The 130,600-nt window shown below is 38.4% G+C and overlaps 2 protein-coding genes and 2 pseudogenes across 4 annotated transcripts; all 4 read right to left on the reverse strand.

Annotated features, from left to right (window-relative positions):
• Positions 1 to 5,117: 5,117 nt before the first annotated feature.
• On the reverse strand, positions 5,118 to 8,610 carry LOC128627209 (cytochrome P450 2C18-like). Its single transcript, XM_053664053.1, has 3 exons — positions 8,372 to 8,610; positions 5,486 to 5,648; positions 5,118 to 5,290 (listed from the first exon to the last, which is right to left on the reverse strand). The coding sequence occupies exons 1-3, from the start codon at positions 8,540 to 8,542 to the stop codon at positions 5,133 to 5,135; spliced, it is 492 nt and encodes a 163-aa protein (XP_053520028.1). The 5' UTR covers positions 8,543 to 8,610; the 3' UTR covers positions 5,118 to 5,132.
• A 618-nt stretch (positions 8,611 to 9,228) lies between these two features.
• Positions 9,229 to 10,821, reverse strand: LOC128627188 (vacuolar protein sorting-associated protein 37A-like; annotated as a pseudogene).
• Positions 10,822 to 16,441: 5,620 nt separating this feature from the next.
• LOC128627199 (cytochrome P450 2C42-like) lies at positions 16,442 to 68,105 on the reverse strand (annotated as a pseudogene).
• Positions 68,106 to 88,645: 20,540 nt separating this feature from the next.
• HELLS (helicase, lymphoid specific) lies at positions 88,646 to 129,566 on the reverse strand. Of its 3 annotated transcripts, XM_037143013.2 has the most exons (22): positions 129,410 to 129,566; positions 128,876 to 128,997; positions 124,031 to 124,153; positions 123,496 to 123,552; positions 119,670 to 119,706; positions 119,520 to 119,584; positions 117,160 to 117,201; positions 116,184 to 116,405; positions 115,649 to 115,831; positions 114,967 to 115,110; positions 113,492 to 113,688; positions 108,538 to 108,634; positions 107,040 to 107,201; positions 105,913 to 106,052; positions 105,466 to 105,604; positions 104,311 to 104,394; positions 104,111 to 104,230; positions 102,319 to 102,435; positions 101,686 to 101,845; positions 98,524 to 98,620; positions 98,366 to 98,442; positions 88,646 to 93,793 (listed from the first exon to the last, which is right to left on the reverse strand). In XM_037143013.2, exons 1-22 carry the CDS (start codon positions 129,438 to 129,440, stop codon positions 93,699 to 93,701), a joined length of 2,511 nt encoding a protein of 836 aa, XP_036998908.1. In that variant the 5' UTR covers positions 129,441 to 129,566; the 3' UTR covers positions 88,646 to 93,698. The 3 variants fall into 3 exon arrangements, with proteins under 3 accessions (XP_036998908.1, XP_053519985.1, XP_036998909.1); XM_053664010.1 differs by lacking the exon at positions 128,876 to 128,997; XM_037143014.2 differs by lacking the exons at positions 104,111 to 104,230; positions 104,311 to 104,394.
• Positions 129,567 to 130,600: the final 1,034 nt, after the last annotated feature.

Raw genomic sequence — 130,600 nt, forward strand, 5'->3', positions numbered from 1 at the left:
AGAAAATCTTATAGAATCCACCAAAAACCTACTGCACCTAATAAGTGAATTTGGCAAAACAGCAGGACAGAAAGTTAATATTCAGAAATTGAAGGCATTTTTGTACAATGAAATATCAGAAAAATAAATCAGCCCTGGCTGGTGTAGCTCAGTGGATTGAGTGCGGGACTGCGAACCAGAGGATCATGGTTCGATTCTCAGTCAGGGCACATGCCTGGGTTGCAGGCCAGTTCCAGGCACAGAACACATGAGAGGCAACCATACATTGATATTTCTTTCCCTTTCTCTTTCCCTTTCCCCTCAAAAGATAAATAAATAAAATCTTAAAAAAAATAAAGAAATCAGAAAAAATATCCTATTGATGTAGTAACAAGAAAAATAAAGTACGTAGAAATAATCCTAACAAAGGAGGTAAAAGACCTGTACTCAGAAAACTACACAATACTGGTAAAAGAAATTAAGGAACACACAAACAAAAGGAAGCATGTACTATGTTCATGGACTGGAAGAATTAACAACATCAACATGTCCATACTACAAAAAGCAATTTATAGATTAGTGCAATCCCTACTAAAATATCAATGGCATATTTCACAGATACAGAACAAACATTTCACCAATTTATATTCAACCAACAACATACACCACAGACCAAAATAAACTCAAGATGGAAAAAAGACTTAAATGAAAGTGGTGACACCATAAAATCTCAAGAGGAGAACATAGGCAGAAAAATCTCAGATAGTCCATGCAGCAATATCTTCAGCCATACATCCCCTAGAGCAAGAGACATAAAGGAAGGAATAAACAAAATGGACCTCATAAAAATAGAAAGCTTCTGCATGAGTAAAGAAAACATCAGCAAATTGAAAAGGGAACCAACCATACAGGAAAATATATTTGCAAATGATACCTCAGACAATGGTTTGATATCCAATATATGTAAAGAAATCACTAGCCCTGGCTAGCGTAGCTCAGTGGATTGAGCGCAGGCCTGCGAACCACACGATCGTGGTTCGATTCCCAGTCAGGGCACATGCCTGGGTTGCAGGCCGGTTCCCTGCAGGCCAGTTCCCAGCAGGGGATGCACAAAAAGGCAACCATACATGGATATTTCTCTTCCTCTCTCCTTCCCTTCCTCTCTAAAGATAAATAAATAAATAAATTTTTTAAAAAAAGAAATCACATGACTTCACTCCAGAAAGACAAACAATCCAATTAGAAAATGGATTGTTTTCTAATTACCTGAACAGACATTTCCCCAAGGAGCACATACAGAGAACTCTGAGAAATATGAAAGGATGCTCAGCATCACTAGCCATCAGAGAGATGCAAATTAAAACCAGGATTAAATACCACTTCACACCAGTCAGAATGACCATCATAAACAAATCAACAAACAAGTGCTGGTGAGGTTGTGGAGAATGCACTGTTGGTGGGAATGAAGACTGCTGCAGCCACTGTGGCAAACATTATGGAATTCCTTAGAAAACTAAAATGGAAAAGCCTTTTCACCTGGCAATTCCACTACTGGGATATACTTCAAGGATCCTGAAACACCAATCCAAAAGAATCTATGCACCCTGATGTTCATAGCAGCACAATTTACAATAGTCAAGTGCTGGAAGCAACCCAAGTGCCCATCAGTAAAGGAGTGGATAAAAAAATCTATGATACATTTGGCAATAGTTTACACAGCAGAAAGTAAGAAAGACCTCCTACCATTTGTGACCATATGGATGGAACTAGAGAGCATTATGCTAAGTGAAATAAACCATGCAGTGAAAGACAAATACCATATGATCTCATGTATAAGTGGAACCTAATCAACAAAACAAACAAGCAAGAAAAATATAAACAGAGACATTGCAATAAAGAACACACTGACAGTAACCAGAGGGGGAGGGCAGAGGGAGATAATGAGAGAAAATAGGAAAAGGGCCATCGAAGAGCATCTATAAAGAAATCCCCAGCCCACATGGTGCAGACAGGGCTGTGGACCCCAGAGCTCAGGCATAGAACCATCCATGTACCAATTTTAGAATATAGGAATAAAGACTCTCGGGATGCAGCCAAGATGGAGGCATAAGTAGCAACCCTTCACTTCCTTACTCAACCAAAAGGAGGACGACAACCAATCTAAAATCAATAAACAACAGAAGCACCAGAAAATCATAGTGTGTGGAACTCTGACAACCAAGGAATTAAAGAAAAAATCAGCCAGAACAACCAGACCAGTAAGAATGTGCACTGAAGCTGTGTGGGCAGGTGAGCTGAGAAAATCCACAGTCAAGTAGCAGACTGCTTGGGATGGGCCAACTCAAAAAAACTAAGAGGAGGTGGCGACCACACAGTTGAGGCTGGCTGAAAACAAAACTGAGACTCAGAGCTGACTGTGAACTGTGCTGGGGGTTGCCATGCAGGGAGAAACTCCCAGTCTCACCACAAGGGTTCTTTGGAAAGTGGAGCTAGAGCCAAGCAGGTGAGCTGCATCCTTCCCTCTCTGGCCATTCCCACACAGACAGCACCACCAACACAACAAAGAGGGTTGCCCTGCCCAGGTGAATGAATACCTAAGGCCCTGCCCCCTTGCAACTTACCAGGTGCACCAAGACAAGAAATATGGCCCAAACGAAAGAACAGAGCTTCAGGAAGAGAACTAAGTGATGGAGAGATAGCTGACCTATCTGATGGAGAATTTAAAGCCCTGGTAATCAAAATGCTCACAGAACTGATTGAGCTTTGTCAAAAAATGAAAAAACAAATGAAAGATACCCAAAATGAAATAAAGGAAAATATTCAGGGAACCAACACTGACAGGAAGGAAACCAGGACTCAAAGCAATGTTTTGGAACAAAAGAAAAAAACATAAACATCCAACAAGGACAGAATTCAAAGAAAGTGAAACAAGAATTCAAAAAAGTGAAGAGAGACTTACAAACCTCTGGGACAACTTGAAACATTCCAATATCTGAATTATAGCTGTGCCAGAAGGAGAAGAGCACCAGCAAGAAACTGAAAACTTATTTGAACAAATAATGAATGAAAACTTCCCCATTCTGGCTAAGGAAATAGATTTCCAGGAATCCAGGAAGCCCAGAAAGTCCCAAAGAAGTTGGATACAAGAAGAAACACAGTAAGACACATCATAATTAAATTACCCAAAACTAAAGATAAGGAGAGAATCTTAAAAGCAGCAAGAGAAAAGGAGGCAGTTACCTACAAAGGAGTTCCCATAAGACTATCAGCTGAATTCTCAGAAGAAATCTTACAGGCAAGAAGGGGCTGAAAAGAAATATTTGAAGTCATGAAAGGCAAGGAACTACATCCAAGATTCCTCTATCCAGCAAAACTATTCTTTAGAATGGAAGGGCAGATGAAGTGCTCCCCAGATGAGGTCAAGTTAAAGGAGCATCATCACCAAGCCCTTAATATATGAAATGTTAAAGGAACTTATGGCCCTGGCTGGTGTAGCTCAGTGGATTGAGCACAGGCCTGTGAACCAGAGGATCGCGGTTCGATTCCCAGTCAGGGCACAGGGCACATGCCTGGGTTGCAGGCTGGTTCCCTGCAGGCCAGTTCCCAGCAGGGGATGCAAGAAAGGCAACCGTACATTGATGTTTCTCTCCATTTCTCCTTCCCCTCTAAAGGTAAATAAATAAAATCTTAAATAAAATAAGTATATGCTCTTTACTTGCCCCCAAACTGCATTAAAAAAAGGAACTTATGTAAGAAAGAGAAGATTAAAAAATATGAACGATAAAATGACAACAAACTCACAGCTATCAATAAATGAACCTAAAAGAAAAGAAAAAAAAACAAGCAAACAGCTAGAACAGGAACAGAATCAGAGAAACAAACATTACACAGAGAGATTTCAGTGGGGAGGAAGGAATGGGAGGAAGGGACAGGGAAGAAGAAGCATAATTAGTGCAATAAAATAGATGGGGAGAGGTTAAAATTAGTATAGGAAACAGAGGCAGAGGACTCAAAGAACTTATGTGTACAAACCATGGACATGAACTAAGATAGAGTGAATGCTGTAGGCTTGGGGGTCCAGGGGGGAGGGGAAATAAAAGAGGAAAAATTGGGAAAACTGTAATAGGATAATCAATCAATTTAAAAATTTTTAAAAAGAACATCTATAAAGGACACAGCAACAAAGCCAAAAGATGTAGGTATGAGGGTGGGAGGTGGGGATGGGTGGGGTAGGGGGACATGGTGGGGGGAAATGGGGACAACTGTACTTGAGCAACAATAAAAAAAAGAAATCTTATATGTTACAACACTGATGAAATTTGAGGACATTTTGCTAAGTGAAATAAGCTGATCACAGTCAAACTCTCAATATGTACAGACTTTCAGCTATGCAAGATGAGAAGTTCTAGAGACCTGCTGTACAACAGTGTGATTATAGTTAAAATACTGTGATGTACACTTCATAATTTGTTAAGAGAATACATTTCATGTTATGTGTCTTTTAACTTTGTTTTTATTGTTGACACTAGTACAGATGTCCCCATCCCTCCCCCTTTGCCCATTTCCACTCAGCCCCAACCACTCCTTCCCTCTGGCCATCACCTCACTGTTGTCTATGTCTGTGTATCATGTATACATATTCTGTATATATATGAAATGTAGGCCTGAACCCTAAAAGCCACTCTCAGAGATACCTGTGAGACTGAGCATACAAATATAGGCACTTTTAATGAAAGCACACACCATTTGTTATGTGCTCCTTAAGAGTGTGATGAGTCATTCTCACCTTGTGCACTTGACAAGTACCACCTGGTGAAAGGCTCTAGAATAAATCACCCGTGTTTATGCTGCAGGGAAAACAATGTTCCCTCACTTTTTCAATAAATGACTCAAAATTCTTCTTTCTTTGTGATTTCAGCTTTGAAAATAATCAAACAATGTTCAGGAGAAAATAGGATTGAATGACCCCTTCTACCCATACTGTCTTCACAATTGTGGATGCACATGCAAGGAGTATAAATACACAACCTCCTTCACATGGGGCTGACACCACCACCCATATACAAGATTTGACTGCCCTTGAAATATTTCCAAGGACATCCATCACTAGGGAACACAACAGTCTGTTAAGGTCAGAGTTACAGTATAGAGAATCACCCACCATTGGTTTTCCTCAGCTCCTCCACAAGGCAGCAGGCTTCCTCTTGAACACGGTCCTCAATACTCCTCTTGCCCATCCCCAAATTCCGCAGGGTTATGAGGCAGAAGCGCCGCATCTCTTTCCATTCATTTCCAGTGCTGAAAATGACTCCTTTTGGGGTTTGGGGCAAGACCCCAAAGGGTGGTAACAGAAACTGTCAGGGAGGGGCTAGGCACAGAGAAGGAAGCTGACACTTGGAGCCACATGCATGGACCAAACTTTGCTGAAGAGATCTTCAAACTCCTGTTGTCCATCCTCTCCACCCCAACTATAATACTAAAAATATATTAATATACAAGCACCTACCTTTTCCTTTGTTTGCTTTTTCAAACACTGGAAAACTTCCTCTGCCAGAGAACTCCTCAGCCTGATCAATCAGGGCTTCCTTCACTGCCTCATATCCATACAGCACCACAGTGGGCCTCCTGCCAAAGTACACAGTGAACACTGGGCCGTAGACTTTTGAGAGCTGGCAAATGGAAAGGAGATGCAAATATGATCAAAAGTAGTCCCTATTTGACAATATATTGTACCTACTTCAAAATGATATTAGCATCTGTATTTATGTGTTTATTCTGTGACATAGCCCAAAGTATTTCTGAAATTAATACATAAGTATGAGGGTGATTCTGAATAGCTGCCACTTATATGCCTGCAAATGGCCTGAGTAATTTATACACATATTACAACTAATCCTCAAAACACTACCATCAGGAGGTTCATTTCCTGCTACTACAAAAATGGAAACTGGTGTTGGAGAATTTCAGTTCATTGTCAGCATCCCCTAGCTAATATGTAGAAGATCAAAATTTGGACCTCTTCCTATTTGACCACTGATATTTGAGTAATATGAGGGGACCACCATAAAACTGTAATTACTTCTGGAATGTGGGCCCTTTGTAGTACAGGCTTCCCCCACTAGGTGAGTGTTCTAAGAACCCATCTGTATCAGTGTACCAGCTGGCATTGGTATGAGAGGCTGTATTTAGCCTCAGTAAATTCTTTTGGAAGACTCTTGCAACTCGTTTGCCCATTTCCTAATGGGTAATTAATGAGTGCACCTGCCCACACCATGCTGCATGTTCAGCAGTTTTTGACCAAAACCAGCATGACCATTGCCACACCCTCCCTATCCACCTGTTCTCACCCCAGCCACTTTCCCCACCCCTCTGAATTTAAAAAGTCCTTAAAGGAAAATGTTTTCTCTGTGTGGAAGAGGTGAAACAAATGGCAAAAGCACTAAAAAGCATCAAAATAGATGAGTTAGAAAACTGCCTTGTTTTTTTTAAATGTATTTTATTGAATATGCTATTAGAGTTTTTCCAATTTTATCACCTTTGCCCCCAAAGTAGAGCTGCTTTGACTCCTGGCCTTAGTAGCATGGCCTATTATAGTAAAGCACCTATACATTGTGTGGAGTAGAGCATTACATAATTGCCAGAGTGGGCCAACCCTCTTCACCACCTTATGGCTCTGTGTGGGGAGGTCTCAGAGAGGGGGGAGGTCTCAGTGTTGCTGCCTTTCTTCAAGAGGTTGCCCAGCTCTCGCCCCTTTCCAGTCACTTCACCACTCCCCATATGCAGTTGGCACCCCTGCAGCTGTTGTGCTGGTGCTGAGTCCCAGAATGGGTGGGTTTATGTACATTCTAAGACTGTGAGTGCCCTTTAAGCAGTGTCTCCTGAAATTCTGACAGCTTATTCCACTGCCCCAACCTGCATTGGATTTTACAACCAGGAGTTATGGGAATTTCTCTTCCTGTCACTGGGCTGTGTGGTCTGGCCTGGGGCTGAGATTGCTCATTCCCAAGGTAACCCTCCTGATTTTTATCCACCACTTGTGGATGTGGGACTGTCTATTCCACCACCACTGCTGACTCTCAGTGCCACAGTGCATCTCCACACCTCTGGGTCTCTGGGTCTCCACCCCTCTTACCCATCTGAATAAATGTGGCTTCTTTAAGTCCTTAGTTGTTGGACTTCTATACAATTTGACTTTCTGAGAGTTTTGGGTGTTATATTTTTTAATATTTAGTTGTAATTCTCTCTGTGGTCGAGCAAGGAGGCAAAGCATGTCTCCCTACTCCTCCATCTTGCCCGGAAGTGTCCCAAACTGTTTTGAACAGTGGAAAAAAGTCTCAGTAGGTGTATTGCATCACATGGAGAGTACTATGAAGGTGACTGAAGTTTACACATAAGAATAAATATACATTTTTTTAAATATAGATTCCGGCTTTTTTTCAGTCCTTCATCGTATATCAATCCCTGATGATCACCATATGAGCAATACCCAGCTGACTACTTCAGGATCATTTGTGGAGCTTTTATCACCAGAATTTTGATTCAGTAGCCCTGTGATGAATATGAGAAGTCTATGCTCTCAAAAATCACTCCAGATGATTCTGACACCCAGCCCAGTTTGTGATCCACTGGCATTACCATCACAGAGGAAGGTGAGTACCACAGAGGCAGTGCCACGCCTGGCATCATTGCAAGGATGAAAAATTTCATGCTGCCTGTGGCCAAAGAATCCTGTTTCCAGGAAGCCAGCCCTGATACCTATTTTTCTTTCATTCACTTATACTGTTCCTAATCCCAGTTCCTTTCTTGACATCTGGCTTACTTTGCTTCCTCAGAGAAGTGAAGTTTTTATGGGTATTCTGAACAAAACACATTGTTTATATAGTAAATGACTTTTTAAATTAAATTTATTGGAGTGACACTGGTTAATAAAATTATATAGCTTTCAAGCATGCCATTCTATTATACATCATCTGTACATTGCATTATATACCCAGCACCCAATGTAAAATCTTCTTCTGACAACTTTTTGAACAAAATCTCTAATCAAAACACTTTCCTTACCATTCACCTCCAGCCAAAAATTATGGCAAATGATGCAGAAACCAAAACATGAAGCAGTTTTCTTGTCTTTTGCTATTTTATTTTTTCTAGCATACAGAGACCTAATGTGCCTCACTGGTAAAACACATTATTTTATTTCACTATTCTCATAGATGAGAAAGAAAAATAAAACTTTGTGGGGAGTATTTGCTTTACAATAACATATATAATAGTTGTATTTTAATGTATCATGATTTATTGAAATACATTTTAATAAATATATTTTATTTAAAAGTAGGTGTAAATTTACTTACTTTTTGCAAGCTGCTGGAGGAACATAAAATATACTCACATTGCTAAAGGATTTGCTCATGTTCTTCGCATCCAACTGTAGCATATTTCCAATAATTGGCAGAGGTGTGGGGCCCGGTGGAAGTTTTCCTTTTCCAGAGCTCTGTTTCCACAGTGAAAGGAGAAGCAAACAGGAGAGACAGAGCACCAGGGCCACAGCTGGGTCCATCATAGCTGTCTCTTCTTACTGAGCCAACTGGGAGCTTAAAGTCCACACATTTATAACACACCCTGTTACCCAGCATTGCCTGTTTGAATCATAGGGTGACTCCCCACCAAAGTCCATTTGCTTTGGTCTTTTTTTTTTTTTCACTATGGAGATTCTGGGTTAACAGATTAGGGATAGAATCAAACTGCTACTATTTATTTTCAAACACTTCATGTGGTTAGGAACCAGAGAAGTAAATGTTTTGATTTTAAACAAATACCTCAGTTTACAGATTCTCAGATTAATGACCAGTTGAGAATCTATAACTTTGAGGGCAATCCTTGCATATAAAAATGTTTGTCTGTAATGTTTGGTTTTTTTAATTCTTTTGATTTATTGTATGTTTTAAAAGTTACTTTTTGAGATGGCACATTGGCAGGTTTACTGCTTATTGACACTAGAAATATTTAAAAGAGATTGTTCTTGAAAGTTTGATTATCCAGAAAGAATGAGGAACAATGAGTCTTTCTACAGTTGGAAATAATAATTTTTCATAAAAGTTTAAGAGGAAAAATATTTAAGCAAACTATTTTTGATAAAGAAATAAAGCAGTTTCAAATTAAAATACAAATTTAAGTGAGTAACATTATGAAATATCAAGACTAGCTAAATTAAGTCCATAATTATTACTAAGAACAGAGGAACAGCAGTGGAACTTACATAATAAACAATAAATTTATCAATATCAAATAAACATTTTGAGTGCAAATTGTGCAGGAATTGACTCAATGTCAAGATCATAGCAATCATTCTGACATCAGTCTCAGTTCTGTGTATAATCTGTGTAGTATAACTATGTATTCAACTGCTCTGGTGAATGACAATTTGCAAATCATAAATTTAAATGTGCTTAGTTACAGGTCTCATTTCTCTCTTGGCAGTTTGTGTTTTCAGGAAAATCTACAACGGAGCATGGAACTGGCTGTGCATTGCTATCACCAGCTGAAGTTTCTCTTCCCTGGCTCTTCTACAGGAGCAAATTGTTTCATGAAGCTAGGGAGGAAAATCATGTATTTCAGTTTTTCCCTCCAAGAAATCTTCAGCTATGTTGTGAGATTCTTCCTGAGCTTCCTGAGCACCTACTTTTACCTTGCCTGTACAGTGCTCACACTGCAGCTCTCACAAAGTTCATGCTGTCTTTGCATCTACTTTTCAAGAGCAGATTTCTTTTGTGTAAGTAATTCATACTTATCTAAAACAGTGTGCCTTTTGGCTTCCAAACTGGGCTTCAAGAGCAGGCTATTTTTCTTGCTAGCTACTCAATACTTTTTTAGTTAGTCGTCCTTGTCAGTAATAATTTGTCTTACTTGAGGCAAAGTAAGAAACTGTCCTAGTAATATCTCCTCTTGTTCATTCATATCTATAAGTTGTGTCACACTTAGTTCTGAGAGTTCTGGAAATGCATCAGGGACAGCTGGGATCTTGCAACCAAAACCACTTTTGTTTATCTGTGCTGAAGTGTCTGTTGTGGGAACAGGGATTGGCAGATTTGAAAGGACAGCAAATAAAGGAGCAGTGGGGCTAACAGTTGTATAATTTGTCATTGATGAAGAAAGAGTGTCAGCAACAGATGAAGAACTGATAGCTCTATTGGCTTCTTGCAGGGCATATGGAGGAGTAAATGGAAAGCCCTGAGGAGCATAAGGAGGCATCACCCTGGGTTACTGTATAGGTATGGAAATGCTGCTGAGGTCGAAGGTAAAATTGGAAGATTCTTCCAAAACTCATCCAATAGACTCTGAATAATTTTTCCAAGATCTGAGTGCATTGTAAAATGTTGACTGTCAGTTTGTTTATAGTGAGTGCCAATCTGTATTCCACATCTTTCTGTATTTCAGCTATACTGGAGTGGGAGCTCCTGAGGGACCCCATCAGGGGCTCCTCTGCTGTTGGAATCTGGCAAGGACATCAGGGGAACCAGGGGCAGAGGGGAGGCTCTCCTGGTCAGGGGGAGGAGCCAGATCATCCTCCATGGGTCTCTGGACTGAGGCCTGAGGCAGTTCTGGCCAGCTTCACCCAGCTGCTCAGCCTGGCAGTTCTCTAGTGATCAAGAAGTGGGCATTCACAGCCTGGACCCAAGTGCTGTCCAGCTGCATCTTCTCTAAGCAAGCCCAACTGAGAGTCCTCAGGTTCTGGGAGGCATGACTGCTGGGGATGGAGAGAGAGGACTCACTACCCAGGACAATCAACCACTCTACCTCTCTATCCTTTAATGTTTTAGCAAATACTACTATACTTTATCCTTGAAAATGAAAACTTTTTTAAATATTTTAGTGTACCATGCTAACAGCATAGTGAGATAAACATTAACTAGAGAACATAACTCATTAATCTTGAATGCCCAAATTGTATCAACTAATTAGCTAAGTAAATTTACACGTATATTTTACATCAAACAACACAGTGAAGAGTGAATCATTAATTTTTCAAATGGAGAAAAGCATACTCAGAGAGAACAGATATCCATCCAGTGTCACACAGCTCACAAGTCACAAAACTGAGATTGGAAATTATATTTTGTAATGCCCACTGAAGGGTTCTATGGCTGCGTCAAGAACAATTTTAGGAAAATAGAACCAAACCCCAATAACACTAGTTTATCTGGATGTGTGTGCCACTGACTGTTCACTAGAGTTCATGATAAATAGAAGCCCTTATTTGACTCCCATGTTAAAAGGACTACATGATAGAAAGAGAAGAAATGAAACACAGAGATTCTTCTCCTCTCCCTCTCTCCATCACTGAGTGAAGAACCCATGTCAAAGAGGTTCTGGGGGAAGTCTTGAAAAACCACTCACCTCCTGGTCACCTCCAGGCACAACTGCTTCTGGCTATGGTTGGCCTGTCATTGCCAAAAAATAATTGAATGACAGGTGCACAGGAAGGGAGTGGAATTTTAGACAGAATCACAGGCATGGATTCTGTGGAGGATGGAAGACAGGGACTTCAGTGAACAGACCCACAGCACAAACCAGCAGAACATGCAGACCTGATCAAGGAACATTTAATGATCATGATACTCAAAATATCACTGCAATGAAATACCTTACTAGATCACTAACGGTAATGCTTGTACAAAGTCATACTCTGTAAAGACACCCACATGTTTGTCCTAACTACATTACTATGATTATGTCTAAGCTCCTTTAGTAAGGAAAATCAAGACTTGTCAAGACCCCATTTACACAATGTTTCATCCCTTATGATTTTCACATCCATCACATCTCTTTTGATATACTCAGTTACCTCTGCTAAAGGTAAAATAATGCCCACTTGAAGCATCAGGCAGCTGGCCATGAAGTTTCAGCACTGTGTCCAAGGACACAGAGTGTTGTACACTTTTTTACAAGTAAACATTCAGTTCCAGCCATTTCCCTAGCATATATTGAGTGTGTACTAAGTGTGGTACAATGGCCTGTGACCTACCTTAATCACTAACTATCAAATAAACATTAACTGAGTCAGTATTGCAGGACAGGCTGATGAAAACATGGGTTAGAAAAGTTTAGTGTTATAAAGTCTAGAAGTTGAGTGAGTTCAGGTGTTGGCAAACCTTTATTCAGGACATAGAGCAGCACTGACTTGCTGCCTCAATAACATAACTCTGGACAGTAAACAAGCCATGCTACCAAGTCTTGGATGAATTGAACTCAGTGACTCTATTTTCATATAATCATAGCAATCTTTGAGAAATTCCTTACTTTCTGAAAAAAACGTGTAGACCAGGCTCATCTTGTACTCCTACCGCCCCAGCTCTCCAGTTGGCCATTTTCCAAAGAACTGTGGTTCTTAGATTAAAATGTGGCTTAGAAGTCAAGCTCTGGGCACACTAGGTGTGCCCACTGTTGTGAGTGTCACAGCTATCAGGCTTCTCAGTGAACAGAACTAGGGAATATATGCACTCTGTGTTTGTGAGTGTGCATGTGTGTGTATATACATACATATTATCTACATATACTAGGTACCTTGAATTCATACTGATATATCCTATTCTAGCCCAACACAACAGGGTTTTTTACCCCTTCTGTATCTATACCTCTCTTAGCTGATAATGATGAACTTGTCTGCTTTTATCCTTAATACATGTACTTATTTGATCATTTCCCTTATGGACCCAATCTTTTATGTCTGCCACCATACCCTCCACTGGGTAAGGATGTTCTCCTTACCCTACTTGGTCTACAACAATCAAACAAGGCCACCACACCTGTGGATGCCCACCTTGTCCTGATGAGGCACAATACTGCACAACAGACTGCTCCAGATGTGGGCACCGCTCAGTCTCTGATTCCCCAGGTCAAATAGCCACCCTGGTGTGGCCATGTTCATTAGGATAGGAGAACTCTGGTTCCCTGAACCAGGCAGCTTCCCCCACCTGTCCTCGGAGGTGCCTGCTTCACCTCTCCTGGTTGTGAAACACCGTGCTTTTTTTAAAATTTATTTTTTTAATTTATATTTTTCAGGAACAGTATTCTGTCTTTTAATCCCATCCCAGCCCATTCCCCCCCCCCCCGTGCACCACACCTCCCTCCCATTTCCACCCCCCTGAGTTGTTCTCCATGTGTCCTTTATACTAATTCCTGTAAATCCTTCCCCTTTTCCCCCTGAAATTCCCTCCCCTCTCCCCTCTGGTCGCTGTCTTCCTGTTCTCTATTTTAGTGTCTTTGGTTATATTTTGCTTGCTTGTTTGTTTTGCTGTTTAGTCTCTTGTTAAAGGTGAGACCATATGGTATTTGTCTTTCACCTCCTGGCTTATGTCACTCAGCATAATGCTTTCTAGTTCCATCCAAGCTGTTGCAAAGGGTAGGAGCTCCTTCTTTCTTTCTGCTGCATAGAATTCCATTGTGTATATGTACCATAATTTTGATTCATTCATTTTCTGACAGGCTAAATTGTGCTGCTATGAACATTGGGGAGCATAGGTTCTTTTGGATTGGTGTTTCAGGGTTCTCAGGATACAATCCCAGCAGTGGAATTGCTGGGTGAAAAGGAAGGTCGATTTTTAGTTTTCTTAGAAAATTCCATACTCTTTTCCATAATGGTTGTACCAGACTGCAATCCCACCAACAGTGAACTAGGGACCCCTTTTCCCCACAACCTCTTCCAACATTTGTTGTTTGTTGCTTTATTTATGATAGCCATTCTGACCAGTGTAAAATGGTATCTCACTGTGATTTTAATTTACATCTGTGTGATAGCTAGCAATATTGAACATCTTTTCATGTGTCTCTGGATTCTCTGTATGTCCTCCTTGGAGAAGTGTCTCTTCAAGTCCTTTGTCCATTTTTTAATTGGATAAGTTGTCTTCTTAGAGTGGAGTCATGTAAATTCTTTGTATATTTTGGAGATTAAACCCTGGTTTGAGGTATCATTGGCAATTATATTTTCCCATACATTTGGTTGTCTTATTTTAATACTGTTTTCTTTAGCCATGATGAAGCTTTTTACTGTGATGAGATCCCATTTGTTTATTATTTCCTTTATGTCCCTTGCTCTAGGGGACATAGCAGTAAAAAAGTTGCTGCATGAAATATCTGAGATTTTCTTGCCAATGTTCTCCTCTAGGACTTTAATGGTTTCAAGGCTTATATTTAAATGTTTTAACCGCCTTGAATTTATTTTGGTGTATGGTGTAAGTCGGTGCTCAAGTTTCAATTTTGCATGTAGCTGTCCAGTTCTCCCAACACCATTTGTTGAAGAGGCTATTTTTACTCCATTTTATGTTGCTCTCCCCTTTGTCAAATATTAATTGACTGTAGAGAGTTGGGTTTATTTCTGGGCTCTCTGTTCTGTTCCATTGGTCTATGTACCTGTTTTCAGGCCAGTACCAGGCTGTTTTGATCACAGTGGCCTTGTAATATAATTTGATATCAGGTATTGTGATTCCTCCTACTTTGTTCTTATTTCTCAAAATTGCAGCTGCTATTCGGCATCATTTATGGTTCCATATAAATTTTTGAAGTATTTATTCTATGTCTGTGAAATATCCCATTGGTAATTTAATAGGTATTGCATTGAATCTGTAAATTGCTTTGGGTAGTATGAACATTTTCATGATGTTAATTCTTCCAATCCATGAACACAGTATATATTTCCATTTGTTTGTGTCTTCCTTGATTTCTTTCTTTGGTGTTGTGTAGTTTTCTGCATACAGGTCTTCTACCTCCTTGGTTAGGTTTATTCCCAGATATTTTATTTTTCTTTTTGCTATATCAAATGGGATTTTTTTCATGATTTCTGCTTCTGCTGATTTATTGTTATTATACAAAAATGCCTTTGATTTCTGAATATTGACTTTGTATCCCGCTATGTTACCAAATTCACTTATTAAGTCGAGCAGTTTTTGAGTAGAGTCTATAGAATTTTTCATGTACACTATCATGTCATTTGAAACAATGACGGTTTTGTTTCTTCCTTTCCAATTTGGATGCCTTTTATTTCCTTTTCTTGTCCAATCGCTGTGGCTAATACTTCCAGTACTATATTGAATAGAAGTGGTGAAAGTGGACATCCTTGTCTTGTTCCTGATCTTAGTGGAAAAGACTCTAGTTTTTGCCCATTGAGTATGATGTTGGCTGTAGGTCTCTCATATATGGCCTTTATTATATTGAGAAATGCTCCCTCTATTCCCACTTTGCTGAGTGTTTTTTATCATAAATGGGTGTTGTACCTTATCAAAAGCTTTTTTTGCATCTATTGATATGATCATGTGGTTTTTGTCTTTGCTTTTGTTTATGTGATGTATTACATTTACTGATTTGCAGATATTGAACCATCCTTGCATACCAGGGATGAATCTCACTTGGTCATGGTGTATGATCTTTTTGATATATTGTTGGATGCGACTTGCCAATATTTTGTTGAGGATTTTAGCGTCTATGTTCATCAGCGATATTGGCCTGAAGTTTTCTTTCTTTGTTGTGTCTTTATCTGGTTTTGGAATTAGGATAATGCTGGCTTCATAAAAAGAGTTTGGGAGTTTTCCACCCTTCTGGATTTTTTGGAATAGTCTGTGAAGAATAGGGGTTAGCTCTTCCTTAAATGTTTTTGTAGAATTCTCCTGTGAAACCATTTGGCCTAGGGCTTTTGTGCTTTGGGAGATTTTTGATTACTGCTTCAATTACCCTTGCTGTTATTGGTCTGTTCAGGATTTCTGCTTCTTTTTCATGAGTTTTGGAAGATTGTATTTTTCTAGAAATATGTCTATTTCACCTATGTTTTCAAATTTATTGGCATACAGTTCTTCATAGTAATTTCTTACAATCCCTTATATTTCTGTGGTATCATTTGTAAGCTCTCCCCTTTCATTTCTGATTGTGTTTATTTGTGTCCTCTCTCTTCTTTTCTTGAGGAGCCTACTTAAACACTTGTCTATTATGTTTATCTTTTCAAAAAACCAGCTCCTCGATTCGTTGATCCTTAAAATTGTGCTTTTAGTCTCTATGTCATTTAATTCTGCTCTGATCTTGGTTATTTCCTTCCTTCTACTTGCTTTGGGCTGTCTTTGTTGTTGTTCCTTGAGCTCTTGTAGGCGTAGGTTTAGGCTGTTTGTTTGAAATGCTTCTATCTTCTTTAGGTGAGCCTGTATTGCTATGAACTTCCCTCTCAGGACTGCCTTTGCTGTGTCCCATAAGTTTTGAGTTGTTGTGAAATCATTTTCATTTGTTTCCAGAAACTTTTTGATTTCTTCTTTGATTTCATTCTTGACCCATTTCTTGTTTAATAGCATGACATTCAATCTCCATGCTTTTGAGTGTTTGAGGTTTTTTTTCCCTTCAGGGTTGGTTTCCAGTTGCAGTTTTTTGTGGTCGGAGAAAATGCTTGGTATGATTTCAATTTTCTTGAATTCATTGGGGCTCATTTTGTGTCCTATCATGTGGTCTATCTTTAAAAATGTTCCTTGACTGGATGCTGGGAAGATGGCAACAGAGTAGGATGGAGTGGATTCTAGCTCCTGTACTCATGGGTGAAAATCCTGGCAGATCTATAGAGAAACAGCACAATAAACCATCGGTTACCCAGCATTTATGAAATTAAAACACCAGAGATTGTTACCGAATCTGAAACACCAGACAGCGGCAGAGTCAGGTACAGGAGCTGGGACACATGCGGCCCCTGTGCCACTGCCATAGCAACAGGCCTGGGAGCCGGGGAGTCAGGTATGGGTGTTGGACACTCCAAGCGCCTGTGATAAACCTGGGCTCCAGAGGAGCCAGCTGCAAGAGGCAAGACGTTCTCAGCCCCTGTGCTGCTGCCATAGCGACGGGCCTGGGTGCTGGAGGAGTCGGCTACAGGAGCCGGGACACTCAGCACTGGTAGGCGACCAGTGCAGGGACCAGCGAGAGGACCAGCGTGAGAGTAGGTGGAGACAGAGAACATCAAGATCCCTGAAGAAGTCTGCACCACTGAACTTCACAGGTATCATACCACAGATGTTCACACCATAAACCCAGGGAGTCAGAACAGATCAATCTTAGAAGCTGAGAGTAACAAGAAGAGTCTCAGACAATGGGAAGACAAAGAAACAATCCCCAAATGAAATTAAAAGCAGAAACTTCAGAAAGAATGTTAGATGAAATAGAGGCTAATCAACTATCAGATAGTAAATTCAAAGCACTGGTTATTACAAAGTTCAAAGAGCTCACAATGAGCTATCAGAAACTACAGGGGAACTACAATGATCTCTATGCAAACTACATCAACATGAAAAAGGAAATAGAAAATATCAGCAAGGGACAAGAGGAAATGAAGAATACAATTTCCGAATTGAAGAACAGAGAAGAAAGTTTCAAAAGTAGAATAGATGAGGTGGTGGGTCGGATTAGAGAGTTGGAGGACAAAGTAGAAAGCATCTCAAAGAAAGAGCAAAAAAATAAAAAGAGGCTCAGAAAGAATGAAGAGGGACTAAGAGAAATGCAAAACAATATGAAACATAATAATATACAAATAATAGGGAGACCAGAAGGAGAAGAAGAGCAAGGGATAGAAAATGTATTTGAAAGAGTAATGAGAAAAAATTTTGCTACTTTGATGAGAGAAAAAGTCACACAAATCCAGGAATCACAGAGAGTCCCAATCAAGAGCAACCCAAGGAGGCCCACTTCAAGACACATGATCATTAAAATGGCAAAATTTCAAGACAAAGAGAGAATCTTAAAAGCAGCAAGAGAGAAAAAAGAAGTAACATACAAGGGAGCCCCAATAAGGTTAGCTACTGACTTCTCAATGGAAACACTCCAAGCAAGAAGAGAATGGCAAGAAATATTCCAAGTAATGAGAACCAGAGGACTATAATCAAGGCTAATTTACCCAGCAAGGCTCTCAATCAAGATAGAAGACCAAATAAAGAGCTTCCAAGACAAAAGAAGTCTAAAAGAATATGCTCCCACCAAACCAGCCTTACAAGAGATGCTAAAAGGACTGCTTTAAGGAAAGGGAGGAAAAGAGAGAAGGAGAGAGGAACACAAGTACAAAAATGGCAATGAATAAGTACCTATCAATAATAACATTAAACATAAATGGATTAAATGCTCCAATCAAAAGACACGGAATAGCTCAATGGATAAGAAAGCATGCCCCACACATATGTTGCCTACAAGAGACCCACCTCAGGATAAAAGACCATCACAGACTAAAAGTGAACGGCTGGAAACAAATTTTCCAAGCAAATGGACAGGAAAAAAAGCTGAGGTAGCAATTCTCATATCGGACAAAAGAGACTTCAAAAAAGGGCCATAAAGAGAGACAAAGAAGTTCACTTCATAATACTCAAGGGGAGAATCCACCAAGAAGACATTAACATCATAAATATATATGCACCCCACATAGGAGCACCCAAATATATCAAGAAAATCTTAGAGGACCTCAAGAAAGATATTGACAGCAACACAATTATAGTAGGGGATTTTAACACCCCACTATCAAAAATGGACAGATCTTCCAAACAAATTATCAACAAAGATATTGTGGCATTAAACAACACCCTAGATGAAATGGACTTAAATGATATATATAGAGCTCTTCATCCCAAAGAAGCTAAGTACACATCCTTTTCAAATGCACATGGAACATTTCAAAGATAGACCACATGATAGGACGCAAAACGAGCCTCAAAAAATTCAAGAAAATTGAAATTATACCAAGCATCTTCTCTGACCACAAGGGACTGAAATTGGAAACCAACCCCAAAGGAAAAAACCCAAAGCACCCAAAATCATGGAGACTGAATGGTATGCTATTAAACAATGAATGGGTCAAGAATGAAATCAAAGAAGAAATCAAAACCTTTCTGGAAACAAATGAAAATGATCTCACAACAACCCAAAACTTTTGGGACACAGCAAAGGCAGTCCTGAGAGGGAAGTTTATAGCAATACAGGCCTACTTAAAGAAGATAGAAACATTTCAAACAAACAACCTAACTCTACGCCTGCAAGAACTCGAGGAACAACAACAAAGACAGCCCAGAGCAAGCAGAAGGAAGGAAATAACCAAGGTCAGAGCAGAGTTAAATGACATAGAGACTAAAAGCACAATTCTAAGGATCAATGAATCCAGGAGTTGGTTCTTTGAGAAGATAAACAAAATAGACAAGCCTTTAAGTAGGCTCATCAAGAAAAGAAGAGAGAGGACACAAATAAACACAATCAGAAATGAAAGAGGAGAGATTACAAATGATACCACAGGAATAGAAGGGATCGTAAGAAATTACTATGAAGAACTATATGCCAAGAAATTTGAAAACGTAGGTGAAATGGACACATTTCTAGAAAAATACAATCTTCCAAAACTCATGAAAAAGAAGCAGAAAATCTATACACACCAATAACAGCAAAAGAAATTGAAGCAGTAATAAAAAAAAAACTCCCATCAAACAAAAGCCCTGGACCAGATGGTTTCACAGGAGCATTCTACAAAGCATTTAAGAAAGAGCTAACCCCTATTCTCCACAGACTATTCCAAAAAATCCAAAAGGATGGAAAACTCCCAAATTCTTTTTATGAAGCCAGCATCATCTCAATTCCAAAACCAGATAGAGACACAACAAAGAAAGAAAACTTCAGGCCAATATCGCCGATGAACATACACGCTAAAATCCTCAACAAAATATTGGCAAATCGCATCCAACAATATATCAAAAAGATCATACTCCAAGAACAAGTGGGATTCATCCCAGGTATGCAAGGATGGTTCAATATTCGCAAATCAGTAAATGTAATACCTCACACAAACAAAAACAAGGACAAAAATCACATGATCATATCAATAGATGCGGAAAAAGCTTTTGATAAGGTACAAAACCCATTTATCATAAAAACACTCAGCAAAGTGGGAATACAGGGAGCATTCCTCAAAATAATAAAGGCCATATATGAGAGACCTACAGCCAATATCATACTCAATGGGCAAAACTAGAGTCTTTTCCACTAAGATCAGGAACAAGACAAGGATGTCCACTTTCACCACTTCTATTCAATATAGTACTGGAAGTATTAGCCACAGCGATCAGGCAAGAAAAGGAAATAAAAGGCATCCAAATAGGAAAGGAGGAAACAAAACTGTCACTGTTTGCAGATGACATGATAGTGTACATGGAAAATCCTATAGACTCTACCAAAAAACTGCTCGAACTAATTAATGAATTTGGCAAAACAGCTGGTTACAAAGTGAATATCCAGGATCAAAGGCATTTTTGTATACCAACAATGAATCAGCAGAAGCAGAAATCAAGGAAAAATCCCATTTGATATAGCAAAAGGAAAAATAAAATATCTGGGAATAAACCTAACTAAGGAGGTAAAAGACCTGTATGCAGAAAACTACACAGCCCTGAAGAAATAAATCAAGGAAGACACAAACAAATGGAAATACATACCATGTTCATGGATTGGAAGAATTAACATCATCAAAATGTCCATACTACCCAAAGAATATACAGATTCAATGCAATACCTATTAAAGTATCAATGGCATATTTCACAGACATAGAGCAAACACTTCAAAAATTTATATGGACCATAAATGACCCCAAATAGCAGCTGCAATTTTGAGAAAGAAGAGCAAAGTAGGAGGGATCACAATACCTGATACCAAACTGTATTACAAGGCCACTGTAATCAAAACAGCCTGGTACTGGCATAAAAACAGGCACACAAACCAGTGGAACAGAAGAGAGAGCCAGGAAATAAACCCAAATCTCTACAGCCAATTAATATTCGACAAAGGGGGCAGCAACATAAAATGAACTAATAATAGCCTCTTCAACAAATGATGTTGGGAAAACTGGACAGCTACTTGCAAAACAAAATAAAACTCGAGCACCAACTTACACCATACACCAAAATAAATTCAAGGTGGATAAAAGACTTAAATATAAGCCATGACACCATTAAAGTCCTAGAGTAGAACACTGGCAAGAATAATCTCAGAAATTTCACGCAGCAACATTTTTACTGATATCTCCCCCAGAGCAAGGGACATGAAGGAAAGAATAAAGAAATGGGATCTCATCAAAATTAAAAGATTTTGCACACCTAAAGAAAACAATATTAAAATAAAAAGAGATACAACTGTGTGGGAAAACATATTTGACATCGATACCTCAGACAAAGTTTTAATCTACAAAATATACAAAGAACTTACATGACTCTACTCTAAGAAGACAAGCAACCCAATTAAAAAGTGGGCAAAGGACTTGAACAGACACTTCTCCAAGGAGGACATACAAAACATCCAGAAACACATGAAAAGATGCTCAATATCACTAGCTATCAGAGAAATGCAAATTAAAACCACAATGAGATACCACTTTAGACCAGTCAGAATGGCCATCATAAACAAAGCAACAAACAACAAGTGTTGGCCAGGTTGTGGAGAAGAGGTGACCCTAATCCATTGTTGGTGGGATTGCAGACTGGTACAACCACTGTGGAAAACAGTATGGAATTTTCTCAGAAAACTAAAAATAGACCTGCCTTTTGACCCAATAATTTCACTGATGGGATTATATCCTAACAACCCTGAAACACCAATCCAAGAGAACGAAAGCACCCCAATGTTCATAGCAGCACAATTTACAATAGCCAAGACTTGGAAGGAATCTAGATGCTCATCAGTAAATGAATGGATCAAAAAATTGTGGTACATATACATAATAGAATTCTATGCAGCAGAAAGAAAGAAGGAGCTCCTAACCTTTGCAATATCATGGATGGAACTGGAAAGCATTATGCTGAGTGAAATAAGCTAGGTGTTGATAGAAAATACCATATGATCTCACCTTTTACAGAAAGCTAGCAACAAAACAAACAAGCAAGCAAAATAAAAACAAAGACACTGAAATAAAGAACAGGGGGACAGTGACCAGAGGGGAGAGGGGAGAGATTTTCAGGGGAAAAAGGAGAGGGATTTAGAGGAACTAGTATAAAGGACATATGGACAACAGCTAAGGGGTGTGGCAATGGGAGGAAGGTGGGCAGGACTGGGGGGTGGGCTGGTATGGGAGTATAAGACAGAAAACTGTACTTGAACAATAATTAAATTTTTAAAAGTTAAAACACACACACACACACACACACACACAAAATACCTCAGTATGCAAAGGCCATCATACCCAGATTCCACAGAAAAGAACATAATATATTTAGATCAGCATCTAATACAATTAAAATTCCACTTTATACAATATAAAAGCCCTCTTTTAAAAGTATTCTGTAACATCACTACTAGATATTTATATAAAGTGCCTAGAATCTTAATGTGTTTTTATTAAAAAGAAAATGCTTTCTTTAATTTAAAAAGAATAATTCTTAGGACTTCTGCCAAGATGGAGGCGTAGGTGGAAGCACTGTGCTTTCTCGCACAACCCACAAAGTTTTAGACTTCCCCCATGATAGAGGCATAGGTGGAAATACTTTGCGTCTGCACACAACCAAATCTAAACACAATAAAGTTTTAACAACAATAAACATAACCAAATTACACAAAAAATTTGACAATATGGAGTTCGAAAACAATGAAATGCTCAGCTAAACCGGTAAGAGGGGCAAAGCCAGCAGCAGAGCAGGTTGGCCAAAAAAATCCCCAACCGGGGTGGAGCGCAAGCAGCTGAAAGCATGGATCCCAGGTGCGGGCTAGCTACGGGAGGATACAGGGAAGAGGCGCAGCTGGCTGTCTGTGCTAGGTCGAGCATTTGCGTGCAGATAAACCAGTGAAGAGACGAGCATGAGACCGCAGGACACAGGGCGGCAGGCTCGCACATTTCCACTCGGATAAACAGGCAGGGGCGAGTGGTGGGACGGACTGGGCGAGCGGAGAGGACCTCCATTGCTCCCTCTCTGACCCTGCCCCAACATACAGCGTCAAAAACCAGCGACCTGGGTGGCCCCACCGTAGTAAACAACTAAGGCTCTGCTCCTCATACTTAACAGGTGCGAACAGACCAAAAATGGCTCAAGAACAACTCAGAGCCCCAGAGCCAATAAACCTAAGCAACCAAGAAATAGCCAACATATCAGATGCACAGTTCAAAACACTGGTGATCAGGATGCTCACAGAACTGGTTGGTTTTAGTTACAAATTAGAGACATATGAAAGCTAAACTAATTGAAATGAATGATAATGCACAGGAAACCAATAGTAATGGAAAGGAGACTGGGACTCAAATCAAGGGAGTAGACCAGAAGGAAGGAAAAAATGACCAAACAGAAAAGGATGAAGAAACAAGAATTCAAAAAAAGGAGGAGAGGCTTAGAAACCTCCAGGACATCTTTAAACGTTCCAACATTCAAATTATAGGGGTACCAGAAGGGGAGGAGAAACAGCCATAAGTGGAAAACTTATTCGAACAAATAATAAAGGAGAACTTCCCCAATCTGGCAAAGTCCATAGACTTCCAGGAAATCCAGGAAGCTCAGAGAGTCCCAAAGAACTTGGACCCAAGAAGAAACACACCAAGGCACATCATCATTATATTAGCCAAGATCAAAATGAAAGAGAGAATCCTAGAAGCAGCAAGAGATAAGGGGACAGTCACCTACAAAGGAGTTCCCATCAGACTGTCAGCACATTTCTCAAAAGAGACCTTAAAGGCAAGAAGGGGCTGGAAAGAGGTATTCCAAGTCATGAAATCCAAAGACCTACAACCAAGATTGCTCTATCCAGCAAAGCTTTCATTTAGAATGGAAGGACAGATAAAGTGCTTCTCAGATAAGATCAAATTCAAGGAGTTCATCATCACCAAGCCCTTATTATATGAAATGTTAAAGGGACTTACCTAAGAAAAAGAAGATAAAAAAGATGAACAGTGAAAGGACAGCAAACTCACAGTTATCAACAACCACACCTAAAACAAAAGCAAATTAAAAGTACAGCTAGATCACGAGATAACCATAGAAATGAAGATCATGTGGAAGATTAGCCACAGGGGAGTGGGAGAAGGATAAGGGGGGAGAAGGTACAGAAAATAAGTAGCATAGACAGTAGATAGAAAATAGGAGGGAAGGCAAGAATAGTAGGGGAAATACAGAATCTAAAAAACTTGAGACACATGTTCATGAACTAAAGGTGGGGGGAATGGTGGGGGAGGGGTGTGCAGGGTGGAGGGGAACAAAGGGGGGGAATAGAACAAATGTAATGGCATAATCAATTAAAAAATGTAAAGAAAAACACACACAAAATTTTAGCATCAAAAATGCAGCCAAACCACAGAAAATTGAACTATTCGGAAGTCTGACAATAACAAACCTTTCAGCCAAACTGGTAAGAAGGGCAGAGCCAGCAGCAGAGCTGGGTCAGGAAGGAAAGATCCACCAGACCAACCCAGGCTCCCGACCCAGGTACACCAGCAGCTGTGGACGGATCCCAGGTGTGGAGTAGGGGGCAGACCCACTGAGGGCTAACCAAAGTCACACATCCGTGGGCAGATAAACTGGTGAACGAGCGAGCAGTGAGACGAACCGTGCAGGCCCCAGTGGCGGGAAGCGGCAGAGGGGACCCCCATTGTCTCTCTCTGCCCCGCCCCCACATACAGCATCACAAACCAGAGACCTGGGGGGCCCTCCCTGCTGAACACCTAGGGCTATGCTCCTCATACCTAATAGGCACGAACAGACCAAACATGGCTCAAGAAGAACTCAAAGCCCCAGAGCCCATAACTCTAAGCGACCAAGAGATAGACAAACTTTCAGATGCATGATTCAAAAAACTGGTGATCAGGATGCTCACAGAACTGGTTGATTTTAGTCACAAATTAGAGGAACATATAAAGGCTAAACTAATTAAAATGAAGGAAAATGCGCAGGAAACCAATAGTGATGGAAAAAAAACTGGGACTCATATCAAAAGAGTGGAGCAGAAGGAGAAAAAAAATGACCAAACAGAAAAGGGTGAAAAAACAAAAATTCAAAAAAAGGAGGAGAGGCTTAGGAACCTTCAGAACTTCTTGAAAAGTTTGAACATCCAAATTATAGGGGTACCAGAAGGGGAAGAGGAACAGCCACCAGTGGAAAACTTATTCGAACAAATAATAAAGAAGAACTTCCCCAATCTGGCAAAGGAAATAGACTTCCAGGAAATCCAGGAACCTCAAAGAGTCCCAAAGAATTTGGACCCAAGAAGAAACACACCAAGGCACATCATCATTACATTAGCCAAGATCAAAATGAAAGAGAGAATCCTAGAAGCAGCAAGAGATAAGGGGACAGTCACCTACAAAGGAGTTCCCATCAGACTGTCAGCTGATTTCTCAAAAGAGACCTTACAGGCAAGAAGGGGCTGGAAAGAAGTATTCCACGTCGTGAAATACGAAGACCTACATCCAAGACTGCTCTATCCAGCAAAGCTTTCATTTAGAATGGAAGGACAGATGAAGTGCTTCTCAGATAAGATCAAATGCAAGGAGTTCATCATCACCAAGCCCTTATTATATGAAATGTTTAAGGGACTTACCTAAGAAAAAGAAGATAAAAAAGATGAAAAATGAAAGGACAGCAAACTCAGAGTTATTAAGAACCACACCTAAAACAAAAGCAAACTAAGAGGACAGCTAGATCAGGAGCAGAACCATAGAAATAAAGATCACATGGAGGGTTAGCAACAGGGGAGTGGGAGAAGGGGAAGGGGAAGAAGGTACAGAAAATAAGTAGCATAGACAGTAGATAGAAAATAGATGGGGGAGGGCAAGAATACTAGGGGAAATATAGAATCTAAAGAACTTGAGACACGTAGTCATAAACTAAAGGGGTGACTGGTGAGGGAGGGGTGTGCAAGGTGGAGGGGAATGAAAGGGGGAAATAGAACAACTGTAATGGCATAAGCAATAAAATATATTAAAAAATCATTTTTATATGTAAGTTTCTGTGAAGTTTATGAAGCACTTTTGTGAATATTTTGTTTGAATCTCATAATCAATCCATAGGACAGGTATTTTTAATTCATTTTACAGAGGAAAATTAGAATAAAAACCAATGGAATTCACAAAAACTTCCACTTCTAAAGCATAGTAAGAACACCTACTCTGGTTATATAACTTGTGAACTTTGCATTGGAAAGTATTTCAATTTCATTATATTTCACAAACATTTGTTGAGCAATTATTATGTATTTGCAATCTTGCTTTGGCATTAAATATTTGATTTAAAATTAAACTGTTACTGATCATTGATTTCACCTTGGGCAAATAAAAATGAGAGTGCAGAAAAGTTTGTCCTTTTGTCATCTTTAGAACTTAAGAAATCCTGGGTTCAAAGACTCAGAGAACTTGATTTCTAAGAAATACAGTCATCACCTGTCCAACCCCATATCTGATCTATAGTACCCTCAGGACAGTTCTGGTCCTGGGAGTAGAGTACATTTTAAAATAGTTTATGTATATATGCACATATCTTAAGTTCTGTCTTTTTCTCACTGTCTCGCTTCAGAGCCAACACTTGGCCTAAGACACTTGTACCTTAGATCTGCCTATGCAGCTTTTCTGGAGATTCGTATGTTTGACCATTTTTCTCATCAAAGAAGGAAGAAAATATAGAAATAATTGAACTGAAATAGACCTTAGAAATAATCCAATAAAACCTTACTTTCTTATTTTAATAGGGGTATTTTCTAATGGCTCATAGATGCAAAGAGCTTTGCATATAGTCACACAGTGAGTTAATATCAGATTTGCTAGTTGAACAATCTTTGTTTCCTTTAATATAAGATTTTTTTATCACCTGATGCTAAAGAAATTTTTTAAAGATTTTGTTTATTTTCAATGAGAGAGGAAGATCGAGAGAGAGATAAAGAGAGAAACATTGATGTGTGAGAGAAGCATTGATTGGTTGTCTCTTCTACATGCCTCACTGGGGACCTGACCACAGCCAGGCATGTGCCCCAACCAGGAATGGGACCAGCAACCTTTTGACTGAGTTAGCAAGCCAGCACTCAACTCACTGAGCCACACCTGTAAGAGCTGAATCTAAGGAAATTTTAAAAATAATATTGAGTGTAGGAAACAACTATTTTTTAAAATTTTTATTTATTGATTTGAGAGAGAAACATCAATTTGCTACTACTCCCATGTATGCATTCACTGGTTGCTTCTTGTGTGCACCCTGACAAGGGATCAAATCCATAATCTTAGCATATGGGAACAATGCTCCAACTGACTGAACTACCCGGCCAGGGCAGGAAACACTTACTTTTAAAATGCCACAGTCTCTATGCCAACAGAAGCCAGTTTCAAGATTATGAAAGCTTGTGATCTCCTGACTTACCCCAGATGTTAGGGACATCAGAGGTTAGAGAGCAAAGTTTTTCACCTGCAACCCTCAAAATAAGATTACAAATCTCTGCAGTCTCTTGGTTTTCTTTTCTTTCTTTTTGTCATTTTAAGTCAGAGATTTTATTTTTTACATTTTTTATGGTTGTTCAAGTACAGTTGTCTCCATTTCCTTCCCACCAATCCCTCCCAACCCAGCCATCCCCACCTCCCTCCATTTTGGTGTTGCCTATGTGTCCTTTATACATGTTCCTGAAAACCCCTCCCCACTTCTCCCTGTTTATCCTCTCCCACCTCCCCTCTGGTAACTGTAAGTTTGTTCTTGATTTCACTGTCTCTGGTTATATATTTTGTTGGCTTGTTTTATTTTCTAAGTAGGTTGCTCATTTGGGGGGGCATCATGAAGAAGTATCCACTCTGAGGGCAAAATTTTACACTTTTACAGATACTTTTATTTTAAAAACCAACAAAATTTTAACATTTCTTTTTTTTAATTTTTTGTGTTAACTTTTTAAAAATTTTTTATTGATTATGCTGTTACAGTTGTTCTACTCCCCCCTTCATTCCCCTCCACCCTACCCCTCTGTCCCCACCATTACCCCCCCTTTAGTTTATGTCCATGTGTCTCAAGTTCTTTAGATTCTATATTTCCCATGCTAATCTTGCCCCCCCATCTATTTTCTATCTACTGTCTATGCTTCTTATTTTCTGTACCTTCTCCCCCCTTCTCCTCCTCCCATCCCCTCCTTGAGATCTTCATTTCTATGGTTTACTCCTGATCTAGCTGTCCTCTTAGATTGCTTTTGTTTTAGGTGTGGTTGTTAATAACTGTGAGTTTGTTGTCCTTTCACTGTTCATCTTTTTTATCTTCTTTTTCTTAGATAAGTCCCTTTAACACTTCATATGATAAGGGCTTGGTGATGATGAACTCCTTGAATTTGATCTTATCTGAGAAGCACTTCATCTGTCCTTCCATTCTAAATGAAAGCTTGGCTGGATAGAGCAATCTTGGTTGTAGGTCTTTGGATTTCATGACTTGGAATACTACTTTCCAGCCCCTTCTTGCCTCTAAGGTCTCTTTTGAGAAATCTGCTGACAGTCTGATGGGGACTCCTTTGTAGGTGACTGTCCCCTTATCTCTTGCTGCTTCTAGGATTCTCTCCTTCATTTTAATCTTGGCTAATGTAATTATGATGTGCCTTGGTGTGTTTCTTCTTGGGTCCAAGTTCTTTGGGACTCTCTGAGCTTCCTGGATTTCCTTGAAGTCTATTTCCTTTGCCAGATTGGGGAAGTTCTCCTTTATTATTTGTTCAAATAAGTTTTCCACTGGTGGCTGTGCCTTTCCTTCTTCTGGTACCCCTATAATTCGTATGTTGGAGCATTTAAAGATGTCCTGGAGGTTCCTAAGACTCTCCTCATTTCTTCAAATTCTTGTTTCTTCATCCTTTTTTGTTTGGCCATTTTTTTCTTCCTTCTGGTCCACTCCCTTGATTTGAGTCCCAGTTTCCTTTCCATCACTATTGGTTTCCTGTTCATTTCCATTCATTTCAATTAGTTTAGCCTTCATATGTTCCTCTAATTTGTGACTAAAATCAACCAGTTCTGTGAGCATCCTGATCACCAGTGTTTTGAACTGTGCATCTGATATGTTGGCTATTTCTTGGTGCTTAGAGTTATCAGCTCTGATGCTTTGAGTTCTTTTTGAGCCATGTTTTGGTCTGTTGGCACCTGTTAAGTATGGCACCTGTACCATATGGGCGCTGCTGTTGCCAGGTGAGGAGCAGAGGCTTAGGTGGTTCCCGGGCCACCCAGGTCTCTGGGTTATGACGCTGTATGTGGGGGCAGGGTCAAAGAGGAGAAATGGAGTCCCCTCCCTACCACTGCTGGGCCCGCTTGGTCGGTCTGCTCACTCCTTCGCTTGGTTTATATGCACATGAGACCGAGGTAAGCCTGCTGCCTCCTGCCCTCACTGGGTCCGCCCATTTTTACTGGCTTGGTCCGCCCGATCGCTGCCACCTGCATGCCTGGGTTCGGTCCAGTCCATCGTTTTCCTGCCCCATTGCTCCCTTTGCTGCTGGCTCCAACCCTCTTACGGGTCTGGCTGAACTGTTTATTGTTGTCAGACTTCCGTATAGTACAATTTTCTGTCTTCTGGCTGCATGTTTTGTTACTAAATCTTAGTTGTCTCTAAACTTGGTTGTGTGAGAAGGCACGGCTTATCCACCTATGCCTCCATCTTGAAAATTTTAACATTTCTGACAGCATGGATGGACCTAGAAGGCTTTATGCTTAGTGAAATAAGTAGCAGAGAAGACAAATACCATATTGTTTTACTTTTACGTGAAACTTAAAGAACAATATAAACTAACAAGCAAAACTGAAACAGACACAGAGAACAGACTGATGGTTGCCACAGGGGATGATGGTTGGGGGACTGAATGCAAAAAGTGCAGGAATTGAGGAGTGCAGAGTGACAGGTACAAAATAGTTGGGGATATAAAGAACAGCATAGGATGTAGAATAAATAATATCATAAATTATATAAAAAATACATACATTTTAAAAGATACATTTTTAAAACTTCCTCCTTGTGAATTACCTTGTGGGTTTTATTTGGAGAATGCTGTATGCAGGAGAACCATGGAGGGGGGATTAATAAATATATTGGACCAGATTAGACAGTTGTGTCTGGGGAAACACATGGATGTTATTTTAGGCATGTTGAGTGTATACTGATGGTGGCATGTCTAGGGAGTTCCAATACTTAAAAAATCTTTGAAGTAAACATTTTCAATTATTTCAAACAGTCAACTTGAGATTTAAATGAAAATTCTACTCTAACATTTAACTCATGTTGTTTTTAGCATCTTCCTGTGATCCTTCTTTTCTTCTGAGCTGTGCTCTCTGCAGTGTGATCTGCTCCATTATCTCCCAGAACCACTTTGAGTACAGTGATGGGCAATTTGTAAATTTAAGAAACAGTTTTCCTGAAAACGTCAGAATTATCAACACCAGCTGGATACAGGTAAAATCAAGGTCCTCTTTAAGTAGTAAATAATTATGTGACTCATCTATTGGTCATGCCTCCCCATCCCTTTGTCCTATTTCAAAATGGCTGAAGTATTTATAAGAGTATCATTTATAACCAATCAATTAGTTATCAAATTAATTCAGTGTGTTAAAATTAAATTTAAAACATGAAATATAGCAATAGAAAGAAAAATGTCAGCCTGTTCTCTATTTCACCAGAGGGGAGAGGGAGGGAATTTCAAGGGGAAAGGGGAAGGGTTTACAGGAACAAGTGTAAAGGACACATGAACAAAACCTAAGGGGGGTGGAAATGGGAGGGAGATTGGGAGCACTGGGGGCGTGGGCTAGTATAGGAGTAAAAGACAGAAAACTGTACTTGAATAACAATTAAAATAACCTTTTTCAAAAATTCAAAAAACAAAAAAGGAAAGAAAATGTTATACTGCATCATGATAATAAGGTATTTATTTGAGAAATTTTTTCTGATTTTCACACATATAGATGGAGTGGTGGTATAAAGTGCACGTATTTTTTACTATAGTACAATACATGGTCAGATAACGTGTACCATAGTAGCCTGTCTTATACCATCATAAAAACTAAAATCCTATGTGCATCATAAGGTCATTAGACGTTCAACCTGGAAAAGACCCTGGTGAAAAAACTGTCAACTCTCCATTTCCTAGAACAGGATCTATCACTCACAGATATGATACATATTTTCCAAAGTAACCTAGCCAATACAAAGAATGAGCTACACCTGGAATCTAGATGTCTCAATATTCTATATAGTTTGCTATAGGCTACCAGCCTGAATAAATCATTTCAGTGCCTACCAAGGGTATTATTAAATCATGAAGGTACTGGCTAAAGCAAAGTCAATACACTCTGGGATTGGGAATGCCCAATGAATAAGGGGAAAATGTGCACATTCTTCAGGGTATAGGATTCTCTCCTTCATTTTAATCTTGGCTAATTTAATGCTGATGTGCCTTGGTGTGTTTCTTCTTGGGTCCAAGTTCTTTGGGACTCTCTGAGCTTCCTGGATTTCCTGGAAGTCTATTTCCTCTGCCAGAATGGGGAAGTTCTCTTTTATTATTTGTTCAAATAAGGTTTCAACTCGTGACTCTTCCCCTTCTGGTACCCCTATAATTCGAATGTTGGAACGTTTAAAGATGTCCTGGAGGTTCCTAAGCTTCTCCTCATTTTTTTGAATTCTTGTTTCTTCATTCTTTTGTGTTTGATCATTTTTTTCTTCCTTCTGGTCCACTCCCTTGATTTGAGTCCCAATCTCCTTTCCATTACTATTGGTTTCCTTTGTATTACCATTCATTTCAATTAGTTTACCTCCCATATGTTTCTCTAATTTGCGACTAAAATCAACCAGTTCTGTAAGGATCCTGATAACCAGTGTTTTGAACTGTGCATCTGAAAGATTGGCTATTTCTTCATCGCTTAGATCGATCGGTGCTGGGGCTCTGAGTTGTTCTAGAGCCATTTTTGGTCTATTCGCGCCATTAAGTAAGCGGAGCGAGCCTTAATTGTTTACCTGGACCGGGCGACCCAGGTCGCTGGTTTGTGACCCTGTGTGTGTGGGCGTGGTCAGAGAGGGAGCAATGGCGGTCCTCTCCACTAGCCCAGTCCGTCCAGTCACACCACTTGCCCCGGGCCTGTTTATCTGATCGGAATTGTGCGAGCCTGCTGCCCCGATCAGGCTCCCCTCCTCACTGGTTTATCCGCATGCAGATGTGTTACCCACCGCAGACAGCCCGCCGTGCCTCATCTCAGTGTGCTCCTGTAGCTAGCCCGAGATCTGCGCCTTCGGCTGCTCGCCCACCACCTGTTCGCGCACCACCCGTTCGAGGATTTTTTCTTGCCAACCTGCTCCGCTGCTGGCTTCGCTCCTCTTACCGGTTTAGCTGAGCATTTAGTTGTCTTTGGACTCCGTATTGTCGATTTTCTGTGTGGCTTGGTTGTGTTTATTGTTGTTAAAAATAGTTGTCCTTAGATTTGGTTGTGCACAGAGGCAAGGTGGTTCCATCTACACCTCCATCTTGGCGGAAGTCTCCTGATTTTCATTTTAAAGTTTATTTTTTCCTTCTGTTCGCCTTGTTCCCATTTCTTATTGTTATTATTTCTCCTCCATCTATCCTCTCAAAATTGTTTTTCTTTCCTTTTGTCATTTCATAGTCTTTTTTCTTTCTTAAAATGTTCTTATTCTTTTTCAACTCCTATTAATGTTTGCCTGAGGAATTCTAATCTTTTGCAACAGCATGCATGGAACTGGAGACTAATATACTAAGTGAAATAAGCCAGTTGGTGACAGACAAATTGCATATGATCTCACTTATAAGAGGAATCTAATGAACAAAAGAAACTAGTGAGCAGAATAGAACCAGAGACATAGCATCATGGAATAGACTGCAGCTGGTGAAGGGGAGGAGGAAGGTGGATACTGTTTGAAAGAAGGAAAGGGGATTAATCAAAGGACATATAGAAAGGACCCATGGAGATAAACAACAGTGTGGGATTTGAATACAGAAGTGGGGGTGCAGGCTGGGTGAAGGTGGGCTACAGGGAAACATAGGGACAACTGGAACAGCATAAACAATCACAGAAAATGTGCTGAAAGTCATCCAGCTAAAGTCAGAGCCAGAATTTGAACTCAGGAGTTTGACTGCAAGCTGGTGATTTTCATCATGATATTTATTGCTTTCTGTCCTTCCACTTCTGAAATTATCTCAGATCTAATATCATTTCTTAAAGGTAATGAAAGAAAACAAAGAAACTATATGAAAATGTTAACCATTATTATCTCTGAGTAGTGAGGTTATCAGTGATCTCTTAAAAAGTTAATCCATACTAAAGGCAAATTCCTTTTACAGGGAAAACAATTTATGTGGAAAAAAAAATATGAGTCAGGCGTTGGGCTATACTTTTAGGCCAGCCAGCCTCTTAGAAGCCTAAGTATCACAACACCAGTTCTGAGCAATAAGTCATTTACACCCCTTCTCTACATATGAGCCCTTTCAGGGGTTCAAGGATGTCTATGGGGGTACAAGCTTGAGTCAGAAAACACTTGAAATTGAATTTATACTTGATACCTACTTTTCTCCTCCTCCCAAGCCTCAGCAATTTCACTGACTAGGGTAAAAATGATGTATGTTCCTTGAGATTTTATCTATTTAAACCTCACTGGACTAACACAGAAATGTATTTCATTAAAAAAAGATAACCTCTGACCCGGCTGCCCCAGCTCAGTGGATTGAGTACCAGCTTGTGAACCAAAGACTTGCTGGTTCGATTCCCAGTCAGGGCACATTCCTAGGTTTCAGGGTAGGTACCCAATAGGGGTGTATGAGGGGCAACCACACATTTATGTTTCTCTTTCTTTCCTTCTCCCTCCTTTCCCCTCTGTCTAAAAATATATAAAATCTTCTTTAAAAAATATAAAATCTTCTTTAAAAAACTGGCTTATTTCACTTAGTATATTAGTCTCCAGTTCCATGCATGCTGTTGCAAAAGATTAGAATTCCTCAGGCAAACATTAATAGGAGTTGAAAAACTTCTTTAAAATATTAGTTGAGACCAGTATTGTTAAGGAGATTACAAAAATTTATCCTTTTTTGAACCTTTCCTCCAGTCTCCAGGTTTTCAGTCCTCAGTACCCCACTTCCTCACTCTGCAATTCCACTGAGTTGTGACCACAAAGTGCTGAGTTCATTCACTTCTATCTATTCCTAGAAAGCATTTCCACAAAGAAAAGGATATTAAATAAAGTTCTCATACTTGCAGTACATATATCCATAGAAGGAAAACATTTATTGACACATAAAACGACAACCCAATATACTTTTGTGCACCTTGGTCTCCATGGTTCGTCCACTTCTCCCACTGTATCCTACCTGCTGTTCCTTCCATCTATCTGTTTCTTTGTCCCTGTCTGTCTGTCTGTCTCTCTCTCTCTCTCACAGATCGCAAATATAACCATACACACACACAAATACCCGAAGACTTTTCTGTTAATATTTAATATTTATATGTCTGTATCATTCATGTGTTCATTTGAACCTTACCATCAGTAATTATTATATTTAGGTTACAGATGAGGATCTGGGTATGGACAGTAGCAGAGTATAAAGAATAGCAGATAAATGTGTGAAGTGAAACTTGGGAAACTTTCTTTAATGGAGGTTGTGTGCTCACTGGAGGGAATGGGGAGATGATATGAGAGGGCAGGTCAGAGAAGGCATTCCTGGGAAGAGGGTGAAGTGGGAAGGAAATGAAAAAGCCCCCCAGGGGCGGCCTGCTGAGTTGTAGATGACAATACATCAGGAGCCGAAGGGTCTGCTCTTCCATCACACAGGAACAAAGCAGAGCTGGTAAGGAGGGGGCACAGAAGCAAATCCATTGACAACTGGGGTGATGTCGATGTCCTTTGGGTTGACCACAGGCTTCAAGGTAAATTTCTGTAAAATGGTGGTGAGCAATAAAAACAGCTCCATGTGGGCCAGGCCCTCTCCTGCACACATCCATTTTCCTGAAAATGACACACACACAGAGTAGATATTCCTTGAACACTCATTTTCTGGATGCCAAAAAGAGAATGTGCAGAAATTATATGATTAATGGTTGAATGGGAGGATGGAAGTCAGAATAGTTGGAAAAAACAGATGGGAAAAGGGTGGACATATATCCAATCCACCTAACATCCTATCCACCTTATCCAAAAAGGGACCCTTCTCTTTTTTTACAGATTTTATTTATTTATCTTTAGAGGTGAAGGGAAGGAGAGAAGGAGAGAAATATCATTGTATGGTTGCCTCTCATGAGTCACCTGCTGGGAACTGGCCTGCAACCCAGGCATGTGCCCTGACTGGGAATCAAACCGCGATTATGTGGTTTGCAGGCCCGTGCTCAATCCACTGAGCTACACAAGCCAGGGAGGGACCCTTCTTTCAACACGTATTTATTTAGTATCAGCACTGTGCCAAATATTTCATTTAGTGTTCCACAGTGTAACTTTATTTAAGTGTCTATCACTCTTTTTGTAGAAACACACATACATTGATTGTACTTTCTGTTCCTAGTATGATGTTTCATGATCCTTCTTCACATCCTCTGCTCTTGCTCTAAGTATACCTACTCTTCATCAATTTCCAACACACCCTGAAGTTCTGAGTTCTATATAGAACAGTTGCCCATATTTTTAAGTATATTTTATTGATTATGCTATTACACTTGTCCCAGTTTTTCCCCTTTATCCCCATATGCCCTGTAACCCGCTCTGTCCAGCAACCACCACCTTAGTCATGTCCATGAGTGTTGTACATATAAGTTCTTTCACGTCTCCATTTCCTGTTCTATTCTTAACCTCTCTATTGTGTGACCACCAATTATACTTCTTATTCCCTGTACCTTTATCTCTCATTCTCCACTCATCCCCTCCCCACTCATATCCTTCCCTGTGACCCCCATTTTTGTGATTCTGTGCCTGTTCTAGTTGTTTGCTTAGTTTGTTTTTAGGCTCAGTGGTTGATAGTTGTGAGTTTCTTGTTATGTTACTGTTCATAGTTTTGGTCTTTTTCTTCTATAAGTCCCTTTAACATTTCATATATTAAGGGCTGGGTGATGATGAACTCCTTTAACTTGACCTTATCTGGGAAGCACTTCACCTGCCCTTCCATTCTAAATGACAGCTTTGCTGGATAGAGCAATCTAGGTTGTAGGTCCTTGCTTTTCATGACTATGAATACTTGTTTCCAGCCCCATCTTGCCTGTAAGGTCTCTTTTGAGCAATCAGCTGATAGTCTTATGGGAACATTCTAGGTAACACTTTCCTTTTCTCTTGCTACTTTTAAGATTCTCTTCTTATCTCTAATCTTGTGTAATTTAATTATGATGTGTCTTGCTGTGTTTCTCCTTAGACCCAACTTCTTTAGGACTCTGTGAGCTTCCTGGACTTCCTGGAAGTCTATTTCCTTTGTAAGACTGGGGAGGTTTCCTTCATTACTTTTTCAAATAAATTTTCAATTTCTTGGTCTTCCTCTTCTCCTTCTGGCACCCATACAATATGGATGTTGGAATGTTTAAAGTTGCCCCAGAGGGTCCTCAGCCTCTCCTTATTTTTTTGAATTCTTGTTTTTTCATTCTTTCTGGTTGAATGTTTATTTCTTCCTTCTGCTCTAAATTGTTGATTTGAATCCCAGTTTCCTTCTCCTCACTCTCAGTTCTGTGTATATTTTTTCTTTATTTCACTTCACATAGGTTTCACTTTTTTTATTTGCTGTTCATAGTCAATCATTTCTGTGAGTATCCTAATTATCAGTATTTTGAACTCTTCATCTGATAGGTTGGATATCCCTTCATTTTAGTTCTTTTTCTGGGGTTTTGATCTGTTCTTTCATTTGGGCCATATTTCTTGGTCTCAGTGCACCTGCTAAGGTGTAAGGGGCAGAGTTTAGATATTCCCCAGTGTGAGGTAACCAGGTCACTGCATTGTGGCACTGTATGTGGGTAAGTGGTCAGAGAGGAAACAGTGCTGCTTCCTTGGCTCTCTGTGGCTTTCAGTCACTTCCCCCACTGCCCACAAGCAAATTGTCCCTTTTGGTGCTGATTCCCTCCCTGGTGGGTGGGTTTGTGTACATTCTAGGACCTTGTGGGTCTGTCCAATGAACTCTCATGTGAGGCTGTGAGTATCTGCCCTTGCAGCAAATGCCCTCCAGTTTTTATAGGCAGATATTTTGATGCTTTCTTTTCCCACACTGGAACCCTGGGTTGCATGGTCTGTCTCACTTCCCAGTTCTTCCACCTGGTTTATCTGCACACAAATATGGGACTGCCTGGTCCACCAGTCATCACCTTGCCTTCCCTGGTCCACCAGCTGCAGCCTCTCTTACCTGGTCTTCTGCTGCTGCCTTGCCACTTGTCCTCTCCACCCCTGCTTGCTGGTCTCTGCCTTTCTGCCATTTGGAATGAATACTTTTTTCCTTAACTCCTCATTTTTAAAATTTCAATACAGGCTGATTTTTCTGGCAGTTCTGGTTGTTTTCTGTTTTTAAATTTGTTGTCCTTCTTTTGGTTGTTGAAGGAGACAGAGTGTATCTACCTATGCCTCCATTTTGGCCAGAAGTAGAAAAAATGTTAAAACTAGAAAAAATCATCACTGCAATAAATCAACTCAGGGTTCTTAATTCAGTCAAGTTGTATCAATTAATGCTAAAACTATTGGCTGAATAATTGGAAAGCATGATATTCACAAAGCCCTTCATTAATAAAATTCCATACTATGGAATTTTATTAATGAAGTGTGAAAAACAGAGCCTCTGCCATGGACAGATGTGGCAAATACCACTTTATCAGGTGAGGAACATAGCATAGACAATAATGGGGTAAGTTACATCATGTGTCCGAAACACCATCCCCCGAAATGAATCCCAGTGGGACACATACAGCACCTATGTAGGTTTGTTGCCAAGAGTGTAAGGGGAATCTGAGACTTCCGCCAAGATGGAGGCATAGGTGGATGTGCCGTGCCTTCTCACACAACCAAGTTTAGAGATAACTAAATATTAGCAACAGAAAACACAGCCAGAACACGGAAAATTGAACTTTTCGGAAGTCCGTTAACAACAAATTCTTCAGTCTGACCGGTAAGGGGCGAAACCAGCGGCTGTTGAAGCGGGATTGCACAGGTCTCGGTCAGCCGGACTCAGGCGCGGAATCCAGACGCGCAGAATCCAGGTGCAGGGTTGGAACTAGTGAGGGACCGAGCGAGCCACCAGGCCAGCGACCGCGGGGGAGACAGCGGGAGAGTGGTGCTGCGTATTGACTGTGGTCGCGCATTTGTGTGTGGGCGGATGGGAGAGGGAGTGGGCCGTTGGACTGGGGCCGGGCGGGTCCCCGCGGCAAGTGGCAGGGAGAGCACCGCCATTTCCCTGCTCTGACCCCACCTCCACATACAGCGTCATAACCCAGCGACTCTGAGTGGCCCGGCCCAGGTAAACCACCTAAGACGCTAATCCTCACCCAGATGTGAGAAACAGCAGAGGGGGCCGCCATTTCCCCGCTCTGACCACGTCCCCACATACAGCGTCACAACCCAGCGACCTGGGAGTCCAAGGTACCGCTTCTCACAATTAAAGGGCCAGACAGACCAAAAATGGCGCAAGAAGATCTCAAAGCCCCAGAGCCTATAGATATAAGCAATGAAGAAATAGCAAAACTCTCAGACGCACAGTTTAAAACACTGGTCATCAGGATCCTCACAGAACTGGTTGATTATACCGACAAATTAGACAAACATATGAAGGCGAAACTAATTGAAATGAATGGAATTGCGCAGGACACCAATAGCAATGAAAAGGAAACTGGGACTCAAATCAATGGAGTGGACCAAAAGAAAGCAAATAATGGCCAAACAGAAAAGAGTCAAGAAGCAAGAATTCAAAGAAATGAGGAGAGTCTTAGGAACCTCCAGGACATCTTTAAACGCTCCAACATCCGAATTATAGGGGTACCAGAAGGGGGAAAGGCACAGCCACCAGTGGAAAACTTATTTGAACAAATAATAAAGGAGAATTTCCCCAATCTGGCAAAGGAAATAGACTTCCAGGAAATCCAGGAAGCTCAGAGAGTCCCAAAGAACTTGGACCGAAGAAGGAACACACCAAGGCACATCATCATTACATTAGCCAAAATTAAAATGAAGGAGAGAATCCTAGAAGCAGCAAGAGCTAAGGGGACAGTCACCTACAAAGGAGTCCCCATCAGACTGTCAGCAGATTTCTCAAAAGACACCTTACAGGCAAGAAGGGGCTGGAAAGAGGTATTCCAAGTCATGAAATCTAAAGACCTACAACCAAGATTGCTCTATCCAGCAAAACTTTCATTTAGAATGGAAGGACAGATAAGGTGCTTCTCAGATAAGATCAAATTCAAGGAGTTCATCATCACCAAGCCCTTATTATATGAAATGTTAAAGGGACTTATCTAAGAAAAAGAAGATAAAGAAACATGAACAGTGAAAGGACAACAAACTCACAGTTATTAACAACCACACCTAAAACGAAAGCAAACTAAAAGGACAGCTAGATCAGGAGTGGAAACATAGAAATGAAGATCTCAAGGAGGGTTAGCAACAGGGGAGTGGGAGGAGGAGAAGGGGGGAGAAGGTACAGAAAATAAGTAGCATAGACAGTAGATAGAAAATAGATGGGGGGGGCAAGAATAGCATGGGAAATATAGAATCTAAAGGAATTGAGACACATGGTCATAAACTAAAGTGGGGATAACGGTGGGGATGGGGGGTAGGGTAGAGGGGAATGAAGAGGGGAATAGAACAACTGTAACAGCATAATCAATAAAAAAAATTTAAAATTAAAAAAAAAGAGTGTAACGGGAATCTAATCTCTAGAAAACAGCCACACAAAACCACCCTGAGGAGTATTTTCCATGACTACTGGCCTAGACCCTTCACAAAGTTATATGTATTGAAAGGAAAGAAAGAGCAAAAGGAACAGATAACAGGACACTAAAAGGAAAAGATAACCAAATTTCATGCTTCTTTCTTGCCTGGAAACTGAGTTGTCAAGAATGGAAAACTATAAATAATATTCTAGGAAAATTGTGGAAATTAAATATAGGCTGTATGTTAGATAATATTCTTTTATCAATAATATCCTTTGAGTATGAATGCTATTATTTTCCCATATACAAAAATCACTGATAGTGGGATAAGTAAACTCAAATATTGAGATAGTGATTGATAAAAAGACAAATACAACAGTAAATCTATAAATGATTTATATATTATTATCTATGCATATGTTTTAGATTAAAATTTTTTATCATGTAAAGTTGAGGAAAAATTCCCACAAGTTTGTCATATAAAAGGTCTGCAACTATAGGTTTAAAATTATTCCCTTGTGTATGTGTGTGTATACTTATATAAATATGTGTGTGTGTATGTATCCTCACTTGAGGATATTTTTCCATTGATTTTTAGAGAGAGATAGAGATCAATGTGAGACAGAGAAACATCAGTTGCTTGTTCCCATACAAACCCTGACTGGGCATGAAACCCACAGCTTTAAGGTCTTTGGGAGCTATCCCAAACCAATGGAGCTATCCAGCCAGGGCTTCCATGTATATTTTCAAACCAATAATATGTGAAATTTTTCAAGACACCAAAAAATACAAAGGCCAGTGTGTTTCCATCAAGTGCTGCTCAAATAACTGAATACTCATAAAGAGATACAAGAAGCAGGACCAGTACTTCACACCATAAGTCAAAATTTACCTGAATAGATCAATAATGTACATGTAAGTGCTAAAACTAGAAACTTTCGGAAATAGATAATGGTCAATCTTTGAGATCCTGTTTTGGCAATATTCTTTAGATAGGACCCCCCCTCCCAAAAAAAAGCACAAATTAGCCTCACATCATTGCAAAGTGTTCTGTGGATAGTCTTAGATATCGACAAATAATGAGCCATGCATTTCAAATACATGACTAAGTGGCCACAAGAAGAAGAGAAGAAGACAGTCAAAATAAACCCATCATGGCACATTTCTCACATACGTGGGTGAATCTAACATACCTAAGATCAGAAATATGACAAGAAAATTTTGAAGAGGAAAAATTGTAGACCAAAATATTCTTTATCAATATAAATAATAGAAGTGCTGAACAATATGTAGCAAATCAAATCTGGCTGAGTATGTATACTTAGAAAATGAACATTAAGTGGGAGAAGTGAGTCCAATATACAACTATTCCAAAATATGCAGAGAATTGATATCAAAATAGTACATACACAGTCATGGCAAAAAAAATCAGGAGAATAAGAAAAGATGGCAAAGTTTCCAATCTAATGAAGAATATCTACCACCCTGGCTGGTGTGGATTGAGCGCTGACCTGCAAACCAAAGGGTCGCAGGTTTGATTCCCAGTCAGGGCACTTGCCTGGGCTGTGGACCAGGTCCCCAGTAGGGGGCGCCTAAGAGGCAACCACACACTGATGTTTCTCTCCCTCTGTTTCTCTCTTCCTTCTCCTCTCTTTAAAAATAAATAAAATCTAAAAGAACCCCAATGTCTATGAAAATGTACATAAAACGTCATTCTGAATAGTAAGGTGTTAAACCTCCTCTTTCCTGAAAACCAGAGATAAGAAATAAACAAAGACATTAGCTCAGATAACAAGATAATATATTTAGAATTTACAGATTAATCTAGAGACAAATTATCAGCAATGATTTTAAATTTATCAAGGTTGCTGTATATAAGGTCACGAAAATATCAAAATCCATTATATTTCTAAGTAGTAGATTTTAAAAATGGAAAAGAAATTTAAACATTTATAATAACAATAGTAATGCTAAATACCTATGAAAAAGCAAACGAAAGATTTGCAAGCCATTGCCCAAACTGCTACAAAACTATTCAGAAATTTTGAAAAGTTCCCAACCCCCAACTAGGAGCATATACCATATCTATCAAGTGAAAGATTCAATGTTTCATGATGTTAAGAATTCCAAATGAACTAATGTAACCCTGATAAAAATTTCAGCAGGTTGTTTTGGTAAATTGACAAACTGACAGTAATATTCATTTAGAAATGTAAGCAGCTAAAATTAGCCAAAAAATACTAAAGATGCAGAACAACCCTGACTGGTGTGTCTTATTTGGTTGGGTGTCATTCTGCAAAGCAAAATTCCTCTGGTTCAATTCCTGGTCAAGGCACATGCCTCTGATGAGGGTTTGGTCCCTGGTCTGGGAGTGTAGGCAATGAGTTGAAGTTTCCCTCTCACATCAATGTTTCTGTCCTTCTCTTCCTCCCTCCCTTCTCTCCTCTCTAAAGATAATCAGATTTAAAAAGGAGCAGAACAAATCTTGAAGACCTACAGTGCCAGGTGTCCAAACCTATTATAAAAGTTCATAGTCTAAACTGGAAACCACACACAGTCCATCAAGCAGCCACATGTCTGATTTCTGCACTTCTCTCACCTTTGTTGGAGGATGAAACCCATACTGTGAAAATGGGAACTTCAAGATCACTGAGGTCAGTATAAGAGAAAAAATTCTTACCTTGGGGATGAAGTAGTTTCTGAATTTAATGTCACAAGTCACCGAATGTGGGAGGATGCTGTGGACAAAGTCCATGTATCTCTGGGTCTCGTGCACCATGGCATCTGTGTAGGGCATGGAGCTCCTGTCCTGCATGAGGGGTTACAGTCTCTGCCAACCACACGGTCAATCTCTTCCTGGACTTTAGCTGTAAGACACAAGTAAGACTGATGGGAAAAGGGAAAAATGCATACCAGAATTACATACTGATCCAAGGAACATGAACCATTATGAAGATGTCTGAACATTATTATAAACATCAGTTATATGCCCAGAAATACACCTAGCCAAAGAGTGATAATTGCTGGAGTAGATACATGTAACTCCTCTACAGAGTAGGCTTAAGATATATTACTCATATCTTAATATATCTTAATGTAGGGTAATATAATATTACCCTACATATCAGCATATATGATAATATAAACAGAAATGATGAGATGTTACAAAATATAAGCTGAATATAAGTCAAGAAATTATCATTTTTACAGGAACAAACCAGGAAATCAAATATTAATTTTATATCAAAGTAATATGTGGGTTGAAAAACTTAATGACAATGTGTGTTTTGTGTGTGTGTTGTTGTTTGTGCATGTGTATGACTTGTAATGATACTCTCTTCATCCTCCAACTTGACAGTGTTACCAATGTAAACATTCTAGCAGTTTCTCCTGAAATGTATGTTCAGTTTGTAAAGAAAGATTCACTCTCTATTTCGTACTCACCTTTTTTGACAATGTCTGATTTCCTGGTATGGAAGGTGAGAGTTTACTTCTCCAAACCCACCTCATGGAAATACACACACACACACACACACATTCCTCTTACTCCATATCCGCCCCCATATCCACTCCCCCCCACCTAGTTTGGTAGATTTTAACACCATTATGACTACATAAACAATCCATGATTTTCTTTCACTTTTGGCATTTTTTTTGGACTTACCCATGATTATTTCATTCAATTCATAATTTTCTGTACCTCAATTTTAATTATTTCTAAATTCTGAGGTCAATATTTGCAACTTGTAATAATAATGTTCTATTATTAGGACCTCTCAGATAATCAATCACTTGTTCTTGGTGTCTCCTTTCACACTTGCATTATCTCCCTAATCATTTTGAAGTGGATAGTTTCCAGGCTTGATGTTGACAACTTCCTTGCCAATTTCATTCTCTTTTGAGCCCTCCTGATTCCTGAGCCCATGGCTTCCTCTGACAGGACGTCAGACATTTGGATGACAAGAGAGAAGTAGGGGTAAAGTTTCTGTCACACGTACAGGTCTGAGACTATGCCCTTTTTATTCACACACAGTTTCACAGTTGCTCTTGAGAAATTGAGAAATCTGAGGGTGCTCTGAATCTCTCCTTACACATGACATGATGTAGTTCTCTGGGACTTTTCGTGATTTTCTTTTTAATCCTGGTGTTCTAAAATTCTATGATTCTCTGTCTTGGGTTGGATGTTTCCTTTTTCATTCACCCACACAGCAAACTGTAGAAGTTTTTCCTCCAGAGCTGTTCACTCTCTGCAGGTATTTTTAAATCTGGCTGCTGACTTTCAGGAAGCGGGATGGAGAAAGAAGCTAAGAGTCTCTGTATTCAAGAAAGAGATTCTTCCTGAACCTTTCTTTTCAGCCCTACACCTCACTCTTTCCCTGTCACTGTCCAGTGTCCCTGAGTGTAGGGTTCTCAGGTTCCATTTCTCCATAGGGTAAACCTCCCTCATTGTGTTGGGCAAAAACAGTTACTTGATAAAAGAAGCTGTCAAAGGGGCCTGGGCAGGGAGAGCTACCTTTTCACTCTGTGTCTACTGGTTGACCCTTTGTTGACCCTTGGTACTTCTAAATACCAAAATGTACAGGGATGCAGGGACACACAAATAACTTTTCCTCTTCATGTATCTTCCTCTTCTGACACCAAGGTTACAATTTCATCCTGTCTATCAAGTTCCTTATCTCTCCTTAATATGCTCTCTGTGTTTGAGAAATTTGTTGGATTTTTGTTGGCTGTTTCCTGACCTCCTCAAATCTAGCTTTAAAATACTAGTTCTCATTTGTAATAGTTTATAATCTTTTGAGTGGGATTTTAACACTGGACAAAATAATGTATATTTTTAAACTGCTATGCATTACCATACTGTTTAAAAGTAAATTTCTGACAGTAACCAGAGTGGAGGGGGGAGGGATAATAGAGGATAAAAGAAGAAGAAGACATCAAGAAACATATATAATGGACGCATGGACAAAGCAAAACGGGGTAGGTTCAAGGGTGGGAGGCAGAGATGGGTGGGGTATGTAGCATGGTGAGGTGAAATGGACACAACTGTACTTGAAAAACCACAAAAATTTTAAAATGTAAATTTCTGACATAAAATGCTTTGTACAAGATCAAATTATTGACCTCCCTGGCCCAAATTCTTATTTTGGCAATCACTACCATTATGGATACACACTTTTGAAGTAACAAAATTGCTTTATTTTTCCCTAATAAAATTTAGTTATTTTATTTTATTAATTTTATCACTAGTTTTAATTTTTTAATTTTTATTATTGTATTGTTATTCAAGTACATTTGTCTCCATTTTCACCCCACTACACCCTCCCCCCACCCATCCCTGCCTCCCACCCTCAAAGCCACCCCTTTCGCTTTGTCCATGTCTCTTTCACACATGATCCTTGATGGCCCCTCCACTATCACCCATTTTCCCTCTCCTTAAGCCCCTCTGATTACTGATAGATTGAAATAAAGAACAAATAATAAAATTCTATTACACAACATCTTTTTTTCTAATCATCACCCAAGGATATTTTTTAAAAATTGCTTTTAGAGAGAAAGAAAAGGAAAGAGACAGAGAGAGAAACATCAATTAGTTGTCTTCTCAAACATGACCCAACTGGGGATTGAACCCACAACCTGGGTATTGTAGGGAATACAATACTGTATCATGAAAATGTAGCTCAGCACTCACATGGAAAACCAGTGGGGACTGAGTTGGCATGAAGGACCATGCACGTGGAGAGTTTTTCTCATGGCGAATCAGGCCTGCATTGTACATAGGCCACTATGAGGCTTGCTTTTGCTAAAACTCCCTCACCCTAAATTGAGGCTCAGGTGCTTACTACAGCTTCCTACAATGTGAGCTAAATCTCCCAAGTATGGAGTGTTAATGATCCAACCACCATTCCCTTTACATTTGCAAATCTCCTCTTTCTTTCATGTAATTAGCAACATCCCCTCCTTTGTTGTCTGTAAAAGGTAACCACCTACTGGGAAACTGTGCACAGTAAATGAGGACTACCCCCCATGTAATGAACCCAGGAAAACAGTTAAAGCCTGTCAAAGTGGGGGTCAGGGGACCCTTTCTCTCTGACTCAGACAATGGCCATGCCATCCTTTTTTTCCCCACAGAATTTCTATAGTCCGTGTGTATTGGTTCATTAGCAGCCGTGACATACACAGATCCTGCTGGCCAGCATCCATCACAGGATATGAGCTCTGACTGGGACTTGAACCTGTGATCATTCTGCCTGTGTAATGATGCTTCATTCAACCAACAGAGCCACTTTAGCGAGGGCTCACAAATCTTAAGACTAAAGACTAACACTATTCTTAAAAACCTAACTTTTTAGAATATTTTCTAGACTGTGGAATTTATCTTACACAGCCTAACTAAATTACTTGGATTTTAATTTATGCTCCAGTTAGGAGAGTTTCCACTAAACCCTGCAATTTCAGAACGAAGAGAGACCTATGTGGGAATACTCCTACTGTTCAAAGTGAATAAATAACATTTTCATAAAAAATAATAAGTAGTTCTCACCCTAATTGGGGCTCAGTTGATAGGAGTATCATCCTTATACCAAAACATTTTGGGTTCCATCTCCAGTCAGGATATATACCTAGGTGGTGGGTTTGCTCCCTGGTCAGGCTGCATATGGGAGGCAACAGATTGATGTTTCCTTCACATCGATGTTTCTCTCCCTCTCCCTTTCTTTCTGTTCTAATCAATTAAAAAAACATATCCTCAGGGGAGAATTTAAAAAACTGCAGTCCCAGGTGCATTCATCCTGGCTGGGCCTGCCACATTAACCTCCTATGAAATCCAGACACTGCTTTACTGCTTTTGCTATTGCCAAGTATCTTTACTACTCTGTCACCTCTCTGTGTTATAGAAAGATGTCCATTATTATCCCTTCTTTAAACCTGGAACATTAAGCAAGTCAAACAGAAATTTTCATAATGACACTTCCCTAAGAGAAGCAAGATAGAATGCACTTGTCCACACTTCTTCTGAAATTCCCCCCTCCCATCAATTCTGGCATACCTGAGACTTCTGGGTACTTCATCAGGAGCAGAAGAGCATATCTCAGGGTGGTACTTGTTGTCTCTGTTCCAGCTCCAAAGAGATCAGATACAGTGATGGCCAAGTTTTCCAAAGTAAACACTGACTGTGGGTTGTGCTTTTCCTAGGAACAGTTTGATGAAATATCTAACACATTAATTTGTCATAATTATCATTAATCCTAAAGAAGTCACGTTGTTATAAAGTTAAGGCAACATATTAACTGCAAGGTTGATATTTTAGAAAACAAATAGCTGTATGGCATAACAAGAGACTGTAAATTTCTTGACACAAGCATCATTTTCTACTACCCTATCCCTCACTTGCCTAAATGTTCCTTCATTACCTCTTTTGCAGGTAGGTAAGCCATGCAGCCTAGTTATTTCTTTCAGATATAAGCAGAAGCCTATTAATAATGTCACTTTTCTACTTCCTCCTTCTTACGCAAAATAAATATGAAAAGGAGGAGTTAGACTAGATATATTCTTAGGATGAGAGGGCTTAATCATATAATGAAGCCTATTGATGAAGTGTGGGTGAAGAGAAATGAAAGTATTTGACTCTGATGTTTTGAGACTTCTGCACTATGCCTCTACTGACACATCACAAGACTCATTTTATGTGAGGTCAATAAACCCACTATTTGTTAAAGCCATTCTTAATAGTTTTTCTTTTATTTGTAGACAAACACAATCTTAATTGGTAAAAATACGTAAAGCAGTGAAAGGCTTGTACAGTGAAAACTAAAGCCATTGTAAATCACAATGAGTAAATAAATGAAAAAACCATCCTACACACCAGTATTGGAAGATTTAATTTGGTAATATAGTAAAACTCCTTGAAATGTATAAAGTTTTAATGCAACCCCATTACAATTCCAAAGATCTTTTTCCAGTAATGGAAAAACCCATCCTCCAAATTCCTTTGGAACTACAGGGGAAGGATGCAACTTCCCAATTTGAAAACTTACTACAAAGCTACCATAATCAAAACAACAAACTTCTGGCAAGAAGACAGAAAACAAAACCAAAAAAATAGCACTGAATTCTAGATATAAACCAATGCACCTATGACCAATTTATTTTCAATAGGGTGCCATGACTATTAAATTTATAAGAAGAGTCTGTTCAGCAAATAGTGCTGGAATAACTGGATAACCCCAATAAAATAAATGAACTTGGACCTCTGCTTTACTCTAAATGCAAAATAGAACTCAAAATAAATAAAAAACTTAAATCTGAGAAAAAAAACCTATAAAATTCTTCAAAGAAAACTTGGGGAAAATCTTCACAAATTCAGACTTGAAAATAAATTCTTAGATTTGATGCCAAAGAAACAAAAGACAAAATATGTAAATCAGACTCCATCAAAATAAAAAGGTTGGATTACACAGACTTCTGCCAAAATGGAGGCCTACGTGGAAGCACTGTACCTTCTCACATAACCAAGTTTAAAAACAACAAAGTTTTAGCAACAAAAACTAGCCACAGAAAATTGAACTATATGGAAGTCTGACAACAACAAACCCTTCAGCCAAAGAGGGCCAGAGCCAGCAGCAGAGCTGGGTCGGGCAGGAAAGATCCACCGGACCCACCCAGGCACAACCCTGGCATGCAGGCAGCCGTGGGCATATCCCAGGTGTGGAGAAGCAGGCACACCCACTAAGGGTGCAAGGCGTTGGACTCACTGAGGGCTGACCACGGTCACACATTCGTGCACAGATAAACTGGTGAACGTGTGAGCAGTGAGACAGACTGTGCAGGCCCCAGGGGCGGGAAGCGGCAGAGGGGACCGCTATTGTCCCTCTCTGACCCCATCCACACATACAGTGTCACAAGCCAGCGACCTGGGTGGCCCTGCCCTGGTGAACAACTAAGGCTCCACTCCTCATACATAACAGGCGCAAACAGACCAAAACATGGCTCAAGAACAACTCAGAGCCCCAGAGCCAATAAATCTAAATGACCAAGAAATACCCAAACTTTCAAATGCACAGTTCAAAACACTGCTGATCAGGATGCTCACAGAACTGGTTGATTTTAGTCACAAATTAGAGGAACATATGAAGGCTAAACTAAGTGAAATGAATGGAAATGCACAGGAAACCAATAGTGATGGAAGGTAAACTGGGACTCAAATCAAGGAAGTGGACCAGAAGGAGGAAAAAAATGACCAAACAAAAAAGGATGAAGAAACAAGAATTCAACAAAATGAGGAGAGGCTTAGGAACCTTTAGGACATCTTTAAACACTCCAACATCCGTATTATAGGGGTACCAGAAGAGGAAGAGGAACAGCCACGAGTGGAAAACTTATTTGAACAAATAATAAAGGAGAATTTCCCCAATCTGGCAAAGGAAATAGACTTCCAGGAAATCCAGGAAGCTCAGAGAGTCCCAAAGAACTTGGACCCAAGAAGGAACACACCAAGGCACATCATCATTACATTAGCCAAGATTAAAATGAAAGAGAGAATCCTACAAGCAGCAAGAGATAAGGGGACAGTCAGGGGACAGTCATCTACAAAGGAGTTCCCATCAGACTGTCAGCTGATTTCTCAAAAGAGACCTTACAGGCAGGAAGGGGCTGGAAAGAAGTATTCCAAGTCAGGAAATTCAAAGACCTACATCTGAGATTGATCTATCCAGAGAAGCTTTCATTTAGAATGGAAGGGCAGATAAAGTGCTTCTCAGATAAGATCAAATTCAAGGAGTTCATCATCACCAAGCCCTTATTATATGAAATGTTAAAGGGACTTATCTAAGAAAAAGAAGATAAAAAAGATGAACAGTGAAAGAACAGCAAACTCCCATTTATTAAGAACCACACCTAAAACAAAAGCAAACTAAGAGGACAGCTAGATCAGGAGCAGAACCATAGAAATGAAGATCACATGGAGAGTTAGCAACAGGGGAGTTGGAGAAGGATAAGGGGGAGAAGGTACAGAAAATAAGTAGCATAGACAGTAGGTAGAAAATAGATAGGGGGAGGGCAAGAATAGTAGGGGAAATATAGAATCTAAAGAACTTGAGACACGTGGTCATAAACTAAAGGGGGGAAATGTGGGGGAGGGGTGTGCAGGGTGGAGGGGAATGAAGGGGTAATAGAAATAATGTAATGGCATAATCAGTAAAATATGTTTTTAAAAAAGAAATGTTAAAAAGTAATAATAAAATAGGACTTCCGCCAAGATGGAGGTTTAGGTGGATGTGCCGTGCCTCCTCACACAACCAAGTTTAGGGACAACTAAATATTAGCATCAGAAAACACAACCAGAACACGGAAAACTGAACTTTTCGGAAGTCCGCTAACAACAAATTCTTCAGCCCGACCGGTAAGGGGCGAAACCGGCGTCTGGTGAGGAGTTGCAAAGGAGGGCTCAGTCGGACCCGGGCACAAAATCCAGACGCGCGAATCCAGACGCACGGGTTCCAAACCCAGGATTGGACCTAGTGAGCAACCGAGCAACCCACCGGGTGAGCGACTGCAGAGGAGACAGTGGGGAGGCGGTGCAGCGAGTTGACTGAGGTTGCCTAATTGCGCGCGAGCAAGGGAGTGGGCGGTTGGACCGGCCGCGGCGGCGATAGAGGGCGCCGCCATTTCCCCGCTCTGACCACGCCCCCACATACAGCGTCACAACCCAGTGACCTGGGAGTCCAAGGCGCAGTTTCTCACATTTAAAGGGCCAGAACAGACCAAAAATGTCGCAGGGAGACCTCAAAGCCCCAGAGATAAATCTAAGCGACGAAGAAATAGCAAAACTCTCAGACGCACAGTTTAAAACACTGGTCATCAGCTTCCTCACAGATCTGGTTGATTATAGCCACAAATTAGAGAAACATATGAAGGCTAAATTAAGGGAAATGAATGGAATTCCACAGGAAACCCATAGAGATGAAAAGGAAACTGGGACTCAAATCAATGGAGTGGACCAGAAGAAACCAAATAATGGCCAAACAGAAAAGAGTCAAGGAGCAAGAATTCAAAGAAATGAGGAGAGTCTTAGGAACCTCCAGGACATCTATAAACGCTCCAATATCCGAATTATAGGGGTACCAGAAGGGGGAAAGACACAACCACCAGTGGAAAAACTATTTGAACAAATAATAAAAGAAAATTTCCCCAATCTGGCAAAGGAAATAGACTTCCAAGAAATCCAAGAAGCCCAGAGAGTACCAAAAAAGTTGGACTCAAGAAGAAACACACCAAGGCGTATCATAATTACATTAGCCAAAATTAAAATGAAGGAGAGAATCCTAGAAGCAGCAAGAGCTAAGGGGACAATCACCTACAAAGGAGTCCCCATCAGACTGTCAGCAGATTTCTCAAAAGAGACCTTACAGGCAAGAAGGGGCTGGAAAGAAATATTCCAAGTCATGAAATCTAAAGACCTACAACCAAGATTGCTCTATCCAGCAAAACTTTCATTTAGAATGGAAGGACAGATAAGGTGCTTCTCAGATAAGATCAAATTCAAGGAGTTCATCATCACCAAGCCCTTATTATATGAAATGTTAAAGGGACTTATCTAAGAAAAAGAAGTTAAAGAAACATGAACAGTGAAAGAACAACAAGCTCACAGTTATTAACAACCACACCTAAAACGAAAGCAAACTAAAAGAACAGCTAGATCAGGAGTGGAAATATAGAAATGAAGATCTCAAGGAGGGTTAGCAACAGGGGAGTGGGAGGAGGAGATGGGGGGAGAAGGTACAGAAAATAAGTAGCATAGACAGTAGATAGAAAATAGATGGGGGGGCAAGAATAGCATGGGAAATATAGAACCTAAAAGACTTGAGACACATGGACATAAACTAAAGGGGGGTAATGGTGGGGTTGGGGGGGCAGGGTGGAGGGGAATGAAGGGGGGAATAGAACAACTGTAACAGCATAATCAATTTTAAAAAATAAATTAATTTTTAAAAAAGTGACTAGGAATGGTCAAGTCAGCCATATAATTAACTCACAAGTTATTTCTCAAAAATTTTTTCAAGTTTCATTGGTAAAAACTTATTAAAATCAAATCAAATGTCAAAAAAAGTAATAATAAAATAAAATAAAAAGGTTGTACATCAAAGGAGATAATTAGAATCTCAAGTGACAAGATACAGACTGGGAGAAAATATTTGCCTTTCACATACATATAAAGATTTAATACCCAAAATATATGAACAACTCTCACAGCTGTACAACAAAGACAAGCAACCCAATGTTTAAGAGGCAAAAGTTGAATGACATTTCTACGAAGGAGATGGACAAATGGGAAACCACATGTGAAAATATGTTTAACATCATTGGTCTCAAGGAAATGGAAATTAAAACCAAAAGTTACAACTTTATATTAACTTGAATAGCTTTAAGAGTTATGAAAAAAGTAGAAAATTAATATTGGCAACTATGTGGAAAAATAGGAACCCTGTTCAGACACCGCTGGTGAGAATGTAAATGCTGTAGTCACTGAAGAAATGTTTGGCTGCTCCTCAAATATTACAGATAAAATAACCACATGTCTCATCAACTCCTATCTTAGAAATGCACCCTCCAAAATTAAATTATATCCATGAATACATGTGTACACAACAGAAACATCCATCAATAGATTTTGGGTAAATAAATCATGATATGTACATAAAATAGAATATTTTTAACCATACAATAGCAAAATACTGATACATATCACAATTCGAGGAACCTCCAAAACATTATTGCAGGTGAGAAAATCCGGAAACAAAAGGTCACAGTGCTATGAGTGCTTTTAATATGGTATTTCCATAGCAGACAAATCCAGAGTCATAAAGCAGATTGTAGGTTAACACAACTTGGGGTAGGAGAAATAGGGAGAGAGCATTTAATGGATGTAGTGTGTTTTTGCAGAGTGATGGGAAAGTTTTGAAATTAGAGAAAGCTAGTGGTTGCACAATATTGTGGAATGTACCAAATACCACTAAATTGTATACTTTAAAATGGTTAATTGTATGTTATGAAAATTTCACATCAATGCTTTTTAAAAATATATTTTATTGATTATGCCATTACACTTGTCCTATTTCTCCCCTTCATTCCCCTCCACCCTGCACACCTCTTCCTCCACCATTCCTCCCCTTTAGTTTATGTCCACATGTCTCAAGTTCTTTACATTCTATATTTCCCATACTAGCCCTCCCCATCTACTTTTTTTCTTTTTCTTATTTAATTATTTTTCAAATACAGTTTTCTTTTACTCCCATCCCAGCTCACCCCCCAGTGCTCCCCACCTCCCTCCCATTTCCACCCCCCTTAGCTGTTTTCCATGTGTCCTTTATACTAGTTCCTCTAAATACCTCTCCTTTTCCCCGAAATTCCCACCTCTCTCCCCTCTGGTCGCTGTCCCCCTGTTCTACATTTCAGTGTTTTTGTTTTTATTTTGCTTGCTTGTTTGTTTTATTGTTTAGCTTCCTATTAAAGGTGAGATCATATGGTATTTGTCTTTTACCACCTGGATTCTTTACTCAGCATAATGCTCTCCAGTTCCATCCATGCTGTTGCAAAGGGTAGGAGCTCCTTCTTTCTTTCTGCTGCATAGAATTCCATTGTGTATATGTACCATAATTTTTTGATCCACTCATTTACTGACAGTCACCTAGGTTGCTTCCAGCTCTTGGCTATTGTACATATTGCTGCTATGAACACTGGGGTGCATAGGTTCTTTTGGATTGGTGTTTTAGGGTTCTTAGGATAAAATCCCAGCAGTGGAATTGCTAGGTCAAAAGGCAGGTCGATTTTTAGTTTTCTGAGAAAATTCCACACTGTTTGCCACAGTGGTTGTACCAGTCTGCAATCCCACCAACAATGGATTAGGGTCCCTTCTTTTCCACAACCTCTCCAATCTTGTTGTCTGTTGCTTTGTTTATGATTGCCATTCTGACTGGTCTAAAGTGGTATCTCATCGTGATTTAAATTGCATCTCTCTGATAGATGGTGATATTGAGCATCTTTTCGTGTATCTCTAGATCCTCTGTCCTCCTTGAAGAAATGTCTGTTCAAATCCTTTGCCCACTTTTTAATTGGGTTGGTTGTCTTCTTAGAGTGGAGTCATGTAAGTTTTTTGTATATTTTGGAGGTTAAACTCTTGTTTGAGGTATCATTGGCAAATATGTTCTCCCATACAGTTGGTTCTCTTTTTATTTTAATACTGTTTTCTTTAGCTGTGCAGAAGCTTTTAATTTTGATAAGATCCCATTTGTTTATTCTTTCTTTTTTGTCCTTTGTTCTAGGGGACATATCAGTAAAAAAGTTGCTGCATGAATTATCTGAGATTTACCTGCCAATGTTCTCCTCTAGTACTTTAATGGTGTCATGGCTTATATTTACGTCTTTTATCCACCTTGAATTTATTTTGGTGTATGGTGTAAGTCGGTGCTCTAGTTTCATTTTTTTGCATGTAGCTGTCTAGTTCTCCCAACACCATTTGTCGAAGAGGCTATTTTTATTCCCTTTTATGTTGCTGCCCCCTTTGTCAAATATTAATTGCTTCTAGAAACTTGAGTTTATTTCTGGGCTCTCTTCTCTGTTCCATTGGTCTATATGCCTGTTTTTATGCCAGTACCAGGCTGTTTTGATTACAGTGGCCTTGTAATAGAGGTTGGTATCAGGTATTGTGATCCTCCTACTTTGCTCTTCTTTCTCAAAATTGCAGCTGCTATTTGGGGTCATTTATGGTTCCATATAAATTTTTGAAGTGTTTGTTCTATGTCTGTGAAATATGTCATTGGTACTTTAATAGGTATTGCACTGAATCTGTAAATTGCTTTGGGTAGTATGGATGTTTTGATGATGTTAATTCTTCCAATCCATGAACACAGTATATGTTTCATTGTATCTTCCTTGAATTGTTTCTTCAGTGTTGTGTAGTTTTCTGCATACAGGTCTTTTACCTTATTGGTTAGGCTTATTCCTAGGTATTTTATTTTTCTTTTTGCTATATCGAATGGGATTTTTTTCTTCATTTCTGCTTCTGCTGTTTCATTGTTGGTACACAAAAATGCTTTTGATTTCTGGAAATTGACGTTATATCCCGCTGTTTTGTCAAATCCATTTATTAGGTTGAGCACATTTTGGGTAGAGTCTATAGGATTTTCCATGTACACTATTCTGTCATCTGCCAACAGTGACAGTTTTGTTTCCTCCTTTCAGATTTGGATGCCTTTTATTTCCTTTTCTTGTCTGATTGCTGTGGCTAAAATTTCCAATACTATATTGAATAGAAGTGGTGAAAGTGGACAATCTTGTCTTGTTCCTGATCTTAGTGGAAAAGACTTTAGTTTTTGCCCATTGAGTATGATGTTGGCTTTAGGTCTCTCATATATGGCCTTTATTATGTTGAGGAATGCTCCCTCTACTTTCACTTTGCTGAGCGTTTTTATTATAAATGAGTTCTGTACCTTATCAAATGCTTTTCCTGCATGTATTGATATGATCATGTGATTTTTGTCTTTCCTTTTGTTTATGTGATGTATTACGTTTATTGATTTGTGAATATTGTACCATCTTTGCATCCCTGGGATGAATCCTTTTGATCATGGTGTATGATGTTTTTAATGTATTGCTAGATGCAGTCTTCCAATATTTTATTGAGAATTTTAGCATCTATGTTCATCAGTGATATTGGCCTGAAGTTTTCTTTCTTTGTTGTATCTTCATCTGTTTTGGGATTAGGATGATGCTGACTTAATAAAAAGTTTGAGTCTTCTATCATGTTGGATTTTTTGGAATAGTTTGTGAAGGATGGGGGTTAGCTATTCCTTAAATGCTTCATAGAATTCTCCTGTGTAACCATCTGGTCCAGAGGTTTTGTGCTTTGGGAGATTTTTGATTATGGCTTCAATTTCATTTGCTGTTATTGGTCTATTCAGGCTTTCTGCTTCTTCTTCATTGAGTTTTGGAAGGTTATATTTTTCTAGAAATTTGTCCATTTCACCTAGGTTTTCAAATTTCTTGGCATATAGGTCTCTGTAGTCATTTCTTGCCATTCTGTGTATTTCTGTGGGGTCAGTTGTAATCTCCCCTCTTTCATTTCTGATTGTGTTTATTTGGGTCCTCTCTCTTTTTTTGTTAATGGATCTGCTTAAAGGCTTTTTGATTTTGTTATATTTTCAAAGAACCATCTCCTGGATTCATTGATACTTAGAATTGTGCTTTTACTCTCTATGTCTTTAATTCTGCTCTAATCTTGGTTATTTTCCTTCTTGTATGTGCTCTGGGCTATCTTGGTTGTTTCTGAAGTTCTTGTAGGTATAGGGTTATGTTGTATATTTGAAATGTTTCTACCTTCATTTTGTAGGTCTGTATACCTGAACTTCTTTCTCAGGACTGCCTTTACTGTGTCCCATAAGTTTTGGATTTTTCTGAGCTCATTTTCATTTGTTTCCAGAAAATTTTTTATTTCTTCCTTAATCTCATTCTTTAATAGCAGATTCAATCTCATTGTTTAATAGCATGCTATTCAATCTTAATGAGTTTGAGGTTTTTTTGAGTTGGAAAAATACAAATTCTAAATAAGCATAGCTTAAGGGAACCTTTGGATAACACGAAGCATAAAATCATTCACATCACAGATGTATCAGAATGAGAAGAGAGAAAACAAGGAATCAAGAAACTATTTGAAGAAACAATGACTGAGACCTGGCCAGCATAGCACAGTTGGTTGAGCCATGAAAAGGAAACAGTTGCTAGTCTGATTCCTAGGAAGGGCACATGCCTGAGTTGTGAGTCTAGTCCCTGATTGGGTTTTGTGTGAGAGGCAATTGATTGATTTTTCTCTCACACACTGATGTTTCTCTCCCTCTCTTTCTCCCTCCCTGCCCCTCTCTAAAAATAAATAAATAAAATCTTTTGTACAAAAATCATAACTGAAAACTTTACTAACATAATGAAGAAAAAAAGACACACAAGTTCATAAAATGCAGACAATCCCAGACAAGATGAACCCAAACAGGCCTATGTCAAGTTACATAATAATTAAAATGGTAAAGGTTAAAGACAAAGAAAGAATCTTAACAGTAGCAAGAGAAAGTTAGTTACCTATAAGGGAGTGCTCATAAGACTGTCAGCAGGTTTCTTGACAAGAACAATTCACATCAGATAGGACAGGCATAAAATATTCAAAGTGATGAAAACAAAGACCGATGACCAACACTGCTTTACCCAGCAAAATTATCCTTTAAAATAGAAGGAAAAAATACCTTCCTTGAAAAGAAAAGTCTAAGGTATTTGTTACCACCAAACCAGTATGACATATTAATTGGTCTTCTCTAATAATAAGAAGAACAGGAAAAAAACAGCAGAACATAGTTAAAAGAATAAAATGGCTATAAATACTTACTTATCAACAATCACTTTAAATGCAAATGGCTTAAATGCTCCAATCAAAAGACAGAGAGTAGTTGAATGGGTAAAACAAGACCCAAGTATCTGTGGTCTAAAAGAGACCCACCTCAGAATGAATAATATACACAGACTAAAAGTGAAGGGATGGAGAAAAATAGTTCATGCAAATGGAAATGAAACAAAAAGCTGGAATTGAAATACTTACATCTGACAAAATAGACTTTAAAACAAAGCCCATGGTAAGACACTAAGAAAGACATTACATAACGGTATGAGGGAGTAATCCAACAAAAGAATATAACTCTCATAAACATTTATGCAGCCAACACTGGAGCACCTAAATATATAAAGCAAATTTTATTAGCCATAGAGGGAGAGATCAACAGTCACAGTAGGGGATTTTAACATATCATTGACATCAGTGGATAAATAATCCAGATGGAAAATCAGTGTAGAAATAGCAGCTTAAATACAACTAGATCAGATGGATTTAATTAACACCTTCAGATAATTCACCCCAATGCAGGAAAAGATACATTCTTTTCCTTTTAAAAAAAATATATTTCATTCATTATGCCATCACAGTTGTCCTATTTCCTCCTTCATTCCCCTCCACCCTGCACACTCCCTCCCCCACCATTCCCCCCTTTAGTTTATGACAATGTGTCTGAAGTTCTTTAGATTCTATATTTCCCCTACTATTCTTGCCCTCCCCCCTATCTATTTTCTACCTACTGTCTATGCTACTTATTTTTCTGTACCTTCTCCCCACTTCTCCTCCTCCCACTCCCCTGTTGCTAACCCTCCATGTGATCTTCATTTCTAGGGTTCTGCTCCTGATCTAGCTGTCCTCTTAGTTTGCTTTTGTTTTAGGTGTGGTTGTTAATAACTGTGAGTTTGCTGTTCTTTCACTGTTCATCTCTTTTTTCTTTTTCTTAGGTAAATCCCTTTAACATTTCATATAATAAGGGCTTGGTGATGATGAACTCCTTGAATTTGATCTTATCTGAGAAGCACCTTATCTGCCCTTCCATTCTAAATGAAAGCTTCTCTGGATAGAGCAATCTTGGTTGTAGGTCTTTGGATTTCCTGACTTGGAATACTTCTTTCCAGCCCCTTCCTGCCTGCAAGGTTTCTTTTGAGAAATCAGCTGACAGTCTAATGGGAACTCCTTTGTAGGTGACTGTCCCCTTATCTCTTGCTGCTTCTAGGATTCTCTCTTTCATTTTAATCTTGGCTAATGTAATGATGATGTGCCTTGGTGTGTTCCTTCTTGGGTCCAAGTTCTTTGGGACTCTCTGAGCTTCCTGGATTTCCTGGAAGTCTATTGACTTTGCCAGATTGGGGAAGTTCTCTTTTATTATTTGTTCAACTAAGTTTTCCACTTGCTCTTCCTCTTCTCCTTCTGGTACCCCTATAATTCAGATGTTGGAGCATTTAAAGATGTCCTGGAGGTTCCTAAGCCTCTCCTCATTTTGTTGAATTCTTGTTTCTTCATATTTTTCTGTTTGTTCATTTTTTTCTTCCTTCTGGTCCACTCCCTTGATTTGAGTCCCAGTTTACTTTCCATTACTATTGGTTTCCTGTTCATTTCCCTTCATTTCAATTAGTTTAGTCTTCATATGCTCCTCAAATTAGAGTGACTAAAATCAACCAGATCTGTGAGCATCCTGATCACCAGTGTTTTGAACTGTGCATATGATATGTTGGCAATTTCTTGGTCGCTTAGAGTTATCAGCTCTGGGACTTTGAGTCCTTCTTGAGCCATATTCTGGTCTGTTCGTGCCTGTTACATATGAGGAGGTGAACGTTAGGTGTTCACAAGGGCGTGGCCACCCAGGTCACTGGGTCGTGATGCTGTATATGGGGGCAGGGTCGAAGAGGAGCAATAGTGGTCCCCTCTGCAGCTTCCCACTGCTGGGGTCTGCATGGTCTGTCTCACTGCTCACACCTTCGCTGGTTTATCTGCGCTCAAATGTGAGACCGAGGTCAGCCTGCTGCCTTGCACCCTCCCTGGGTCCTCCCATTACTACCCAACACCTGGGACTCGCCCATGGCTGCCTGCATGCCTGGGTTGGTCCAAGGGATCTTTCATGCCCAACTTGCTCTGCTGCTGGCTCCGCCCCTCTTACAGGTCTGGCTAAATGGTTTGTTGTTGTTGGACTTCTGTATAGTTCAATTTTCTGTGCTTTGGCTGCATTTTTGTTGCTAAAACTTTGTTGTCTTTAAACTTGCTTGTGTAAGAAGGCACAGTGTTTCCACCTATGCCTGCATCTAGGTGGAAGTCCTTCAATATCCATTCTTTTCAAGTACAGATAGAACATTTTTCTTTGGTAGAACACCTGTTAGGACACAAAACAAATCTCAATAAATTTAAGGTGATTTAAATTATATTCAGCATCTTCTCTGACTATAATGGTCTGACACTAGAAACCAATCACAAGAAAAAAAACAGAAAAATACACAAACACATGGGGCTAAAAAACATGTTAGTAAACAATGAATGAGTAAACAATGAAATCAAGGAAGAAATCAGAAGACACCTGGAAACAAATGATAAGGAAAACAAAATAAGAGAAAATCTATTGGATGCAACAAACCAACCCTGGGAGGGAAATGCATAACATTATAGGCTTACCTCAAAAAACAAAAAAAAATCTCAAATAAACTATTTATTTTTACACTTAAAAGAACCAGAAAAACAACAACAAAGCTCAAAGTGAGCAGAAGGAAGGAAGTTAAATAAAGATGAGAGCAGAAATAAACAAAATAGAGTCTAAAAACTCTATACAAGATGTCAATGACCACTAGGCTGATGTGGCTCAATGGATTGAGCACCAGACTGCAAAGCAAAGGGTCGCTGGTTCGATTTTTAGTTGGGGCACATGCCTAGGTTGAAGACCAGGTCCCCAGTATAGAATGCATGAGAGGCAACCACACATTGATATTTCTTTTACTTTCTGTCTCCCTCCCTTTTTCTCTCTCTAAAAATAAATAAATAAGTGATGTGACCAGTGTGGAGTGGAGGTCCCTGAGTGGGGCCAACAGGAGATAAAGAAAGACACCACACAACAGTTTAAGGAAAAGTGGGGCCAGGTGGAGCATTATCCTCTGATGGAGTGACAATGACCCCAAACATCATCTCTGCATTTATTTTATAGGGTCAGTTATCTAAAGGTCAAGAAATTTTTTTCAGACTTAGGGAGATGCTTTGGGTAAAGATTGTCCTGTTCCCAGGCTATCTCAACAATAAATATGTCTTCTGCAGAAGTTACAGATGCATTAAGCTAAAGATTGTGGCTATCTATTTTATTCTCAGCCCCCGAGGGTCCTGGCTGCCATCAGCTGAAGGCTTGCTCTGCTTTGCAAATGCAAGTGGTCAAGTGTGGCTTTGCCAAACACTTAACCTATGCTTTGATACCAGCCTTCACTGTCCTCCATAAATAAAATCTTTAAAAAATAGATATCAATGAAACCAAGAGGTGATTTTTTAAAAAGAAGATAAACAAGATTCACAAAACTTTAAACAGTCTCTTCAAATAAAAGAGAAAACCCAAATAAATAACATCAGAAAGAGAGGTAACAACTGACACCAAAGTAATACAAAGCATTGTAAAAATATATTACCAAAACCTACATGCCAATAAATTGGACTATTAGAATAAAATGAATCAATCCCTTCAAACGCATTATTTTCTTTTTTAATTTTTATTTTATTGATTATGCCATTACAGTTGTTCTATTCCCCCCTTCATTCCTCTCCACCCTGAACCCCCCCAACCCACCATTCCCCCCTTTAGTTTATGACAATGTGTATCAAGTTCTTTAGATTCTATATTTCTCATACTATTCTTGCCCTCCCCCCTATTTATTTTCTACCTACCATCTATGGTACTTATTTTCTGTACCTTCTCCCCACTTCTCCTCCTCCCACTCCCCTGTTGCTAACGCTCCACGTGATCTTCATTTCTATGTTTCTGCTCCTGATCTAGCTGTCCTCTTAGTTTACTTTTGCTTTAGGTGTGGTTGTTAATAGCTGTGAGTTTGTTGTCCTTTCACTGTTCATTTTTTATCTTCTTTTTCTTAGATAAGTCCCTTTAACATTTCATTGTAATAAGGGCTTGGTGATGATGAACTCCTTGAATTTGATCTTATCTGAGAAGCACTTTATCTGCCCTTCCATTCTAAATGAAAGCTTTGCTGGATAGAGTAATCTTGGTTGTAGGTCTTTGGATTTCATGACTTGGAATACCTCTTTCCAGCCCCTTCTTGCCTATAAGGTCTCTTTTGAGAAATGTGCTGACAGTCTGATGGGAACTCCTTTGCAGGTGACTGTCCCCTTATCTCTTGCTGCTTGTAGGATTCTCTCCTTCATTTTAATCTTGGCTAATGTAATGCTGATGTGCCTTGGTGTGTTCCTTCTTGGGTCCAACTTCTTTGGGACTCTCTGAGTTTGCTGGATTTCCTGGAATTCTACTGCCTTTGCCAGATTGGGGAAATTCTCCTTTATTATTTGTTCAAATAAGTTTTCCACTGGTGGCTGTTCCTTTTCCCCTTCTGGTACCCCTATAATTCGGATGTTGGAGTGTTTAAAGATGTCCTGCAGATTCCTTAACCTCTCATCATTTTTTGAATTCTTGTTTCTTCTTATTTTTCTGTTTGGCCATTTTTTTTCTCCTTCTGGTCCACTGCCTTGATTTGAGTCCCAGTTTCCTTTTCATTGCTATTGGTTTCCTGTGCAATTCCCTTCATTTCAATTAATTTAGCCTTCATATGTTCCTCTAATTTGTGACTAAAATCAACCAGATCTGTGAGCATCCTGATCACCAGTGTTTTGAACTGTGCATCTGAAAGTTTTGCTATTTCTTCATCACTTAGAGTTGTGGGCTCTGGGGCTTTGAGATCTTCTTGAGCCATTTTTGGTCTGTTCGCACCCATTAAGTATGAGGAGCAGAGCCTTAGGTGTTCACCAGGGCGGGGCCACCTAGGTTGCTGGTTTGTGACACTGTATGTGGGGGCAGGGTCAGAGTGGGGAAATGGCGGCCCCCTCTGCTGCCTCCCACTGCTGGGGCCTGCTCGGTCCCATCTCACCACCCACTCCCTCGCTGGTCTATCTGCACAGGAATGCGCGACCTCAGCCAACCCGTCGCCCTGTGCCCTCGCTGGGTCTGCCGGTCGCTCACTGGGTAGCTCACTGGGTAGCTCACTGGGTCCGCCGTTGCAACCCCATGCCTGGGATCCATGCGCCTGAGTCCGTCTGACCGAGTTTTCCTGTGCAACCCCGCTCCACCAGCTGCTGGCTTCGCCCCTCTTACCGGTCAGGCTGAAGAATTTGTTGTTATCAGACTTCTGAAAAGTTCAATTTTCTGTGTTTTGGCTGTGCTTTCTGTTGCTAATATTTTGTCATCTCTAAACTTGGTTGTGTGAGAGCACGGCCTCTCCACCTATGCCTCCATCTTGGTGGAATTCTCCCATTGATGGAAATTTTCTTGATGCAGGTTCCCTCAAAGTTGGTTGTGAGAGATGGGCAGTTCCTCTTGGGTAGGGTGACCATACTCCTCTAGTGGCAGTCCAAGTGCTTTGGACAGGGAATGCTGGGAAATGGCCACAGGTATTTGCACCATGACCACAGCCACCAACCTGCAGGCAGGACTCTGGCTCTGGCTCTTCTTAGGCTGTGCCAACTTTACATCTAGGTGGACCTGTGGCCAGGCCACCAGCCCAGCAGGGAAAGCATGGTCCCTAGGTCTCCACACTTCATGATCCTTCCTCCAGTCCCTCAGCTTGCACCCCCCAGGATTCCTGCCATTTGTGACAACGTGGATGAATCTTGTGGGCATTATGCTAAGTGAAATAAGTCAGATAGAGACAAATACTGTGGATATCACCTATATATGGAAACAAATAAAGATGAAACTGTAGAAATAGAGTGTAGAAAAGTGGTTACTATGGGATGGTGGGTGGGAAAATGGGGAGATGTTAGCCAAAGAGTACAAACTTCCAGTTAGAAGGTGAATAATTTCTGGGTATCTAAGGCATAGCACTGTTATTATAGATAATGAATTGTAGTATATAGTTGAAAGCTCCTAAGAGAGTATATCTTAAATGTTTTCCCAGGAAATGGTAATTATGTGACCTGATGGAGGTCTTAGAAAACATTATGGTGGTAATCATATTGTAATATATAAGTATATCAAATCAACATATTGTATATATTACACTTACACAGTGTTATATATCAACTATATCTCAATAAAACTAGGGGGAATATTGAGTGTAGACAACACCCTTTCAGGTTTTTTCTTAACTGGGATATGTGCATTCCATATGGCTCAACCTTCTGTTTTATCTGACTGTGATTCTATGGGAGCTATTTTGCCACTCTGTAAATTATTGATAACTTATAGCAATGCAAAATAATACTTGTGTATAGACAAACTGTATTTTGTCCATCAGAGATTCAATAGACTTTCCTACCTAGTTTTGCCTTCATTTGCATTCACATCAACATTCCCTTGCTCTAAATTAGTTTGTACCTTTGACCATTCTCTTTTAAACTGGCTGTAACACCTTGTTGCAACTGGTTATAATACCTTGTTACAAATGGTTATAACTGATTTTCAAACAATGAGTTAAATAATACCTTTAACTTGTGCTGATTTAAAATTGATGATATACAAATGGTCAGCAAGTATATAAAATGATGCTCAATGTTACTATCATTTGAAAACACAAATCAAAACCATCCTAAAATTTGTTAGGATGTCCATTACTAAAAAAGAAAGGAAGGAAGGAAGGAAGGAAGGAAGGAAGGAAGGAAGGAAGGAAGGAAGGAAGGAAGGAAGGAAGGAAGGAAGGAAGGAAGGAAGGAAGGAAGGAAGGAAGGAAGGAAGGAAGGGAGAAATAAATAGATAAGGGGGGCGGGGAAGAAAGAAAGAAAAAAGAAACAAAACAAGTATTGGTGAGGGTGTGGAGGAATTGAACCCTTGTACACAGTAAGTTAAATGTAAAATAGGACAGCTACTCCAGTAAACAGTATGGAGGTGTCCCCTCCAAAATCAGAAATGAAATTTCCATTAAGACCCAGCAATCCCACTTCTGAGTATTTGCTCAATAGAACTGAAACAGGGTCTCAAAGAGATATTTGCATTCATTGTAGCATTATTCACAACAGCCAAGACACAGGGAAAAACGTAGATGTCCATCAGTGATAAATAGATAAAGAAAATTGATAAATATATACACTAGAAGATTATTCAAACATTTAAAAAGACAGAAATCTTGTCATATACTACAACGCATCTGTCCAGTTCAACCACTTTTCCCCCTGATCTGCAACATCCTTCTCTTTGAAGTAATTAGCAACATTCTTTCCTTTGTTATCTGTAAAAGGTAATCCCCTGCAGTGAACCTGTGCATAGTGAATAAGGACTACCCTCCATGTAATGTACCCAGAGAAGCAATAAAAGCTTGTCCAGGCGGGGACTGAGCTCTCTGGCCCTCTGGCCCTCTCTCTCTCAGAGAGTGGCCATGCTGTCCGCTTGTCTCCACAGGACTTCTGTTGTCCACGTGTATTTGTTCATGAGCAGCCACAAAATACACAGATCAGATTCTGCCAGCCAGGATCCACCACAAACATGTATTAACCTTGAGGACATTATGTCAAGTGAACTAAGCTGATCATAAATGGACAAATAATGCATGATTCAACTTACATGAAGTATCAAAAGTAGTCAAATTCATAGAAGCAGAAAGTAGAATATTGGCTGCCAGGGCCTGGGGGGAGGGGAAAATAGTCACAGTTAAATGTGTACAGACTTTTAGTTATACAAGATGAAAAGTGCTAGAGACCTGCTGTTATAGTAAACAATACTGTGATGTACACTTAATAATTTGTTAAGAGAGTAGATCTCATGTTATGTGTTTTTGTACTTCATTTTTATTGTTGACACTGTTCCACATGGCCCCATGTCCCCTCTTTCCCATTTCCTCCAGCCCACACTTCCCCTTCCCTCTGGCCATCACCACACTGTTGTCTGTGTCCATATATTATGCATTTGTGTTCTTTGCCTAATTCCTTCACCTTTTTTATCTGGTGCCCCCACCCCCTCCCAGTTGATAGCTGTCAGTCTGTTCCATCTATCCATGTCTCTGTTTCTGTTTTGCCTGTCAGTTTATTTTCTTCATTAAATTCCACTTATATGTGACATCATATGATGTTTGTCTTTTTCTGACTGGCTTATTTCATTTAGCATAATAATCTCCAGGTCCACCCATGCTGCCACAGAACGGAAGATTTCATTCTTTTTTATGGCTCCATAGTATTCCACTGTGTAAATATACCATGCCTTTTTCATCCACTCATCTACTGGTGGGCATTGGGGTTGTTTCCAGATTTGGCTACGGTAACAATACAATGAACATAGGGGCACATGTTCTTTCAAATTAGTGTTTTGGAATTCTTAGGATGTATTCCTAGAAGCGGGATTGCTGGGCCAACAGCAGGTCCATTTGTAATTTTTTGAGGAAACTCCATACTGTTTTCCACAGTGGCTGCACCAGTCTGTATTCCTACCAACAGTGCATAAGGGTTCCCTTTGCTTCACAGTCACACCAGGAATCGTTGTTTTTAATTTACTGATGATAGCCATTCTGATAAGTATGAGGCAATATCTCATTGTGATTTTAATGTGAATCTCTTTGATGATGGTGATGTTGAGCATCTTTCCATATGTCTATTTACCTTCTGCAAGTCCTCTTTGGAGGAGAGTCTATTCAGGTCCTTTGGCCACTTAACAGTTTTTTGCTCTTCCTGGTGTTGGGTTGTGTAATATTTTGGAAATTAACCCCTTATCAGACTTATCATTAGTATGTTTTCCCATACAGTGGGGCCCTTTTCATTTTGTTTGTGGTTTCTTTAGCTGTGCAGAACCTTTTTAGTTTATTGTAGTCCTACTTCTTTGTTTTTTCCTTGTTTCCCTTGCCCTAGGACTCATATTGGCCAAAATATTGTTACAAGTGTGTCTGAAGTTTTACTACCTATGCTTTCTTCTAGGATTTTTATGGTTTCACACTTGACATTTAAGTCTTTTATTCGTTTTGAATTTGTTCTCCTGTATGTGTTTTTTACTATAAATGTTATGTAAAGCATGGGGAGGAGATGGAGGGGCATGGAATAAAAGGAAACGTACAGTTAGTTGCTTCCAGACCAGGCTCCATGGAACACTACAGGGCTGTGAGCTTTAGAACAACTTTAATTGTAGCCTGACAGGTAGAGGATAATTTTAAAAGCCTTGGAGATTTCTTTTCTGTATGTGATTCACAGGTGAAATATAATATTCAGTTTTTCCTTTCACTTAATATGGAAGAAAGAATTTAAAAACAAGGTAATTTGTAATCCAAGCTATAAATAAGAGTCATTTTGACAAGCAGTTTACAGGTATTACAACTGGTTGTGGAAGGGAAATAATTGCCATTACTCATTACCGAAATCCAGTAAAGTTGGGGCAAAGTTTAGCAAACTGAAAACAGAGCCATATGCCACTTACAGAAGGCAGGGTAAGAAGTTATTCATAATGGTGGAAATTTACTTAAATAAAACATCATATAACTTGGTAGGAATTATAACGTAGCATGCATTCAAAATATGTAAATCAATGCAGTAAATGGTAGGTAACAAAAAATAATCTTAATGCTCATGTGTTGAAAATACTGCTGCCTTTTAAAAAAAACATTTTCTTTATTTATTTTAAGACAAGGAATGGCGGAAGAAAAGGAGGAAAAAATCAATATGCAGTTGCCTCTCACATGCCCCCTACAAGGGATTTGGGTCGCAACCTAGGCCTGTGCCATGACTGAAAATGGAACTGGAGACCCTTTATTTTGCAGGCCGGCACTCAATACACTGAGCCACCCTGGCCAAGAAAAATTGTGCTGTCTTTACAGAGAAATCACAATTGATGATAATTTCAAGAAGATATGACTAAGCAATGAAAACCATAGATGGCATTGTTATCATCCAGAACTATAGGCCTGGACCCTGAAAGAAGTTCTCAGAGATTTCTATGGAGCTGAGCACACAAACACAGGCAAATTTCATGAAGGCACACATCACTTATTACATGCTCCATGATGATGTGGCGAGTCATTCTCACCTTTCCACCTGACAAGTACCACCTGGTGAAAGGCTCTAGAATAAATAATGCATGTTTATGCTATAGGAAAAACAACGTGCCCTAACTTTTTCAATAAAGGTCTCAAAATTATTCTATGTGATTTCTGATTTGAAAACAATCAAACCATGCTCAAGAGAAAATAAATTTAAGCCACCCTTTCTACCCATACTGTCTGCACAATTGCAGGAGTACATGAAAGGAACATAAACATATAACCCTCCTTCACATGGGGGCTGACACCACCCCCACCATAGAAAAGATTTAACCACCCCTGAAATGTTTCCAAGGACATCACTAGGGAACATAACAGTCTGTTAAGGTCAGAGTTACAGTATACAGAATCACCCACCACTGGTTTTCCTCAGCTCCTCCACAAGGCAGCCCTGCTTCCTCTTGAACACAGTCCTCAATACTCCTCTTGCTCACCCCCAAATTCTGCAGGGTCATGAGGGAGAAGTGCCACATCTCCTTCCATCCATTTCCAGTGCTGAAAAGGACTCCTACCAGGAGGGGAAAAAGAAACTGACCTGGAGGTACTAGGCAAGGAGTTGGAATCTGACACTTGGCAGCCACATGCACGGACCAAGCTCTGCTGAAAAGATCCACCCTGTTGTCCACCCTCTCCACCCACATTACAGTACTGAACATATATGGGCAGACGGGCACCTACCTTGTCCTTTGTTAGCTTTTTCAGCCACTGGGAAACTTCCTCTGCCAGAGAACTCTTCATCCTGATCAATCAGGGCTTCTTTCACTGCCTCATATCCATGCAACACCACAGTGGGTTTCTAGCCAAAGTACACAGTGAACACTGGGCCGTAGACTTTTGAGAGCTGGCAAATGGAAAGGAGATGCAAATATGATCAAAAGAAGTCCCATTTGACAATATATTATGTCTGATTCAAAACGATATCATCTGACTTTATATTTTTATTCTGAGATATAGCCTAACATATTTTTTAAATTAATACATAAATATGAGGATGATTGTGAATAGCTGCCACTTACATGCCTACGAATGGCCTGGGTAATTTGTATACGTGTTACAATTAAACCTCAAAACAGCATCATCAGCAGGTTCATTTGCTGCTATTACAAAAATGGAAACTGATGTCAGAGAATTCCAATTAATTGTCAGCATCCCCTAGCTACTATTTAGAAGATCGAAATTTGAACCTCTTCCTATTCAGTCTCTGATCTGTGAGCAATATATCAATCTGCAATGATCATCATAGGACCAATACTCAACTGACTACATCAGGATCACTGGTAGAGCCCAGGTCAGCAGAATTCTGATTCTGTAACCCTGTGATGAATATGAGAAATGTATACTTTCAGAAAATACCCTGGATGATTCTGATGCCCAGCCCGGTTCGTGATCCACTGGCATTACTAACACAGAGGAAAGTGAGCACCACAGAGGCAGTGTGGGACCAATGGCATCTCATGGATGGACAATTTTGTGCTGGCTGTGGCCAAAGGGTCCTGTTCCCAGGAAGCCAGCCCCAATAACTTTTCTTTTGTTTACTCATACTGTTCCTAATCCCAGAGTTTTTCCTTGACATCAGACACAATTTGCTTATTTAGAGAAGTGCACTTTTTATGGATATTCTGAACAAAACACATTGTTTACATAGATCACTTCTTTTTAACTTAAATGTGTTTGGGAAACATTAGTGTAGGGAAAATGAAGTCAGCCAGGCTCACTCAGTCAGATGTCTGGGCAACTATGACTTAGCAGTGTTCATATTAAGTCATACAACATTGAGCATGGACTTGCATGCTCAGAATCAAACTCTCTTATACAATATCTTGGCACTCTGCCAGATTTGTATACATTTAGTATATAAGGGAGTCGGGAGTGTCCCTGGCATGACACATGGCTTGCAGCTTACATGGATCTCCCCACCTCAGAAAAAAGGCATGTCAGATATCCCGATGACCCCACGAATTTTCTTCTGTCTGCCTTGTGAACCTGCCCTGCCTCGAGTGCTTACAAGACAATTGGTTAACAAAATTATACAGGTTTCAAATGTACAATTCTATGATATATCATCTGTGTATTACATTGTGTGCCCAGCACTGAAAGTCAAATATCCTTCAGATAACTTCTTGAATAAAATTTCTAATCAAAAACAACTTATTTATCATTTATCTTCAGCTAAAACACTTAGCAAATGATGGGGAAACAAAAAAGGGTAATAGCTCTCCAGTCTTTTGCTCTTTGTTATTTTGAGTCTAGCATGCAGAGACCTAGCGTACCTCACTCATTAATACATTCTTTTATTCACCACTCTTGTTGATGAGAAACCAAAAATAATAATTCATGGTATTTATAGTGACATATATAATATTTTAACATATTGTGGCTTATTTAAATGTATTTTAAGAAATTTTATTTAGCAATAGATGTTAATTTACTTATCTTTCCCAAACTGCTGGAGGAAGTAAAACATACTCACATTGTTTAAGGATTGACTGATATTCTTCACATCCAACTGTAGCGTATTCCCAATAATTGGCAGAGGTGTGCGGCCCGGCGGAAGTTTTCCTTTTCCAGAGCTCTGTTTCCACAGTGAAAGAAGGATCAAACAGGAGAGACAGAGCACCAGGGCCACAGCTGGGTCCACCATAGCTGTCTCTTCTTACTGTGCCAACTGGGAGCTTAAAATCCAAATATTTATAACATTCCCTGCTACTGAGCATGTGCCTCTTTGACTCCAAGGGTGAATAATTAGCTTGATCTATTTACCTTGACCTTTTCTTCTCAAAAGCTCCATCCTGGAGGTTCTGGATTAACAGATTTGGGATGGAGCCGATACTTTTTTTTTTTTAAAGCCCCAGGTTGTTGAGAACCAGCAAAGTAAATGTTTTCATCAAAAATATGCTCAACCTCCAGTCAAGATGGTGGTATAAATCAACATGGTTTGCCTTCTCACACAACCATAACAAAAATTACAGGTAAAATACAAAAAACTATTACCCAGAAACATCAGAAAATAAAGCTGTATGATAATCTGACAACCAAGGAATTTTAAAAGTCACATTAACCCAGGCAGATAGAAGGGGCAGAGACATGGAGACATGGGATGGATGGTCCCACACCTATGTGTGGTGGATAATAATCAGAAAGGATCCGTCAAGAGTGAGAGATCCCAGCCCCACACCAGACCACTCTGCTCAAGGGTTCAGTACCAGTAAGATAAGTCCCATAACTTCTACCTGTACAACCAACCAGTGAGTGTTGGGGTAGCAGATGACACTGAGGGATGCTCAGGCATCACATCTTAAAGGGCACAAAACAGATTTAGGACTTATGCAGACTCACTCCCTTTGGCTCCAGCACCAGGGCAAAACACCAGGAAGAAAACCAGTAGGACATGGGGGAAAACTGAAGTGTCTGGCACCAGGTCAAGTGCCAGGGGACAGCTTCCTTCTGGAAAAAACTGAGAGGCCAGACGATGGCCACTGTCCCTTTTCTGAGCCCTCCTTCACACATAGCACAGAGTACAGACACCATATCTGAGACCTCATCAACCTGGTTCACACAAGATGCCCTGCACTGATGATTACCTGAGGCTCTCTCCATCCCACCCAACTTACAGGTGCATTTTTCTACAATAGGCCACAGTATCATGACAGGGAGTTACAACATCTCTACCAAATACATAGAAACAAACACAGGGAGGCTGCCAAGATGAGGAGACAAAGAATTATGGCCCCAAGTAAGAAGAGAAAAAAACTACAGAAAAAGAACTAAACCAAAAGAAGACAAGAAGGCTATCCTAGTGGAGTTCAAAACATTGGTTATAAGGATTCTCAAGGAACTTATTGGATACTTCAACAATGTAAGAAAGACCCAGGCAGAAGTGGAGGTTACACTTAGCGTAATAAATAAAAATATGCAGGGAATCAACAATGGAGTGAATGAAGCCAAGAATCAAATCAATGATTGGGAACATAAGGAAGAAAAAAACATTTAATAAGTACAAGAAGAAACAAGAATTCAAAACAATGAGGATGGGTTAAGGAACCTGTGAAACAATTTCAAATGTACCAACAATCGAATCATAGAACTGCTAAGGGGAGAAGACATAGAGCAAGAATTGAAAACTTATTTAAAAAAGAAAAGAAAGACAACTCTAATTTGGAGAAGGAAATAGACATACCAGTACAGAAAGCACAGAGTCACCAACAAGATGGACACAAAGACGACCACACAAAGACACATCATAGTAAAAATGCCAAAGGTTAAAGATAATCTTTTTTTTTTAATTTTATTTTTGTCCAGGTACAGTTTTCTGCCTTTCATCCTCATCTCAGCCCACTCCCCCAGCCCTCTCTAACTCCCTCCCATTTCTATCCCCCCTTGTTACTGTCCATGTGTCCTTTATACTTGTTCCTGTAAACCCTTCCCCTATCCCCTGAAATTTCCTCCCCTCTCCTCTCTGGTCACTATCAACCCATTCTCAATTTCAGTGTCTTTGGTTATATTTTGCTTCAGCAAAATTTTGTTGATTTCGTTTTGTTGATTAGGTTCCTGTTAAGGGTGAGATTCTACAGCATTTGGCTTTCACCGCCTGGCTCATTTCACTCAGCATAATGCTTTCCAGTTTCATCCATGCTGTCACAAAGGGTAGGAGTTCCTTCTTTCTTTCTGTTGCATATAACTCCACTGTGTTAATGTACCATAGTTTTTTTAGTTTTTTGATCCATTCATTTACTGATGGGCACCTAGGTTGCTTCCAGCACTTGGCTATTGTAAATTGTGCTGCTATGAACATTGGGGTGTGTAGGTTCTTTCGGATTATTGTTTCAGGGTTCTTAGGATATAATCCTAGCAGTGGAATTGCTAGGTTGAAGGGAAGATCCATTTTTAGTTTTCTGAGAAAATTACATACTGCTTTCCATAGCGGTTGTACCAGTCTGTAATCCCACCAAAAGTGCACTAGGGTTCCTTTTTTTCCACAACCTCTCCAACAGTTGTTGTTTGTTGCTTTGTTTATGATTGCCATTCTGACTGGTGTGAAGTGGTATCTCACTGTGGCTTTAATTTGCATCTCTAAAGAGGGGATCTTAAAAGCAGCAAAAGAAAAGCAAATAATTACTTACATAGTAGTTCCTTTAAGATCGTCAGCTGATTTCTCAAAAGAAACTGCAGGCAAGAAGGGACTAGCAAAAAGTATTCAAAGTGAAGAAAAGCAATGACCTACAACCTAAATCACTCTATCCAGCAAAGCCATCATTTACAATTGAAGGGAGATAAAGTACTTCCCAGACAAGCAAGGTAAAGCTAAGAGTTCATCACCACCAAACCATTATTACATGAAATATAAAAGGGACTTATTTAAGAAAAAAAAGACCAAAACTATAAACACTAAAATGGCAATAATTTATAACTATAAGCAACTGAATCTAAAAAAACAAGCAAGCTGAACAGGAACAGAATCATAGATATGGAGCTCATTTGGAGGGTTATCAGTTGGGAGAGGGAAGGAGGAGAATGGAGGAAAGTGTAGAGAGATTAAGTACAAATATGGAGGTACAGAATAGACAGAAGGATGTTAAGAACTGTATAGGAAATGGAGTATCCAAAGAATTTGTATGTATGACCCATAGGCATGCTAAGGGGGGTATTGCTGGAGGGAGTGGGGTGGGGTACCAGGTTGAGGGGATCATAGATGGAATGAATGGGACAATGGTATAGCATAACCAATAAAATATTAAAAATTAAAATTTTAAAACTGTTCATCATTCTGGAATCTCAGGTTAATGACACATTGAGAATTTATAACTTTGGGACAATCCTCATATATAAAAAAATATTTCTTAATGTTTTACCAAACATTAGTATATTTTGTCCTGGAAAATTAAAGCCTTTTAAAATATTTTAGTGTACCTTACTAACAGCCTAGCTAGCTAAACATAAACTGGAGGGCATTAGTCATTAATCTTGAATGCCCATGTTGCATCAATTAATTAGCTAAAAAAATTTACATATACTTTTTTTGTTTTTTTTGTGTTATTTAGATATGATTGACACATAACATAATATTCATTTCAGGTACACAACATAATTATTAGGTATTTGTATATACTATGAAAGGTTCACCATAGTGAGTTTAGTAAGCATCCATCACGATACAGAATTACTTTCTCCCTATCTTGGAATGAAAACTTTAAAGATCTATACTCTGTTTTTTAATCCTCACCCGAGGACATACTTATTGATCTTAGAGAAAGGGGAAGAAAGGGAAAGAGAAACGTCAGTTGCTTCTCCTACCCACCACAACCAGAAATGGGACCCACAGCCTAGGTATGTGTCCTAACTGGGAATCAATCTCACAACCCTTTGGTTATGATAAGTTTATGGCACAATGATGCAACTAATTAAGCCACACTGTTGAGGGCAAGATTGATCATCTTACACCAGGTTTTTTAATAGTAATAGCTCACATGTACTGAGGGTCTGTCAGATATTCTACTAAGTACTTAATTTGCTTATTATTTACTCCTGCTGGGTGTATACTTAGTATCAACCCATGACTTATAGGTGCCAGAGTCACCAGCAGTAAATAGTAAGCTGAGCTGAACAGGGGCGGGGTCAATGCAAGCACTTGTCAACTTACCCAGGACATTTACAGGCCGAAAAACTTTGTTCCTCTTTTATTTTTTTTTTAATTTTTTCAAATCATTTTATTGTTGTTCAAGTACAGTTGTCTGCATTTACCCGCCACCCCAGCCATTCCCAACTCACTCCCCTGGTTCCATGCCCATTTTGTTTTTGTCCATGTGTCCTTCATAGCCACAGCAATCAGACAAGAAAAAGAAATAAAAGGCATCCAAATTGGAAAGGAGGAAACAAAACTGTCATTGTTTGCACATGACATGATAGTGTACAAAGAAAATCCTATAGACTCCATGAAAAAACTACTGGACCTAATAAGTGAAATTGGCAAAGCAACAGGATACAAAGTCAGCATCAGAAATCAAAAGCATTTTTGTACACCAACAGTGAAATATCAGAATCAGAAATCAGGGAAAAATCTCCCATGGCATATAGCAACAAGAAAAATAAAGTATCTAGGAATAAATCTAACCAAGGAGGTAAAAGACCTGCACTCGGAAAACTACACAACTATATACCTTACTATAGATTACTAATAGTAATGCTTGTACAAAGGCATACTCTGTAAAGACACCAACATGCTTGTCTTAACTACATTGCTATGTTTATGGCTAAGCTCCTTCAGTAAGGAAAATTAACATTTATCAAGACCCCATTTACACAATGTTTTATACCTCTCCCTGTTAACAGGGAGACTGACAAGTTATAGAATTTTCACATCCATCACATATCTCTTGATACACTCAATTACCATTGTCAAAGGTAAAATTATGCCCTTTTGAAGCATGAGACAGCTGGCCGTGAAGTTTCAGTACCATGTCCAAGGACACAGAGTTTTGCACACATTCTTACAAGTAAACATTCCATTCCAGCAAGTTCCCTAGCATGTATTGAGTGTGTACTGTGTATGATTCAGTGTTCCGTGACTTACCTTAATCAGTGACTATCAAATAAACTTTAACAGAGTCAATATTGCAGGACAGGCTGACAAAAACAGGGGTCAGAAAACTTAGTGTTATAAGTGGGCAGCGACCAGAGGGGAGAGGGAAGGGAATTTAAGGGGAAAAATGGAGAGGGATTTTGAGGAACAAGTATGAAAGACACAGGAATGAGGACTGGTGGGGGGGAGGAAATGGGAGGGAGGTGGGGAGATGGGGCAGGGGGGGCTGGGATGGGAAAAATAGACAAAAAACTGTACTTGAAAAATAACTAAATAAAATTTTTTTAAAAAAGAAGAAAACTTAGTGTTATAAACTCTAGAACTTGAGTGAGTCCCAGTGTTGGCAAACCTTGATCCAGGACAAAGAGCAGCACAAAATTGCTGCCTCAGTAACATAGCTCTATACTCTTAAGAGTCATGCTACCAAGTCTTGGATGAAATGAACTCAGTGGCTCCATTTTCACAGAACCACATCAATCTTTGAGAAATTCTGTACTTTCTGACAAAACCATGTATCCCAGGCTTATCATGTTCTCCTCCTGCACCAGCCCCCAAGTTGGCCATTTCTCCAAAGAACCACAGTTCTTAGTTTAAAATGTGGCTTATGCACCTGACTCTACTGCCCAGCAGCTGCACTCCTCCCACAGCAAGGGAGGCCGTGCACTCACGCTGCAGCAGAGTGTGCCTGACCCCACCACCCAGAGGCACTGAGGACCCAATCCCACTTCCCCAGCAGCAGTAGCAGAGGAGGTGCACACCCACATCCTCTACCACAGCCACAGAGGCACCCCAGCCATGCAGGGGCCCAACAGGCTGGCGAAGAGGAAGGCAGAGGTACCCACCACAGAGGAGATCAGCAGGCTCAGGGAGTCAGCAGTCCCCAGAAAGACTTAACTCAGTGGGAGACCCGAACTACCATGAAGAGTCTCTAAATTCCCCAGCATCTAGGGCAACAAAGAGTGAGAAGGTGGTATGAGTTGCCCCTAATTGGTGCACCTCAAGTACAGCACAACTGATAGACTGAGGGCATAGACTGGGCACAGAAGGGCATTGGGAGCCTGGCAGTGAACTGAGGGCTAGGGTGGGCAACTGTGAAGAATGTGGCTCAGACTTGGCCCCCATCCTGCAATACCACAGCAAGGGAGAAAAGCGAAACAAATCCCCCCTCAGTCTCCTGCAGCCAGAAAGACCAGCAGAACTGTCTTGGCTGGTTTCAAGCCACCAGGAGGCATTCCCCACCACCCCCACCACCCTTATTTTATTTCTTTTTCTTTCCTTTTTTTCCTTTTCTCACAAGTGAGACAATAAACCTCAAGCTGCAAAAGGACAAGAGTCATATATAAAGAGCAGTCATCCCAACAAAAGAGGCAGTAAGACAAATTTCACTTTGCTATTCCAGAGAACTTGCAAGTTATTGTTTATTTGTATTATTATTTTTTCATTATTTTTACTTTTTATTTTATTAGTATTTTTTATTTTCTCTTCTTTCTGTTTAGTTTTTTTGTTTAATTGCATTGTCTGACTGGTTTTCCTTGCTCTCTCTTTCACAGTGTATTTTTAATTTTCCTTCTTTCACTTCGCTTGTGTTCTGATAGCATACTACTCTAGGTTGTGGACTTCCTATTCTTGTTATTCAGATCACATAGATTCTGTCATATGATTGTTGTTCCATTACTATTGTAAATAACTGCCGTCCCATACAATTGTAAATACTACACAGCACTGCTCCCGGATCTTAGCTCACTTTGCTGTTTCTGGAACTTTATAACTACTGTGGTTAACTTTATTCTCTTGAACACTACATCTATTGTCTATCCTTTACTCTCACTATATCTCATAATCAGACCTCCCACAAGCTCACTGTTTTCTGGATTCCAACTCACAATCCCCCCCCCCATGACTAACAAGAGTCTTATCTTTTTTCACTGTCTTAAAAGTGACTAGTTGGATGAAATATCACAGTTAACATTATACTTATACAAAGGATCTAATAACTCTTCTCTACAAGTTGATTTAAGTCCCTAAGAATACACTCCTGCTGTCTTAATCCATTTTGTCTTCCCCCTTCAACTGATCACATAAAAACGTAGGTGGAAGCTGTGAAACACAGTATACCTGTGTGAAGTGGGAACCCACCAATGAAGAAAACATCAACAGATAATAATGGAAGAAGGTGAAAGAGTGAATGGAAGCCATACTAACCTCCACCCAGGACCAATCGGGAATTACAACTAAATGGTAAAGAAATTACTCAGAACAAACAACTAAACAATAGCAAGAGAGAAGCCTCAAAACCTCATGCAGAGAGAAGAACCAGCTTCAACACAACCTGTCCACTACACAACAGAATATAAGACATGGTGGACAGAGTGACCCTCAATTACCCAGCTGGAGGGAAGGACCCACCAAAGAAAGACCCAACAACAACCAAACCCAAAGACATACAGAGAGACAACATAAACGACAGTCCAAGACCAGCAAGCTCAGGAGATCAAGGAGACTGCACTACTGAATCTCGCAGATCTCCTACCATAGAAGTTCACACCATAAATCCAGGGAGTCAGTATAGATCAATTTAAGAAGGAGAAGCTAACAAGAAGAGTCTCATAAACAATGGGAAGACAAAGAAACAATCCCCCAATGAAAGGAAAGGAGGAAGCCTCAGAAAGAATGCTAAATGAAATACAGGCAAGTGAACTATCAGACATCGAGTTCAAAGCAATGGTTATAAGGAAGCTCAGAGCTCACAGAGAATTACCAAAAACTACAATGAGCCCACTGCAAAATACATCAACATGAAAAAGGAAATAGAAACTATCAACAAGGGCCAAGAGGAAATGAAGAATAAAATTTCTGAAGAACACAATAGAAGAAATCAAAAGCAGGCTCGATGAAGCAGAGGATGGAATCAGTGAGCTGGATGACAAGGTAGAAAAATACACCCAGAAAGAGCAAGAAAAAGGAAAAGGGGCTCAGAAAGAATGAAGAGGGATCCAGGGAACTGCAGGACAATATGAAACGTAATAATATCCATATAACAGGGATACCAGAAAGAGAAGAAGAGCAAGGGCTAAAAAATTTTTGTTTGAAAAAAGATGGAAAACTTCCCTAATTTGATAAGAGAAAAAGTCACACAAATCCAGAAAACACAGAGAGTCCCAATGAAGAGGTACCCAAAGAGGCCTGCTTCAGGAAACAACATAATTAAAATGGCAAAATTTCAAGACAAAGAGAGAATCTTAAAGGCAGCAAGGGAGAAACAGAAAGTAACATACAAGGGAGCCCCAATAAGACTAGCAGCTGACTTCTCAATGGAAACTCTCCAAGCCAGAAGAGAATGGCAAGAAATATTCCAAGTAATGAGAAGCAGAGGACTGCAACCAAGGCTATTTTGTGCAGCAAGGCTCTCAATTAAAATGGAAGGCCAAATAAGGAGTTTCCCAGACAAAAGAAGCCTCAAAGCTAGAGATGCTAAAGGGTCTGCTTTAAGAACAGAAGAAAAACAGTGTGAGAGAGAGGAACCCATATACAAAATAATAGCAATCAATAAGAACCTATCAATAATAACCTTAAGTGTAAATTAATTAAATGCCTCAATCAAAAGACAAAGAGTAGCTGATTGGATAAGAAAGCATGACCCACACATATGCTGCCTACAAGAGACCCACCTCAGAAAAAAAGACCTACACAGACTGAAAGTGAAGGGCTTGAAACAAATATTCCAAGCAAATTGGGGGAAAAAACCAGGGTAACAATACTCATATCACACAAAAAGTGACTTAAAAAAAAGAGCCATAAAAAGACATCCAGAAGGTCACTTCATAGTACTCAAGGGAAGAATCCACCAAGAAGACATAAACATTGTAAATATATACAATATATACATTGTAAATATATACAATTTGTGTGCACCCAACATAGGAGCACACAAATACATAAAAAAAAAATCTTAGAGGACTTCAAGAAAGATATTGACAGCAAGACAATTACAGTAGAAAGTTTTAACACCCCACTGTCAAAAATAGATCTTCCAAATAAAATATCATCAAAGATATTGTGACATTGAACAACGCCCTGGATGAAATGGACTTAACTGATATATACAGAGCCCTTCATCCAAAGAAGCTAAATGCACATTCTTTTCAAATGCACATGGAACACTTTCAAAGATAGATCACATGACAGAACATAAAAAAGCCTCAACAAATTCAAGAAAATTGATATCATATCAAGCATATTCTCTGACCACAAGGGACTAAAATTAGAAACCAACTTCAAAGAAAAAAACCCCAAAACACTCAAACTCATGGAGATTGAATAGCATGCTATTAAACAATAAATGGGCCAAAAATGAGATCGAGAAGAAATTAAGTTTCTGGAAACAAATGAAAACGAACTTACAACAATCCAAAACCTACAGGACACAACAAAGGCAGCTCTGAGAGGGAAGTTAATAGTGATACAGGCCTACTTAAAAAAGAGAAACATTTCAAACAAACAGCCTAACTGTACACCTACAAGAACTGGGGAACAACAACAAAGACAGCCCAGAGCAAGTAGAAGGAAGGAAATCACCAAGATCAGAGCAGAATTAAATGACATAGAGACTAAAAGCACAATACTAAGGATCAATAAATCCAGGAGTGGGTTCTTTGAAAAGATAAACAAAATAGACAAGAATCTAATGAGACTCATCAGGAAAACAAGAGAGAGGACCCAAATGACCACAATCACAAATGAAAAAGGAGAGATTACTACTGAAAGCACAGAAATACGGAGGATTGTTAGTAATTACCACAAAGAACTATATGCCAAGAAATTTGAAAACCTAGGTGAAATGGACAAATTTCTAGAAAAATATAATCTTCCAAAATTCAATGAAGCAGCAGAAAGCCTAAACAGAACAATAACAGCTGATGAAATTGAAAAGCAATCAAATTGAAAAGTAATCAAAAAGCTTCTGACACACGAAAGCCCTGGACAAGAAGGTTTTACAGGAGAATTTTACAAAGCATTTAAGGAAGAGAAAATTCCTACCCTTCACAGATTATTAAAAAAAAAATTTAAGAAGTGTTGCAGAGCCTGTCTCGCAGAGTCCGTCTGTTGTGGTTTATGGCAAGAATCAATGCACAGGCAACAACAACCCTGTGTGGAAAAGGGGGACAGGCACAACTACTCTCTCAAGGGGAGAGTGCCTATGGTGCCTTGGCCACTCCCTCAAGGGGGGAGCGCCACGACCCTTGCCTAGACAGGCTTTTATTGTTTTCCTGGGGTCTTACATCATAGAAAGATTTATTATCTATCACACAGAACATTATTGTCTACATTTTAGGTACAATCAAGGAAATAGAAATAGCATGCAGAGGGGGATGGCAATGAGCTCATTAGCTCTGTCCTTGGGAGAGCTCACACGGGTTTTGGGAGTTACCTTGAGGATAAACAATATACATTTGTTGCTTTAGACTAGGGTAAGGGAGTTTTAGCAAGAGCAAGCCATAACAGTCTGTATTTTCTAGGCCTGATTCCCACAAGAAAACTCGGTTTGAAGGTCTGGCTCCTGCCCACCACTTTGCATCTGTAGGTTTTCCATACAGAGCTGAGTCACATTTGCCAGGCTAAGACAAACCGGTCCCCTACAATTCCCCCTGTTTTTTGTTAAGACTGTTGTGGTGATACAATCCTACAAGACTTGCTACTTGCTAGTCTCTTTTGTGACTCTGGGCAAATAATCTGTAAATGCATCATAATATGCAAAATATTATTAAAATCAGTAAACCAGCAGCTCCAGTGACCCACAATCTCAGGTTGAGTCCATCAAACCAGTGTTTTGAGTTTAATGAGCCAAGATTATCACTAAGGGTTTCAAGAATCTCCTGTTTAGTCCTACAACTGTTTGTCTAATCCCAGTTGCAATTTATTGATTTGTCTCTTTAAATTAGTAGAAAAAGCTCCTCTTAGGTGATGTTAAATATCACCCCAGGAATATTGGCTGGAGTTCTATCGTAGTGGAGTGACACACAGTTTGGAGAAACCAGGATCACAGGTCAACTGCTGACAGATCACTAGCGCATCCTGGTGTTCACCGATCCAGTTGAGTGCCGATTCAACTGCAGAAAGTCGAGTCAGGATTTCTTTGATCAATCTGGGCCTGTTGAAGCATTTCTAAGGTGGAACTGGTTAAGAGAACATCAACAGTATGAGCAGTTTGAACTGACCCAGTGAGGTCAGCAGTCGCCATGGCCACAGTAGCTGCAACAACTATAGCAGAAACAATAAATACAATCAAAGTGCCAACAAACCATCGGACTCTTAACCAGGCCAGTGCATTGTTAAGCACTATTAGGCCATGGGGATCTTCCCATTCTCTGGCTACATCAACTGGCATCCATATCTGAGCTTGTCTTCTAACTATATAAACTGTAGTGAGACTTAACTGAGTAATATTGAGATGAGTAAGACAGCTGGCATATATGGAGCCTGCCGGAACAGGCAAAGAATAAATTTTTACTGATTCATTATAAAAGACTTGAGTTGTTCCTGGAATTGCCAAAAACAAGTAAGGGTGAGAGGTACAAACTGTGACCCAATCTTGTTTGAGAGGGTCAATTTGATAAAAACATCCTTGGTTACATTTAGGGTCACATATAATTCTTATATACAGATGCATTCTAGTAATAAAAGGCAAGCCCATTTTCCATGAGTTTTAATGCCAAGGGCTAGTGTGGTTGGGAGAAACAATTCTGATTATAGGTGCCCCAGTATTGGGCCCCTCCCACCACATATTAATATATAGGATTTCAGGCAGAGCTGAAACTATTGTTGTGCCAAACTTAGCCAGTACTTTCCAATTAGCTCCCCAATTCTCTACTATAAAAGGACTTTTGGGGAGAAAAGCAATAGTACCACTTGGTCCTCTGCACAAAGACCAAGAGACTGAGTGTTTGTGGCTTATGTCTAAAGTACAAGGTGGAAATGGAGAGGGACTGAGTGTAACAAATCCTCTCCTGGGCATGCAGGCCAATTACAGTTACTATGGAAAACTGATAGTAATTACTGTATTGCTCTTTGCTTGCAGCATAAAGTTGCTCCTTTAAAGGAAAACACAAGGTATCGGTAAGAACAGAAAAATAAATTAGTAACATAAACTGCATTTTTTGGCACCAGAATCCAGTGCTTGTTTTCTTCCGGTTGGCCAGTGTCAGCTGGGCTGCTAGCTGATTGGTTTTCACCTCCAGGTAGCAGAGCTTGATGTCTGTTTTCTTATAAAGCTTCACCCTTTTAGCTGGAAGCCAGACAGGACCTGTAGGGATGGAAACACATGCACACCCACTTCCCCGTGTTAACAGATCTACAGGACTCTGCCAAGTACTATCTCCCAGCAGATGATCTCTGTATAAAACTTGAGGATGACTTCAGTTCTTTCTTCTGAAAATGTTTCTCAATTGGAGTACAGAGTAATTCATTACAGTTTAGAAAATTATAGGTAAACATAGCTAACATAGTCAAATTTTGGGGGGTAGACTCCTGACTCCCCCTTTTGTTTTTTGAGAAGATTCTTAAAGGTATGATGCACCTGTTCAATAATCCCCTGACTAGTTGGATTATAAGGTACTCCTGTTTTATGTTGGATATTCCAATGCTGAAGAAAGGCTTGAGTAGAATGGGCAAGATATCCTGGGCCATTATCAGTTTTAATTTGCTGAGGCGAACCCGAATGACTGAAGGCCTCCAGCCAATGGGCTTGTATATTTTTTGTACATTCTCTGTTAAAGCAGATGCATGTAGCGCATCAGAGTAAGTATCAATAGAAATGTGAATGTATTTGAATTTTCCAAAGGGAGAGTAATGAGTGACATCTGTTTGCCAAATCATTTGAGAGCTTAGTCCTTGAGGGTTAACTTCTGTGGATAGAGATGTCTCAGTAAGGGCTTGACAGTCAGGGCATTCTTTAATATTTTGCTTAGCTTGAGAACAATAAAGAAACAGTCTTTTAACTTTTCCTATTACTTTTTCTGTTTAGCTTCGGGGATCTGAAATTTGTCCTTCTGGAAGGGCTCCTTTAAGCTCTTACTAACCTTTGGCTTTCTGGTTTGTAATAGGAAGGGAGCAGTTGGCTGAAAAATAGCCTGTTTTAAAAGTGCCATTTTTTTTTTCTTTACTTGGAGAGACAGGCCCTCTGCTGTTTTTACAAGCTGCAATGAGTTAGAGCAGCAAGTTAACTGTCTTGTTGTTTTTAGGACTTGGTAGATCTTCGGTTTAGAGTTTGCAAGGAAAATGAGGAGTATGAGAGACGTTCTGCTCAAACATGTTTTAGACAAAAGTGGTTATGTGCCAAGGGCCTTATGTAACTTTATTGAAAACTAATTATTTTCTTCCACAAGGAAACAATCAGTGTTTACAGGTACCGAGTTAAAAAATGGTACTTTGTTTTCCGGGGAGAAAGGCTAGTTCCCCCAGGGAGACAGTACACCTATATCTCAGTTTTACAATAAAGGGTCACAGCTCCGGCATAAACAAGGAGGGTTCTTAATACTTCTTGAACACATCACATGTCCTATCCTATTTATAGCATGCTTTAGACTGACAAATTTATGAACATATTAATAACTTTTAGAAACAGTTTTTCTCTACTGGCAAATGCATCTCCCTTTTTTTTTCTTTTTTATTTTTTTTGGTGATTACTGCATTCTTGCAATGTGCTCAAAAGTGAGCTGTCTCATTATCTAGTGCCCTTGAAAATTTTTTAGGGAGGTTGAAGAGGGAGGGAAGATATTAAGCTCAGCATAGCTTGTTCCCAGGACTGAAGCAGTCCCTGGGTCTTCAGAAAGAGGATTCAGAATGGTTAAAAGACACATTTTCTCACTGTTTTCATTCTTGCATTTTTTTACTATCTGAGGGAAGTGAGATATTTTTCTTTTTCTTTAACAATCAATTTAAATTGAGTAGAATCTTTATGATGTAACAATATTAGAGATCTCATTCTATTCATTGAAACATTTTAAGACTGAGATGTTACTTTTAAAACAGAAACAAAAAGTTCAGGCAAACCAGTATTTTCAAATTAAATCCTCTGAAGGAGGGAGTGAGACACTAGTCTTTATCTCACACCACCTGGTGCTGTTTCAACTTCTGCTCAACTTTTCCTAAATAACTAAGTCTAAAGATCCCTTATCAGGGAGATATTTAGTAACTTTAAAAAACTGCCACATTAGTATGAAACATTGCTCTTATATTTAGAGAGCCTACACTTGTTAAAAAGTTTCCCTTTTTACTTTTGATTTCTGCCGTTTGATTTCTGCCATGTGATTCCGCAGCCCATAGTAAACCCTAGCTACTTATCTATTGGAGAGTATAGTGTGGTGGATCAGAAATGTACCGTTGGTGAAAACCGTCAGGGAGGGCTGCCTGGTATCCAGGGTACCCTAACCCCGCTTACGGGTTTCAGGTTTTTCCCACGCGTCTAAGACTGCGAGGGAGGGCTCGAAGCGCCAGGTGACCAACCTTTATATCACGCTCCCTGACCGAGCCCAGAGTTAAATTATTGTGACTGGAAGTCCCTATGAGGCCCCTACACGTCGCAGGGATTGACCCCAGACACCTCTGCAAGGCCCCTACTCACTAGGAATGCTTGAGATCTCAAGCCAGAGGGAGGAAATGCCTCTTCGATGTTTGAAACATTCATAAACAATCCTATTAACTAACTCTGAGTTCTCAAAGCAATCTTTGGAGTCCGGTGAAAACCGAAACACTCATTTACTATCTGCTTTTTTATTTACAGGCAGGCGGAGGGAAAAGGCAGAATCAAAAGGGCTGCAAAAAGCAGCTTTTAAAGAAAGAATGCGCAGAGGCGCTTGTAAAAAAAAAAAAAAAAAAAAAGCTAATTGAAAGGAAAGTTCATTGCTTTCTCTCCCAAGCCTAAAACCTGATTGGGGATTGTGCCACGGGGATGGGTTTGTGAGTGTTTTTTACAGTGCACCTCTCGTTGCGTGGGCTTTTACTTGCAGTTGGCAGGAAACCTAGAGTTCTGTCCTGGCCCACGTCCAACTTATCCTGTCACAGGTGCCTTTGTTGCGGGGAGCGCCCTTGTGGCTCTTAACTGCTCGACCTGTGCCCGCGGGGTGCGGCAATTGCCAGAGAGAGAGAGCAAGGCTTCTGCTTACTAAAGAGAGTGCGGTGGCAGAGAGAGCAACCTTGGAAAAAATAACCATTTTCCTAAAATACAACACACCCTACGCCCTCCGAAAAGCACTCAGAGTCATCTGCCCTTACCTGGGCTTTTGCACCCGGCTCCACCCACGTTGGTGTGTTGACCACAACTTAATATCCTCAGCTCATGGCCTTCAAGTCGCATCCCTGTTCGGGCACCAGATGTTGCAGACCCTGTCTAGCAGAGTCTGCCTGTTGTGGTTTATGACTAGAATCAAAGAAGATTTAATCAAAGAAGGTTTACAAAGAAGATTCAAAAACCACAATGGGATACCACTTCACACCAGTCAGAATGGCCATCATAAACAAAGCAATAAACAAGTGTTGGAGAGGATGTGGACAAAAGGGAACCCTAGTGCACTGTTGGTGGGATTGCAGACTGGTGCTATCACTATGGAGAGCAGTATAGAATTTCCTCAAAAAACTAAAAATGGATCAAAATTGCCTTTTGATTCAGCAATTCCACTGCTAGGAATATACCCTAAGAACCCTGAAACACCAATCCAAAGGGACCTATGCACCCCAATGTTCACAGCAACACAATTTACAATAGCCACATGCTAGAAGCAACCTAGGTGCCCATCAGTAAATGAATGGATCCAAAAACTATGGTACATTTACACAATGGAATTCTCTGCAGCAGAAAGGAGCTCCTACCCTTTGCAACACCATGGATGGAAATGGAGAGTATTATGCTATGTGAAATAAGCCAGGTGGTGAGAAACATACACTATATGATCTCAACTTTAACTGGAACCTAATCAACAAAATAAACAAGCAAGCAAAATGTAACCAGAGACATTGAAATAAAGAACAAAGAAGCCTTGGATGGGATGGCTCAGTGGATTGAGTGCTGGCCTACAAACCAAAAAGAACAAAGGGACAGTAACCAGAGGGGAAGTGGGAAAGGTTAATAGGGATAGAAAGTAAGGGTTTCGATGAACAACTATAAAAGACACATGGACAAAATCAAGGGGTCGTGGAAGCAAGGGAGGTATGTGAGTTTGGCTAGGGCGGTGGGGAGTGGTGGGGAATAAAAGCAGATAACTGTAACTGAACAATAAAATAATTAGAATAATAATAATAAATGTGGCTTAGAAGCCAAGCTCTGTGCACCAGGTGTGCTCACTGCTATCACCACTAGCAGGCTTCTCAGTGAACAGAATTAGGGAATATACACATTGTGTGTGTGTGTGTGTGTGTGTGTGTGTGTGTGTGTGTGTGTGTGTATAGAGAAAGTTATATATGTATGTATTCTTATCTCTATTTATTACTATATTTATCTACATATACTGGGTACTTTGAATTAATATATCCTATTCTAATCCAACACAACAGGTTTTCCCCCCCTTTCTGTGTTTGTACCTCCCTTTGCTGACTACGGTAAACTTGTTTCCCTTTATCCTTGATATATTTACTTATTTGGTAATTTCCCTTATGAAACCAATCCTTTGTCTGCCACCAAACATTTCCCTGGCGGAGGATGTTCTCCTTACCCTACTTGGGCTACAACAATCACCAGGCCCCCACACCTGTGGATGCCCGCCATATCCTGATAAGGCCCTGGTACTCTGCAATAGACTGCTCCAGATGTGGACACTGCTTGGCCTCTGATACTCCACCCCAGGGCACCCATCTGAGAGAAAGCCCTAATTCTCCTGCTGGGCCTGTGTTTCCCCAGGTCAAACAGCCTCCCTCATGTGGCCATTCTCATTAGCATGGGTGAACTTCAGCTCCCTGTACCAGGTAGCTCCACCCCCACCCCCGTTCCTTAGAGGTGCCTGCCTTACCTCTCCTGGCTGTGACACCCCATGCTTGACTGGCTGTCCATGAGGATGTCCCTCTTCCCTCTTTTTGACTCTAGGTCCCATTGCAAGGCAGCCTTATCCTCTGCATCAACATCCTCTGCTCGCCTCTCAAGCAGACACCCCAATAAATGAATCAAAAATAGGTAAAGCTCAACTGTAAAAATACAAAGAAATTTTAAATGGACACAAGCTTTGAAAAGACAATTTGCATAGAAATAAAAGCACAAGTACATGCAAAAGTGATCTCATTACATGCCAGAGGAATACTATGAAAAAAAAATGGGATAGCAACCCTGGCTGGGCAGCTCAGTTGGTTGGAGCACTGTCCTGTACACCAGAAGGTTGTGGGTTTGATCCCTGCTCAGTGCACATACCTCGTTTGGGGTTCGATCCCAGGTCTAGGATTGCCCTGATTGGTGTACAGGGGGCAACTAATCAATGTTTCTCTCAAATCGATCTCTCTCCCCCCCCACCCCCTTCCTCCTTCTCTAAAATCAAGAAACATATTCTTAGGTAGTGATAAAACAATCAAGACAGAATGCTAGAATACATTGTTGAAATAAGATCCAGCAATATATTTACTATGAATGAAATGTCCTTCATAGTAAAAGAATTCAGAAAGATTAGACATAAAACCATGGAATGATATGCCAAGCAAACATTGGGATGGCCAAAAAGTTTTTTTTCCTGTAAGATCACTCTCTGGTAGCACTTAGTTATCTTTACCTTCATTCGAAACAATTTTGTTAAGATTGCATTGTGACAGCTGTCATATCAGCATTCATATTTTAAAAAAACATCAAGATGGTGAACTTTTGCATAACCATTTTAATATTGAAGATGGAAGAAAATATGCAACATTTTTGGCACATTATGCTTTATTGTTTCAAGAAAGGTAAAAACTCAACTGAAACACAGAAAAAGATTTGTGCAGTATATGGAGAAGGTGCCATATACCTTCTCCATATGGAGAAGATGACTGATCAAACATGTCAAAAGCAGTTTGTGAAGTTCTGTTCTGGAGATTTCTTGCTGGATATTGCTCCATGGTCTGGTAAATCAGTTGAAGTTGATAGCAATGAAATCAAGACATCAAATGAGAACAATGTAATACCATGTGGGAGATAGCCAACATAATATATCAATAAAGTTATTGGTGAAAAATAAAGTTACTGTTGAAAATTAAATATTTATGTTTTATTTTATAGGAAAAAATAAGACTTTTTTGCCAAACCAATATAAAGTAAAGAATGCTAATGTGATTTCAAAGGGGAAGGGTTTGCAGGAACAAGCATAAAGGACACATGGACAAAAACAAGCTGGGGGTGGAAATGGGAGGGAGGTGGAGAGGGCTGGGGGCATGGGCTGGGATGGGAATAAAAGGCACAAAACTATACTTGAACAATTAAAGTAGAAAAAAATGCTAATGTGGCAACATTAATAACTGGCAAAAGGGAATTTGGATGAAAAGCATTCTTAGGGACATGTTATATATTGGCAAAAGGAATATGTATATATCTAACAATATAGTTCCAAAGTACATAAAACCCAAGCTACGACTGATTAAGTTCACAACTGTAATTGGAGATTTTAACATATTTTTCAGAAAACAATCAAGCAAAGCAAGCAGTCAAAAACTAAATGAATATTTAGAAGATTTGTGTAATATTTATTAAATGGGACATATTATAGAGAAATTTATCCTCAAAAATCAGAAAATATATATTACCCTCAAGTACAAATGAAAATATTTACAAAACTCATCTTGTGCTAGGTCACAAAGGAAGCATCAATATAGTCTACAAAGTTAACTTCATGCAAATCATGTTCTCTGACTATAATTAAATACGGAGGGAAAGCAATAAAATAGGCAACTTAAAAAAAAAAATCGTTATCTGTGCCCTGACCAGTGTGGCTCAGTTGGTTGAGCATCATCCCACAAAGTAAAAAGTCCCCAGTTCGATTCCCAGTCAGGGCATATGCCTGGATTGCAGTCCCAGTCCCCCATGGGTGAGCCTTCAGGAGGCAACTGATGTTGATGTTTTTCTCACACATCAATATTTCTTTTCCTCTCCCTCTCCTTCCCTTCTCCTCAATATAAAAATAAATAAAATCTTTAAAAATTTGTATCTGCAAACTACATATACAATGAAGGAACTCCTGAGTTAAATAAAAAATCATAAAAGTTAGAAAACAGAATTAAGTAACAGCAAAAACTCTACCTGCCATATTTGAGATACAGCTAAAACAGTATTAAGAGAAAAAATTTGCATCATTAAATACTTTGTTATAAAATAATCACTGAAGAAAAGCACTCAATGTTTGCTTATTTTATATCAAATACAAAGAAATGAGACAAAAAATTAAAGATGGAAGTGAGAACCAATGATACATAGTAAAGAGAATCAGATTTAACTAAAGCAGAAGCTGATCCATGGGAAGATTAACAGAAGCAGAACTCTGGCAAGAATGACCATACAAAACATAAAAATGAAGAAAGTGGGAGAAATACAACATTTAAACAAGAAGAAGCCATTTTATGACATTCAGAATGGCAAAAATTAGCAAGGTAAATAAGGTATCGGTAAGGATGTGGAGAAGTAGGTCCTCAGTACTGCTGGTGGGGTGTGAACTCATACGACCATTCTGTAAAGCCATTTGAAAAGTACCAGGAAAAAATCTTGCACAAACCACAGAGAAATAAGTATAATGTGGATAAATATAGAACAAAATGTATAAACAGTAATACAAACATCTTAATACAGTAGTTAGTGAAGAGTGAACAATAACACAGAACATTACAAAGGCAGCCCACCCTTCACGCCAGCAGTTTTCAAACACTTTGATTCCTGGACCCCTTTCCATTTTTAATAATTACTGAGGAGCCCAAAGAACTTTGCTTGTGAGAGTTATATTGACCCATATTGCCATATTAGAAATTAATGCTGACAACTTCCAAAAGTACAAACACACCTTCCACTAGCCATCAGAGCAATGATGTCATCACAGATCATGTAGCCTCTGGAAAATGCCTCTACATTTGTTAAATGAGAAAAAGGCAGTTTAGATCTGCATTCACTCTGAAAGCATCTTGTGCACTCCATACAATCAATGAGTGCCCTGTGCTGGCTGATCCAGGGATACATTAACTTCCTTTTCCTTCCTGCCTCTGTGATACTTGGGTAGAGCAAATTGCAATCTACTATAATACATATTTTGCATCAATAGTTGAGGTTCTTATGTGATAGAAACTACACAGAACATTTCTGTACATAATCCTCACAGCAATCTCAGAATTACTACTCTTTCCCCATTTTACAGATAAGGAAACTGAGGCCTGGAGAGGTTAAGTAATTTCCATTCAATGGTGACAGCTAACTTGGAATAGAATGAGGATTTGCTCCCAAATCTGATTCTGTAATTCATACTCTTAATAACAAAACTACATTGCTTCTTATGACTCTTATTTGTGTATTTTATCCACAAACTCTAGAAGAGAAGTTAGAGACACTAATATATGAGATCGATCTAGGGAAAACTATAATTTGGGCTTTAGTCCGAAATTAAAACTTCATTTCTCCATTATAAATGACTTCCCCAGTGTATACCTAGAATAACCTCCTTTTTTTCAACTGGACTCTTACTATGATCAGAGGGGTTGTGCACATACTTATATGACACAGTCTGCAAAAGAAACTTGTGAACTAGGATGGGCAGGGAATATCGGCTCCACTGGTATGAGGAAATAGATTTACAGTTTGCCTTTCCCAAGTTTGTAAATTGGGCAGAGAAGTAACTGAAATCCAGGTATTTTCATTTCAAATCTGATTATTTCTCTATATGCTAAAACCAAGATAATTTTATTCTATACCCACCACCAGATGAATTGTCAAAACTTTTGAAAAGTCTAGACTCTGGACTAAGAGAATTGCTCTTCTCACTTAATGTGCTCAAGGAACTTATATTTGGGTTCTGCAAGCCAGGAAAATGCCCCAGAATTGCAGCTACATTGTCACAGTAGAAATGAGTGTAATTTGAACAAAAAGACAACTGTTTTCCCTTACAGAGAAATAATCAGGTATCTTTGTCCAAGGAATGGAGACTTATATTTTATATTTTGCAAGGTATGATAGCAGCAGAGTCTATAGTTTAGATTTTGGCTCTTCCATGTAAGCACCGTTTCCTTGGTAGTTTACTAATGAATGATCACTAGTAAACTGGTATTAATAAAATAGCTAGAAGTGATAATGGTACCTGTCATTTATTAAACATTACCAGGCAAACACTGAATTAAGCATTTTATGTACACTGCTTCCTTTCCCTGTACTTGAGACTTTTAATGTATGTCATTTTTTGCAAGATCTTACTGAAACTGTACATCCCTGATATAAGGTTACTATTATTTCCCTGAATTTACATTTATAGTTATGAACCAAATATAATTATGAAGTTTACAAAAATAGAACTACAAAAATACCTTTTATGTGAGCCAGAAAAGCACTTACTTCCAATTCAGAGAAATGCATATTAAAGCTGAAGTGATGACAATAAGGTTATCTAACGGAAGTGGTTCAAAAGCTCTCAGAGCTGGATCACATAAAATTCTGAAAGTATAGGCTGCCTGTTCTATGACTTCAGCTGCTGGCTTGACATTCATCCACAGCTCCACCTGCCAATAGCTCTGCTGCTTATTGTCTATGGTTTGAAGTATTAAAGAGATCCTTAGTGGGGTACTACAAAGCCAGGTTAGGACACATGGATTCCACATAAGGTTGTTTCTAACACTTGACAGGTAGGGTCAGTACCTTTGCTTCCTTTTGCATAAAACTTGCGTGCCTGAATCTTGACTGTCCCACTTTCACGTACTCTAGTTGAATATAAAATTCTAGGTTGTAATTTTTCTTTGAGCATATTGAAAATTTGCTTATTTCACTCTCTTGAGATAAAACATCTGCTAAGTGATGTTTCTTTACAGGTAATCTAGTTTTCTTCATCTCTTCTGTATAGCACTTGATAAACTAATCTAGTATGAAGTCTTTCATTTTTCCTTAATTCTAGAAAACTGAGTATTTACCCAGTGTGTTCATTTGATTCTTCATTGTAACTTTATTCCTGTTTCATGTTTCCAACACACTCCTATTTAGTGAACAAACTGGATTAAAGGCTGATTAAGTGCCCAATCTTGTGATTATGAGAGGCTGAAAATCAAGTAACTGTTAAAATGCTACTGATATATCTAGTAAAGTGAGGTCAATGAGGCCACTGGAAACCTTAATAAGAACAGTTCCAATGGGTCGACAAGATGAAAATATGACCACAATGGGTTCAGGGAACAAAAAAATGAAAGAGGACAATCAAAAAAGCAAATCTGGTCAACCTTTCGTTGAGTTTTCTATAAAAGAAATGAGGTTTTTCTGTTGATTCTAGCTTGTACAGACAATACTTCCACAGTAATAAGGATACATAGGCAGATACTGGCAGGCTTGTAGAGATGCAATGGTGACAACTTTCAAAAGTTCTTTCCTGATACTTTTTATTATCTAGTGTCAACAGGGAGCAACATGCTAAGGGAGACGGTACTAGAGATGTGAGGATAGAGGTGAACCTACCATTACATTCTCATTTAAGAGGAGAACTTAGTAGAACTAGGCAACCAACTAACACTGATGATTAGCCAGCATTACTGTGATTGGTAAACATTTCCAGTTTAAAAAAAAAAAATCACAAAAACTAAAAAACCTGCTCTGTAGTCTGGTTTTTTTTTTTTTTACTAAATCTCCGTAAGATATAGATATTCTCATCTACCTTTGAATATACATGGGAAGCAGGAGGAATAGCATTTTTCCATGAGAGAAGCAGCCTACACAGAAATGTATAGTTCAGGGAACATTCAGAATTTCCCTTCCTCATAGCCTGATATACATACATAAAATTGCTACCATTTTATGCTCCTGTTACAAATTTTGTATTACCTATAATCTTAGGTCTTGACTTCTTCTTATTCCCACCACCACTATAAATTTTAAGGGTGTCATCTCTCATTCTATTCATGTTTTGCAAAATATATTGCCAGTTCCAGTTTATGATTTCTTAAGACCCTATAGTATATTCCAGAGCCTTCTCTGCATTAACCCAATATTCAGTTGAAATCTTTTTATATGTGTGTACCTTAAATGAACGCAATCAAGCCAGGTAAGTAATACTGAATCGCAATACATTGCAAGACTTTTGCTATTATTATTTCACCCAAGCCATTCTTTCTGAAAAAATAATTTGATATCATCTTATAACGAACATTTATTTGGTGAATGATTTTATACCAATAGATACTAAAATCAAACAATTTCTCATTTAAACAGAAAGCACAATCCCAATTTTCCCCCCATTAAAAGCCTACTCCATAACTGAAGTACCCAAAACCCATAAACCGTACTGCTAAAGAGGGGAAGTGAGGGGGAAAGACCGTAAACTTCCACAGGAAGGCTGTATAAATCTGGCAGTGATTTAGTACCCATCAGGCTGTGCCTAAGGGTACTACTGAGTCAGAAAAATTAACTGAAAATCTAAATTGAATATGTCGTTCTTAATAAGGCTCAGAAAATGACCATCTATTAATTATGCAGTGTTACATTATGTAAACTGAGATAATCAAAAAGTAAAGTAGACAATCTGGACTTTAACACCAATGTAGGTAAATCTGTAGATGTAAACAAATTAAAAAAGACATTCCGTAGCTCCAATTTAAAACAAACTTTCAGGACTAGAATCTTCAGAGTTCTCTAGTATCTTGAATATTCCCATCTTCTCTTTAATTGGTCCTGAGGCATTCATTTGATCTAAGAGAAAAATATTAAAACAAGTATTTATTTTTTTAAGTGTTAAGAACCTCAAGAGGAATACTGAAAAAGATGTCCAATATGTTGTTATGAGACATGAGTCATCTGCAAATATTTTAGAACAGAGAGAAACATGGAATAATGGTCCTGAAAGCAATCAAGTTCATTATTTCACAACTAGAACTGGCTCCAGGGAACGCACAAACTGAAACGTAAGTTTGCCAATTAAAAATCACTTTCACTAAATTTAAGATACAGATACAGAGAAATAAACCACCTGAATTGTGTTCTCAAATATGTCTTCCTTAAAAAGCCCAATCATGGTTAGTTTAATAGCAGATAAGACACTCTGAAATTTTATCTTTACACACACTCCCATTACCAATATGTGATCTTTTGTCAATCTAATAGGTGGGGAACAGTATCTCTGAAGTGAATTATTCTGATTTCTAGGAAGGGTGAACTATCGTTGTATGTCCCCTGGCTCTTCTTACTTTCTCTCCTGGTAATTGCTGGCTCATATGTTGTCCATTGGTCTTGTTAATTTTTACTTATTTATGTATGATACACATTTCCTGTCTACTGTGTTGCAAATTTTTGTGACTTGTTCTCCTTATTTCTACTTATGGTATTATCTTTTTCCTGATGTCTTTAAATTATTGCAATAAAATCTATCAAATTGCTTATTTACCTTGTGAGATGTTAAGATTTCTTTTCCTGTCTTGAAGTCATACACGTATTTTCCTATCTTTCAAGTTAAAAGTTATGCTTTTATTACTTAGGTTTCAACTACTTAGATTGTTCATTTTTCTTGTTTGTTTTTGAGCATGGTATGAGGTTTTCCCTGATTGATTACAGATTGCCCCAGCATCATGTACTGAATGAGAGGAATTTCACCTCCTCCACTTGAAACACTATTTCTATCATTTATAGATTTTTCCATGTAAGTTTGGTTGATTTTCTAGATTTGCCATACCACTACTTAATATAACTCATGTTAGTTCTTTTTTTAGATTTAATTATTTATATTTAGAGAGGGGACGGGAAGAAGAGAGATAGAGAAAACATCAATGTGTGGTTGCTTCTCTCGTACCCTCTACAAGAGACCTGGCCCACAACCCAGGCATGTGCCCTGACTGGCAAACAACCAGTGACCCTTTGGTTTCTAGGCAATCCACTGAACCACACCCACCAGGGCCATATGTTAACTGTTGACTGTTAGGACTTTTTAATTAAGTCTTAATACCTGGTATGATCTGTTTTGTTCTTTAAAACTGTCCTGAGTTTTGTCCTTTTACTCCTTCATAAAAATCTTAAAATCAGCCTGTCCAAAGTTCTTTAAAAAGTCATATCGAGATTTAATTAATCAAAAAATAAGTCCTGGCTGGTGTAGCTCAGTGGTCTGAGCACAGGCCTGTGAACCAGAGGATCGATGTTTGATTCCCAGTCAGGGCATATTCCTGGGTTGCAAACCAGTTCCCTGCAGGCCAGTTCCCAGCGGGGGATGCATGAAAGGCAACCATACATTAATGTTTCTCTCCCTCTCTCCTTCCCTTCCTCTCTAAAGATAAATAAATAAAAATCTTAAAAATAAATACATAAATTAAATAAAAAATAAATGTAAAGCATATAAGTGAAGTTAAGGAATACTGATTTATTTTTAAATACTAAACATTCATATCTATGAATCTGGTTAATTCTGTACATTTATTCAATCTTTCTATTCATGTTCTTCCATGTATCAGTTTCCTCCATAAGGACTTAAAGAAATTGTTCTATTTAATCACAGTCATGTTATCTAGTTTTATAGCTATTACTGTCAGATCTTATTTTCTGAACAACTATTACAGACACACTTAGTATTAATTTATAAGCATCCTTCTTGAATGCTGTTCTTAAAAACGTCTAGATTATTATACCACCTGCAAATAAAAGCAACATGAACTTTCATACTATTATTCCTCTAACCTATTTTTATTATTTCACAGTATTAGTTAGAAATACTGTATATACTGTGCAATGCTATGAGAGCTGTTACCCTCAAATGTTTTTTTCAAAAATCCTCACCCAAGGACATTATTTCATTACTTTTAGAGACACAAAGATTGATGTGAGAAAGAAGCATTGATTGGTTGCCTCCTGTACACACCGGGACCAGTGACTGAACCCACAGCATAGATATGTGCCATAATACGGAACTGAACCTGCAACCTTTCAGGTGCTGATTAAAGCTCCAACCAACTGAGCCACATAGGCCAAGGCTATCCTCAAATGTTTTTTTTTAAAGCTCTCATTTTATTTACAGAGTAAGGGAAAGTAAGAAAGACAGGGAGAGAAACATCCACAGGGGACCTGGCCTGCAACCCAGGCAAGTGCCCTGATAGAGAATCAAACTAGTGACCTCTCAGTTTGTAGGACAACACCCAACCCACTGAGCGAAATCAGTCAGAGCTATCCTTGAATGTTCTTAATTTTAGTAGTAGTTTCCCTACATGAATGCATTTTTATCAGATTAAGAACATTCTTCTGTATGCCCAGTTTAAACATTGAGGGATGATTATGTTTTTTCAAGTGGGTGTTTATTAAGTAGTTCTCCTTTCTTCAGTTACTATGAATTACTATTTTCAAATGTTACACTGTGGTGCTGATTTTTGATAATATATGTACGATTTGGTCATAATGCTTTTTCTTCCTCTCCCATATTTTTCCATGAACTATTTGAATATTATAATGCATATAAACATACTAAGAACTCAGAATAGCTAAAACTCAAATGTATTTAAGAGCTAAAACTATAATTCTTAAAGAAAACATCATGACCTTGGGTTCGGTAAAGATTACTTAGACACAATACCAAAATCATGAGATACAGCAACAGGAAAAGTAGAGTTCATCAAAGTAGAACTTTTGCCCTTCAAAAGGCACTAATTAAGAAAGATTAAGACACGGGCTGGGAGAAAATATTTACAAAACATATCTGATTAAAGGACTTAATGTAGAATATATAAAGAATTCTTTTAAGTCACTAATAAGACAAACACAATTTTCAAAAGATATTTGAAACCCCTGGCTGATATAGCTTAGTGGATTGAGTGCAGGCCTGCAAATCCAAGGTTCACAGTTTGATTCCCAATCGGCACATGCTCGGGTTGCAGGCCAGTTAGTTCCCAGCAGGGAACACAACAGAGGCAACCATATATTGATATTTCTCTCCTTCTCTCCCTTCCCTTCCCCTCTAAAGGTAAATTTAAAATCTTAAAAAAAAAAAAAAAAATATTTGAGAATCAAAGTTGACACTATACATAGTGGTATGCTAGTGAGTATCTTGCAAATGGCTCTCTCCCTCCAAACAGGCTTATAGTTTTTGCCTGTTTCCACTGTTTTAAATATTCTTAGCATGACCAATAACAAGGCACCAATGTTGTTAATACACTGAACACAGAGTTGCAAAAAGATGAGCAGTAGCACACCACTATATAGTATTTCTACCAGAGACAAAATATACATAAATAATCAAGAGCACAGGTATCAATAATGTTATAAAATAATTAGGAAATGTTGAATTTTTAATATTATATTTGTGATCACCACAATAGGTACCACTTAACTCATTATTTTAAAAATTGATCAAGAAAAGAAGTAATTTATCCCACCTCATCTGCACAGATTATATCTTAGAGTAACAACCAAAGAGTATAACAAGGAAAAGTTCTTAATAAAGTAACTTCCAGCCAATAATGGAATGGTAGAACAACAACAAAAAAAGTCACCATTTTGTAATCCTTAAGAAAAAAAAAGTTCAAAACAATCATCATCAGTAGATGCTAAAACTATCAGGTTAAATAAATGGTGACAAAACTATAATATTAAAACCAGCCCAAATCTGCTGCTCAATCTTAGCTCACTAAAAATAAATTCTGCTATTATGTGCCTCCTAGTATGATTTCAAATATGAGAACAAAGCACTTGTATTCCTAAATTATGGAACCTGGAGGTAATTATGCCTACAGAGCTATATTTACACAAGCTACTCATTACTTTACAGAAAGAAAATAAGTAGACAGAGGAAAAAGTCAAAGGAAAATACAGGGGGCAAGGGGGGAAAAAATCAGCCCTTCAGAATCTAGGTCATTTTATAGAACAAATTAACAACTTTCTCCGCAAATGACATAAAAAAACAAAAGTGAGGAGGGTGTTATAGAAAAAAAAAAAAAAGGGACTTCACAATTCATGAAATTTGTATCCTGATTCAAACAGTAAAAAGATTCGAGACAACTGGGGAACTCTGGATATGGATTAGATTAGTGCCAACTCTCTTAAATGTAATAATGACACAGTGCCTATGTTTGAAAACATGTTCATTTTAATATATGATGCATGAGAAAGATATGGGTGAAATGTCATAATTTAAACATTCTGACAAAAAAGAATAGCAATGAAAAAGTAATGACTAAATGCTATTGAACTATTGAAGATGAGTGGGTTTATACATACAGGTACATTATACTATTCTCTCTATTTATGTATATGTTTTAAAGTTCCCATGAAAATAAAAGCATGAGAGATATTTACCAATAAGGTCACTTCGATCTAACAACAACTCTAGATCTTCATCACTAATGACTTTCTCTCTTGATCCTTTTACTTCCCTATAAAAGAAAGCAAAAAATCAGGTCTGTATGATAAACCAAAACCATGAATTACATTTTTCTAAAATTAAAAAATCTTACCTTTCATAATCTCTAGATTTTAATAATTCCATTAATTCCTTAGGGTCTAAGAAGGTCTTAGATGTATTTAATCCAGATTGACCACCCTTGAAATGATCTAGAAAAAGTTTTCAAGAAATTCAAAACACTCAAAATTGTTTTTAAAACCTAAATACAAACTAATCAGAATTGCTTATATTAAAAACGACAGATAAAACCTTGTGTTAGTAAAGAAGAAAAGCAACTGAAAATCTCAAATTTCATTGGTTAGAGTGTAAAAGAGTATGTTCACTTGGGAAAAGTTTGGTAGTTTCCTATAGGTAAACATATATTTATCATAAGACCCAGAACAAATAAATGCTTAAGTACACAAATATCTGTATAGGAGCATCTTACTCTGTCAAAGTCTCTAATTCAATCGATCGATAGAATGGATAAACTATTCAGCAATTATTAAAAATAAACCACCAAACTTCTAACACACGCAACAGATAAATTTCAATATATGATGTTCAGCAAACTAGCTAGAAAGAAAAAGGACATAAACAAAGGATGCAAGAAACCTACTTGGACAATGGAAATATTTGTGACTTTGATCTAGAGCAGGGGCCCCCAACCTCCGGGCTGTGGACCAGTCCAGGGTTGTTAGAAACCAGGCCCTAGAGCAGGTGAGTTCAAACATAACGTGCTTGAATCATCCCAAAACCATGGACCCCTACCCCGGTCCATGGAAAAACTGTCTTCTATGAAACAGGTCCCCAGTGCCAAAAAGGTTGGGGATTGCTGTTGTAGAGGATTGCTACATGAGTATAAATGAAATCTGTATGGAAAAAGTCTAGCCAGTTAATATAATGAGAATGGTTTGCACGACACTGATGTAACCTGGCAGCTATGGCAAGAGGACTGGAGTGTGCATGTGTGAGCAATGATGACTTCACTGTGCTAGTCTGTGAGGGCAGTAGACACCTCTGAGTGAGCATGTGTAATGTCGGGCCATTGCATTCAAAATGACTGAGCCAGTAGAGGAACGAATCTACATCAAATTTTATAATAAGCTTAAACATTCCTTTGTGGAAACTATTTGCATGATTCAGAAGGCCACAGCTATGGGCCCACTCGTGCATCTCATCTTGTGCAGAGGTTCTGGAGAAATATCAAATCACCCAGGTGACTCAGCCCTCCTCTCCTACCCAACTCTAATAGCCCAGATCTGGTGCCCCGAGACTTCTGACTCTTCCCAAAACTGAAATAACCTTTGAAAGGGAAGAGATTTCAGACCACTGATGAGACTCAGGAAAATACAACAGGGCAGCTGATGACAGTTGGGAAGACTGTGTGAGGTCCAAAGGTAGCTACTTTGAAGGGGACCGAGGCATCTTTGTCCTATGTATGATGTTTCTTGTATTTTCTTCAATACATGTCTATTATTCACATTACATTGCTGGATATTTTCTGACAGACTTTGTTGTACATAGCTCAAAATTCACCAAGCTGCACACTTAAAATCTGTACATATCTCTATAAAACTTAATACTTAAAAAATTCCTTTCAAATTACTGACAAATTTAATTTCAGACCTGGCTGGTGTAGCTCAGTGGATTGAGTGTGGGCCTGTAAACCAAAGGCTTGCAGTTCGATTCCCAGTAAGGGCACATGCCTGGGTTGCAGGCCGGTTCCCAGTAGGGGACACGTGAGAGGCAATCACATATTGATGTTTCTCTCCCTCTCTCCTTCCCTTACCCTCTAAAAACAAATAAATAAAATCTTTAAAAAGTTTTTAATTTCAAAATACTGAAAATAGAGCGTAGGAAAATAAAACTATGAACTTTACTTAATTTAAACTATATTCAGTAAACAAAGTACATAGTCCATCAAATTCCTAAAGCAGCAGATGAAAAAATTTTAATCTGTACAAAATCTTCTTAGGATAAAGTTCTTTATTCCTCCAATATGTATTTTAACTACAATCTGAATGTTATACCAAGTCAAATAAAAAATGCCCATAACCTAATCCATATTTCCCTCAAAAATCCAATGCACTAGAGAAAGTATAGCAGGTCCCTAAATAACGGTGTTTATAACACCAATGAGATGCCACCGGAACATGACTTTTGTTTTATTAAGTAGCCTACGGTAAAACTAGTTTTGTGATACATCATTTCGTCTCAAGTCACAGAACCTATCAATAATATGAAGTGAGGAATTACTGTATGTCCAAGTGAGAAAGTAGCATAAAATACATTGATAGTAATTACAAAAAAATTTTTTTTGCTTTATTTTTAGAGATAGGCAAGGGAGGGAGGGGGAGAAACATCAATGTGTGGTTGCCTCTCACACACCCCCCCTCCTGGGGACCTGGCCCACAACAACATAGGCACATGCCCTAAGCTGGAAATCAAACCAGCAACCCTTTCATTCACAAGCTGGCACACAATCTAATGAGCCACACACACCAGCCAGAGCCACTGACAGTAATTTTCAACATTATGATGATGTTCCCATTTCTCTAGGCTTTACAACTAACATATTTTCTACCTTTCTTATGGTAGCCATAGTCATTTTTTCAAATATAATTTTACATTCAATTAATAAAAGGAAAATGTCTTCAAAGAATCACAAGGAACAGAACAGAAAAGGCCCATGCCTCACCCACTTTATTTCCCCTACTCCTCAAATTCTTTCTAGATTAGAAAACACTATTTTTTTTAAATACCATGGTCAAAAGTATGAAAAAGGCACTCTTGGAGTAAAAAAGTTCTTGAATGAGTGGTTCAATAAAGTAAGTTGATTTTTTAAAAAATAGCACTACTTCAATGTACCTTCCACATTCTAGTATTTAATACATTGAACTGGTAGAAGAGGCCTAGAAATTTTCTTAAATCTTCTGACAAGCAAATCTCTTACCAAGAATTAAGATCATTTCAAATCCCTAACATATTTGACAGGCACTCTGAAATTATCCTTGAAACTTTTCTCAGCCCCCTTTGTTCCTCATGTAGACATTCATTAATTTTTTTTATGTCTAAGGTCACCAACCTAAGTCTTTACTTAAAGCTCCAAATCTCCCACTGCTTATTTAGTTAATGCTGAACTAATCAAGCCTTGCAAATTTCTCTTACAAAAAAAATAACAAAAACTACAACAAAGAAACTGAAGGAAAATATACCAGAAAGTGAATCTTACTTTTATGGATGATCAGCTTTTCCAGTTTCCTTTTAGCAGCTGCTCTTTCCACAATTTTCTGATCAATAGTATTTGCTGTAACAAGACGATACACAACAACTGGCTTCGTCTGACCTATTCTATGACATCTGTCCTGGGCCTGAAGATCAGACTGAGGGTTCTTAAAAAAAAAAAAAAAAAAAAAGGAAAAATAACTTTTAACAATATAAGGTTAAAATTATTTAAACTTAAACTATGCCTGGGTACAGTCTATATGTACAACTAATAATCAAGGGTGTCCATCCTTTTGGCACCTCTGGGTCACACATTAAGTACAATGTGACATGTAAACACAAAAAAAATTTTTTTAAGTAAATTTATGATTTTGTGTTGGGCCACATTCATAGCCATTCTGGGCCACACACAGCTCATGGGATACAGGCTGGACACCCCAAAAGAGTGTCTTTTTCAATTTCTATAGTGGCTTCACTGATAGAACAGATTCAAGTATTAATACACAGGACACCTGAAAAATTATTTTTACTCATTATAGATACCTCTTCAAAACAAATAAATGAAACTGCAAGGCATACAATGAAAGATTTTAAAAACCTTTGGAATGTAAGATCAGCATATTATTATGCTTGCACTTACCCAATCACTATCATAAATAATAACTGTATCTGCTGCAGTCAAATTAATGCCCAGTCCACCAGCTCGTGTACTCACTAAGAAGATAAACACATCTGGATCTGTGTTGAAGTTGTGCATCTAAAAGCAAAGAGGATGTGAGACAGGAATTAAGAAACTTTCTGCCTGGAACGTTAATAAGTTGCTGCATGTGGAACAGCTATCTTACTAGCATATGTTTACCAGGAAAAGAAGGGGAGGTCAGTGGTGGGCCAAGGTTTATAGATATAACCCAGCATTCTTCAAACTTGATATGAGTTCTTCAGCATCCACAGGACTTTTGATGCGAGGTAAATATTGAAAACCCCAGAAGGCATAAAAGTTGAAAAAGACCAATTTTCTGAAAAGAGACAAAAGTGCCAAAGACTCACCTCCCATTATACAAAAACGTATAGACATGCCTACTCCTCAGTCTGTGGCAAAAAACCAGGGGCCTTAGGACATGCTGTATGTATCATTACCACCTTAAGAGAGGCCTGAGCAATTCAAGCTCAGGCTGGTCATTCAAGTGCCCCAGGACTCTTTGACTGATGATACTCAGTAAAAACCCTGGACACCAAGGCTCAGGTGAGCTTCCCTGGTTTGCTTCTCATGCACTATTACAAACTATTGTTGGGATAAATAAGTGCTGTCTGTGTAACTCCCCTGGAAACTCACATCTACTTTCTCCTGGACTTCACCTATCTGACTTTTCTCTTCGCCCATTTTAATCTGTATCATTTCACTGTAATAAACCATAACCATGACAGAAAGAGGCTTGAACCAAAAACACTGAGAGATTATTTTTACATACAACTATTAAACATGTACCTGAGGGAGGCCAACTCAATCATTCAGGTCCACAAAACAATTATGTTAATAAAATATCTGCCCATGTTAACTTCATTTATTTTCTAAGCATCTATTTTATTAAGATCTTAACTTTGCTTTAAAAAAAACCTCTAACCACAAGGCAAATTTACGGGAGATTATCTAACATTAGAAAACAGTATTAGAAAAGATTATAAAAATATTAGGAAAAAAAATCTAGACCGTCCTCCCTCAAAGAATGGTGATAAAAATACCCCAAGTAGTTGATTAGGAGACAAAGTCAGCAGGAAAGGGGGCTTACTCTGAAGGAGCATGGAGAAAGTTTTTGAGTAGGTGGGTAATGTTCTAGATCTTGACAGTTGGTGTATTCATTTACATATACATATAAACCAAAACTCAGCAAATGCACACTTTCTCTTATCACCTTTGGAATATGCAAGTATTACTCCAAAACACAAAATACACTGAAGTAATTAGAAAGAAGTACATGTCAGCTGTTAGTTTAAAACACACCAAAGAAGATAGAATACCGAATGGATACAATAATGAATTTATGCTATATCATGGTATGCAATTAAAAAAAAAAAGTCCTAGTGGCAGGTTCTAAGTGGATTTACAGGTGGTTGCTGTCAAATTGTTTCAACTGCTATTATTGAAATTTTCATAGCAAAATGTTGGAAGAGCCAAAATGGAGAAAAAAATTTCCTGTATCCTATTACAGTGACTGTTGTGTGAGTAGAATACTAAGTAAGGTTGTGCCAAAGATATAGTATATAATTTGATAAAAATTAAAACTAAATCAAAATGCTTGTTTTTGGTCCTGCTATAGGGCTTTAGGTCTTTTGTATCTCTATCATCAGTATGTGAGTCTACTTAGAATATTATTTGAGAAATCAAGATAACAGTTACAAAAAAGAAATGGTGTGTATGATATAAGTAGTCTTACATTTTCCTCTCTCTCTGAATAAGACATGGATCCATCAAGTCTGCTGAAGTTGAAATTTCTAAAGTGGCAGAAATCCATCAAAATGTCCAACATTCTTGTCATTTGTGAAAACAGTAGCACCTAAAATTTAAATGTTCTTAGTATCTATACTGATTAATAAAGAATAATTAAACAATAAAAAAATCCACCAAAAGTACCACCTTGTGACCTCTGATTTTTAGTTCTGGCAGCATTCGATCCAAAATTAGGAATTTCCCAGAATTTGTTACTAATTCTTCATCAACCTTAAAAGTGGTCAAAGAAAAAAAAGTCACAACCATGACTAATAATTTAGCTTTCAAAGTAAAAGCCATGTGACTAGTTCAATTTTTATAAAGTGCAAAAAAAATTTTAAGTTTGACCTTGTTATTTCTTTTTATTAGAACATAATTCTTCCTCTAAGAAAGACATACTATAGAACTGAAACCCTACTTTGCAAAAACAAAATTCAGTTTAAGTATAACCTTGAGTTGTCCTCCTCACCTCTTCCCAAAGGCTTTGTGTAAGAGAATAAGGTCAAATGTACAGCATACACATTGAGGTTTATTCTTTATCACCAAGTATATTTTTAAGTAAATTATGTATGAAAATCCCTGCTAGAACTCTCAGTAGATATTAAAGAAAACATAGGAGGAGTTTATAAATAACCTAGCATTGAAGATTAAGAAATTATTCACCTTCTGGGGAATATCAATTACGTCATCAGGTTATCTTCTTTTTTATTCGAATGAAACACTATAAAGCAGTGTTTCTCAAATATGGGCAATTTCCCCACCACTCCTAGGGTATGTCTGGCAATGTGTATTTTAGGTTGTCACAACCAGGGGAGGGGAATGCTACTGGCATGTAGTGTCTAGAGGTAGGAATAAATTATGCTAAATGGCCTACAATCCACAGGAAGACATCTCCTAGACAAAGAAATATGCTGACCCCAAATGTCTTAATTCCAGAGGTGAGCAACCCTGTTATAAACTACTGTGAAACAGGGTGGAAGATTGCTTACAACTTATTTCCTTTAATACTAAGATATTTTTCCAACATATGCCCAAGTAAGCAATTTCATTTAATCTGAAGTCCACAACTGAATACCAACTTTCTAATTTTCTTCTGTGACTCTTGGTTGAAATGTAAATGAGGATCAGAATAGTTTTGACAAGCTGAATGCCAACTAAAAGGAATACTGAAAAGGCTGGCAACTAAAGATGTCTCTAAATTAGCTGCATTACTGAAAAACTGTATCTCAGACTTTTCCAATATGGAAAGTGACACTTTCTCCAGAAATGAGAACAGCGCATTCATTATTAAATGATATTTACCTTAAACTCTTGTGTGACTGGGTCTATAGGATACTCAATCAAATATGGATGATTACAGCATTTACGAAGTAGCATCATTACATTCTGCAGCTTCAGATTGACTTCAGAATCTACAGGAAAATTCACTTCCACAACAGGTCTAACAAAAATATATAATCCATGAGTACAAAAACCAAAAAAATACCAGTTTAAAAGATACCTTATTTATTTTTAATCCTAACCCAGGGACATTTTTTCATTGCTTTAAGAGAGAGAAACATCAATGTGAGAGAGAAGCATAGACTGGTTGCCTTCTTGTACATGTCCCAACCATGAATCGTACCCACAACCTGGGTATGTACCCTGACTGGGAATCAAACCCCGCAACCTTTTTGGTCCATGGGACAATGCTCCAACCGACTGAACCACACTAGCAAGGGCAAGGATACTTTATCTTTAAACTCATACCTTTCTCGGTCTAGCTCTGGTTGTATCTGACTGATCAATTTTTCCAATTCATTAGGGGAATCATCTACTTCACTGTAATTTATTAACTTTCTAGTTCGCCGTTTTGGTCGTCCAGTAGAACTTAGCTGAACTGTTTCTTTCTGAAAGAGAACAAATTAAAGGATTAAAAAGCTATAGCCTTAAATTCTAAATACATACAAAGTAGAGTATAATATTTTCATGTATAAAATGTTTTAAGATAAAAAGAAAAAACAAATTTTTCTTTCATCATCAATTTTAGTAGTTTCCAAAGACATAAAATCAAGGATCTGTGAAATAAGGCTCCACATATCTACATTAGAGGGTAGTTCTATGGACTGGTATAACCTTGCAATGTAATTCCTCATGACTGGCAACTACTATAAGTGTCTAATAATTAAAAAGGCAGGCATATAGTTAAAAACCTGGACATTTAAGCAAAATTTAAAGGTGTCCTAATCTTCAGTTACAAAATAATCACATCCCACTTGAATCTATATAATATGGCAGGTGACTAAAGAAGGTATTTCTTTAAAATAGAGTGTTGTATTAGAATTTTTGGCTGTCAGTGACATCCTATGAAGGGATTGTGTTTGGGTTTGTTTGTTTTTTTTTAAGACGTTTATTTATTTGTCTTTGGAAGGGAAGGCCAAGGAAAGGGAAGGAAAGGAGAGAAGGAGAGAAATATCAATGTATGGTTGCCTCTCATGCATCCCCTGCTGGGAACTGGCCCGCAACCCAGGCATGTGCCCTGACTGGGAATCGAACCACGATCCTTTGTTTTGCAGGCCTGCACTCAATCCACTGAGCTACACCAGCCAGGGCGGGATTGTGTTTTTGGGATTGGTCTAGTCGGCAAGACTTTAATACACTGTGTGTCTGTTCAAATCAAAAATCTTAACTAGCATTCCAAATGACTAGAGATACTAATGAATAAACCATCGCTTAAATTTTAATAGGACCATACCATCACTGGCTTTATGCCTTTTACTCCTGTTAGAAAGTCACCCTCATGAAGTCCTGAAAACAGATGAGTTACAAGACTGAAGTCAACCATGAAACTTTCTATGCCAATGTCATTTACAATATATTGTAAATCCACATCCTACCTCAATGGTTCCAAACATGTTTGCGATTGTCCGGTTCACAATGGCTGTATAAAAGATCTCTTGTTTCTTTGAAAGGGGTGCATAAACAACTACTTCTCGTTTAGGAGGAACTTCAAGAGCAACATCAGATTTTAGTCTTCTCAGTAAGAAAGGTGTTAGAATCTAAAATGTAAACATGAATAAACATGTGAATTCTGTACACTCCTGTGCTTTAGGGAACACTCTCACCACAGGTCCCATTCTCTTTTTCCCCCTATATAAATATTATTAAGTCTCAGAAGATGAGATTAAAAAAAGGTCTCCTTGAAATTTTCCCTGACCAGATCCCCTAATGACTAGATCCCCCTAATGACACTCATAATGTTTATGTATAGCCTTTCACAATGTATTTATTATTTTAATGTATCTTGAATATTTTTAAAAGCTCAAATAAGTAATATCTGTACTTCTTAGGGTAAAACTTACATCCCACAGCTTTTAAAGTAATGTTTTGGATTAGTAGAATACCAATGATTCAACCAACCCAGAGATCTGGTCATGAAGACCTTCTACATTATAACATTTGAGGTTTAAAATTGCTCTCATTCGCTGTGCAATGACAAGTGATTTCAACATTTACAAAACAACACAGAAACACGGAGCTCCAGTGGCGCAATCGGTTAGCAAGCGGTACTTATAAGACAAAACAACATAGAAACAATACATAATTACATTATTATTAAACTACTTAGTCTTTAGAAGAAATATCCCAGAGGTAAGGAGTCAGTAGGAGACTTTACAAGAGAAAGAAAACATTACCAATAGTTTTTTTAAAAAGTCTCTTTAGATATCAGCCCAGAAACAAATATATCTAAAGGAACTCAGAAAGAAAGGGGAAAAAATATGGTAGGGTACATATGACTTGGTGTATTATTTTTACTTTCCATTTCTATACAATTTCAGAGTTTTATTATAAATATGTATAAGCTTTTTTTTTTTTTAAGATTTTTTATTTATTTATCTTTAGAGGGGAAGGGGGGAAGGAGAGAGGGAGAGGAATATCAATGTATGGTTGCCTTTCTTGCGTCCCCTGCTGGGAACTGGCCTGCAACCCAAGCATGTGCCCTGACTGAGAATCGAACCGCGATTGTGTCGTTCGCAGGCCCACGCTCAATCCACTAAGCCACACCAGCCAGGGCACAAATATGTATAAGCTTTAAAGTGAAAAATTATAAGGATTTTTAATGAAGCTGTCAAAACATAATTAAGATTTTTATGTCCAAATAAACATATCAGTAACCATTAGAGGTCAAATGAATATACATTAAAAGGGCAAATTTTCAAAATGCACTTGAATTCTGTTCTAAAGCCACATGACCTCTGGGTGTAGGGGTATACGCTAAACTTAGGAAGTAGTTCATTTTTCAAAATCTACTACAAAGAGGTGAATAGTGGATTTCTAGGTTCCCTTTTAAAATTCTGAGTCTACAGTAACCAAAATAAGAATAAAAGCCAAAACCTGGTGCAGCATATGCAATACATTCTGTTCTCTTTCTTTAGCAATAATATCTTCAGCAGTTTCAGAAAGACTAGTGATATCAAACCAAGATTCAAAGCTGTAAGAGAAATTATTACAAGTTAAGCTATCACATAAATTAATTATATAACAAGATACATTTTACATTTTATATTAACTTGAATGTTAAAAAGCAGATATTTTCTTATTTATTGATTTTAGAGAGCAAAGAAGGGAGAGAGAAAAATATTTATTTGTTGTTTCAATAATTTATGCATTCACTGGTTGATTCTTGTATGTGTGCTCTGATCAGGAATGAAACCTGCAACCTTGATGTATTGGGAGGATACTCGAACTGTGCTAGCCAGCCAGCGCAGACGGAGGTATTGTCTTAAGGGAACATTTTTTTTTCCTGATTTATACACTAATCTAATCTTCCAACCATATGAAAAATCAAATAAACATTAAGGTACATATTCTTTTGTTGTTTTTTAAAAAGCAGACTGCCACATACAGCACCTCATTTGGATGTGTCTGGAGTCTTGGAAGCTTGACTACCCTACATTCTACTACAAATGGACCTTGAGAGCTTGCCTGAAGTAGTTCTAGCAGGGGAGTGCAGCCACTGCCGTAAGTGGGACAGAAAAACATCCCTTTTCTCCCAGGGACTTTCAATCTCTTCTTCAACCTAGCACACAGCTTCAGGAGGAACACACACGAAATGGTGAGGGACAAGGGGACACGCACCTCGCCTACTAGATTAATCAAGCCTGGTGATCAATGGGGTGATAGGTGTTGCAGCCAGATAACCCTCACATCCTAAGGTACATACTATATACAACAGTTTAGTGGAGAAATAGAAACAAAAAAACTATCTCTGAAATCCAAGCTGGTATAATCTCTCTCTAGATATAAATATGACCTGCTGCAACTAATGTCTTTAAAATTCAACATATTTAATCAAACCTACTATATAGTCTTAGTTATTCACAATGTAAAAAAGTAAGTATAAGACTTCCTTAAGTCTACACTAAGTAAACTTATATTGTTGGGTAAATGCAATTGGAAAAAATATTAGCAATATTTACATTCAGTAGTTAGACCAGATATTCCCAAACTTTGAGCACCAGAAGCACATTTTATGAATTTAGATTCCAAGCTCCTATCTCAATGTTTTAACTCAGTAGGAATGTATAAAACATAGAAAGATTGTCCTTCACAAATGTTCCCTACTAACTAACAGACAGCCTAGTCTTGGACCAACATTTGGTAACCAGAGGTGAAAATTTTAACTTTCAAAATAAAACATTCAACTTTCCCAAATTAAATTAGCTTTCCTCTTTCACTGATGCCAAAAGAAATCAATTATTTTGCTCTCCTGAATTTGATATTTCCATCTTAATTATTTTTAACTTTTGTTAAGATCATTTTCTCTTCCATTCCCAGCATACTATTTTCTGAAAACTATTTTTATTTTTTGGTTTTCATAATATAAGCTAAGATTCAAACAGTTTATAGAATTAAAAGCACTAGGTTAAGATAAAGACACAACAAAGAAAGAAATCTTCAGGTCAATATCGCTGATGAACACAGACACTAAAATCTTCAACAAAATATTGGCAAACTGCATCCAGAAATACATTAAAAAGACCATACACCATGACCATGATCAAGTGGGATTCATTCTCAGGGATGCAAGGATGGTACAACATTCAAAACCAATAAATGTAATATACCACATAAAAAAAAGACAAAAATCACATGATCATATCAATAGATGCAGAAAAAGCATTTAATAAGGTACAGCACACTCAGAAAAGTGGGAATAAAGAGAGGATACATCCACAAAATAAAGGCCATATAGAAGAAACCTACAATCAACATCATACTCAATGAGCAAAAACTAAGTTAAAGCTTTCCTGCTAAGATCAGGAAGAAGAAGACAAGGTTGTCCATTTTCACCACTTCTATTCAACATAGTAATGGAAGAAGTCCTAGCCACAGCAATCAGACAAAAGAAAAAAGAGAGAAATAAATGGCATCCAAATTGGCAAGGAGGAAGCAAAACTGTCATTATCTACAGATGACATGATAGTGTACAAAGAAAATCCTATAGACTCCACCAAAAAAACTACTTGACCTAATAAGTGAATTTGGCAAAACAAAATAATACAAAGTCAATATTCAGAAATCGAAGGCATTTTTGTATATCAACAATGAAATATCAGAAACAGAAATCAGAAAAAAAATCCCACTGGATATAGCAACAAGTAAAGTACCTAGGAATAATAAACCTAACCAAAGAGGTAAAAGACCTGCACTCAGAAAACTATAGAACACTGAAGAAAGAAATTAAGGAAGACACAAACAAATGGAAGCATGTACCATGTTTATGGACTGGATACATTAACATCATCAAAATGTCCATAAAACCCAAGGCAATCTATAGATTCAATGTATTCCCTATTAAAATACCAATGATATTTCACAGAAATACAATAAACACTTCAAAAATTTATATGGAACCCTAAATGAGCCCCAGGAGCCACAGAAATTTTGAGAAAGAATAAGGGAGAGATCACAATACAATACCTGATATCAAACTATGTTACAAGGCCACCATAATCAAAATAGTCTGGTACTGGCACAAGAATAGACACATGGATCAATGGAACAAAATAAAGAACACAGGGAATAAACCCAAGTCTCTATGGCCAATTAATACCTGATAAAAGGGGCAGAAGCATAAACTGGAATAAAAATAGCCTCCAACAAATAGTGTTGGGAAAGCTGGACAGCTACATGCAAAAAAAAGTGAAACTTGATCACTAAATCACACCACATACAAAAATAAATTCAAGGTAGATAAAAAGCTTAAATCTAAGTTGTGACACCATGAAAGTCCTTCAAAGACACAGGCAGGAAAATCTCAAATATTCCACACAGCAATATTTTCACTGATATATCCCCTAGAACAAGAGACATAAAGGAAAGAATAAACAAATGGGACCACAACAAAATAAAAAGCTTCTGCACAGCTAAAGAAAACATCAGCAAAATGAAAAAGGCACCAACTGTATGGGAAAACATATTTTCAAATAATACCTCAGACAAGGGCTTGATCTCCAAAATATATAAAGAACTCACACAGCTCCACTACAAAAAGACAAAAAACCCAATTTAAAAATGGGGAAAACACTTGAACAGACACTTCTCCCAGGAGGACATATAGAGGGCCCAGAAACATATGAAAGGATGTGCAGCATCACTAGTCATAGAGATGCAAATTAAAACCACAATGAGATACCACTTCACACTGGTGAGAATAGCCACCATAAACAAATCAAGAAACAAGTGCTGGTGGGGTTGCAGAGAAAAGGGAGCCCTGTTGGTGGGAATGCAGACTGGTATAGCCACTGTGGAAAACAATATGAAATTTCCTCAGAAAACTAAAAACGAAACTGCCTTTGACCCTAGATTCCACTGCTGGCATTATACCGTAAGAATCCTAAAACAACAATTCAGAAGAACCTAGCGCCCCAATGTTCACAGCATTACAATTTACAACAGCCAAGTGCTGGAAGCAATCTAAGTGCACATCAGTAAATGAGTGGGTCAAAAAAATGTGGTACATTTACATAATGGAATACTATGCAGCAGAAAGGAACTCCTACCCTTTGTGACAACATGGATGGAAACGGAAAGCATTATGCTAAATGATCTGAGCCAGATGGTGAAAGACAAATACCATATGATCTCACCTATAAATGGAACCTAATCAGTAAAACAAAGAAGCAAGCAATATATGACCAGAGACATTGAAATTAAGAACAAACTGACAGTAACCAAAGAGGAGATAGGAGGGAATAATGGGGGAAAAAACAGGGGAAGGGTTTTCAGAACATGTATAAAGGACAGCTGGACAAAGCTAAAGGGGTATAGGATCGAGGGTGGGAGGTGGGAATAGGTGGGGTTGGGGGAAGTGGTGGGGGGAAAAATAGAGACAACTGTACTTGAACAACAGTAAAAAATAATGCGCTAGGTTAAAACCGAGACTTTAGTTTTACTATTGGCTCTGGCATTAACTTGTTAAATTTTTAATAACTCTATGCCAGGATTTTCTTATATGTGAGACAGTGGATATATTTAACCTCTATCCCCTGAATTGTTTTGTGAGCATAAAAATGAATAAATACTACCTGAACGTATTTCATGAGTTTAACTAAATTAAGAGCCCTATAAAAATATTTTAATATTTAATAAAATATTTTAATTGTTCTCAATTCAGTTTTTCTCTTTTTAAAAATATTTTATTTATTTCTTTTTAGAAAGAGGGGAAGGGAGGGAGAAAGAGAGAGAAACATCAACGTGTGGTTGCCTCCCACATGGCCCCCACTGGGGACCTGGCCCACAACCCAGGCATGTGCCCTTACTGGGAATTGAACTGGTGACCCTTTGGTTCGCAGCCTGTGCTGAATCCACTGAGCTACACCAGCCAGGGCTAGTTTTGCTTTAATTCATCAATGCAAGTAAATTGTTTCTAATATTTTACTTACTTGCTCACACATAATTTGTGTCAAGAGTAGAACATGTAGGGAAAGGGGGAATTGGTGAAAGGTCAAAACTTCCAGTTATAATAAAAGAGGTAATAGGGATGTAATTGATGACTACTATTAATACTCCCGTTAGATACACAGGTAAGTTGTTGAGATAACTAAACCTACAGTGGTAATCATTTCACAAAATATGTAAATCAAAACTTCACGCTGTATGCACATCTTACAGTGGAATACATCAATTACTTTGCAATAGAGCTGGGAGAAAAGCACTATAAAGAGTAAAATACCACAAAGAACTTGCCAAAGACCGATTATCTTAATTAAGCTACCTAGAAGAAAGAACACTTATTTTGAGGTTAGAGAAATGTAGAAAGAGTGAAAATAACTGGCTTACCTACCTTTTCAAGTCATCAAATACATCTGGTAACAAGAAGTTCAGCAATGACCAAAGTTCTGATAAATTGTTTTGCAAGGGAGTCCCAGTCAAAAGAAGTTTGTTGTCGGCATTGAATCGTTTTAACTCCCTGATTAGACGACATTTCATGTTCTTAATCCTGTGTCCTTCATCTACTATTAAGTATTTCCAAAAGCAATGCTGGAAAAGGAATTTACGGGAAAAACTTTTAAATGATACCTCACAATTTTTCCCAAAAACAAATTTAAAAATAAAACTTCATTTGTGATGAATATTCAATTTTATCAAATGGCATTTCTGTATCTACTGAGATGATCATGTTTTCCTCTCATCTAATAAAAGGATAATTTCCTAAACTAATGCATACTTGGTATTCCTATAATAGACCTCATTTGGCCATGAACTAAAAATTAAAATCCACCTGCTATTATATACTTAACATTTCTCCATTCACATTCTTTAGTCAAAGCAGTCTGTAGCTTTCCATTCTAATGCACTGTTAAAGGTACTTAACGTTATACTAGATAACTGAAAAAGAATTGAAAGCTTCGATTAGTTTCGTACGCTAAGAAACAGCATTAGAATTTTTTCAGGCCTATACCTGAGATTGACACTCTTATCCATATGAAAATGTTTCGCTACAGATCCATGTCTAAAATAAGTTGTTTTCAAATAACCTATTCTTATTTCATTAAAATTAAATAGATAAGTCAGTCCTGATAATTTACACCACACATCACAGACATAACTGCAGTGTATTCACTGATTAGGTCTAGACCTGGAAGATTCTAACACATTTAAAATGACACTACAATCCTGGATGGTGTGGCTCAGTTGGCTGGAGTACTGTACCATAAACCAAAAGGTTATGAGTTCAATTCCCAGTCAGGGCACATGACTACATTGTGGGTTCAGTCCTCTACTTGTGGTATACAGCAGAGGCAACTGAGCAATGTTTCTCTCCCTTTCCCCCACCCTTCCCCTCTCTGAAATTCAGTAAGTATGCCCTCGGGTGAGGATTTAAAAAAATGACATATGGCTATTGAGTAAAGTGTCATAGGCTTTAATTTTTTTTTTAGAAACAACCTTCAGCTCAATCTTTCTGTTAAAATAAACCCTGACTGGTGTGGCTCAGTGAACTGGGCAACATCCAGCAAACCTAAAGGTCGCAGTTTCAGTTCCTGGTTAGGGCATACGCCTAGGATGCAGGTCAGGTCCCTGGTTGGGGGCTTGCAAGCAGCAATAGATCAATATTTCTCTCACTCTTCTTCCCTCCCTTCCCCTCTCTCTAAAAAATAAATTACAATCTGGGGGGGAAAAAACCCCTTCAGTTTCTAAAGGAATGTACATATTACAATTACTTCCATCAGAACAAAAATTACATGCTACTAGATATCAGAAAGTGTTATAAAAATGTGATTTGTGGATTACAAAGAATCCAATAAAGACCAATCATACCTGTAATGCGTTTCGGTCTCTCATGGCGATTTCAAATGAAGTGATTACCACAGGATGAATCTGCAGTGTTCCCTTCCGTTTGTGAATATTATTTACCAATCTTCGACGTTCCTGCTGGGTCCCATGATATAACATAGTAGGAATCTAAAAGATTGTTATATTGGTTGATATCAAAAATTTAGAACTGAATAAGAATATAAAAATTTGGAAAACATAATCATTTCAGAGAGAAATAACAATCTTAGCTATATTTCTATGTAACAAAATAAGTCAATTCTAACAAATTACTGGACTACTATGAGAGAATTAAAAAGCCATAAAAAATCAAGGGTACGTCAAGGTTGGTGGCAAAGCTACTTCTGAGATATACTTCTCATAAGGCAAGAATGTGGCCATAACAATAGACACATATCATAATAAGAATAAACAGAATTAAATACTAAGTTCTACCCAGGTGAAGCAAATTATCCAATACACTAAAAATCATCCAGAGATATTTTTGGCAACATGTCTAAGATATTCTTTTTTATACACTTAATGTAGGTAATGATGAGATTGAAAGGTAAGTCAAAAAGATGTAGTATTTATACAGAAATTAATATAATTATAGTAAGAGACTTATAATTCAAACAGAATAAACATTTGAAACAATATATTCTTAACAAAAGGACACATGTCTTACTTCTGGTGTAAATCTTTGGAATTCAGCCATCCAATTAGGAAGTGTAGACAATGGGCCACAGACAAGAAATGGTCCAGGTACTCCTCTCTGAATCATCAATGCAATTGTAGCAATGCACTGAACTGTCTTTCCCAGTCCCATTTCATCTGCTAAAATGCCATTAATTCCATTTTCCCAAAGCATCTGGACAAAATAATATACACTGTATTTAAATTCTGATACAAAAAGCTATTAGCAATTGTTCATTTTTTTTTACCCAAAGATAATTATGAGACTGACCTAGTCCCAGTATAAATTGTAACTGCACTTTGTGGGAAGGAGGTTATCAAAGCCATTAAAGTGTTGATAGCCTTGAATAAGATAATTTTCACTTTAAAAATTTACTCTGGGTAAATAAATCAGAAAATACTTATTCACACACAAATATTTTACATATAATAGTGAAATATGGAACAACTTGAGTTGTGTTACTCCATTAATAGGTTACTAGATAGAAATGAACTGGTATCTTGTATGAACATTGAGAATTCATTACCCTAAGCCATTCCATGCCTTCTACTTGGTACCAACGCATCACACCTCCTGTAAAGAGTTTTGGTTGCTGAAAGGGTACTGGCTGTCCATCGTATTTCCGAACTGGGTCAACGAAGAACTTAGTATTCTGCCTAACTGTTTGTGACAACCTATCTTTAATTTTACTATTTGAATCTTTGTTTTTCTGAAGATCTTCTACACAGAGATTAGAAGAGCTTTCATCCTATAAAAAAAAAGTTTTAATTAGTAGTTTGATACATACCGCTGATACCCTATCAAAACAAAAAACAAAAAACTGCTCATCAAAATTTATCCAGTGCTGTAAGCACTGGGTATGTAGAAAATAAAACCTTATGTTGAATAAAACCTAGAGACATGCAGCACCTCCATTCCCCAAAAATGCATATCCACTTTTGAAATAACTTATACAATTGTACTTCCTTTCCAAACCTCTAAGTGCCACCCATGAATTTACTGAACTATATTCTTAATAATTTCCTTCACCCGCAGCAAATATAATTGAAGATGTCTGTAAAAGAAGGAAAATAAACTTTTCTTTCAAGGAACACAGAATCATTACTTCCAAGTAATAACTTTCATCACAGGGAAAGGGGCAAAGTGAGTCAAGTTTTAATGTTGACTATATCACACTCAAGAATATAAATTTATCTGTGACACTCAGCACCAACTTATGACCAATCATAGACTTTATTGGTTGGCAACCTTCACAACTCCATTTTAAGAGTGTGAAAACAGAAAGTGAATTAATAGAAAAAGTCTTATAAACACTAAGACATAAATGATGCCACAAATGGATATTGAACTGAATTGAAAAGGCAAATGAGTATTTTTCTTAAAGACTAAGAAATAGGGTAACTGGTGAGAAAAAAGTATATTGATAATAAAAAGAAAAGAGGGTAATGATCAGGGGAAGCAAATATAACTCCCAAATTTAGTATCTATTTTAAGTGTCTTACCTCAGTCTCCTTTTTATTTTTTTTAGCCACAGACAAAATTTCCTAAAAAATTGAGAAAACAAACAAAATAACAATGTATGTGGTTCATTCATGTATTTAACAGACATTTACTGCTCTGGTTGTATGGCAGCAAATGGAAATAAGGATTGCAAAATAATTAAAATACAACTAAAATGATTAAGATCTCAATTAGTTAAGCCTGTAGTGTTCTTATAAAATTCTTAGTTAGCAATGCATGAAAATTGGGATAATTACTCCTGAATTTTCCATTTTTAATATCTGAATAGATAGGTTCAGATTCAGACACAGTGAAGTTTTCCAGTATAGAGATTGGCAAACTACAGCCTGTGGACCAACTCGAGCTGGCAAACTGTTGGGAACCTCCCTGCTTGGTTTCATCAGCAGCTGTAATCCCATGTGGCTAAGGCTGAGTAAAGAGACCTTGGGACCATAAGCCACTAAGGAGACAAAGCTTGTATCTTCCTGGCAGGGGTGTTGCCTCTGCCCTTTTACTTTACATTGCTTGGCCCTGGGCAGATGACTGGTTAGCCAATGACAGGTAAGATTCCTCAAGGGAGGGATGACCTAAGACAGGCATGGTCTCAAATGGGGTCCTCTGGGAAGAATTTGGGGGAGGGGGGACTATAGAAAAAAGGAATGATGGACCCTCGCCCCTCAGCTGACATAACCTGAATCATCCCTCTGTCTGCAAGAAGTCTCCTAATCTCTTGGCCACCTTATTTGCCCTGCCTGATCTAAGCCTGAAACAATGTGGTACAGACCTGGGCTGGAACAGGAGGTTCCCCAGGGCAATCAAGACTAAGAAAGAATGCATAAAATCCTGTGAAACCTGCTTTGCTAATACCCTAAATTTTCTGATAAGGTCCAAACATGAAGTTTGTTTCCCAAAGTTTTATGGCCCTTCAACCAACTGACCCTGACTCAGAATAAGCCCTCAAAGTTCTTTGAATGTTATCTATTGTTTGATCATTACTGTCTGACAATGATGAATGAAGACCTTCCTTGATGTAATGCTCCCAGAAAAGCAGTAAAAGCCTGTCCAGGCAAAGGTTGGGGCACTCTCTCAGAGAGTAGCCTTGCCATCCCTTTTTCTACACATGACTTCTGTAGTCCATGTGAATTTGTTTGCCTCATCCACAACATATGGACCCTGCTAGATGGAGTCTGCACCAGCAACCTGTTTTTATAAATAATATAAAAATTTTGTTTTAATTAAAACAAAACCAGGCTCATTTGTTTACAGTATATACATGCCTACTTATGGGCTTCAAAGCCAAATTCAAGGTTGAATTGTTTCCTACAAAACTACTTAGAGCCAAAAACATTTACTAATCTGGTCCATCACAGGAAAAAGTCCTCCAAACTCTGCTCTGGAATCAGGTTGTGGCCACTCCTGTTACTTAAGAATTGACTCTCAAAAGTATTATAATCCCAACTCTAGCCCACTTTAGGCCTCTGTGGATAAAAATCTATTTTGGATTCCTAAGCAAGAGGCAAAGACAAACTGAAAATACAGAATAAAAGTATTCTGATTTTTGAAGTTCCTACTAGATGCTAAGGGCATAGAGACAAGCGAAACCTGAGTGTTACCTGGTAACTTCTGCAGTCTTTACCTTTCTTTACTGATAGATTTGATCAAGTTGGGACAAAGTTTGCCCATAGCAGATATGCCACAAACATTTGATGAATTAAATTAACAACTGTGTGATTGGTTATAACGCCAATACATCTCATTAATAGTTTTTCAAATTCAGGCTGAATGTGTTCCATAATCAACCGAGTGGGTCCTGACCATTATTTTTAAATGGAGAGGGGGTGGGCAGGGATTTCCTTAAAGATAGTAATTATGTAAAATTTAAAATTTTAGACACTATGAAGATCTAAAAAATTTGAATTTCTGAATTTCAGGTAAAGGAAAAATTTGCTAGGTAATAAATAAAGCTAGAATTTGAAAATGTAACAATGTTAAATACATTAAAATATGTTTAAGGAACATTTAAAATTTACCATAATTGAAGATTCTATTTAATTTCTATTATGATATAACAAGTGAGAAGGTTAAAAATAGTCTGGTTTTAGAAATGAGTATGTGACTTCAGGTCCCTACAGGTCTTCAATAAGGGACAAGAATCAAGTTCTTAAGGTTTTGAGGTTTCAAGAAATTATAATAATCTCTGATTAGACTGAGCTCATGCTCCTTTAACAAACAGGAAGATGATTACCATAACAGGCTCAACAGTCAAGTATATAACCACATGCATACAGCTTCAATGTAGTTTAAAACCCCCAAAGTTTTTACTTGACATGAACTTAATGTGCCCTTCCCCCTTTAGTTTTACCTCTTTTGACATGACCTCTGAAATATTGTACGATTCATCTTCTCTTCCTCTTTTCTTTCTCATAACTATAAAAAAATTATTTTATTTTTTTATTTGCAACTAATGTAAAAATATAAACACATTCTTCAAAACTAGAACAAGTAAATTTACCTGGATTCTCCTCACTTCCATCAATGGAACTTTTACCCTACAAAACAAGGATTTAGAATATTATTTTCCTAAGGACTGCTATGGTATTATGCATTACAATGAACTAATTAAGTATGTAACCTCTCCTTGTTACTTCCCCTACTATTCTTATTTATAACCATACCCCTCTACTTTTCCCCAAAGGTTCTTCTTTACTTAATTTTTTTTATTTTACAAGAGAAATTTCAAAATTAAGCATATACATCTATTGTATGCGTATGCTGAAGGTATTCAACCAGTATGGTATGTAAAGAATACTAATTTTCAATAAAATTAAAAGTTAAAGACAACTGAACATAGAAGAATACTGATGGAAAAAAAACATTAGTGAGAAGATAAAAGAGAGGAAGAGATGTTTAAAGGCAATTTGTAACTGAGTTGAAAATGAAGATTAAGAATAGATAACATAGCCCTGGCTGGTGTAGCTCAGTGGATTGAATGCCAGCCTGTGAACCAAAGGGTCGCAGGTTCAATTCCCAGTCAGGGCACACACCTGGGTTGCAGGCCAGGTCCCCAGTTGGGGGCATGCAAGAGGCCACACACTGCCCTGGCTGGTGTAGCTCAGTGGATTGAGTGCGGGCCTGCAAACCAAAGGATCGCGGTTTGATTCCCAGTCAGGACACATGCCTGAGTAGCAAGTCAGTTCCCAGCAGGGGACGCACAAGAGCCAACCACACATTGATATTTCTCTCCCTTTCTCCTTCCTAAAGATAAATAAATAAAATCTTAAAAAAAAAAAGGCCACACAGTAATGTTTCTCCCCCCCCACTCCATTCTGCTCTAAAAATAAAATCTAAAAAAAAAAAAAAAAAGACAACATGTAAGTAATGATATAAAATGTTAGAAGACTAAAAATGAAAATACCAAAAGGGACTGGTGAGATGGAGTAGGCAGAATTTAATGGGTTTGCACCTTTAGAACAAAGGAGTGAAAAAACCTAAAATCTTGGTATAAAAACCTAGGTAGATCAAAGTGAAGGATGGTTTAAATCAACAGTCTGGAGTAAGAAGTAAATGGACAATCAAGCCAGTAAAATTATCTTCTAAGTAACTATGTGTTCTTTAAAAAGCCAAAGTCCTAGCGATCAGGAACTGAGTCAAATTATATCAGTTTTTAAACACTATTTTTTGCAATATTATCAACTATGTACATTAACATCACCATTAACCACACTAAGAATCAAAAAACTGTAAAGATACCCTACCTATTTTGTCTATTGGCATTTTGCTATTTCCTAATAAAAGCAGTTAAGTACAGATGCTAAGTGTTGAGTCTGAAAATAATACTAGCATTATTATTTGTTACGTATGTGACCTTCAGCAAATCACAATCAATTCTCATTAACAAGTTATATTGTATAAAGTCACTGAAAATAATCAATCGGTAAACACGAAACCACTGCTTCTAGGAAAAATAAAAATCTAGGTTCCTGCCAAGCTCTGGTCACATTTTTGTCAACTGATGTCATACATAAATTAACCCTATTGCTCTCGCCAGTATAGCTCAGTTGGTTGGGGGTAGTCCCACACACCAAAAAAGTTGGGAGTTTGATTTCCAGTCAGGGCACACATCTAGCCTAAGGGAGGCAACCAATCAATGTTTTTTACTCTCTCTAAAATCAACAAACATATTTTTAAAAATTAGAAAAGGAAACAAAGAAATACTTGACCCTGTTTTATGTGTTGCTATTTTATCTTAACATTTATGTTGATTAACAATGTACTCAGGGCCAACAGCACTGTAACTCCTGAAGGAAGCTTCTCTAACACACATTTTCTCCATTAGACACAATACAACCTTCTTGCATTACAAACACCAGAAAACACTTCAGCACAATATGGCTAAGGGCCATTTTAAACAACAAAATCAACAAAATTAAATAATTATTTACAGTGTGAGAGCTTTATTTAAGCATTCCCACCAACCTCAGCTGAGAATGTGCGTGTTTAGGAGACTCAAATTTTGAAAGTTCTGCACAAGCACATGCCTGCAAATGTCCACAAAAACACAAATATTAATTTGGGGGTTACAAATAAATTTTAGATGGGATGTTAATTTTCAAATACAGAATCTGCAAAAGATGGACTATACTTTATCCTCTTGTATCTGCAAAGGAAGATAAACTATTCTTTTATCCTCTTGTATCAGCTTCTTTAAATATAAAATGGGGACAATGACCTGTACCTGTACCCAAAAGCTATTTTAAGAATTAAGGGCCCTGGCTGGTGTGGCTCAGTGGATTGAGTGTGGGCCTGCGAACCACATAATCACGGTTGATTCCCAGTCAGGGCACATGCCTAGGTTGCAGGCCAGTTCCCAGCAAGGGACTCATGAGAGGCAACCATGCACTGATATTTCTCTCCTTCCCTTCCTCTCTAAAGATAAATAAATAAAATCTTTAAAAAAAAGATTCTTTCTATAAAAAAAAAAAGAATTAAGGAAAAACCTGTGAGGCTTAGAGTAATACCTGACACATAGTAAGTACTCAATAAATGTTGGCTTTGTTATTCCTCATCTCATTAGCACAATTGTTCTTTATATACTTCCCATCATTATGGTATTAAACAACCTCATGTTAAAACATACTCTTCATGCCCCAACTGGTGTGGCTCAGTGGACTGAGTGCCAGCCTGTGAATCAAAGGGTGGCTGGTTTGACTCCCAGTCAGGGCACATGCCTGGGTTGCCAGCCAGGTCCCCAGTAGGGGGCACGCAAGAGGCAATCGCACATTGATTTTCTCTCCCTTTCTTTTGCTCTAAAACTATGTAAATAAGATCCCTTTTAAAAAAACCACAACAAATTTTTCAGAAAGATCACATCTAAAATTTAGGCTATCCCTAAATGAGTGCTCTAGCATCTGAAATATTAGTAGATGACTATCTGCTCCAATTTTGCTCCGCTGTTCTAGCTATGCACAAGCTACAAATCTAGATTACTGTTATCACTACAAGTTGATGTGATGAGGCTGAAGGCATGAAGAAGAAAAAGTAATCATTACAGGGTCCAAAAGTACTGGCCATTTATAAAATGCCTTACAGTATAAAATATTTGCAGATTTTTCCCAGATAAGAAAGTCAAATATTAAGATGTTATTTATTTCCTTTTGGGGAAGAGAGGAAGAGAGGGAGAAAAAGAGAGAGAGAAACATCATAGGTCACCTCTCACCTCCCTAAACCTGGGCCCTGGCCAGCAACCCAGGAATAGTTCCCTGACCAGGGATTGAACCTGCGACCTTTCAGTTCCCAGGCCAGAGCTCAATCCACTGAGCTACACCAGCCAGGGCAAGAAAGTAAAATCTTATATATATGAAATACAGTCCACAGAATAAAATGAAGGCATACTTTTTAGAGTCTTTCTTTCCCATCTAAAATACTGAGAAAGTTTTACATGTTCCTATGCAATTTGTAACAAGGACAGATTATCAGATAAAGGTTAAAATATATGATCGATAAGGTTAAAAGAACACAAAAGAGAAGTAATGTATCAATTCAATGTTTGTATGTAAAGATATGGAAAACAGTGTGGTGACTGCCCAGGTGGTGGGGGCTAGGTAGAAATAAGAGGGTAAAGGGGGGATAAATAGTGATAAAAGGAAACCTAACTTTGGTGAACACACAACACAATGTAGGAGTGATGTACTGTAGGATTATACACCTGAAACCTATGTAATGTTATTAACCAATGTCACTCCAATAAATTCAATACAATTAAAAACAAAAACACAAAAAAATTTCTTCAATATTTAAGGTAACACATATAATGTATTTTATAGTCTACTATACATTACCATAGCAAGTTTGGAAGATTCCTTTTTTCTCTCTAATTTCTCTTTCTTCTTCTGTTCCTGTAAAATAAATTTCCTTAGTGTCACAAACAGAAATGCAAAATATAAAACACATCTCAAATAACTTATATTCATGCAGTGGAATGTTTCTCAGCAATAAAAAGAATGACCTACTGAGTAAACAACATAAGTGAATCTTAAAAATATGCTGAACTAAAAGAAGCAAGACAAAAAGAGTGTTCTTTTCCATGTGGCCCCATTTATACGATATTCTAGAAAAAGGAATATTAACCTATAGTGACAAAACAGAATCAACAGTTGCCCACAGCCAGGCCTAAGGATTACTGAACAAGATTAACTTTTGGGAATGATGGAAATGTTCTTTATCCTAATTGTGCTGATGGTCACAGAAGTCTACACACTGGTAAAAAATTATTAAACTATAAACTTAAAATGTTTTATTATATGTGATTTCTACCTCAATAAAGCTAGTTTTAAAAATGTAAGCTATTAGCTATAATCAATCAGGTATACATACCTCTAACTGTTGCTGTTCCATTTTAGTCAATAAAAATTTAGAGTAGATATTGCTTTTCTCAAGCAAATGTTGAAGTCTACGGTACCGAATATCCACGGACTCCCTATCCCAACACAAGCGAGCCTATCCAAAGAGAAAACTTACATAATTATTCAAGTTTTCTGACATACATTGATTTTTTACATAAAGTGTAACAAAACTGACTAAATAAATGTTCTTTAGGTTTAATATATTTCATGTAGTTAATTGAAAAATATTTTAATAATATTAATTTATTTACTAAAAATACTTTTTTTTCCAAACCAAAAACTAGAATAACTGGAAAAAAATGATTCTTGGGTTCAAGAGGCAATCTGGTAACATGTAGCTTGCATACGGAAATACTGAAATTTCAGAGACTGGGCAGATGGTTACTGGCATCTACTAAGTTAAGGATCCCTTTTAAAAATATTTGAAATTAAAGTTAGAAAGCAAATATTTCATTCAAGTTGGAGTTAAGGTTTTAAACCAAAGAAAAAGTATTATTTGAAAGAACATTAGACTTTTACACACCCTTTATTGATTTCTAAACATCTACAATAGTGGCTTTACACTGACAAAAGTTTAGTGTTTTAAAAGAATAGCACAGGGCACATGACAGAAAACAAAAAAAGCAACAAATAGCATAGTTCAGTGGCTCACAACCCTTTCTGTATAGGGTCAAAGTGTAAATATTTAAATATTTGAGCTTTATATGGATCATTCTGCAGATACTCAATTCTGCCTTTTTGAAGAGTAGTAATAAACAGTGTGTAAACAAATGAACACATCTGTGTTCCAATACTCCTATTTAATCAACAAGTACCACTCAAACCCAGCTCATAATTTGCCAGCCCAGTATAATGTACACTTAAAGTAAAACATAAAGCAGGCTCAAGTGAATCAACTGAGAGCTGTCTTCATTTACTAAAGCCAAATATATGCAAACCCTACCATCAATTCCACCCAAGACACACTGTGTGTGAGAGACACCAACCAGAGATAGAATAATCTAATTAACTTCAATTTAGTGGTTAAAGCTTGACCTTATAAATTAGGTACCATTGTATATTGGTTTATCTAGAAATATAACTATATCTATATCTAAGGAAGCTTTTCCTTAGATATATAATATATATTGCTGTAATTTTTCTTTCAAAATAAGTTTCTTTTCAATTGTTAAAGCAATCTCAATGAGACACCTAATAAAAACTACTAAAGTAATACAAGTACATTATAGAAAAAATATTTTAAAATCTCTCATAATCTTACCCATGAAGTTAATCTCTGTGAACATCTTATCAAACCCTATTTTAAGTTCTTTTAGGACAGCCTTTCTTTTACAATTACTAATATACTACATTGTAATTACTATAAGGTAGTCAATGAATGAGGTGGATATTACAAACAGGGAAATTACTTACAACTTTATAAAAATGAATTCTTAAACTTTTGAAATTTGTTTAAAATTTTATTTTGGGCTAATTTACATGTATTTGCTATCTTAAAAACTATTCAAAATTATACCTTTGTATATTATATACATTAGTAGAGAATTTTATACATTAGTATACATTTTTAAATTAAAGCTTGAAGATGGCATTATGAACAATTTATAATTAATGTAGTTAGAATACTATGTCAACGGTTAACCTTTAAACCCAGTCTTTAGTATTTCAAAATAGCTTTGTAGTAAATCTTATCTACTATTACTCTTTCTTGACTTTGTTTTATAATAGTAAGGTACATTTTCCACAAGCACTGAATGCCTTGGCATTATATCGATGACCAGAATGAAAGTATATGCCAACAAGACCAAGCACATAAATTCCCCACTGTCTAACCCATTTTCTCTGCCAACACCAACCCTAAATTCTGAGGGTGGGAGAACTATATTTCAGTTTATACCATACAAACTATATCCTTTTACTTCTCCTAATTCTTATCTGCCCCCTCACTTCAGACAGCATTAATGCTACTCTTCAGTATTCTAGACTAACAATGACTTCTTTCTAAAGAAAATGCAGGTGAAAAGCCCCCAAAAGTAAGAGTAGTACGTGAATGTCAAAGTCATTGTCCAGACTCTTCATAATCCTTTAAGTCTCCAAAAGCCAAGTAAAAGCTTCTCATTAAGGCTTAAACTGTCTCTTCCTCTCTTAAGTACTTCTAAATAATATGCCCATAAATACTGTATTCTCTGAAAAGGTATCTTTACTTTTGACAGTATTTTGACCTCCAAAGACTTGTAGGTAGAGACTCAGAATTTTTTCCATAATGACCTAGGAAATAATTTATAAATGTCAAGTGCAAAAATTAATTTAAAAAAAATTTTTAATTAAATTCTTTCAGTACTTGCATAAAAAGACAATCTAATAACCACAAACCACCAAACAAGGCTTTTAGCAAATTATGGCCCTGTGTTGGATTCAGATGGACAGTATGCTTTATTCATGGGACTAAAAGTAGACTGAAAATTGCTATTTTAATTGTACAACTGCTTAAACAGAAAAACAAAACAAGCTAGCTGTACTATACCTATACCTCAACAATAACAATTACAAAAAATTTTAGGACTAACTGGAAAATGTTCAAAAACTTTAAAATTTCACTGAAAATATAAGTCATTTTCCCCCTAGTTTAAATTTTGATCTCAAATTGCATTTTGATCCCAATAACTTAAATACTATAGATATTGACAGATCTTTTTCCAAGTGAAAATATTTCTTCCCTTATACTAACACATTGTAGGAATGTATTCTTATTGTACTTCACTTTTTTCAAATGGTATTTCCTTACCCAACAACATTCATGGGTTACAAAGCTGAATGAACACTGCACAAAAATGAAGGTTTTTATCATTCTTACAAACTCTGAAGTTGATATTATTCCAGACACTTGCCCCAGGATTCCTCCTTTAAAACTCACCTGGCTTAAGTGCAATTTATTTCTTGTAATCTTCTATATGTTATGTAATAAATTATAAAATATCTTTTTACCATATGTAGAAATTCAATAAACACTTATGACTAAGTGCAGCGCCTACAAAAACAAAACAGTTAAGTGGTGTGCCCTGAAGAAACAAAGTGAGAAAGTCAAAAAAGTAATGCTAATACTGTGAATGAAGTACTATGGAAATTCAGAGAACGAGGTGATTCAAGGTCAACCTCGCCATTCTATTAAAATCTGTTAACACCTTGGTCGGGTGGCTCAAATGGTTGGAGCATCATCCCTGAAAACCAAAAGGTGGTTCCGTCCTCAGTGGGGACACATGCAGGAGGCAACTGATCAACATTTTTCTGACATAGATGTCTCTCAAATTGGTGACTATGTGCTCCGGTGAGGAGTTTAAAAAATACAATTTGTTACCATTTATGGTCAACTACGATGATCAGTAATAGAAGAATCCATATTACTGGCATGAAAGCATAGCAGAGTGGTTAAAAAGTGTGATGCATTTTGGTTCTGCCACTTACTAGCTGTGGCAACCTAGGCTACCTGTAAGTGCTGCAGTTTCCTCATCTGTAAAATGAGGTAAAAACAGAACCTACTTCACAGAATATTTAGTGAAAATAATAGTTTATATTAGTAATTTAAGTAGTATGGTTAACAGTAACCTTGCTTAACAACACCACCTATTTTATAGAATAGCTGAGGATTCATTGCGTAGATATATGTATAGCATTCAGAACAGTGCCTTGCAACAAATGTACATGCGGTGTTAACAATATGAAAAATCACTGCTGCTGACATAAAACTACAGGGAACCATCTGATTCATTACTTATCTTTGGAGTGCATTACTTCACAATATAAACAGTTATGTAATTCCAGGGAATTAATTCAACTCGAATGTGTATTTCCTTAGAGGGGTGTAGGGTTAAGGACAGGAACTCTGGAGAGAGGCACTGTTCTGATCTGAGTTTATCAGTGTGTGGCCCGGCCCTCAAGCACCTAAGTTTTGTCTTATGTAAACAGAGATATCAAAAGTATCTATAACATCCTAGGCCCTGGCTGGTGTAGCTCAGTGGATTGAGCTCGGGCCTGGGAACCAAGCAACCAAGGTTCGATTCCCAGTCAGGGCACATGCCTGGGTTGCAGGCTAGTTCCCAGCAGGGGACACATGAGAGGCAACCATACATTGATATTTCTCTCCCTCTCTCCTTCCCTCCCCTCTAAAGATAAATAAAATATTTTTTAAAGTATCTATATCATCCTAATATTAGGAGGTCTAAGTGAGTTATTACAAGACAATCACTCACTAGGCAGTAGGTAAGAGGTGGTGGCTAGATGGCAATTTTTTCTTGCATATGCAGAAATTAGGCAGGAGGGTGGGCCTTTACTATTGAAGTGAAATGTATTTCAGAATTTTTTCAAAAGGTTAAAAACTTCTTTCAGTAACCTACAGAATACATACTGCGCGTATGAAAACCACAAGTAAAGCAACTTACGGAAACAAGCACACCACCGTTTAACCTTAAGAATCTCCTCTAGGAGCAGTCCAAGAAAACAAAAAAGCATGTCGATCACTTAGGTGGCAAACTGCGCCGAAACAACTATCAACTTTGGAAGAATTATAATGGCTTGAAATGCTCACTTCAGAGACGTGAGGCCCCGATACAGGCCAGAATTCCCTCTCACAGGAGCACCCTGCAAAGTACGTGCAAAAGTCTCTCAGAGAGAGCATCTGTAAACATACGCAAGATGAGTAAGCAACAAAGTCCGTTTTAAAGTTTCCGGGGGAAACCGAGGAACACACACCGCACCCCCGAGGAAGAAGCCTCAGGTTACCACCGGCTTCAAGGTCCACAAACTTCATTCCTGAAGTTACCTTTTCTAGCATCTTCCGCTCCCTCTCAAGCCCAGCAGCCTCCAGCTGTTCCTCCTCCTCCAGCATGGCTGGGGTGATCACGGCCGGCTCCGGCTCCTCCACCCTCTCCGGAGCCCGGGGCCCTGGGGAGGAAGAAGGCTTCCGAGTTGCAGTTTTTAAAAATTTACCAATGACTCAAGTCCCACATAAAATCCTTTCCCTCCTTCCCAGATAAATTCCAGACAACGTCTAGCACCCACGGAGAGACGCCTGCATCACCTCGCTAGAGATACCCCAGGTTTTCACAAGGTCAACAAGTCGCCTGGACCCCGGTTTACAAATCGGGGCGCTCGGGAAAATGCAGCTCTCCCCGTGTAAAAATCTCCTACATCGTGCACCCCCAACTCACTCGTAACAGGTTCGTACTCCTTTTGCTGCTCATTCTATGCCCGGGGTAAGCCTTTCCCTCACAGTTTCAGCTGCGGCTTCCATGCTGCGGCCCCCTCTGCCCAGGACGCCACAGCCCGTACCCAGAGAAAGATTCTCCTCACTCACCGTCGCTGCTTTTGGGCTGTTGGGCGGGCATGGCTGGACACACACTCTGGCGCAAGGTCTCCTCCTCAGCAAGTGCAACGCTCGCGCGCCACAGCCTCTCTGCTGCTGCCGGGCGGAATCTTCTCCGAGAGTCCCAGCGAAAGGAAAAAAGCGCGCTTCACTTTCGCGGGGGAAAAACAACGTAATCTCGCGATACTTCGTGCTCCCCGCCCCCAACCCCGCCCCAGCCTCCGGCGGTGCGAGATTTGGTTCAGAAAACCCACCTGGGTGATGGTTAGCATTTATTTAGACTTCCGTCTTCGGGAAACTACTTTGTGCTGCATAAATCAGCATTTAATTAGCTGTGGTACTGGGCGAGTTTGCCTACTGTGGAGAGCCCAGTTTCCTCACATGCTGGTTGATACTTTAATAGCTCTCTTAACAGTTTTGCAAAGCACCTCCGCACACTGGCTGGTGTAGCTAAATTCCCGGAACTGATGATCTTTTGGGGTAGTAAATACGTACGAGTACCCACGTGAGGATATCAGGAACAAATACTGCGAAGCTCCCCCGCCATTTGCAGTTAAAATTATGAGTGAAAGTTCCCCAAAAGGACCCCAAAAAATTTTCTGTGGGTAGGATAGTAGAGGAAAATAGTAAGTCAAGAATAAGGTAGAGTTCAAGAAAGTTGTTTCAGGGTAAGGGAGAACTGAATGCAGTGATAGACCAAGCGTTGAGGCCGATAGAAAAGTAAAATTTATGAATTCAATATACCAATAATAAGAGTGGGCGCAGGGTTTTTCTTGTCTGTGGTGGCTTCAGCCTTCAATCCCTTCCCCCCTTTCATGACTGCAACCCATTTGTAGGAGGGTGCAGCCAGGGGGGCCCCAAAATAATTTGCAATGCGGTGCAGAACTCAGGGTGTCCAGGAAATATTTAAAAATATGAGTTGTCCTCACCCCCACAAGTCTGAGCTGGGGGGCGGGGATGGGGTACATGGAGCACTGCCATTGAGTTGTTTTACATAGCAACAGTTTTGAAGATAACCTCTGGCATGGCCATTTAACATATCTATAACCTTTAACTGGCTTCATAGATATGTTAAATAGCTGTGGCCATGCTTTGAGCCAAGGAGAAGAGGGTGACTTCCACTCAAGATGTAACTGGAAGGCAACTCCCCGGCCCTCATTAGAATGCCTGCGTGAGAGCTTG

The sequence above is a fragment of the Artibeus jamaicensis genome, unplaced genomic scaffold, assembly GCF_021234435.1.
Source record: "Artibeus jamaicensis isolate MK-2021 breed Jamaican fruit bat unplaced genomic scaffold, CSHL_Jam_final contig_332, whole genome shotgun sequence".
Taxonomy (NCBI): Eukaryota; Metazoa; Chordata; class Mammalia; order Chiroptera; family Phyllostomidae; genus Artibeus; species Artibeus jamaicensis.

What these genes read in the sequence shown, in the direction of transcription:
- LOC128627209 (XM_053664053.1), bottom strand. Translation starts at nt 8,542, where the DNA reads ATGATGGACCCAGCTGTGGCCCTGGTGCTCTGTCTCTCCTGTTTGCTT. An exon ending in TGAGCAAATCCTTTAGCAAT is followed by an intron (nt 5,649 to 8,371) that starts GTGAGTATATTT and finishes TCCATTTGCCAG; the next exon opens with CTCTCAAAAGTCTACGGCCC. An exon ending in AAAAGCAAACAAAGGAAAAG is followed by an intron (nt 5,291 to 5,485) that starts GTAGGTGCTTGT and finishes AAACCCCAAAAG; the next exon opens with GAGTCATTTTCAGCACTGGA.
- HELLS (XM_037143013.2), bottom strand. Translation starts at nt 129,440, where the DNA reads ATGCCCGCCCAACAGCCCAAAAGCAGCGACG. An exon ending in CAGTCACACAAGAGTTTAAG is followed by an intron (nt 104,395 to 105,465) that starts GTAAATATCATT and finishes ACCACTTTTAAG; the next exon opens with GTTGATGAAGAATTAGTAAC. An exon ending in TAAAAATCAGAGGTCACAAG is followed by an intron (nt 104,231 to 104,310) that starts GTGGTACTTTTG and finishes TTTAAATTTTAG; the next exon opens with GTGCTACTGTTTTCACAAAT.